Source organism: Coregonus lavaretus (assembly GCF_964263955.1).
Source record: "Coregonus lavaretus genome assembly, chromosome: 16".
NCBI classification, from domain to species: domain Eukaryota; kingdom Metazoa; phylum Chordata; class Actinopteri; order Salmoniformes; family Salmonidae; genus Coregonus; species Coregonus lavaretus.
The window spans coordinates 14,468,092-14,612,270 of record NC_140003.1 but is presented as its reverse complement, the minus strand read 5'-3'; the positions used below and the strand labels follow the sequence as shown (position 1 = coordinate 14,612,270).

General features: G+C 43.3%; 2 protein-coding genes and 1 pseudogene across 3 annotated transcripts; 1 reads left to right on the top strand and 2 right to left on the bottom strand.

Annotated features, from left to right (window-relative positions):
• Positions 1 to 28,521: 28,521 nt before the first annotated feature.
• LOC311143722 (cysteine/serine-rich nuclear protein 3-like) lies at positions 28,522 to 63,429 on the top strand (the record flags this gene model as incomplete). Its single annotated transcript, XM_084179595.1, has 5 exons — positions 28,522 to 28,558; positions 57,407 to 57,586; positions 60,994 to 61,253; positions 61,742 to 62,038; positions 62,311 to 63,429. 5 exons carry the CDS (start codon positions 28,522 to 28,524, stop codon positions 63,427 to 63,429), a joined length of 1,893 nt encoding a protein of 630 aa, XP_084035721.1.
• Positions 63,430 to 65,395: 1,966 nt separating this feature from the next.
• On the bottom strand, positions 65,396 to 83,219 carry LOC311143721 (polypeptide N-acetylgalactosaminyltransferase 3-like). Its single transcript, XM_084179594.1, has 11 exons — positions 83,085 to 83,219; positions 82,194 to 82,739; positions 81,203 to 81,375; positions 78,902 to 79,051; positions 78,234 to 78,468; positions 77,964 to 78,081; positions 76,051 to 76,251; positions 68,264 to 68,395; positions 67,931 to 68,032; positions 67,666 to 67,818; positions 65,396 to 67,454 (listed from the first exon to the last, which is right to left on the bottom strand). The coding sequence occupies exons 2-11, from the start codon at positions 82,691 to 82,693 to the stop codon at positions 67,341 to 67,343; spliced, it is 1,878 nt and encodes a 625-aa protein (XP_084035720.1). The 5' UTR covers positions 82,694 to 82,739; positions 83,085 to 83,219; the 3' UTR covers positions 65,396 to 67,340.
• Positions 83,220 to 86,650: 3,431 nt separating this feature from the next.
• Positions 86,651 to 103,563, bottom strand: LOC311143405 (tetratricopeptide repeat protein 21B-like; annotated as a pseudogene). The gene is made up of 31 exons: positions 103,525 to 103,563; positions 102,778 to 102,907; positions 101,585 to 101,695; positions 101,334 to 101,501; positions 100,930 to 101,052; positions 98,426 to 98,583; positions 97,640 to 97,722; positions 97,404 to 97,502; positions 97,020 to 97,213; positions 96,718 to 96,815; positions 96,515 to 96,542; positions 96,254 to 96,370; positions 95,758 to 95,887; positions 95,319 to 95,647; positions 94,011 to 94,271; positions 93,437 to 93,509; positions 93,056 to 93,166; positions 92,670 to 92,746; positions 92,508 to 92,556; positions 92,225 to 92,357; positions 92,128 to 92,131; positions 91,882 to 92,061; positions 91,468 to 91,578; positions 89,733 to 89,802; positions 89,439 to 89,554; positions 89,178 to 89,338; positions 88,011 to 88,193; positions 87,410 to 87,630; positions 87,155 to 87,275; positions 86,989 to 87,056; positions 86,651 to 86,878 (listed from the first exon to the last, which is right to left on the bottom strand). The product of its transcript is annotated as a tetratricopeptide repeat protein 21B-like (transcript).
• Positions 103,564 to 144,179: the final 40,616 nt, after the last annotated feature.

Below are 144,179 nucleotides of genomic sequence, written 5' to 3'. Positions count from 1 at the left end.
AAAAAAGGGAAATTATATTATTTTATACTAATACAATTGCTCAGAGAAAGGGATTTTGTTTAACAAGTAATAAAACAAAATCTCAAAAAGGTAGGGGTCAAAATTATTGACACCCGTTTTCAATAACTTTCAATATTTCACCTTGCGAAGGATAATTGGAACTGAGCCTTTTTCTAAAATGTTTTATGATTTGGAGAACACATTGGGAGGAATCTTAGACCATTCCGCCATACAGAATCCTTCCAGATCCATGATATCCTTTGTCTGTGCATATGGACTGCCCTCTTCAATTCAAACCACAGGTTTACAATGGGTTTTACGTCTGAAGACTGCAATGGTCGTTGCAATATGTTGATTTTATTGCCAATTAACCATTTATTTGTGGATTTTGATATGTGCTTGGGGTTATTGTCTTCCTGGAAGATCCACTTCCATCCAATTTTCAGCCTCCTGTCGACATTCATCATTGCCAAATCCCACAACGCTGATACCTTAACCTTCACACCCAGTTACTAGAAGGTCAAGGTGACCATAAAATACTGTATACAGGACTTTCACCACAACAGGATTTACTAAGCTTTTGCACTGGTGCTAAATTTGCAACTTCAGCAGAGGGAGAGGGGTTGATCTTACTGTGAATAAAGGCTTCCTTGGGTTTAGTTTCCCCCCCTTGTATAACAGGTGGAATATTGCAGTGGCGGAAACATTTAACAACTCTTGCCCATAGTGTTATGTAAATAGTTAAAATAAAGGACATTATTATATGAGCGCAATGTTCTGTAGTCTACTCAAATATTTTCAGACAAGGGTATAAAAGAGTAATTACAGGGCCTTTAGCTAAATATTTAATTTGACCTACAGGATTAAATCTTAACGACAAACATAAAAAGATGGATATTGTGCTCTCCGCTTCGAGCCGAAATACACAGCACATACATATGTATCACATGACATCAATAAGGAAATCTGTTGTCATTAATTTTTAATCAATCCCTTGATACTTTATGCCCACACTTCCTTGCTTTTCCTTTCCTGACATACTTTCATCGTAGCTCCTCATCATTTCCTTAGATTAAAGGAGATAAACAACAGTAAAGACACTAGCAATATTGCAAACTTCACACTCATAAAGAAAATATATGCACTGTTCACTTTCTGTAATATGTATCTATATAATTTGTTGTTATGGTGATTGACTTGAAAGCTTTCTAAATATAGTGCAGTTTTGTTTTGGTGACCAAGCAAGCCCGGGCACTGGACTCTCCTCACTAGAGTGTACTAACTGGTGGCATCCTATTTCCTATTTAGTTCAGTACTTTGGAACAAAAGTACTGCACTATGAAGGGTATAGGGTGCCATTTGGGATGCACATCTCTCTCACACTGGTGGTCTGTTCCTCTAACCTACAGGTGTTCTACTGGATAGGCCATCCAGGCACGTCTCCCCAGAGAGATGTCTGTGATGTGCTGTCTGATGTACTGGCTGACATTTGTGTCCCAGAGAGAGATTGGGGCAAGGACAACCAAGGAGCATACAGTGAGGGAAAAAAGTATTTGATCCCCTGCTGATTTTGTACGTTTGCCCACTGACAAAGAAATGATCAGTCTATAATTTTAATGGTAGGTTTATTTGAACAGTGAGAGACAGAATAACAACAAACAAATCCAGAAAAACGCATGTCAAAAATGTTATAAATTCATTTGCATTTTAATGAGGGAAATAAGTATTGGACCCCCTCTCAATCAGAAAGATTTCTGGCTCCCAGGTGTCTTTTATACAGGTAACGAGCTGAGATTAGGAGCACACTCTTAAAGGGAGTGCTCCTAATCTCAGCTTGTTACCTGTATAAAAGACACCTGTCCACAGAAGCAATCAATCAATCAGATTCCAAACTCTCCACCATGGCCAAGACCAAAGATCTCTCCAAGGATGTCAGGGACAAGATTGTAGACCTACACAAGGCTGGAATGGGCTACAAGACCATCGCCAAGCAGCTTGGTGAGAAGGTAACAACAGTTGGTGCGATTATTCACAAATGGAAGAAACACAAAATAACTGTCAATCTCCCTCGGCCTGGGGCTCCATGCAAGATCTCACCTTGTGGAGTTGCAATGATCATGAGAACGGTGAGGAATCAGCCCAGAACTACACGGGAGGATCTTGTCAATGATCTCAAGGCAGCTGGGACCATAGTCACCAAGAAAACAATTGGTAACACACTACGCCGTGAAGGACTGAAATCCTGCAGTGCCTGCAAGGTCCCCCTGCTCAAGAAAGCACATATACATGCCCGTCTGAAGTTTGCCAATGAACATCTGAATGATTCAGAGGAGAACTGGGTGAAAGTGTTGTGGTCAGATGAGACCAAAATTGAGCTCTTTGGCATCAACTCAACTCGCCGTGTTTGGAGGAGGAGGAATGCTGCCTATGACCCCAAGAACACCATCCCCACCGTCAAACATGGAGGTGGAAACATTATGCTTTGGGGGTGTTTTTCTGCTAAGGGGACAGGACAACTTCACCGCATCAAAGGGACGATGGACGGGGCCATGTACCATCAAATCTTGGGTGAGAACCTCCTTCCCTCAGCCAGGGCATTGAAAATGGGTCGTGGATGGGTATTCCAGCATGACAATGACCCAAAACACACGGCAAGGCAACAAAGGAGTGGCTCAAGAAGAAGCACATTAAGGTACTGGAGTGGCCTAGCCAGTCTCCAGACCTTAATCCCATAGAACATCTGTGGAGGGAGCTGAAGGTTCGAGTTGCCAAACGTCAGCCTCGAAACCTTAATGACTTGGAGAAGATCTGCAAAGAGGAGTGGGACAAAATCCCTCCTAAGATGTGTGCAAACCTGGTGGCCAACTACAAGAAACGTCTGACCTCTGTGATTGCCAACAAGGGTTTTGCCACCAAGTACTAAGTCATGTTTTGCAGAGGGGTCAAATACTTATTTCCCTCATTAAAATGCAAATGAATTTATAAAATTTTTGACATGCGTTTTTCTGGATTTTTTGTTGTTATTCTGTCTCTCACTGTTCAAATAAACCTACCATTAAAATTATAGACTGATCATTTCTTTGTCAGTGGGCAAACGTACAAAATCAGCAGGGGATCAAATACTTTTTTCCCTCACTGTACCCTAAAAATAATCTAAATCCCACTGCAAGATGGGTCTTTTGCATGTACTTATTGGTTCAAATTGTATTCAGATAAATTCCACACACATTCCATACATTATTTGCAGTGAGTTTTGTGCGGTATGCCATCCTCACTGTCCGAAACGGGATAGAAACATTTCACTGCAACAGATCCGTGGCAGCTGTATCCTAATTGCCATGGAGGAGAAGATAAGTGACATCACACATAAAATATGCTTACCTCTTGTGTTTTTGTATAAATGCTCTTAGGGGAGCGAGAAGCTAAAGCTGTGAGTATATATTCCTAGCTGCTAATCAGCCCTACAGGGCACAGAAATACTTCTCTTTTGTTTGCAAAATTGTTTGCAAATCAAAATACGCCCCTGACTCTGCTTCCCAAAAGGCTCTCTGGGGGATTAGGTAGAGAATGGGGGGGGGGGGGGGGGCAGACAAAGCCAAACCTCTCTAACAACCAACACAGCAAAAGCAACTCAAACCTCTCTCTTAAAGCTTTGTTCGACGCCTGCCTGGAATCCAAGCCCGGGAAGATCAGTAATGCCAAACAGTCAGAGGAGAGTAAAAAAATAATTGAAAGCCTCCCCCTGGATCAAATTATTGCCTTCCTTAGTTTCCTCAGAACGTCTGCTTTCCCTCTGTAACATACCTCCAAAAGACACTGTGATCTTTTGTACCCTACACTGTAACTCATAGCAAATAACACAGATTGTTCCCCACTAATGCATTCTGTTGTCTTGCGGTGAGGTAAATTAAATATTTATGCTGAGCAAAAAACTGTCAGACTTTTATTCTTCTTGCTGACATATCAATGCTGATACATATAGACATGCTGCATTTGAGGGCAGGATTAAGCGTGCAGGGTTTAAACGGGAGTTCAGAGTCTGGGTTTCAGGAACATATCCAGATCTATGTTTGGCTCAGACATATTTAGGTCGCAGACGGTGTTGGATTACTGTAGAAAATAACTGACTAACACCTTATCTGTCTACTGCATGCTTAAAAAGGAAAACATCTATATTTCCAAACGTAAATAGCAATATAATTTGCAGTCATTGCAACAACATTCCATTTGGCACTAAATTAAATTAATTAATTAAAACCAGTTAGTCCTAAAATAACTAATAGAAGATTCTGTTCAAATATACACAGACAATACATATACCCATCTGAACTATCAGCAGCACAATTCATAGGTCTACACTCATGGTACAGCCACTGTGGTCTCATACACCAAACGCTGCCAATCAGTTCTGGGGAAAAGCATTCCCGGCCACCACCACGCATCAAACAGTGTGGATCTGTCTGTCAGTTGTTTGGGTGTGCCAACAGATTTCCAATTGTGATTATTCAGATCAGCGAGACAGATTTAGATGTAAACTGTTGTAGACTGTTTGTGATGAGATGATTTTGAAGGAGTCCGGCACAGGAGGGTAAATCACAGAATAACAGGATTTATTCTGAACCACGGAGTTACGCAGTAATGCGTAAAAACATTCCAGTTGGCTCTGTGCCAGAACCGGCTGATAACCTAAAACACATTGAAATGGCGTTAGGTTAGTGGAGGAGTGACGGAGAGAGTTCTCGGCATGGCAAGAACACTGACCACTCCCCCGGCCGGTCCTGGCAATAGGACCGCAGGAACCTACCCACATCCTGATTCACCCGTTCCACCTGCCCATTTGACTCAGGGTGAAAACCAGAGGTCAGGCTGACCGAGAGCCCCAGAAGTTCCATGAACACCTTCCAGACCCTGGATGTGAACTGGGGACCCCGGTCAGACACTATCTCCTCTGGCACCCCGTAGTTCCGGAAGACGTGTGTAAACAGGGCCTCGCAGTCTGCAGGGCCGTGGGAAGACCGGGCAGAGGCAGGAGGTGGCAGGCTTTGGAAAAGCGGTCCACAACGTCCAGGATGGTGGTGTTACCCTGAGAGAGGGAAGATCAGTTAGAAAGTCAATACACAAGTGGGACCATGGACGTTGTGGAACTGGTAAGGGCTGTAACTTACCCGCTGGGAGGTGCCTAGGTGCCTTACTCTGGGCGCACACCAAGCAGGAGGAGACATACACCCTCACGTCCTTAGCCAAGGTAGACCACCAGTACTTTCCGGTCAGGCAGCGCACTGTACGACCGATACCTTGGTGACCATAGGAGGGGGACGTGTGTGCCCAATATATCAGACGGTCACGGACAAGAGCAGGCAAGTACTGCAGCCCAGCTGGACACTGAGGTGGAGATGGCTCTGTGCGTAATGCCCGCTCTATGTCCGTGTCCATCGCCCATACTACCGCCGCCACAATGCAGGAGGCCGGGAGTATGGGGGTGTTGTCTATGGGCCTCTCCTCTGTGTCGTACAGCCGCGACAGTGCATCTGCCTTCACGTTCTTCGTACCCGGGATGTAAGATAGTGTAAAATCAAACTGGGTGAAGAATAGGGCCCACCTGGCCTGGTGAGGGTTCAGCCTCCTCGCTGCCCGGATGTACTCCAGGTTACGGTGGTCCGTCCAGATGAGGAAAGGGTGTTTCGCCCCCTCGAGCCAGTGCCTCCACACGGTCAGGGCTCGGACAACAGCCAACAGCTCCCGATCAACAACGTCGTAGTTCTGCTCCGCCAGGCTGAGCTTCTAGGAGAAGAAGGCACAGGGGCGGCGCTTGGGTGGCGTGCCCGAGCGTTGCGATAGGACAGCGCCTATCCCTACCTTGGACGCATCCACCTCCACTATGAACGGTAGTGATGGATCGGGATGGGCCAGTACCGGGGCTGAGGTGAACAGAACCCTCAGGTTACTGAAGGCCCTGTCAGCCTCAGCAGACCAGCGGAGCCGGGACGGCCCACCCTTCAGCAGGTTGTCCAGCCGGATGGCCATGTCCACCAGTTGATCGAACGACAACGTGGTGTCCCGGCAGGCTAGCTCCTTTCGGACGTCCTCTCGTATATGGCACCGGAAGTGGTCGATGAGGGCCCGCTTGTTCCACCCGGACCCAGCCGCTAGAGTACGAAACTCCAGGGCGAAGTCCTGCGCGGTCCTCGTCCCCTGCCTTAGGTGGACCAGCCGCTCGCTCGCCTCTTTTGAGCCGTCTTCGATCACCCGCCCGAAGGTAGAGAGGCGGGCGAGCGGCTGGTCTACCTTCACTCCAGACCGCATTGGCCCACTCCAGGGCTTTCCCCGAGAGGCAGGAGACGAGGGCGGACACCTTCTCCCGCTCCAATCCATTGCTTCTCCCAAGCTGGTTAGCATAGTCGAATGCTCCCGGACCCGTGCCACGTCTCCAGGCAGGTGCTCCTCTCCTGCTGACTCCATGTTCAGGTGTGTGATTCTGTGATGAGGTGATTTTGAAGGAGTCAGGTGCAGGAGGGTAAATCACAGAATAACAGGATTTATTCTGAACCACGGAGTTACACAGTAATGCGTAAAAACACTCCAGTGTGCAAAACAGGCGCACTGGAAAATACAAGGCACACAGGGAAATTCCCGTCGATACAAAATACACTGAGCTCCACCGAGCTTCTCACTCCTCCACAATAAACAATCACACACAAAGACAAGGGGGCAGAGGGAACACTTAACAGGTACAGGTGTGTGTAATAAACAAGACAAAACAAATGGAATGAAGAGATGAGATGAGGAGCGGCAGTGGCTAGAAGGCCGGTGACGACGAAAGCTGAAGCCTCCCCGAACAAGGAGAGGAGGCAGCATCGGAGGAAGTCGTGACACTGTTGAGCACCACAGATGATAAGAAGCACAGGGATTTGTGTGAAAAGCAGCTATATCTCTACCTCCCAGCTTGGCAAAGCCGGCATTTGGGGGAAGCCTTATTTGAAAAGGCTGACGGACAGAGGCAGCTCATGTGTGACTGTGTTCAGGAGGAGTGTTCAATTCAAATTCCAGGTCCTCTGTCTCTCTCTTTCTCCTGGGCTCATAATTGTGTGCGTCCCTGCCTTGCGTGATTGCTTTCTGGATTGGGGCGTTCTCTGTTGCAATCTTTGCTGCTGATAGCGTCAACTTTCTGCCTAAAAAGGTGGACATAATCAACAGGCCTATTACACGATCAGTTGGTAACAGTAAAACACAGACAGAGCTGAGGACATTAAGCTTCAAGTAAATATATTTAATGTGATTTACCTAGCCTCAAGCATTGCAGAAGTTTTTGTCTATATTGATTCTGAGCTAAAACTGTCAATGTATGTAGGTCTCTTTTTTGCATCTACATTAGCATTAACACTGGAGGAATATATTAGCCTGTGTATTCACAACACAGCACCACTATCAAATCAAATCAAATTGTTATGATGCTCTATGTCTGTAATGTGATTATCCACTGCACAATGTAGACCCTCACTTCCTCCATTAGGCTTAGGGCCAGGGGGAGGAGGTGTCCTCTGTAACAAATCACCAGAACATCCTGGAGCAGCCAGCCAGCCAGGCATGTTCGCCTGTCAAGACTCCACATAGCCAGACTCACAACTATCCTCCCTGTGCGAGGGAGTGGGAGACAGAGACCGAGGCAGCAGTTATTTGTTTCTGTTGTGAGAGGAGGAGTGGGATGAGCAGAGGACAGTGGATGAGGCCTGCTTCCTCACCAGGCACAGTATGTGTGTGTGTGTGTGTGTGTGTTTGTGAGATGGTAATTGGAGACCAAGTGTACTGTCCGTTCGCCCTGATGACTGGATAGATGTGTAGCCAACACTGTAGGCTTTGTCAAGAGGACAGCCTGTATTTTCCTGCATGCACCAGCCATGGAGCTGCAGACACAGCTCGTCCACTGTCTCAGATACAACAGGCTGCTGAACTCCGCATTGAACTGGCTTCTAGGGCTTTACCACCGTTCAAGCATGGGAGAGGGTAGACTAACTGTGCTTATGGGATTGTCAGAGTGGATGTCTGAGGACTGTTTGTGGCCTTTAGTGCTACAGTACATACAGTAGATAAAGATAATGTATTTGTTACTATATCAGGGCCAATACATTATGAAGTTGATGACACCTGAGAGGGAATATTTGTGCTATACAACCAGCAATGGTCATCGAAATTGTTAAAAGGTTTTGTTTTTTAAATTCTAATAAATGCAACAGTTGGACAATGGATGAAGATACTCCAAACTTTTAGAATTGTTATAATACATCAGATATTGACTGTATTGTAGCACATAAAACATTTTACTGAGTTCAGTGATTTTTATGGAAATTTAGGTATTCAATTAATTGTAAAATGTCAAAAAAAATCTTAGAATGCACTGAGTGTACAAAACACTAAGAACACCTTCCTAATATTGAGTCCCCCCTTTTGCCCTCAGAACAGCCTCAATTTGTCAGGGCATGGACTCTACAAGGTGTGGAAAGCGTTCCACAGGGATGCTGGCCCATGCTGATTCCAATGCTTCCCACAGTTGTGTCAACTTGGCTTTATGTCCTTTTGGTGGCGTGAAAAACCCAGCAGCGTTGCAGTTCTTGACACAAACTGGTGTGCCTGGCATCTACAACCATACCCCGTTCAAAGGCACTTAAATCGTTTGTCTTGCCCATTCACCCATGTCTCAATTGTCTCAAGGCTTAAAAATCCTTCTTTATCGTGTCTCCTCCCCTTCATCTACACTGATTGAATTGGATTTAACAGGTGACGTTAATAAGGGATCATAGCTTTCACCTGGATTCACCTGGTCAGTCTATGTTTTGTACACTCAGTGTATACATTTTGTTATTGTATCAGGTATTCTTTTTTATATTTTGTGTTAAAATAAAGAAAATGTTGTGTGCCTCATTTGCATAAATACACCAGGTATATTTGCATTCATTAATACATTAACATAAAGGGAAGGGACAGGGCTGCAACCACCAAACACTTGCTCTATCTACCCTCATTAATTACTGTTGTTGTCACGGTCTGTTGCATAATTCAACAAGTGTGTCAATAGCAGGATACACTTGGATTAAACATCTAGATTACACCTATCTAGACATACTTTAGATTGTTTGCGAGATCCAACAGAATATCAATATAATCCGGGTGTTTCATTTCAGCGCATCTCATTTGAAAAAATTCAACTTTTTTCAATTCCACAAATAATGAACACCCATCAAAATAAAGTTATCTTTCTTATGATGTAAGTGTTGAAACAGTGCGTTAAATCCTGACAAAGCTTTAGCGTTCTTATAGATTCAACGGAAACCAATGTATCCCATTGAGCCCATTTCAGCCATTACCGGGGTGTGTTTGACAGGTCATTACAAACATGTCCACGGTTGTAACGTTAACGGGAAAAAACTACAGGCACAAGCAAGAGTATGAAAGAGTCGCAGGAGTAAAATGAAAGCAATAATTCCAGCGAGATTTAAGTGACAAGTGGATATTCCAGCCCTCAAACACAGGAAATAGATGGCTGAAAAAGACAGATCCTCTGGTGTGCGGGGGATGCGAGTTGCTAATACAACTATTTGGTCAAATGAAATACAGTGAGAGGTTGTGTGTGTCTCTGTCACGAACGTCGTATGAAGGAGTGGACCAAAGCGCAGCGTTAGTTGCGAACATACTTGCTTTATTTAATTAAAGCATACACACGAAATAACAAAACAATAAACGACTCGTGAAGTCCTCAGTGACAATGACCGAACACGGAACAAAAACCCACAAACACAAAGTGAAACACAGACAGTTAAATATGGCTCCCAATCAGAGACAACCAGCACACAGCTGACACTCGTTGCCTCTGATTGGGAGTCACTCAGTCAAACATAGAAATAAACAACCTAGAACACCCAACATAGAAACAGAAAACATAGAATGAACACACCCTGGCTCAACATAATGAGTCCCAGAGCCAGGGTGTGACAGTCTGCGACCGCGCCTAAATACGAGCAAAACAGGGGAGGGCTGGGTGGGCATTCCTCCTCGGCGGCGGCTCCGGGCTTGCCCACCACCCTCCAACAAACCCCCCATAGCGCCCCTGGTCCGGTCTGGCCCCGCTGGCTGGAGCTGGACTGGACGTAGCAGGAGCGGTAGGCTTCAGCTCCTTAGTGGAGCAGTAGAGCGGTACCTGAATTGGCACCGATGACCCAGGCACGGGTTGTGCCGGACTGACGACTCGCACCCCTGGCTTGGTGCGAGTGGCAGGAACGGGCCGGGCCGGGCTGGCGACGCACACCGTAGGCTTGGTGCGTGGAGCAGGAACAGGCCGGGCTGGGCTGGCGACGCACACCGTAGGCTTGGTGCGTGGAGCAGGGACAGGCCGGGCTGGGCTGTCGACGCACACCGTAGGCTTGGTGCGTGGAGCAGGGACAGGCCGGACTGGGCTGGCGACGCACACCGTAGGCTTGGTGCGTGGAGCAGGAACAGGCCGGACCGTACTGGGAACACACACCACTGGCCTTAAACGGGGATCAGGAACGGGCCGGACCGGACTGGCAATACACCTCAGTACCTCTCGCCGTGCCTCTACAACTTCCTTCCCTCCTCTCGCCAATGGCTCCCGTAACCCGGTGGCCTTCTCTCCTCGTCTCCCATTTCGCCCTGTGGCAGCCTCCTGCTGCCCAGTCGCCCATGCCGTGTGCCCCCCCCCTAAAAAATTATTGGGGGTGCCTCTCGTCCGTCCGACGATGGCACTGCTGACGCCGCTGCTCCTCTCTCGCCAGGGCCTTAATCCTACCCCAAGGTCCCTTGCCCCCGAGCATGTCCTCCCAGGACCACGATTTGCCCACCTGGGCCATCGCCAGCCTCTCCATCTCCTTTCCTGGCGCTTCCTCCCATGTCCAGTCTGCCTGCTCCTGGACACGCTGCTTGGTCCTTTTATGGTGGGTTTTTCTGTCACGAACGTCGTATGAAGGAGTGGACCAAAGCGCAGCGTTAGTTGCGAACATACTTGCTTTATTTAATTAAAGCATACACACGAAATAACAAAACAATAAACGACTCGTGAAGTCCTCAGTGACAATGACCGAACACGGAACAAAAACCCACAAACACAAAGTGAAACACAGACAGTTAAATATGGCTCCCAATCAGAGACAACCAGCACACAGCTGACACTCGTTGCCTCTGATTGGGAGTCACTCAGTCAAACATAGAAATAAACAACCTAGAACACCCAACATAGAAACAGAAAACATAGAATGAACACACCCTGGCTCAACATAATGAGTCCCAGAGCCAGGGTGTGACAGTCTCTTGAACCCAGGATGTTGACTGCTTTATTGCTGAGACGTTTAAATGCTCTGGTAACTACAGATAAACTAGGACAGACTCTGTATTTAAAATAACCTAATCTCAAAACTGCAATTAGTGGATGAACTACAATTGTGGTACCTAGACATTCCTGAACTGGAATATTCAATTAGACCATTCTCCTGCAATGCATCTCTGACACATGCTGCCAAATATTCCTTCACAGTTCCCATTATAACCATCTATTTTCACCCAGAGAATGTTTCACTAGCTCTTCATTTCAGTTTGCCATGGCAACACATGTTGGTCTCCTATCCTCTGATGCTAGACCATACTGGTCAAACAATGGTGGTGGCAGCATCATGCTACTCTGCTCAATCCAGTACTTGCCCCACCTCTCGGGTGGTCTAGCAAGCTTTATTACACTGGTGGCAGCAGTGGGATCTCTTAGACAAAAATGTCAGACGATGAGGACACACCAAACTTAGGCGCAGGTGCGGCCAAGATGGCAGCCCCCGCCCCACATAATGGTCTGCCCCTTCCCCCAACATGCCGTCTGCGCGCCCTGTCTTTATGCCAGAAAGATTTACCGGTATGGAGTGGGAATGGTCTGATTGGGCTGGACAGTTTGAAATGGCCGCCGAGATAAACAACTGTAATGATGGGCTCAAGTTAAAATGTATGTCTTTGTTGCTATCGGTGTGGGCTCAAGACATTTATAGCGGTCTCTCCGTTGAGGATAGAAGTGACTACACACAGTTGAAAAATGCTATGGGGAAATGTTTAGACCCTTGTGACAGTCGCAATTGGAACCACGCTAACTTATTTACTGGCTAGGAGGAGGCTGCATAACAAAACAGCCTGTGAATTTGCCAATGCTCTATGTTGGTTTAAGGAGAAAGTGTACCCAACTGCAGATGCCACAACTCTGGATCTGTTTACATGTGTCAGTCACGAGTCAGTCTCCGGTCTGCTATGCCCGCTACGCTGGAGCAGGCCTTAAGTATTGCTTCCGAGATGGAAGAACATACTCACATAACCCCGATGCCAGGGTTCGGGGCGTGTAGGATCACAAGTCAACTAGTGATGCTCAAATGGAGGTTTTTCTTGGTGTAGTAGAAGGGTTTCGACAAGAGTCGTAAAATCCTTGCATGCAGAGGTAAGAAAGGGCCAAGCCCCTCCCCCAAATAGACCGGCCGACCCGGTACTAAAAATGTAAAATGTAAACGTGACTAGTGCCCCCGCCACTCGGGGAAAAAGCTTGCTTTTGACCGAGGGAACAGAGGCCGGGGCGAAGTCTGCTGGGAATGTTTTCTACCAGACAGGGCTTGTTTAAATTCAATGTTTTAAGTTTTGGTTCATGCAACACACCAAGTACCTTCCAGAGGTTGATGGACGTAGACCTAGCAGATTCACAGTGGACCACCTGTTTAGTTTATTTGGATGACATTATTGTGTTCGGTCGTACCTTTCAAGAACATCTCCTCCATTTGGATGAAGTTCTATCCAAGCTGCGCCAGGCCAATCTCAAGGTCAAGCCCTCCAAGTGCAATCTCTTTGCCTCTCAAGTACAGTATCTGGGCCACATCTCAGCCAAAAGGGTGATGGCAGATCCTGCCAAGGTAGAAACTGTCCATTCCTAAGAACCAGAGTGAAGTAAGGAGGTTTGGCATCTTGTAGGCAGTTTGCGAAAAGGTTAGCTGAAATAGTCCGCCCTCTGCACCAGCTTACTGAAAAAGGAAGACGGTTTCAATGGGGGGGAACTGCCAGTGGACATTCACGAAGTTGAAAGTTAGCCTCACTCACTACTGCACCAGTCTTGTCCTACCCAGACCCTCACAAGATGTTTATCCTAGATACTGATGCTAGCAATGAAGGTATAGGAGCTGTACCATCCCAAGAGGAGGGAGGATTGGAGCATGTGGTAGCGTATGCTAGTTGAGCTTTGATAAAGCAAGAACACAAGTATGCTACAACCAAAAAGGAGTTGTTGGGCATGGTTACTTTCACAAAATACTTCAAACATGACCACTTAGGCAAAGAGTTAATTTTGCATACCGACCACAACTCCCTACAATGCTTGCTCCCTACAATGTCTCCTGAGGATGGCTCACCCCTCACAGTTCTGGGTGACTTTAACCTCCCTACGTCTGCCTTTGACTCATTTCTCTCTGCCTCCTTCCTTCCACTCCTTTCCTCTTTTGATCTCACCCTCTCACCATCCACCCTTACTCACAAGGCAGGCAATACGCTTGACCTCATCTGTACTAGATGCTGTTCTTCTACTAATCTCACTGCAACTCCCCTCCAAGTCTCCGACCACTACTTTGTATCCTTTTCTCTCTCGCTCTCCTCCAACACTACTCACTCTGCCCCTTCTTTGACATGCAAATGAATTAGCTAAGCTTTATCAGTGTTTGTAAACAGAGCATGCTGTGAGTGTAGTGCGCTCCTCTATTCTAGGTAATTAATCAGGCTAAAACCTACAGGGATTAATATGCTTAAGAGTCTTTTGACGCAGCTGTGCGTCAATCTAAGTAACACAATAAAAAAATCGCCATCAAAATCTGTCAGTTTAAGCATGGGCTGCGTCTCAATCCACCGCATCCCCCTATGTCGGCTGTCCGCATCTGCAGTGGAAGGTGGCCCGAGCTACAGCGGTGCCTGTCAGACCATGAGACATCCCGAAAATCGGTCTTCTCATGAAAACGTCTGTAGCGTCCGAACGGTTTGGCCGACAAATTAATATGACCACTCTATAGAAAGGGGAGACTCTCACGAACAAGTATCATGGGACTAGTCTGAAGGTAACCCATACAAACAAAAGTATGGAGGTAGTTTTGTGCCAACAAAAATAAGGGGTTAAATATGTGACTGTATTTTTTGCCATTTATGAATGTGTTGTTCAATGTGTTTCTATGGGCTATAGTAGTAAAGGCCAAATTAAATATTTATTTGATACCTAAAGGGGTCCTAAAATTCAAAATCAAATAGCTAAATGATCCATGGTATGACCTATTCAGTGCCCCATGGATACTTATCCACTGCCGGTCTGCCATTAGCCACACCAACCGGCCCAACGGTTGGTGCACACAACAAGAACCCATGGGGAGGGGGGTCCCGTCAGCTGGGAGAGCTAAGTGTTTTTAAATGTAACATTTAAATGTGAAATGTTATGCCTATGTCCTCTTTCGTTGGCCTAGTCTTGTTAAATATTTGTAGAATGTATAGTTTTTAAAATACAGCATGGGTTACGTAGGGCGAAGAGAACTGCGATTGCAGACTGCGTAGCTCAAAGTGTGTGTGGGGGGGGGATCTATGACTTTATTATCATGTGTGGGTCTCTGGACTGTGTGTAGACTATTATGCATCTGTGTGCAGTGAATTTACATGGTTGTACAATTTAATTTAATTGGGCTAGGCCCGGTTTGCAGTTAAGTAGTAGTAGAACCTTGTATGTTCCGTTCTCCTTAACCGTATACCTCACTAGTGTGTGTGGTGTCACTTTTTAGTGCGTTATCACATTTAATAGCCTGTGTGCCTTACCCCTTCAGGTCACTGCAGCACTTCTGATTGGGTTACAGAGACTGCAGCACTTCTGATTGGGTTACAGAGACTGCAGCACTTCTGATTGGGTTACAGAGACTGCAGCACTTCTGATTGGGTCGCCTAGCATTTCATGTAGTTAATAAAGATCATTGTTTGCTATATCTGTGTTGAGTTTTGGTGTCCTATCCTCTGACCCCGGACCATACCGGTCAAACAAAGGTGGTGGCAGCATCACGCTACTCTGCTCAATCCAGTACTTGCACCACCTCTCGGGTGGTCTAGCGAGCTTTTTTACAATATGTTCCACAAAGCAAACAATGCGCCACATACTGTATACAGTGCATTCGGAAAGTATTCAGACCCCTTGACTTTTCCTACATTTTCTTACGTTACAGCCTTATTCTAAAATTGATTAAATCAATAAAAATCCTCATCAATCTACACACAATACCCCACAATGTCATAGTAAAAATAGGTTTTTAGAAATGTTTACAATTTAATATAAAAAAAACATAATTATTCAGACCCTTTGCTATGAGACTCGAAATTGAGCTCATGTGCATGCTGTTTCCATTGATCATCCTTGAGATGTTTCTACAACTTGAGTGGAGTCCACCTATGGTAAATTCAATTGATTGGACATGATTTGGAAAGTCACACACCTGTCTATATAAGGTCCCACAGTTGACAGTGCATGTCAGAGCAAAAACCAAGCCATGAGGTCGAAGGAATTATCCGTAGAACTCAGAGAGAGGATTATGTTGAGGCACATATCTGGGGAATGGTACCAAAACATTTCTGCAGCATTGAAGGTCCCCAAGAACACAGTGGCCTACATCATTCTTAAATGGAAGAAGTTTGGAACCACCAAGACTCTTCCTAGAGCTGGCCGCCGGGCCAAACTGAGCAATCGGGGGAGAAGGGCCATGGTCAGGGAGGTGACCAAGAACCCGATGGTCACTCTGACAGAGCTCTAGAGTTCCTCTGTGGAGATGGGAGAACCTTCCAGAAGGACAACCATCTCCGCAGCATTCCACCAATCAGGCCTTTATGGTAGAGTGGCCAGATGGAAGCCACTCCTCAGTAAAAGGCACATGACAGCCCGCTTGGAGTTTGTTAAAAGGCACCTAAAGGACTCCTTTAGAAACAAGATTCTCTGGTCTGATGAAACCAAGATTGAACTCTTTGGCCTGAATGCCAAGCATCACGTCTGGAGGAAACCTGGCACCATCCCTACGGTGAAGCATGGTGGTGGCAGCATCATGCTGTGGGGATGTTTTTCAGCAGCAGGGACTGAGAGACTAGTCAGGATCGAGGAAAAGATGAACGGAGCAAAGTAAAGAGATCCTTGATGTAAACCTGCTCCAGAGCGCTCAGGACCTCAGACTGGGGCGAAGGTTCACCTTCCAACAGGATAACGACCCTAAGCACACAGCCAAGACAATGCTGGAGTGGCCTCAGGACAAGTCTCTGAATGTCCTTGAGTGGCCCAGCCAGAGCCCGGACTTGAACCCAATCGAACATCTCTGGAGAGACCTGAAAATAGCTGTGCAGCGACGCTCCCCATCCAACCTGACAGAGCTTGAGAGGATCTGCAGAGAAGAATGGGAGAGACTCCCCAAATACAGGTGTGCCAAGCTTGTAGCGTCATACCCAAGAAGACTCAAGGTTGTAATTGCTGCCAAAGGTGCTTCAACAAAGTACTGAGTAAAGGGTCTGAATACTTATGTAAAATGCGATATTCCCGTTATTTTTATTTTTATAAAAAACTGTTTTTGCTTTGTCATTATGGGGTATTGTGTGTAGATTGATGAGGAAAAAAAACTATTTAATGAATTTTAGAATAAGGCTGTAATGTGGAAAAAGTCAAGGGGTCTGAATACTTTCCGAATGCACTGTAAAACCTGTGATTGTATTTGGCTAAGAAGCTGTATTGTGGTGGTCTGCGACAGGGTGTGCCTGAAGATAGTACTTTTTGTTGGAATAATTCATTCTGAGGCAGAGAGCATATTGCTTTCTCTCACCAAGGATGCCTGGGTCTCACGAGGATGTGGGTGGATTAAAAATTATAATTTGTGTGAAGCTTAGTGACAGCACAGAAAACTCCTCACCAGAAAGAACCAAAATGGCAGTTTGACAATGTGAGGACTGACCAATTTGGATTCATACAGGCAGGCAGGCAGAATAGGAAAGGCTGAAATTATGTATGGGCTGGATGTTTAATTCAGAGTAGAGATGTAAGGCTGGGTGCTGGAGGGTCAGTGCTGAAGGACAGAGTAGAGAAGTAAGGCTGAGTCCTTGAGGGTCAGTGCTGAAGGACAGAGTAGAAATGTAAGGCTGGGTCCTGGAGGGTCAGTGCTGAAGGACAGAGTAGAAATGTAAGGCTGGGTCCTGGAGGGTCAGTGCTGAAGGACAGAGTAGAAATGTAAGGCTGGGTCCTGGAGGGTCAGTGCTGAAGGACAGAGTAGAGATGTAAGGCTGGGTGCTGGAGGGTCAGTGCTGAAGGACAGAGTAGAGATGTAAGGCTGGGTGCTGGAGGGTCAGTGCTGAAGGACAGAGTAGAGACGTAAGGCTGGGTGCTGAAGGGCAGTGATAAAGGACAGAGTAGAGCATTAGCTTGGTCTACCTGTGTTCTTCATGGACACCACATCACAGGAGGGATTCAGCACACGTGAGAAAGAGAGAGAGAGGCTCTGGACCAGCCAGAGAGCATTCCTCACCTCAATTAGATCCCTAGCCAAAATTATATTGGCAGTTTTTTGGGAGGAGGATTACTACTTAGCATGATTAAAATGACACATCCAATAATCCAATCTGACTCACATATTGTGATTCAAACTGTTTACCCTCTTATTTTACTCTGTCACACCACAGGTTAATATAGTGCCAATAAAAAAATATTTTGTGAATTAGTATCACGTCTTTTGCTCGATGTCTGACATGACTTGTAATAAGACGATTGCACAGAGGTTGAGAAAATATTTGGAGGATATTCTACCTGAGTAGGCACATCATTAAAATGTAATTTCAGGTATGGCCTTCCCCACTAATCATTATGTGGAACAGGGACAGGAATATGGCTGTTCTGACTGGCCACACACACACACACACACACACACACACACACACACACACACACACACACACACACACACACACACACACACACACACACACACACACACACACACACACACACAAGCTGTCTGTGACTTACACCCTCAGGTCTCTGTAAAATAATCACCCGTGACTTTACCCTCATCTACCAGAAGTTTGTCTATCTCTTAACTTTACCACAATATGAGGCCCAGCTGCCCTGAGGAGCAGTATAACGATAATGGTGAGGCTAGGAACAAGATCATAACAGACAAATGTGTCAGATCCAGCTAAACTAGACACATAAAAAAGGATGCAGTCACACAGAGAAAACAAGTGACGTGTGGGCTGAGAGATGACAAATATCCCAATTTAACCATGTACCCAACTCGACTTCAAAGACCTATGACGGAACATATCTTAAGGTGTGAAATACACAGCAAATACAGCGGCTGTCAAACAGAAAGGACATGTTAGGATGAGCACAACGTCCACATTCATGGCAACAGAACATATATTTAGCCTGTGCTTGTCCTATGACACACAGTCATGCCTGACACCCAATCTCAGACCCTCAAAGCCATGACGGAAATTCAAAACAATAATCTAAAAATAACTGTCTCAAGTGAAAAAAGAGCCATGACACAAGAGGGTTGACCCACATTCCCATGGGTAAAATATGTTTAATGGTTTGCCAATAGCCAATTACAATATCTATAAATTTCCCTCAGTATAGTTTACAGTAAAACCCAGGCTTATGTACTGATCGTAGATCAGTTAGATATAGCTCTGTGTCTCGTTGGAGTGTTGCCTGAAATGACTGCTTATGTATAGGTACAGTACATGAAACAACATGTTCTCAGGAGGCCCTGATGACATGGGTGTGATACTTACTGTATCTGGGAGAGTATACCTGTGACAAAACCAAAAGGCTCTGTGCAATGCAGCCAGAGACTCACGAGGGCTATGAGGCCATCTCAGACAGAAATAACATGAGACTGATATGTGACATAAAAATGCCTGTCAAATCCTGCTATGATAAACATATTGGCACAGTGCGACAATCTTCACTTACCATTTGTACAGATATTTGGTATTGGCGAAAGATTGGCAAACTTATTGAAGAACAACCAATACATGAACTGCCACAGAACGTGTCTGTCACTTTGTGATGTCGTTTACAAGAGCTCAATGTAAGCAGTCTTTCAAGAAGGGGGCCCACACCTCAAAGAGCCAGTCCCTGGTAGCCTATATAATAGAAAAGGTTGAGGAACACTGGATTTGCTGGTGTCTAGAGTCTTGGCTGCCACTCTGTGGGAGAGTCAAGTCATTACACTATATTGAAGACCGCCTGCAACGCATTGCAGAGAGCCTATACAAAATTCCCAACGATGAATTGAGTATAACATAACATAATCACACAACACCTTACAGTGTTCAGCTATGGTAGGGATCGTTCAAAGTCATGTTCAAGCACAAATCTTAGGAAAGAAGCATTTGTTTTGCGTGCACTGCCATACAGCTGCTAGCTAGACGATGGAGAGCCTGTCATGGATCACACGGCTGTCATTTACTCACTAATATCCTTTCACTCTGATCCATCAGCCATACACAGCGCTGACAAGCAACAAGATTGGCTTCCATTAGCAGAAGAAGAAGCTAGTAATCATGCATGTCTTGCTATTGGACTGCCTTTCCAAAGAAAATATATTCATAATAGTGTAATAAGTCCACCTGCTTATTGTCTCTTGCACAATATAACCATCCTATAAAACAGAGTTAGATCTGCAACATTAGAGAAACATTCATTACCCAATTGACTTGGCTAAGGCTTTGTTGTATTTCATTTAAAAGCAATGAGGCCTATTGCCCTGCATTGTGTTAACAGCCGTAGCCTATATTACGTTACAAAGTCCTGCCGTGACTTTGTCAGGGGGGAGGTACACAAATGACAGTGATGAAGAAATTACTGACAATTTGATTGGCTTTTGAATCCCCTAATCTACAGAATTAAATGTCATGAGTTCAGTCACAATGCCACAACTTGCTCCAATATAATTACCATCAGTGTGAGACATGCTCATTATTTATATCAGGTCACCTTGTTGCAAACGAGACCGCAGCAATAATCGGATTCTGGATAAAAGTGAATTAAACAATCCACACAGACAGAGGGGGACAAGATGGTGGCTGTAAATAAAATGATAAGAGGGCATGTGTTATTAACACTCATTATTTATAATACAGGGAAGGACAAAATATATTACTGGAGCAAATTAGACACAGACAGAAGTGACAGACATTAATCCCAGACATATTAACCAGGTCAATCCTGGACAGAGAGAGTGTGAACTCACTGGGCATTCTAATCAGTGGTCACTGTGAGCCTTGCCATCTCACACAGTACGAGGTTTGGCTTTTTCCTACAGAGGAGCAAAACTTCGTGCAAGTTGCGGTCAGGGCAACATTAGGCTAGCAATTAGTGTTGCTGTTATGTCTGTCCTAATCCTGCTCTATCCCAGAGTTACACAAATCAAGACAAGCCTAATCCTCTCATAGCCACATGTTCACAATACACAAAGCCTGACCTAAACTTTCCCTTCGCCTCAGTCGCCCCCTCCCTAATCACACTGCTATCAGATAGTAGTAATGAGAGGTAAGGGTCACCCAATTCTGGAACAAAGTATATGTCATGTTTAATGTTTTTAAATGGTCACATACTGTATCAATAGGGTGAGTCATCCATAGATCCCCATTCTTATCAATTTTAATGGAGTCAAATGGCTTTGACTTGCAGGAATAATGTATTTTGAGTTTGAATCTTAGGCCATTAAAACAAATCTTATTTGTTCTTGAGGGCTGCAAATACATAGTAGCGAGAGCACAAACATTCCATTTCCAGTGCTGTGTTACTTGAATTCAATAATTCTGATATTTCTACACTGAACCAAAATATAAATGCAACGTGCAACAATTTCTACGATTTTACTGAGTAACAGTTCATATAAGAAAATCAGTCAATTGAAATGAATTCATTAGGCCCTAATCTATGGATTTCACATGACTGGGAACACAGATACAGTGGGGAAAAAAAGTATTTAGTCAGCCACCAATTGTGCAAGTTCTCCCACTTAAAAAGATGAGAGAGGCCTGTAATTTTCATCATAGTTACACGTCAATTATGACAGACAAAATGAGAATTTTTTTCTCCAGAAAATCACATTGTAGGATTTTTTATGAATTTATTTGCAAATTATGGTGGAAAATAAGTATTTGGTCAATAACAAAAGTTTCTCAATACTTTGTTATATACCCTTTGTTGGCAATGACACAGGTCAAACGTTTTCTGTAAGTCTTCACAAGGTTTTCACACACTGTTGCTGGTATTTTGGCCCATTCTTCCATGCAGATCTCCTCTAGAGCAGTGATGTTTTGGGGCTGTCGCTGGGCAACACGGACTTTCAACTCCCTCCAAAGATTTTCTATGGGGTTGAGATCTGGAGACTGGCTAGGCCACTCCAGGACCTTGAAATGCTTCTTACGAAGCCACTCCTTCGTTGCCCGGGCAGTGTGTTTGGGATCATTGTCATGCTGAAAGACCCAGCCACGTTTCATCTTCAATGCCCTTGCTGATGGAAGGAGGTTTTCACTCAAAATCTCACGATACATGGCCCCATTCATTCTTTCCTTTACACGGATCAGTCGTCCTGGTCCCTTTGCAGAAAAACAGCCCCAAAGCATGATGTTTCCACCCCCATGCTTCACAGTAGGTATGGTGTTCTTTGGATGCAACTCAGCATTCTTTGTCCTCCAAACACGACGAGTTGAGTTTTTACCAAAAAGTTCTATTTTGGTTTCATCTGACCATATGACATTCTCCCAATCCTCTTCTGGATCATCCAAATGCACTCTAGCAAACTTCAGACGTGCCTGGACATGTACTGGCTTAAGCAGGGGGACACGTCTGGCACTGCAGGATTTGAGTCCCTGGTGGCGTAGTGTGTTACTGATGGTAGGCTTTGTTACTTTGGTCCCAGCTCTCTGCAGGTCATTCACTAGGTCCCCCTGTGTGGTTCTGGGATTTTTGCTCACCGTTCTTGTGATCATTTTGACCCCACGGGGTGAGATCTTGCGTGGAGCCCCAGATCGAGGGAGATTATCAGTGGTCTTGTATGTCTTCCATTTCCTAATAATTGCTCCCACAGTTGATTTCTTCAAACCAAGCTGCTTACCTATTGCAGATTCAGTCTTCCCAGCTTGGTGCAGGTCTACAATTTTGTTTCTGGTGTCCTTTGACAGCTCTTTGGTCTTGGCCATAGTGGAGTTTGGAGTGTGACTGTTTGAGGTTGTGGACAGGTGTCTTTTATACTGATAACAAGTTCAAACAGGTGCCATTAATATAGGTAACGAGTGGAGGACAGAGGAGCCTCTTAAAGAAGAAGTTACAGGTCTGTGAGAGCCAGAAATCTTGCTTGTTTGTAGGTGACCAAATACTTATTTTCCACCATAATTTGCAAATAAATTCATTAAAAATCCTACAATGTGATTTTCAGGAAAAATAATTCTCAATTTGTCTGTCATAGTTGACGTGTACCTATGATGAAAATTACAGGCCTCTCTCATCTTTTTAAGTGGGAGAACTAGCACAATTGGTGGCTGACTAAATACTTTTTTCCCCACTGTATGCATCTGTTGATCACAGATACCTTTTTTTTAAAAGTAGGGTCGTGGATCAGAAAACCAGTCAGTATCTGGTGTGACCACCATGCAGCGCGACATCTCCTTCGCATAGAGCTGATCAGGCTGTTGATTGTGGCCTGTGGAATGTTGTCCCACTCCTCTTCAATGGCTGTGTGAAGTTGCGGGAACTGGAACCCGCTGTCGCACACGTCGATCCAGAGCATCCCAAACATGCTCAATGGGTGATATGTCTGGTGAATATGCAAGAACTGGGACATTTTCAGCTTCCAGGAATTCTGTACAGATCCTTGCGACATGGGGCCGTGCATTAACATGCTGAAACATAAGGTGATGGCGGTGGATGAATGGCACGACAATGGGCCTCAGGATCTCGTCACGTTATCTCTGTGCATTCAAATTGCCATCGATAAAATGCAATTGTGTTCATTGTCTGTAGCTTATGCCTGCCCATACCATAACCCCACCGCCACCATGGGGCACTCTGTTCACAACATTGACATCAGCAAACCGCTCGCCCACACGACGCCATGCCATCTCCCTTCTCCAGCGTGCCAGTGGCCACCGAAGGTGAGCATTTGCCCACTGAAGTCGGTTACATCGCCAAACTGCAGTCAGGTCAAGACCCTGGTGAGGACAACGAGCACGCAGATGAGCTTGCCTGAGACGGTTTTCTGCAGAAATTCTTCAGTTGTGCAAATCCACAGTTTCATCAGCTGTCTGGGTGGCTGGTCTCAGACGATCCCGCAGATGAAAAGCCGGATGTGGAGGTCCTGGGCTGGCATGGTTACACGTGGTCTGCGGTTGTGAGGCCGATTGGATGTACTGCCAAATTCTCTAAAACGTTGTTGGAGGCGGCTTATTGTAGAAAAATAAACATTAAATTATCTGGCAACAGCCCTGGTGGACACTTCTGCAGTCAGCAATCCAATTGCACGCTCCCTCAAAACTTGAGACATCTGTGGCATTGTGTTGTGTGACAAAACTGCACATTTTAAAGTGGCCTTTTATTGTCCCCAGTACAAGGTGCACCTGTGTAATGATCATGCTGTTTAATCAGCTTCTTGATATTCCACACCTGTCAGGTGGATGGATTATCTTGGCAAAGAAGAAATGCTAACTAACAGAGATGTAAAGAAATGTGTGCACAAAATTAGAGAAATAAGCTTTTTGTGCGTAAGGAACATTTCTGGGATCTGTTATTTCAGCTCATAAAACATGGTACCAACACTTTACTTGTTGCGTTTATATTTTTGTTCAGTGTATATTGTAGGAGTAACACCCAAGGATATCAGACTGTTTGAATTACCTCTAACATGACAGAACGCACATGATTCTAACAAAGTATTATATCAGAATGTGAGAAAAAATAAAAGAATGCACCTAAATCAATAAACCAGATACACAACCTGCCACAGGGTAGACTAGGCTCCGAGAGCATGTTGACTAATCATCACAAATAGGCTACAGTGGAATCATAATCATATAAATGAGTGAGACAAATCTAAGCGCATAGGTCCTCAGTTACCTTCAATCATCTCATAGTTGTCATCATAAACCCCACAGAGACACTGAGTGCTTTTGCCTGTTTATCTCCTCATTCACTGAAAATGTTTTCAGCAACAACAAAAAAATAGGATTTTTTTATTTATTTTTACATTATCCAATCCTCCTTGTGATGCTTATTGAATGACGAATGTATGTGGTAATTAAAGTGGTACTCAGGCCATGTTTTATTCAGGTAACCTCATCACTTGCTTAGGCTTTGACACTATCCCTAGTGCTTTTATGTAGAGTACTTATGATTGTAAAAGGTGGGATGGATGAAACATGAAAGAGGATATCATGTCTGCTGGTGTATAGAGACCCCAACAACCGGATGTTCCGGTTTTCAGCTGAAATGGAAAGAGAGCCTGTGACGCGACTTCTGATTTTGGACGTTATCAAGGCAACACTCCATCTTAACTCCTCCTCCACATTTACTAGATTGGTTGAACAGTGCAGAAGAGAACCTCCCTTGACAGTTTTTTTTCTTCTAGTCAAGACCAGTTTGTAGGGGATCTAGATTTCAGGCGTTGCTTTTACGCCTGCTACGTTAGGTTAGCTGATGTATGATGGCTTATATTTTTTAAAAAGAGCTGGGCTGTATCGCTTGGTAACAGTGGGCCATCTGCTCTTATGTATATAAATTACACACTTCCATAAATGTTTATGGTGTCACAGAAAGAAATGGTGCACCTATATTGAGACAAATTCATTCAGAACTCCACTTTGTCTCAATTTCTTTTATGAGTGCATTTCAATTTAGACCTGCTCTAGAGACATACAAGCCTTACAGCATACAATCCATCCAGCTCAAGTTACATAAAGCTTTTTTACAAAATGATCCAAATGCCATATCTCCGTCCACATAAATTGAATAAAAAAATAATAACATGAGAGAACAATATACTCACAGTTTGCTGTGCTGAGGGATTCTTCGGTCTTACTTCTGAAATACTCAACCTCCCTTATCTTCTTGTTGACTTGGAGTTCCCCCTTAACCGGTCCATTATAGACAGTAGTCAATAATGAGCACCTTGTTTCTCATAGAATATAAACATATTGGTTATAATTATACGATATTGTAATGTGCCAGGGGCTAAATTAATAAGCACTACAGAGGCAATACTTTAGATGAATGCTAATGGGGATGCCCAAACAAATAGCCACCCTGAATAAAACAAGGATGAGGGAAATTAAAAATGTAGTTCACTTCATTAATGTCAAAGTAATAGAGTAAATCGTTTTTTTTCTGGTAGTACTAATAAAACACAATATTATATTATGGTAGCTCTTCACACAATTCATACTGTAGTCACTGCAATGTATCACAAAAAGTATTTTTAACAATTCCTGCAGACTCGCTTGAGTGCCAATGTAAATGAGGTATGGAGGCTGAACGATTAGATGTGGGGTTTTTTGGTGGGGGGATCTCTTTTAGCCCAATGACAATGCTGGGAGAGTGCAGTGAGAGTGAAATGGGCAATAGCATGTTAGTTACAGTAATAACCCAAACCTCCTCTACAATATAATCTACTACACAGACACTGTTGCATCTGTGTCAGAGAATTACACATTCAATCTGAGTAGTGTAATGACACGGGTTCCCTTATGGTTTTCCCTCATTTAAACCATTTATGACTACAGTATTCATCCAATTGAAACAATGAACTTACATAATGTAATCATTTAGTTCATAATACACAAATAGTCCAAACCAATTGGATGTTAATTGGTAATTTGCAGTGAATTATAAGTGTCATCTCTATTCAGGCCTCTTGTAGATGAATTGCAGTCTCCTGAGTGGCGCAGTGGTCTAAGGCACTGCATCGCAGTGCTAACTGTGCCACTAGAGATCCTGGTTCGAATCCAGGCTCTGTCGCAGCCGGCCGTGACCGGGAGACTCATGGGCGGCGCACAATTGGCCTAGCGTCGTCCAGGGTAGGGGAGGGAATGGCCGGCAGGGATGTAGCTCAGTTGGTAGAGCATGGCGTTTGCAACGCCAGGGTTGTGGGTTCGATTCCCACGGGGGGCCAGTATAAAAAAATATGTATTCACTAACTGTAAGTCGCTCTGGATAAGAGCGTCTGCTAAATGACTAAAATGTAAATGTAAATATACAATAGTTAAGGAAGCAGCACTGAAAATGTAACTATTCCCCAGGTCGTTGCTGTAAATGAGAATGTGTAAAATAATGATCACTGCATAATGAATGAATACCATAACATCTTGAGTATTTCTACCCATCCCTGCTGTAAGTGAGCTACTAGCATCATCTACTGTTCTTTCAGAGAAGCACATGCCGCACACAGCTGCCATGGTGGTAGAGAGAGCATTGTGTACATATAACTTGGGTGTCCACTTAGAATTAAATGCATAGGCTACTGCACACGTGTACCGTCTTCGACCTAGGATCACACAGAAGTTGGTCTTCTGAGTCCCTTCCATATGCCTACATGGAATTGGTTAATAGAGGGTGTGCAATACTGTGGTAAACGTCTCTCACACGTTTTGAGAAAGTAATGTATCTTCATATAGTGTCCACTAGATGACAGTGTACTTCAGCAATCTGCAACAGTCAGAAACTTAAGTCTTTGTGGTAAACATGAGGCTATATTTTTGATAGCTTCCCAAATATTTAACACAATATACACAATATTTGTGTATAAAAACATTTATTTCTAGGTCTATGTAATTTATACCACTAGGGGAGAGTCCAGTACATTGAGCCCCCTTTGTTTCTATGAAACCATACATAAAATTAATAATTTGACCAAATATTTAGGAAGAGGCCATCATTTAATGGAGTCTATGAAGGAAGAAAGCGTATGGAAAAAGTGTTACGCAACTTAGGTCCAAAAAACTGATTTTTACCAAGTCAAATTAATTTATTGTGTTAGTTTCATGACCCTTGTATCTAAACCAAAGTAGATAATAGTTCTATACATCAGTTGGGGTATCTATAAGCTTCAATGAGGACCTAAACCTAGCATGAAAGTGCATCCTTGTAGCTGTGAGATAATATAGTCAAAATGTTTGCCTTGGGGTAAGTTGAGCCAATGGCAAGTTGAGCAAATTGAAGTGTTCTCTTCCCAGGGATAATGCAAGGCATTATAACTGGGATATGAGGTAACAACAGGGCCTGGCCTATGTTAAACATGTTAAAAAAGTGTTTGTTAGGTGTTATAGGTGCAATATGCAGAAATCTCTCTGCCATTTTCCTAAAATTCTAATAGTTCACCTAATTTCATTTTATGTGACAAAACAAGCAATATATAGTGTCGAGAATCATTGTACCATCTAAACCGCTGTGAAATATATTTTCAACAACCAAAAATATAGTATTTTCAGATGTTTTTAGATGGTATACAAAAACGAAAGTAAAAGCAAAAACAAAAGTTAAGAACAGGAAGCATAGAAATATCACACATAGAACATATCTATGGCTTCTTAGACTTGCTTTCAATGAGAATGACAGATCTGTAACTAATTTCTATGTGAATTTGGTCAGGTCGCCCAAAAAGTTACATATTGCAGCTTTAAAAGATGCTTAAATGATTAAAAGAAAAAACGTGATTGGGATTGTGTTGAATTGTGTTTGGGAAATAAAGATAGACATGGTTTTAAAAAAGGTAGTGCTAAGATTTTATTAAGTACAGACATGTGTAGGTAAGTTGTGCCAAGAGAGCACTTTTTTTTGGACAAGCTGTTTCTAAACGTGTAATGTTTACATTATTTCAGGGATACACAACATCCTGAAGTATACAGATATCTTTGTTAGAAAGAATACTACATTTCCCTTGACAGAGTGATGCTGAATGTAAACTTACCCCACTCTCCCCTACAATGTTTTGTCAATAACAGAATACATTGAGCATTAAAACAGAAAAGACAGTAGTGACTGTATTCATAGGTTATTTATGAATACTTTCAATTGAAATTATATGTGGTAGGAGAACAACCCCAACGTGATTATTTTTCATTGTCATTCATACACTAACCTCGTTCCCAGACACTTCCGCAAATAGCCTGGGAATTAGGTTATTCATACATGAAGTTCGACACTGTTGACTTGAAAAGATACAATTGTATCCAATTTGAGCTTATAGAGGCCATATTACCTTTGGCTACAGTTGCTAGCATTGGTGCACATTGTCTTCCCAGCTTTGCCTACCGTATGCAAAATCGTGTACAAAGGTTTTAGAGGACGATTCCTGATTCCTTTAACCATGTGAAATGATTGGTTGAGGGAAGTCACGTTGCTGATGTAGCTGTCAGACCGATGCTGCACTATTGTTCCAAGAGCAACCGGAAGAACTGCCTATGAATGTGCACTGTGGATGCGACACAACTGTGCCAGGTAGGCAATCTTAATTAGGGTGCGCCTAAAAAAGCTTTTTTATGAATGGAGTGAATGATATTCTCTACGAAAGAAAACGTATAATTTGCATGCTTAATTAGGCTACTCAGAGAGTGGGGTGTCATTGAACAAGCAGTCATTGCAAAGGCTGAAACATGAAATGAATGGTATGTGCCGCAACTTGAGGATCATTATCCTTATCAATCTGGCATAGAGTTAAATTATGTGTTTGATCACAGTTTTCATTGACGGTATGATTGTCGTTGTGTTTAGCTAAATAATTGCTGCCTCCAGATGTTGTGGTTTTAGATCTTGTCCAGTACCCGTTGGAAATGATCTGTGCATATTTCGGGGCATATAATTGAATATCGTGTGTGTGTGTGTGTTTTAAATGCATGCCTGTGTGTGTTATTAGTATGTGTACATACACATGTGAACCCAAGTGACTAAAATGCTCCCATGCAGAGCAGTGAGATCTGGGAGTGGGAGAGGGAGAGGCTGGCTCCATGCAGAGTCCTCCTGGAGAACATGGATCTGTGTCAGTCAGAGTGCACACTCCACTCCTGCCTCCAGTGGGAGATCTCAATCTCTCTCTCTTACTGAGAGGGTTAGTGCAGAAAGAGCACTGCCAATCGGCTATTACCATGATTTTAATGATCAACATATATTTTCCATATTTTTCCCATATTTCTTTCTATACCAGAGCTTGCTGGCTTGATAAGGGACATTTTCCATGTTTAACTGAACAATGTATTCATTTACAGTAGTTATTTTTAATGTTTCTGTGACTATTATTCAAAGGAATAATGAAAAACATATCATTTCCAACGGGTCAATCTTTACAGACCTTCCCAGTGAAAAATTATGTAATGCACCGTATTCTCTGTAACCTGTATCACCTTGAGTTCATTGGTGGTTATATTTTATAGTCACTTTCAACCTGATTTTACGTGGCACCCTGGTTGCTACACTGCCTCTGGAAATAATAGTTAACTCTAGGCTCATTTACATCTAAATGTTGTTTTTTTCTTCCTCTGCAGAATAGAGACAATTCGCTACAGCATACCTACATCTTTTTTTTAAGGTAAGACTAGCTAAGTCTATTGTCTCTCTCTTTTGTACTGTCTAACATGTCATGTTTTGCTGTGGAATGCAGAAATGTGATGCCACCTGCCTTTGGTTTGGGCTGACATGTTGAATTGTTTGGCTCTGAGAATCAATTAAAGCTTGCATAGCTGTTGCAGTTTTGCTACAAAATCTCTCAACAAGCAATGGTAAGATTTGATCTTGATATTTAGAGAGACAACTGTGTTACAGTTTCTACTAAATACAGACTGGTTATGAAATAGGAACAACTTTAGTCAGGAATTGTTAGACAAGGCACAGCTTCTGGCATATTAAATGAATACAAACACATTGAAGCATCTATGATATGTGCATGTTGGCTATTATTCAGTCATGATCATTATGAGATTATAATAAGACATTAGGTTCTCAATACATGCTGCAATGTGTCAGAATCTACAGTACATGAGATCGTTTTCCAATGGCATTTAATGCTGTGAAACACCCAATGGCTTACATTATAGGGCCTTGTTGATAATTGCTGAAAAGGTAGTCCTTGATGGTGGATGTGCCTTTACCGAGCAGTAGTAAACATCAGTATGCTGAGTACCCTTTTAGAATAGCAAAACATTTGTGGTTTTTGAGGTCGTTTCGGTAAGATTATTAAAAAATAATCACTTTTTTTATTTCGGTTTTGATTGTTTGTTTAGCTTATCACTTATTAACCATAATTTATTTACATTATTTTAATAAAATATTTCAGTTGTTGTGTATATTACATTTGTTTTATTTGATTACCTTATTATTTCATTCCAGGTCATCATCTCATCTCTATAGAGCTGCTTCCTATGCTGTCTGAGCTGCTTCCTATGCTGTCTGACGAAATCAACATTTTAGTAGTTTTTCAAAGTAAATAAGGCATACTTTTATGACTGTTGAATACTAACTATCAATCACTTAGATCACGTATTTTCAGGTAGAGATACCTCACGAAGCAACTGCTCTCTATACCTCTCGATCGGGCGTTTTTTTCTCTTCTCTCCGTCTCGGTGCCCACACAGACCGGACAAGTAGGAACGCAATGGATTATGGGCATTGTAGTTAATTACCATGTTTTCTGCGCTAAACTATGTAGAATATTAGCCTGTTGGAAACTATAACTCATACATCGCACAGTTCGGGCTTGATCTGATTTATCTCTAGAGAAACGGTGCATTGAGCTCCAAAAAAAATTTAAGATCTAAATGGAATTTCAATAATTGAACCGACGTCGGTCAATTAGTTGTTTAAAAACCGAAAAATAGCACTAGATGTTAGGTATAATTGCAAGGCTGATTATTCAATGCCTTATCAAAATGGGTTAGATAGCAAAGGTCATGTAATTGGATGTCAGCATTGGCAGCAGCTGGGGAGACACGCAGTGCCAGTGAAGCGGTGAACTGGGTTTGAATATGGCAACATGCCTCGTTATCCAGCACTACCCCCTTTGTTGTGCCTCAACCATCCTCTTTTGTCAAACAGGAAGGAGCCACTGAGACATCTCTGTACACACACACACACACACTCATTCCAGCAAAGAGATCTGTGAGGCAAGAGTGGAGCGCCTCCTCTTATCTTGGCTGTGAATTCTTTCCTCCCTGATCCATCTGTTTGTCTATCTAATCGGTCAACAACCTGTCCTCACGGGAATATGATTTAATTAGTATATGTGACATAGTTAAAGGACATTGAAACATTCACTAAATTTATTTACTGGGTGCTAGGCTGGATCATTAATCTGGTACATTGAATCTGCCATGCATTGCTATTACATATTGTAGCACAGATGGCTTGGGCTCTGTCACATTGAATGGGGTCTATTAAAGATTCACAGGGAAGGTGGCACGGCTTTTAAAGATAACAGTACAGAGTAGAATCTCCCTGCATGACTCCTGCGCGGGTGAGTAGTTTTCACACAGAGGTTCACATTCAGAGCCAAATCAATTTGGCCTCCTTTTATGTGGAAATGACAGGGATTCATGCTTAGCTTTAAACTTGACCTGCAGCTCCATTCATAGTGACTTGTAAAACAGGCAAAAAGGTCAGACTAGAAGATTGTTTTGGGTAGGGAGTAGCTTGTGCTTTAGATCACCGATTCACATCTTGTTTATCAGTTGGAATGTTCTGCCCTGTAGGAAGCATGTCCTTAGGCTCAACAGGACATTGTCTGTTTATTGTTCAGGGAACAAAATCACAAAAATGTGACACTTTTTTTTATCTATCTTGGAGAAACATTGATCTGATGATATTCTTATTTTCTCACCTTAAGGCTTTAATGTCTCAACTAATTTAACACCCCTCTTGAAATTGAAAGACCATGTCAATCCATTCTTTAGACTTAATATGTATTCCAGTATTGAATTAAGTCAAACAGCACAAATATCAACTCATATAAACATAATCATTGTCTCACTCTCAGAAGGAATGTTGGTGTCTAATCTCAATGTTTCTGATGTGACTAGTCCTTGAGGGTCTTTGGTCTGGCTCTGTACAGGCTAGCAGGGTTGTTCAGGGTTTGGCAGGCTCCCATGAGATGTTGCCATGACATCAATGTGGAAAGCGCTTTCTCTCTCCTGCTTATTATAGGTTGACTTGATTTTTTTTTCTTTTATTTAGATGAGCTTAAAGTGATGGTTCTATTTACAAGGTCTTGTAGTTTATTTTGTGTCACTGGAAATAAATGACTAGGATCTGACATGAACAGTTAGTTACTGGAGCCCAGACCACATAAACATATTGCCCTGGAATCCTGCATTTTAGTACTGTATGTTAAATACTCTGAATGTCATAGACACAGTACCATAATTATGCTAACTATCTCATTTGATGTACTCTCATTGGTAATGGGCCTGCATATTATCAAGACATGTTTTAATTTGGAAGTGAATTTTTATCAATTTGTTTTGATTCCAAGGAAAATAAAGATGTCATCTTTCTCTGAATGAATTCTCAACAAATGATTTCCATCATGCAGTTAAGCTGCTCGTTATGCCTGCCATCACTATGGCAACCCGTTTTAATGTGGGGGAAAACTCTTTGGTAAATTGACTACCATTGTGGTATATGTTTTTATTTTGTCAGATCATTAGTCAGAGAAGTTGTAATACTGTCAAAAAATAATAATATTTGATACAGTAAATGTATGAATCACCAAGTGTTGATTTAGTATAACCACATAATTAGAATAATCATTATATTTCTATGAGTATAACTATATGATAAACTATGTATTCATATTTTTGCATCCCACTGCATTAAACATCATGGACTGTATTAGATTTTAATTTACAGTAGATATTCTAGTAACAAAGAAAATCATGTGAGTAAATGACTGATGCTGTTTTGTATATGGATAACTGAGTTTGTCTGGTGATGATGATCCTAGTTCTATTTCCGAGATAGCTTGCAGGAGTCCGTATTCATTAAGATGAAGTTAGTTAATTAGGCTAAATTTAGCCTCTGAAATGTGAGAGCTGCATATCGTGTTTCGCCTACAAAGGTACTTTCAAACTATGTTTTCGTTAGGTCAATTTAGATTATTTATAGTACAAATAAAGCATGATATCTCCAAGTTGAAATCTTCTTGCACTCTGATTTCAGATGAATATAATTATATGTGCACTATGTCTACCTACAACTACTGTATAACCTGCTTCATGGATTTTCCCAGATAACAGAGCTAATGTTTTACATATGAAAATGCTTGAAGATCTCAACAGATACTACTATATATAAATAATAAGGATGTCTGCCTAACGTGGACCCACACCCCCTTGGCTTCCTCCGCTTGTATGAGAGATGGAAGCATCTCTGTCTCTGTGAGGTGCCCTGGCAGCTCTGTCTCTGCCAGAGCTAGGGCTTCTGCAAACTTGTAGGTAGAATGGGAAAATGCAGCCATAAATAAAATATGCTTTTATGAATAATTCGGCGGAGGATTGTGATTGACAGCGAGGGTGAAAGTACTTGATTATGCCTCCATAGTGCATGACTGGAATTACACCAAAAAGTTGTGCCCCTATTCAGCTGTATGTCCATCATTCTGTTGAGTAATTATGGCAGACAAAAGGGACTGATATACAGTGAGTATACCAAACATTAGGAACACCTTTGTAATATTGAGTTGCCATCCCCCCCACCCACACACGTTGACTCCAGTGCTTCCCACAGTTGGCTGGATGTCCTTTGGGTGGTGGACCATTCTTGATACACACGAGAAGTTGTTGAGCGTGAAAAACCCAGCAGCGTTGCAGTTCTTGACACAAATCGGTGAGCCTGGCACCTACTACCATACCCCATTCAAAGGCACTTAAATATTTTGTCTTGCCCATTCACACTGAATGGCACACATACACAATCCATGTCTCAATTGTCTCAAAGCTTTAAAATCCTTCTTTAACCTGTTTCCTCCCCTTCATCTACACTGATTGAAGTGGATTTAACAAGTGAAATCAATGAGGGATCATAGCTTTCACCTGGATTCACCTGGCCAATCTGTCATGGAAAGAGCAGGTGTTCTTAATGTTTTGTATACTCAGTTTATGTTGTCGGACTAATGTCAGATGAATTCATGTGCTGTTTCTTGCAAGCATCAAATCAACACAAAATTGTCAGCTTTTGTCTTTTGGTAATACTGTAACATTTTATAAATACATGTTTAAAAGAGGAAATGTAAATAATTAAATTACCAGCTTTTTTTAAATATATAAACTGCCTTTGAAAATAACCAAACAAAAATCAACCATATTGGGTGCATACAACATAATATGTTATTCTATTTACCCATCATTGAATTATAATGACAACATCCCCCTTAGCAACTCTGAACTCATATTATTTGGAGTTGTATGTCGATACATTATCGATGTTATGAAATGGAACAGAGCAGCCCAGTTTGATATAGTATCACCCTAAACATCCTAATGCTTGATATTAGCCTTCATCTCACTTATCCCTGGATTGATAAAAGACAGCACTGGCATTTCCTCTATTGTTCTGTGAGGAGGAGGAGATAGATCAATGGTCCCTGTGCTAGCTGCAGCAGGCAGGCAAGCAGGAAGGCAGGCAGCTCCCTCCGTGTGCAGCAGTGGGCTGGTCTGACTCCCTCCTTTCCTTTCATGTGTGTGGAGCTGTCTACAGCCTCAGGCAACAGCAAGTTAACAAATGTACAGAGCGCATGTGAAAGCCTGATTTGCATAAATCTGTAGATGTGCTGCATTTCCTTAAATGGATTCCTTTGTGTTTAATTGGTGCATGGTTCCTTGTGCATATTACTTTCCAATGAACACTATGCTGTCTCAACATCAAAATCATCTTGGACTCTTTGTTGTTCTCCTTTTGATTTAATTTGACCATGATCTGATCATGGATAAGTAAGATGTAGATAGATTATATTATTGTGTTATTGGTGGTTCAGAAACGTTGAGTGTTTTAATGTAAATATGTCCTCTCCACCTGAGAGGCCATATTTGAATTATTTCATAGTTAGTATGCAATGCATATAATTTGATTTTGTATGTCGATTGATATATCGAGAGCTTGGGACTATAAGGTTATATTTGCAAAAAGATGATTCTGAGATAATTGGCTTGAAAGTCCCATACACTGACTGATTTGAATGGTGTCAACAATTTTTATATTGTATTCTTTTCAACTTAGCAACATGAATTGGGGTATTTAGAGTACTATACAGAGGAGAACATTTAACAGAACAAGGCTATGTCAATAACTCAATTTTGACAAAAATGCAGATGGGGGCAGCTTCGGTGACCAAATTTACCCCCAGGACACAGGGATGCAAATTACCTTGAGCATTCTGTTATTCCTGAAAACATGATTATGAGAGAGAGAGAGAGAGAGAGAGAGAGAGAGAGAGAGAGAGAGAGAGAGAGAGAGAGAGAGAGAGAGAGAGAGAGAGAGAGAGAGAGAGAGAGAGAGAGAGAGAGAGAGAGAGAGAGAGAGAGAGAGAGAGAGAGAGAGAGACCCCTCTGACACCCTCACCAAACATATTCCACTGTGGCCTTTTCATGTATAATTTCTTTTTAAACAGTGCCATTGAATGTGAAATACATCAGCATTGTGTTTATGTTCCCTCCGCCACATGCTCGGTTGCAGGAATCCTCCGACGTCATCATCTGTAGATCTATAATCATCCAGGCCACAGCTTCTCCTCAGGGAGCCCAGCTGAGACCCTGCCTGCCTCTAAAGGTTGCTGTTTATGGCTGCGTCTCACACCAGTGATTTATGAGGTTAAGCCCAACCTCGGACTGCTAACATGGCAGAGGAACTTTAGTGGTTTAGGGTTCTTCTTCTTCACTGAGCAATCTCATTGTATGGCTTTAATGGCACTAGTCGTCCAGACAGTCTGGCTATTGGCACATAGCTGTTTCTCCCACTAGACAAGAATCAGCCTAGCCATCTGGGTTGCGTGGATGTTTGCACAGTGCTGTATGATGACAATTAAAACAGTAGCACTTTGGAATGAGACCCCATATTGAGTGTTAGCTAAGACTGGCGAGATCCTCTCCCCAGGCTTCAGAGAGAGAGACAGGAATATGTCCCAAATTACACCCTATTCCCTATGGGCCCTGGTCAAAAGTAGTGCACTATGTAGGAAATAGGGTGTCATTTGGAACATAGGCTGTGGTGTCTAAAGTCGGTTCCCTTGTCTCTAGCTTCACTATATCAGAAATACACTGCCCCCTTCCTGCACCAATGTCCCCTATCAACCTGGTCTCAGAGCATTTCATATTATTCTGTACGTAAACCCGAGGCATGTTGCATTTCATATGGTATGTATTAATTTGTGGATGTCCATCACCCATTTTACATGATATGTTACACATTACAATTCGTATTATACAGTGGGGAGAAGAAGTATTTGATACACTGCCGATTTTGTAGGTTTTCCTACTTACAAAACATGTAGAGGTCTGTAATTTTTATCCAAAAATCCAGAAAATCACATTGTATGATTTTTAAGTAATTAATTTGCATTTTATTGCATGACATAAGTATTTGATACATCAGAAAAGCAGAACTTAATATTTGGTACAGAAACCTTTGTTTGCAATTACAGAGATCATACGTTTCCTGTAGGTCTTGACCAGGTTTGCAAACACTGCAGCAGGGATTTTGGCCCACTCCTCCATACAGACCTTCTCCAGATCCTTCAGGTTTCGGGGCTGTCGCTGGGCAATACGGACTTTCAGCTCCCTCCAAAGATTTTCTATTAGGTTCAGGTCTGGAGACTGGCTAGGCCACTCCAGGACCTTGAGATGCTTCTTACGGAGCCACTCCTTAGTTGCCCTGGCTGTGTGTTTCGGGTCGTTCTCATGCTGGAAGACCCAGCCACGACCCATCTTCAATGCTCTAAATGAGGGAAGGAGGTTGTTGGCCAAGATCTCGCGATACATGGCCCCATCCATCCTCCCCTCAATACGGTGCAGTCGTCCTGTCCCCTTTGAAGAAAAGCATCCCCAAAGAATGATGTTTCCACCTCCATACTTCACGGTTGGGATGGTGTTCTTGGGGTTGTACTCATCCTTCTTCTTCCTCCAAACACGGCGAGTGGAGTTTAGACCAAAAAGCTGTATTTTTGTCTCATCAGACCACATGACCTTCTCCCATTCCTCCTCTGGATCATCCTGATGGTCATTGGCAAACTTCAGACGGGCCTGGACATGCGCTGGCTTGAGCAGGGGGACCTTGCGTGCGCTGCAGGATTTTAATCCATGACGGCGTAGTGTGTTACTAATGGTTTTCTTTGAAACTGTGGTCCCAGCTCTCTTCAGGTCATTGACCAGGTCCTGTCGTGTAGTTCTGGGCTGATCCCTCACCTTCCTCATGATCATTGATGCCCCACGAGGTGAGATCTTGCATGGAGCCCCAGACCGAGGGTGATTGACCGTCATCTTGAACTTCTTCCATTTTCTAATAATTGCGCCAACAGTTGTTGCCTTCTCACCAAGCTACTTGCCTATTGTCCTGTAGCCCATTCCAGCCTTGTGCAGGTCTACAATTTTATCCCTGATGTCCTTACACAGCTCTCTGGTCTTGGCCATTGTGGAGAGGTTGGAGTCTGTTTGATTGAGTGTGTGGACAGGTGTCTTTTATACAGGTAACGAGTTCAAACAGATGCAGTTAATACAGGTAATGAGTGGAGAACAGGAGGGCTTCTTAAAGAAAAACTAACAGGTCTGTGAGAGCCGGAATTCTTACTGGTTGGTAGGTGATCAAATACTTATGTCATGCAATAAAATGCAAATGAATTACTTAAAAATCATACAATGTGATTTTCTGGATTGTTGTTTTAGATTCCGTCTCTCACACTTGAAGTGTACCTATGATAAAAATTACAGACCTCTACATGCTTTGTAAGTAGGAAAACCTGCAAAATTGGCAGTGCATCAAATACTTGTTCTCCCCACTGTATGTTACCAATTTGCTAAACGTACAATATGTTATGAATTTGCTAAACGTATGATATGTTACGAATTCTAGCTAGGTGGCTAACGTTAGCTAGCTCACTAACTTTAGCGAGGCTAGGGATTAGGGTTACGTTTAGTAGTTAGGTTAAATGGTTAAGGTTAGGGGAAGGGTTAGCTAAAAGGGTTATGGTTAGGGTTAGGGAATGGGTTAGCTAACATGCTAAGTAGTTGCAAAGTAGCTAAAATGTAGCAAGTAGTTGAAAAGTTGCTAATTAGCTGAAATGCTAAAGTTGTCCGTGATGAGATTCAAACTCGCAACCTTTGGGTTGCTAGACATTTGCGTTATACGCCTACCCAGCCACCCCGACTAACCACCTTCCTTTCATTTTTGCCTTACATAACCATCTGTCTTATGTAACCATACCAAACGTAACATATCATACTAAATGTAGTGTCTCGGATTTATATACAGAATAATACAAAATGTTCTGAGACCAGGTTGCTCCTATTGTATTGTATTTGTATTTATTAGGGATCCCCATTAGCTGCTGTCAAGGCTACTCTTCCTGGGGTCCAGCAACATTAAGCCAGTTATATACAATTTAAAATATTACATGACATTACATTTCACAACACTTTTCACAACACATTAAGTGTGGTCCCTCAGGCCACTAAATCCATGTGTACGTGTATGTAGAGCAGTGGAGGCTCCTCAGAGGAGGAAGGGGAGGACCATCCTCCTCAGTGAAATTCATTTTTTTTAAATGGTAAAACATTTAAAAAGTTATCTTTTTAGATAAAACTATACTAAATATATTCACCAAATAGTTGATTAAAACAGACTTTTTCAACAAAGGTCTACAGTAGCCTCAACAGCACTCTGTAGGGTAGCACCATGGTGTAGCTCTTGGTACATTGGCTTCAATACAAAACCTAGGACGTCCTCCAACCTATCAGAGCTCTTGCAGCATGAACTGACATGTTGTCCACCCAATCAAAGGATCAGAGAATGAATCTAGTACTGAAATAATAAGCTACAGCTAGCTAGCACAGCAGTGCATAAAATGTTGTGAGTAGTTGACTCAAAGAGAGAGAAAGACAATAGTTGAACAGTTTTCAACAAATTAATTTCTTCAAAAATGAAGGACAAGCAAGAGAGAAGGAAAGAGATTTCGTCATTTTCTTTTCACTTTCAGTTTCACTTACTTACAGTGAGGGAAAAAAGTATTTGATCCCCTGCTGATTTTGTACGTTTGTCACGCCCTGACTCAGGGGACTCTTATATGTTGAGTCAGGGTGTGCATATTCTTTGTTGTGTATGTTCTATGTTGTATTATCTAGTATGTGTATTTCTATGTTGGCCAGTGTGGTTCCCAATCAGAGGCAGCTGTCGCTCGTTGTCTCTGATTGGGGACCGTACTTAGGCAGCCTATTGGCACTATGTAGTTGTGGGATCTTGTTCTGTGTAAGGTATGTTGTGTGTGCTACCTTGGACTTCACGTTTCGTTTCTTGTTTTGTCGTGGTGTTTATTCAGTGAAAATAAACATGTATGCATATCACGCTGCGCCTTGGTCTGACCCGTCCTTCAACGAACATGACAGAAGATCCCACCAAACGAGGACCAAGCAGCGTGTCCAGGAGCAGACAGCCTGGACCTGGGAGGAGATCCTGGACGGTAAGGGATCCTGGACTTGGGAGGAGATTCAGGGTGGGATGGATCGCCGTCCTTGGGAGGAGACAGTGGAGGCCCGGTATAGAGAGGAGAAACGGCGCCAACAGTGCCGACGAAGGAGACCCGAGAGGCAACCCCAATAACATTTTTTTTTTGGGGGGGGGGGCACACGGTGTGGACAACGAGGCAGCAGGAGGCCGTTAAAGGGCGGGTCTGCAGGTTAGGAGGCCACCATGTTACGGGGGCTATTGGTTCAGAGGGAGCAGGAGTTATTCGGTCAGAGGGAGGCGCTACAGGAGGCTAAAAGGGAGAATGAGAGTGTAGAGGCACGGCGAGAGGAGCTGGTTAGGCAGCAGAAGGAGCGGGGGTTAATAAAGGAACCCAGTCCTGCTCCCCGCACCAAGCAAGTGGTGCGTGTCGCCAGTCCGGTCCGGCCCGTTCCTGCTCCCCGCACTAAGCCAGTGGTGCGTGTTCCCAGTACGGCCCGACCCGTTCCTGCTCCTCGCACCAAGCCAGTGGTGCGCGTCGCCAGCCCGGCCCGGCCTGTTCCTGCTCCTCGCACCAAGCCAGTGGTGCGCGTCGCCAGCCCGGCCCGGCCTGTTCCTGCTCCTCGCACCAAGCCAGTGGTGCGCGTCGCCAGCCCGGCCCGGCCTGTTCCTGCTCCTCGCACCAAGCCAGTGGTGCGCGTCGCCAGCCCGGCCCGGCCTGTTCCTGTTCCTCGCACCAAGCCAGTGGTGCGCGTCGCCAGTCCGGCCCGGCCTGTTCCTGCTCCTCGCACCAAGCCAGTGGTGCGCGTCGCCAGCCCGGCCCGGCCTGTTCCTGCTCCTCTCACCAAGCCAGTGGAGCGCGTCGCCAGCCCGGCCTGTTCCTGCTCCTCGCACCAAGCCAGTGGTGCGCGTCATCAGTCCGGCCCGGCCTGTTCCTGATCCTCGCACCAAGCCAGTGGTGCGCGTCGCCAGTCCGGCCCGGCCTGTTCCGGCTCCTCGCACCAGACCAGTGGTGCGTTTGTCCAGTCCGGCACGGCCGTGCCCGTTCCACTCCGGAGCCAGAGCAGTCCGCTCCACCGGTGCCTGATCCAGCTCCGGTCAGCGGCTCCACTCCGGAGCCAGAGCAATCCGCTCCACCGGTGCCTGATCCAGCTCCGGTCAGCGGCTCCAGTCCAGACCATGACGTCAGCCCCTCTCCAGGTTCGGGGTCTCCCACACCAGGGTCCAGACAGGGCCTGGCGTATCGTGGGAGGAAGGAGAGGGGAGGTAGCGCGCCGAGGTCCAGACCAGACCAGGGGCGCAACAGGGAGACGGAGAGTGAGAGGTCGTCACGCCCCGAGCCGGATCCGCCTCCGAGGCGGAATGCCCACCCGGCCCCTACCCTGTTATGTTTATGTTGTGCGGTCGGAGTCCGCACCTTTGGGGGGGGGTACTGTCACGCCCTGACTCAGGGGACTCTTATAGGTTGAGTCAGGGTGTGTATATTCTTTGTTGTGTATGTTCTATGTTGTATTATCTAGTATGTGTATTTCTATGTTGGCCGGTGTGGTTCCCAATCAGAGGCAGCTGTCGCTCGTTGTCTCTGATTGGGGACCATACTTAGGCAGCCTATTGGCACTGTGTAGTTGTGGGATCTTGTTCCGATAAGGTATGTTGTGTGTGCTACCTTGGACTTCACGTTTCGTTTCTTGTTTTGTTGTGGTGTTTATTCAGTGAAAATAAACATGTATGCATATCACGCTGCGCCTTGGTCTGACCCGTCCTTCAACGAACGTGACAACGTTTGCCCACTGACAAAGAAATGATCAGTCTATAATTTTAATGGTAGGTTTATTTGAACAGTGAGAGACAGAATAACAACAAATAAATCCAGATAAACGCATGTAAAAAAAATATATAAATTGATTTGCATTTTAATGAGGGAAATAAGTATTTGACCCCTCTGCAAAACATAATTTAGTACTTGGTGGCAAAACCCTTTTTGGCAATCACAGAGGTCAGACGTTTCTTGTAGTTGGCCACCAGGTTTGCACACATCTCAGGAGGGATTTTGTTCCACTCCTCTTTGCAGATCTTCTCCAAGTCATTAAGGTTTCGAGGCTGACGTTTGGCAACTCAAACCTTCAGCTCCCTCCACAGATGTTCTATGGGATTAAGGTCTGGAGACTGGCTAGGCCACTCCAGGACCTTAATGTGCTTCTTCTTGAGCCACTATTTTGTTGCCTTGGCCGTGTGTTTTGGGTCATTGTCATGCTGGAATACCCATCCACGACCCATTTTCAATGCCCTGGCTGAGGGAAGGAGGTTCTCACCCAAGATTTGACGGTACATGGCCCCGTCCATCGTCCCTTTGATGCGGTGAAGTTGTCCTGTCCCCTTAGCAGAAAAACACCCCCAAAGCATAATATTTCCACCTCCATGTTTGACGGTGGGGATGGTGTTCTTGGGGTCATAGGCAGCATTCCTCCTCCTCCAAACACGGCGAGTTTGAATCATTCAGATGTTCATTGGCAAACTTCAGACGGCCCTGTATATGTGCTTTCTTGAGCAGGGGGACCTTGCAGGTGCTGCAGGATTTCAGTCCTTCAAGGCGTAGTGTGTTACCAATTGTTTTCTTGGTGACTATGGTCCCGGCTGCCTTGAGATCATTGACAAGATCCTCCCGTGTAGTTCTGGGCTGATTCCTCACCGTTCTCATGATCATTGCAACTCCACGAGGTGAGATCTTGCATGGAGCCCCAGGCCGAGGGAGATTGACAGTTCTTTTGTGTTTCTTCCATTTGCAAATAATCACACCAACTGTTGTCATCTTCTCACCAAGCTGCTTGCCGATGGTCTTGTAGCCCATTCCAGCCTTGTGTAGGTCTACAATCTTGTTCCTGGCATCCTTGGAGAGCTCTTTGGTCTTGGCCATGGTGGAGAGTTTGGAATCTGATTGATTGATTGCTTCTGTGGACATATGTCTTTTATACAGGTAACAAACTGAGATTAGGAGCACACTCTTAAAGGGAGTGCTCCTAATCCCTGGCATCCTTGGAGAGCTCTTTGGTCTTGGCCATGGTGGAGAGTTTGGAATCTGATTGATTGCTTCTGTGGACATATGTCTTTTATACAGGTAACAAGCTGAGATTAGGAGCACTCCCTTTAAGAGTGTGCTCCTAATCTCAGCTCATTACCTGTATAAAAGACACCTGGGAGCCAGAAATCTTTCTGATTGAGAGGGGGTCAAATACTTATTTCTCTCATTAAAATGCAAATCAATTTATAACATGTTTTTTTCTGGATTTTTTTGTTGTTATTCTGTCTCTCACTGTTCAGATAAACCTACCATTAAAATTATAGACTGATAATTTCTTTGTCAGTGGGCAAACGTACAAAATCAGCAGGGGATCAAATACTTTTTTCCCTCACTGTAGCTAGCAAATGCAGCTGGCTAGTTTAGTTACTCAAACACCCGGCTCAAACAGAGGGATGCTATGTTAGCTAGCTGGCTATGACTATCCAACACAATACTGGAACTCTTCCAAGTCAAGGAAAGCTTTTGGTTTTATTAATTTATTGCCACCGGGGCCCTACCGGTGTAACTGCTTACTGACTATACACTGTAATGTTACTGCATGATTGTAGTGGGTTTACTAATGCATTAGTTCTGTTAGCTATGTTGACTAGGACGTTACTTTAGCTAATATGGGGACAACGATGTAGGCTGTGTGTAGCGGTTATGACATGGTTTGGCTTGGAAAGGTTTTTTCGCCTGGTCACATACAGCTGATGTGTTGTTCATTGAAGTCCACAAATGTGGCTGCTATGAAAGTGAACTATGTTTATGTGTGATCAGGGGTGTATTCATTCCTCCGATTCTGTTGAAAAACCTTTCTTAAACAGAAGCAAACGAAATGGGGATAAAAATACCTGAATTTGTCCAATAGAAACTCTAGTTTGTAACTGTTGGACTAATGATTACACCCTAGATAAGCTAGATGCAGGCAAGAGTGTGCAAGGCGGTATTGAATGTGTCACTGTCTGTCCATGTGTCACTGTCTGTCATCTCAAAGTGTTGTCTCGACCTGTGTGCACCTACGTTGTTAACTTCCATTCATAGGCTAGGTTGTAACAACCTCATGATGGGTACAGGGAAAATTTGATTATCATGTAGTAGCCTAAACCTATCGATGTTACATTGAACTGGGTGAATGGAATATGAATGACAGTCATCCAACATGCTGTAATAGAAAAAAATGTCCTCCCTCATCATAAACGGCACTGACCGCCACTGGTGTAAAGTGCATGTCTTATCATGTGTATGTGTGTCTGTGCCTGTGTATGTGTCTCTTCACAGTACCCGTTGTTCCATAAGGTGTATTTTTTATCAGTTTTTTAAATCTGATTCTACTGCTTGCATCAGTTACCTGATGTGGAATAGAGTTCCATGTAGCCATGGCAATCCAGTTTACAATCCAGGGTTACTCCAAACAGTTTAGTCACCTCAATTTGCTCAATTTCCACATTATTTATTACATGATTTAGTTGAGGTTTAGGGTTTAGTGAATGATTTGTCCCAAATACAATGCTTTTAGTTTTTGAAATATTTAGGACTAACTTATTACTTGCCACCCATTCTGAAACTAACTGCAGCTCTTTGTTAAGTGTTGCAGTGATTTCACTCACTGTAGTAGCTGATGTGTATAGTGTTGAGTCATCCGCATACACAGACACAGTGGCTTTACTCAAGGCCAGTGGTATGTCATTAGTAAAGATGTTTTAAAGTAAGAGGCCTAGACAACTGCCCTGGGGAATTCCTGATTCTACCTGGATTATGTTGGAGGGGCTTCCATTAAAGAACACCCTCTGTGTTCTGTTAGACAGATAACTCTGTATCCACAATATAGCAGGTGGTGTAAAGCCATAACACATATGTTTTTCCATCAACAGACTATGATCGATAATGTCAAAAGCTGCACTGAAGTGTAACAAAACAGCTCCCACAATTATTTTGTCATCAATTTCTCTCAGCCAATCATCAGTCATTGGTGTAAGTGCCATGCTTGTTGAATGTCCTTCCCTATAAGCGTGCTGAAAGTCTGTTGTCAATTTGTTTACAGTAAAATAGCATTGTATCTGGTCAAACACAATTTTTCCCAAATGTTTACTGAGGGTTGGTAACAGGCTGATTGGTCGGCTATTTGAGTCAGTAAAGGGGGCTTTACTATTCTTGGGTAGCAGAATACTTTTGCTTCCCTCCAGGCCTGAGGGCACACACTTTTTAGTAGGCTTAGATATAAGATATGGCAAATAGGAGTGGCAATATCGTCCGCCATTATCCTCAGTCATTTTCCATCCAAGTTGTCAGACCCCGGTGGCTTGTCATTGTTTATAGACAAATATATTTTTTTCACCTCTTCCACACTCACTTTACAGAATTCAAAATTACAACGCTTCTTTCATAATTTGTTCATTTATGTTTGGATGTGTAGTGTCAGCGTTTGTTGCTGGTATGTCATGACTAAGTTTGCTAATCTTGCCAATGAAAAATTAATTAAAGTAATTGGCAATATCAGTGGGTTTTGTGATGAATGAGCCATCTGATTCAAGGAATGATGGAGCTGAGTTTGCCTTTTTGCCCAACATTTCATTTAAGGTGCTCCAAAGCTTTTTAGTATAATTTACTATAATTTATCTTTGTTTCATAGTATGGTTTCTTCTTCTTTTTATTCAGTTTAGTCACATGATTTCTCAATTTGCAGAACGTTTACCAATCATTTGTGTAGCCAGACTTATTTGCCATTCCTTTTGCCTCATCCCTCTCAACCATACAATTATTTACATTTCTCATCAATCCACTGGGATTTAACCATTTTTACAGTCATTTTCTTAATGGGTGCATGCTTATTAGTAACTGGAATAAGCAATTTCATAAATGTGTGAAGTGCAGCGTCTGGTTGCTCCTCATTACACACCACAGATCAACAAATATTCTTTACATTAACAACATAGGAATCACTACAAAACGTATTCTATGACCTCATACACTATATTAGGCCCAGCCTTTGGAACTTTGGGTTTCCTAGATATGGCTACTATATTGTGATCACTACATCCAATGGATTTGGATACTGCTGTAAAGCAAATTTCTGCAGCATTAGTAAAGATGTTGATGATTTCATTCCTGTGCTGTTTGTAACTACCCTGGTAGGTTGACTGATAACCTGAACCAGGTTGCAGGCACTAGTTACAGTTAGAAGCTTTTTCTTGAGTGGGCAGCTTGATGACAACCAGTCAATATTTAAATAATCTATGCAACAGCATCACCACTGCTACACTGTCAAGGGATATACAGAGACTGTGCATATGAGTAAAACCTGAAATAAGGGCTTCTGCTAATGTTTCTTCAGCTCTTGATTACTTTAAAATGATCAGCAAGAAGACGCACAAACTCAAGGTGGAGATGTGCAGGTAGGCTGTAAAAACTACGTGCAGGATAAAACATATTAATCAGATACAATCTCAGTCACAGCTCAGCCAATCCACACAATGTCATCTTTAAGATTTAAGATAATTACACAGGAATGCCTATTTGACCCTGTGTTTATGATGGACTGTGTTTATGGAGGAAATATGACTCTAGGACGGTATAATTAGTTATTCACCAATGCAAGAGATACAGTAAATATGTTAGCTTTGGGATATTTATTTCAAAAATATTCTTTGATTTTATTTCCTGTTTTCTAGTGTCATGTCTTGACTGAGCATTCTGGGTCAGACATGTAATTAGCATATGACCTCAATACAACAGCACAGCTTGGCCACAGATGATTAAAATTGATTTTTTTGTATGTTTATTTTCATGCCTGCTGTCATAAACCTTCTTCATCAAAATCAAAAAGCCTCTTGCAAGTCAGACAATATAGGTCAATAGCTGTGTTGCAACGGTAGTGTGTGTAACAAAATGCCATCTCTCTAGCTTATGTTTTGCATTTTTATGTAATAGAGCTGCATATGTGATACTCACAAGAGAAGGATACAACAGAATACAGATGAGGTACTGTATTTCAGTTAGAAAATAATGGATATTTAGTTAGAGAAGAAGTAAGGGGAAAATAGTGCAGAGTAAAAGTATACTGAATAAAAATATAAACACAACATGCAACAATTTCTAAGATTTTACTGAGTTACAGTTCATATAAGGAAATCAGTCAATTTAAATAAATACATTAGGCCCTAATATATGGATTTCACATGACTGGGCAGGGGTGCAGCCATGGGTGGGCCTTGGAGGGCATAGGCCCACCCACTGGGGAGCCAGGCCCAGCCAATAAGAATACGTTTTTCCCCACAAAAGGGCTTCATTACAGACATCTTATCTTGGCAAAGGAGAAATGTTCACTAACAGGGATGTAAACAAATTTGTGCAAAAAATTTGAGAGAAATAAGCTTTTTGTACGTATGGAACATTTCTGAGATTTTTTATTTCAGCTCATGAAGCATGGGACCAACACTTTACATATTGCGTTTATATTTTTGTTCAGTGTACAGTGCATTCAGAAAGTATTCAGACCCCTTGACATTTTCCACATTTTGTTACGTTACAGCCTTATTCTAAAATTGATTAAATTGTTTTTTCCCCTCATCTACACACAATACCCCACAATGACAAAGCAAAAACAGGTTTCTAGACATTTTTGAAGAAAAAAATACATATATATTTGAAATAGCACATTTACATAAGTATTCAGACCCTTTACTTAGTACTTTGTTGAAGCGCCTTTGGCAGCGATTACAGCCTCGAGTCTTCGTGGCTATGACGCTACAATCTTGGCACACCTGCATTTGGGGAGTTTCTCCCATTCTTCTCTGCAGATCCTCTCAAGTTCTGTCAGGTTGGATGGGGAGCGTCGTTCATCTTTCCCTCGATCCTGACTAGTCTCCCAGTCCCTGCCACTGAAAAACATCCCCACAGCATGATGCTGCCACCACCATGCTTCACTGTAGGAATGGTGCCAGGTTTCCTCCAGATGTGACGCTTGGCATTCAGGCCAAAGAGTTCAATCTTGGTTTCATCAGACCAAGGAATCTTATTTCTCATGGTCTGAGAGTCTTTAGGTGCCTTTTGGCAAACTCTAAGCGGACTGTCATGTGCCTTTTACTGAGGAGTGGCTTCCATCTGGCCACTCTACCATAAAGGCCTGATTGGTGGAGTGCTGCAGAGATGGTTGTCCTTCTGGAAGGTTCTCCCATCTCCACAGAGGAACTCTGGAGCTCTGTCAGAGTGACCATCGGGTCACTTTCCTGACCAATACCCTTCTCCCCCGATTACTCAGTTTGGCCAGGCGGCCAGCTCTAGGAAGAGTGTTGGTGGTTCCAAACTTCTTCAATTTAAGAATGATGGAGGCCAGTGTGTTCTTGGGGACCTTCAATGCTGCAGAAATTTTTTGGTATCCTTCCCGAGATCTGTGCCTCAACACAATCCTGTCTCTGAGCTCTTCCTTCGGCCTCATGGCTTGGTTTTTGCTCTGACATATACTGTCAACTGTAGGACCTTATATAGACAGGTGTGTACCTTTCCAAATAATGTCCAATCAATTGAATTTACCACAGGTGGACTCCAATCAAGTTGTAGAAACATCTCAAGGATGATCAATTGAAACAGGATGCACATGAGCTCAATTTCAAGTCTCATAGCAAAGGGTCTGAATAATTATGTAAATAAGGTATTTCTGTTTTTCATTATGGGGTATTGTGTGTAGATTGATGAGGAACATTTTTAATTTAAGCCATTTTAGAATAAGGCTGTAACGTAACACAATGTGGAAAAAGTCAAGAGATCTGAATAATTTTCGAATGCACTGTATATTCTCACTATATTTTTATGCTGTGTGCTATCTATGATTCATAAATGTATTTATTATTTTGACAAGTCACCAACTAACCATACCGAACCTACTGTCATTTAAGTATCCATTGTTATTAGAGCATTAGAACAATGCTGAAAGAATGACATTAAACATGCATGCCTTGTGATACATCTGGTCTAGCTTGAGTTGATTTAATCTAATCTTGTGTTGGAGAGCTCAGCAGCCCAGAGATCACTATCAATATGCATAACCGTTGGGCTTGTTCACAATGTGCACTGTGGCTGGTATGTTAATCACTTATACCAAAGCAGGCACATCTCTTAAAGGCCAGAATGACTTCTCGCTGCATTCACAATGTATAAAAACCTCCTTCAGACTAATATGGTCTCATAAATGATGTGTTACTGAAAACATGCTAGTTAACACATAGGGGTCAACTGTAATACAAAGCGATCAATGTATGTAGTTCTGTCCTTGAGCTGTTCTTGTCTATTAATGTTCTGTATTATGTCATGTTTCATGTTTTGTGTGGACCCCAGGAAGAGTAGCTGCTGCTTTTGCAACAGCTAATGGGGATCCTAATAAAACACCAAATACCAATCAAATAGTCTTGAAAACCCAACCCTAGGCAACACAGTGACCAGGGTCTGGTTTCAATTATGAACTGTTTTGGCATAGAGGACTAATCATAGGGATCAACTGTAGCCTCCTGTCAACAGAGGTCCTCTTTGGTCCTCTTCAGTCTCTGTATAATAGCTAAATGACTCAAGCATTGTGGTTCATGTAGAAGAGCCGTAGTTCAAATTGTAAAGGTGACACGTCACACTGTAGATACTGTAATGGTCTGGCTGTGGTTGGTGAGTTCATCTTGTGCCAGGACTTGATTTAGGCTACTTGTCACGGCAGAGTGGAAGATAAGTCCTCTGGGATGAGAGGAGGATAGGGTAGGAGGAGGGCAGCAGCAGCTCTGTCAAGGGAAAGTTCAGTAGGTTCAGCAAGGACACTTGTGAAGCAGCAGACTGCCACTGCCTGAGAGGAATGGCAGTTGTGTTTTAATGGTTCATCAATAAAACAATGTAATCCTGTCATACGTAACATGGCACTGTCAAAAAACATGCTTGTCACACTGAAACTGCCCACTAAACATCTCCATTCGCCAGATGCACTGAGGATTTAATGTACATTAGGCACTGTGTATAAGGCACTCGCACAAATTGTCTTCAGAATATATTGTCTTCATCTTGGAATACACATTTTCTCAGCAGAGGAGTAAATAGAATGTGTTTGTGCGTGTAATGAAGTAGATTTATTGACCTTTGTTGTAACTTTGGCTCTGTATGTTTGTCTTTTGTCTGCAATCAGCCACATTAGTAAGTGTGCCATGCTCCTAAGTAACAGCACTGCTCCAGCGTTGATTCTATTTCCCTGCTGGCTGTAAAGCAGTAGATTAGTCCAAAGCTATTGGAGGAAGTGCAGTGCTTTAATTGAGTGTGAGAATGATATCATTCCTCTTTCACTCCACAGGCCGTGGCCTCACTTACAATCACCAGGACTTCCTGGGATAGGAAGTGGTTGTACTATAATCACTTCAATGGGGATAACTATTTCATAGACCCTCTCTGTGGGTTATACTGTAGTATTCACTGTGATCCCTATGATGGTTTGGTTTTGAGATATTTAGTAACTTAAGTTTAATTAGCTTGTATGTGGTAATTCCCTTTTGTCTAAGGTATACATAATAAGACTTTTAAAATAAGCACAAATAATGTTCTCATGCTGGATTTGTCACTTCTTGGAGATTTTACTGATAATGTCGATGTTGTGAACCACACAATGTTTTCTCCTGTGGTTTGAAGCCTTGTGCCCATTAATCTGACTGGGTTATTGTGCTGTGCCTGAAATCAAATCTTTCTCTTCCTCTCCCTGCCCCTCTCTCTCCTCTTTATTCTCTCACTCACTCACTCGCTCGAACTCTCTCCCCCCTCCCCTCCCCCTCCCCTTCACCATTCTCGCTCCCTCAGCATCTCTCTCTTTCTCTCTCTGTCTCTTTCTTCCCTCCCTCCCTGGCTCATGCTGGTAAAATGATCTGCAGACAGCAGGAGCAGAGGCACGCCTGACTCTCTCTCAGACATCCCACCCATGTGATCTCACAGGCTACCTCCCTCTGCTCCAGTCAGGCTCCAGCCTTTCAGCCGGCAGCAGCGTCTGTGAGTCTTTGTGTGGTTAGGGTGAATAAGAGAGAGAGAAGGGAGGAAGGAAGAGGGAGAGTTAAAGAGAGGCGCCTATTGTCATTTAACAATAAAGCATATGGTACCGGCAGTGGCAGTCAGGGCTGGGAAATTTACAAGTCTCTGTGTGACTCCCTTTCCCTCCCGCTCACCCGGTTCTCATGCCCTCAGAGTACTGGGGTCGCAGCAAGTCAGTGGACTAAAGCAAAATGGGAGCCTATCATTTATCATGTTTCACCTCTTTTTAAGTGCTTCGTTTAGATTTTACTCCAAAGTGTCACGTTAAGAAAGGGGGCCATATGAGTCGGAACACGCCAGTGGACACAGGTCAGTCGTTTCTTTCAGGGCTGGCACAAAGTGCACTGTTATGTATTCTTTTGCAGGGCTGATGTGTGATGACTTGCTACATATATTGGGACTTGTTGGTATTACTTGGGAACGAGAGCTTTCATTGTAACTCTCTCTGTATAGCAGATCTGCAGTGTGAGGCTTGTGTGTCACCTCTGTGTACAGTGATTTGTGAACCTTATGGGAAACATGATCTGTTTTGATTCAGAATATACGTGTGTCACATAGGACTGTGGACGCAGTTCATAAAGGTTGGTTTGTACAGTGCATGTGTGTGCGCTCAGTGAAGCCAGCACAGGGAGGGGCTTTGCAAGCAGGCTTTTGCTGCATTATTTCCTCCCAGCATTTTCTCTTGCACCATGGTGTATGCCCAGCCTAGCCATGATTAGTTGGAACACAATAGTGGAGAAGACAAAGAAATGTAGAGGAGGAACTAGCTCTGCTCTCTGGCTTGTGCTGCTAAGCCCTGAAGAAGTGGAGTCTGCTTACATTAACCACTGAGTTGCATTTGATGTCATACCTATTATTCACTGTGTCAGTGAGATGTTACTCTATCCAGATGGATCTGTCTATTTTAGGACAGCTACAATATGAGATAAGACTTATATCATAATCCTTGTTCATACAGAAAAGGATATGCATTGATTTGGATTCTGAATGTAGCTATAACCATCGTATTCCATTATTCTTAATTGTGTGATTGCCTCAAATCTACCTCTTTAATCTATATTGTGATAATGTGTTGTCAGATGTAGTGCTACTATGATATTTATGTTTCACAGCCATGAAGATTGAAGCAGAATCACTTTCAGACATTAAATCACTATTTGTGCTAGGATGTTGGCATCTCCATGGAAACCACTTTGGCTATCAAAGCATATTGCAGCATCCGCTGAGGGCTAAGAATACGAATGAATTTCCAACAATGGGGAACTCATTAAAATTATTACAAAATAGACTTGGGCCACCCCATGTGTAAAATGGAACTAAAATGTCTGTACTATTTTGTGTTCTTCCTGAATTACAGTGAGGATTGTCCAACTGCCCATTTGGACAACTGTAGAAAAGGAGGTACTAAGCCTCTAATGCGTTAAAAAATGTCATTCCATTGGTTATAGGCTACATAAAAATGTATTTGCGTTCAGGCAGTCCCTGATAGCTGCATTATTTGATGCTAAATGATAAGGGCCAGTGACCATTTTAGACTGATTCAATATTTCATCAATGGTACCAACAGGAAACGCTGATATGTTTTGGTTCAAAGTATGTAGAGTTTGTTTTAATCCTTAAGTGGCCGAGCTACAGCGGTGTTTGTCAGAACATGAGATATCCCGAAAATCGGTCTTCTCACGACAACGTCTGGGCTACAAACTAATATGACCACTCTATGGATAGATGAGACTCTCACTTGACACAAGTGTCACGGAACTCGTCTGAAGGTAACCGGTACCGGTAAAAAAAAAAAAATGGAAGTATGGAGGTAGTGTGCCCCAAAATAAAAGGGGTTAAATCATTAGCTGTCTTATATCTGCCAGATATAGGAAATACACTTCAAAACCTTATTCCTTATGATTTATTTTTTAACTGTCTGTTTAAATGCATTTCTATGGTCTATAGTAGTAATGGTTAATATTTGTTTTCAATACCTACAGGGGTCCTAAAATTCAAAACCAAACAAACAATTCCATATGTTAGCTTTAGTGTATTTGAATGATTGGTCTACTGTGCAGAGGGACAGACAATCATTAAAAGGGGTGTCCTGATGCCAAACATTGAACATTCCACAGCGCTAGGTACTGTAGTTTACGTTGGATCTCCTCCAGGTGCAAGCAGACCCATGTCACAGTACAACCACAGACACTGGGGAACAATGGTCCTTTGGCAGCGACGTGATTTCTCTCCAGGTTCCACCACATTGGATACATCCCAAACAGCACCTTATTCCCTATATAGTGCAAAAGTAGTGCACAATATAGTGAATAGAGTGCCATTTGGGATGTATATGAAAGTAGTGCACTACATAGGGACGCATACACTGTCTCTGAGGCAGCAGCAGTATTTGCATGTGTAATGAGTTGATAGCAGAGAGCGGCTCCAGATGAAACAGCACCTCTCTCTGAATGGAACTCCAACATAAGCTGCTCAGGCTGATACTGGGACGAGAGTGAAGCTGAACACTGTTTCTTTGTTTCCGTGTCAAAAAACAAAGAGGAGTATACCAGTTACATTTAAGAACCAAAACATTGACGGCTGTGCCATACAGATTGCAAAATAGTTGGGAAGAGTGTTCCGATGTACCGATTCCATGGCACATATATATATGGTGGACACAACCATCCCAGCTCTGCAGATTTTGCTGCGAAGAGACAGAATCATTAGATCATTTGTTTTGGTAATATCCATATGTAGCTTGTTTTTGGTCGCAGGTTCAGGAATGGCTGAAGAATTGCAACATTTACATGGAGTTAACTCTGCAAATAGCACTGCTGGGTGATCTGAAAAGTCATAGTCAATCTATCAATAATATAATAATACTCTTAACAAAAATGTTTCATTAATTTACAATCTGTAGAAACTATGAGAATAGAAATGTTCAGAACTTTCGTGAAACATCACAGCACAGTTGAAAAATACATGGCAAATAGAAATCAAAACTGGATGGTGTTCAGCGATAGATGGAAGGGGTTGAGGGTAGCTGAAGGATGGGACTAAAAACAAACAAAAGATAACTAATGTAAAATATACTGTGTCCGTAAAATGTATATATTATGTATAAGCTGGAAGTAGAAGTGTTGTTGTCAATTAGTTTACTCCAGTTAGGGGAGGGGTGGTAGGGTTAGTGGAAAATAATAAAGGAAAATATATTTTTAAAGAATATATATATTTAAAATAATATATATATATATATATATATTTATAAAAATATATATGGGGGATTGGAAATGATGCAGACAATTACATTGATAGAATCCACAATCTATTTGCAATATTAAAGCTGATCCACCCCCTAAACATAAAAAAGAAAGAGTCGGAGAGAACATGCCAGTCATGCTCCGCTAGCTCTGCTAGGTATCTAATGGCATTATATGTGTTAGAAGATGGCATCCCACGTCATGTAGTAAGAGAACCAAATGCCAGACTCTTGTTGTCACATACACTACATCAATAAACTGTATTTAGGGCCATGCATTAAAATAATTGCAACTTGATTACTGATACAAACAATGGCTGGCTGAAGACGTGGTGATGGAAATATGGAGAATGATTTGTGGAGGAAAGGCAACAAGTTCAAACAACACATCGTTTGACAGTTACAATTCAACACTTATTACAATCAGTAGCCTAATTTGGCACTTACAGTAGTATTTGTGCAGCTGACTGACGAACCTGGTCTTGTTTTGATTTGTTAAATTACACCATCAGTCAGAGTTTAATGGCTGTCACTGGTGCCTGTTCTCCACTGGCCTGTCATGAAGTGGTCTACTGTGTAGTGGCATTGGGGAGGATGAGGGACTCGGTCTGCGTCCCAAAGTCCCAAATGGCACCTTATTGCTAATGTTACCTATTCCCTATGCCTTCAGAAAGTATTCACACCCCTTGACATTTTTCCACATTTTGTTGTGTTACTGCCTGAATTTAAAATGGATTCAATATAAATGTTGTGTCACTGGCCTACCACAATACCCCATAATGTCAAAGTGGAATTATGTTTTTAGATATTTTTTTTAAACAAATGAATAAAAAATGAAAAGCTGAATTATCTTGAGTCAATATGTATTCAACCCATTTGTAATGGCAAGCCTAAATAAGTTCAGGTGTAAATATTTGCTTAACATGTCACATAATAAGTTGCATGGAATCACTCTATGTGCAAATATAGTGTTTATAATTCTTTTTTAACGACTACCCCATCTCTTTACCGCACACATACAATTATCTGTAAGGTCCGTCAGTCGAGTAGTGAATTTCAAAAACAGATTCAACCACAAAGACCAGGGAGGTTTTCCAATGCTTCGCAAAGAAGGGCACCTATTGGTAGATGGGTAAACATTTTAAAAGTAGACATTGAATATCCCTTTGAGCATGGTGAAGTTATTAATTACACTTTGGATGGTGTATCAATACACTCAGTCACTACAAAGATACAGGCGTCTTTCCTAACTCAGTTGCCGGAGTTGAAGGAAACCGCTCATGGATTTCACCATGAGGCCAATGGTGACTTTAAAACATTACATGCTGTGATAGGAGAAAACTGAGGATGTGTCAACAACATTGTAGTTACACAACAATACTAATCTAAGTGAAAAGAAGGAAGCCTCTACAGAATAAAAATATTCCTAAACATGCATCCTGTTTGCAATAAGGTACTAAAGTAAAACTGCAAAAAATGTAGCAAAGAAATGTCCTGAATACAAAGCGTTATGTTTGGTGCAAATCCAACACAACACATCACTGAGTATCACTCTTCATATTTTCAAGCATGGTGGTGGCGCCATCATCCTATGGGTATGCTTGTCATCGGCAAGGACTAGGACATTTTTTAGGATGAAAATAAATGGACTAGAGCTAAGCACAGGCAAAATCCTAGAGGAAAACCTGGTTCAGTCTGCTTTCCAACAGACACTGGGAGACAAATTCACCTTTCAGTAGGAAAATAACCTAAAACACAAGGCCAAATATATACTGGAGTTGCTTACCAAAACGACATTGAATGTTCCTGAGTGGCCTAGTTACAGTTTTGATTTAAATTGGCTTGAAAACCTATGGCAAGACATGAAAATAGCAGTCTAGCAATGACAACAACCAACTTGACAGTGCTTGAAGAATGTTAAAAATAATCATGTGCAAATATTGTACAATCCAGTTGTGCAAAGCTCTTAGAGACTTACCCAGAAAGACTCACAGCTGTAATGGCTGCCAAAGGTGATTCTAACATGTATTGACTCAAAGGTGTGAATACTTATGTAAATTAGATATTTCTGTATTTTATTTTCAATATATTTGCAAACATTTCTAAAAATATGTTTTCACTTTGTCATTATGGGGTATTGTGTGTAGATGGATGAGGGGGGGAAATCCATTTTGAATTCATACTGTAACACAACCAAATGTGGAATAAGTCAAGAGGTATGAATACTTTCTGAAGGCACTGTAGTGCATTACTTTTGACCGGTGCCCTATGGGCCGTGGTCAAAAGTAGTGTACTATATAGGGAATAGAGTGCCATTTGGGAAGAAACCAGGGTCTTTCCTCAGTCTCTATGACTCTGGCAGCTATTAAACACTCTGACCCCTTTATTCACCCAATAGCACTTTACAGCCCTCTGGGTGCTCCTCCCGGTCCATTTGACATTTTTCACTTTCTTTCTTTTATAGAGGGTATAACCATGTCAGTCATAATTTCCTCCTAACCACTATAAACTGTCTTCAGTCATGCCCCAGATTGGAACCCCTCTAGGGAGCACTGAATGTGCAACATTACACATTTTACAAATCACTATTTTACTCATGCACACACGCATGACCACACGCACACACATTCACGTGTGCATGCACATGCACACCTAGACACATTCAGGCATATTTAAATTCACTGCATATCCCAGGATAAGTAAAGCTGTAGTCAAGCTTTTTAAATTTCCCATAAGATGAAAATTAATTAATTTTGAAGCCAAGGGATATTTTCAATCAGTAGCCGGCTGGATGCATGCATTGTGTTTTTGAGGTGCAACAGCAATTAAGTACAGTCACATTATGTTTTGAATTTTCATATGCTGCTGTGGGCAGATATTACCATCCTTCTTTGGGCGGTAACGTCTCATTTCATTTTTGCCCCATGTTGTTATTTTGTGATAAAAATATTCAGCCAGTGTTTTTATGAATACCATCAGGAATACAGGGCAGAGGAAACAAAATCTCACTCCAGTGTCCCTTTTCTGTCGCCGCTCAATCAAAGACAGCAGAATGAACGTCCTGTGAGGTAGACGTAGCATGCAATTAGCATCCTTCGCCTCGCATCCAAGCTTTGTGGCACGGTGATCAATTGCCTGGGGACCATCGGGTTGGTAGTGACGGCAGGGGAAGTGGTGGCGGGGGGACCTGGGCAGCAGGAGGGGGGTGTTGTGTTCTGTGGCTTACTGCTAATTGACTGTTGAGGAGGACTGTGGAGGCCAGCGGGACCTAAACTGGGCATTAAATAATGTGCACCCTTCCTTGTGCTGGCTGTTGCAGGTGCAGCGGCGGAGACAGAGAGGAGGGCCATGAGTGGAATACTGAAGAGGAAGTTTGACGAGGTGGAGGCGTCCTCCTCGCCGTGCTCTTCCTTGCGGGAGTCTGATGACGAGGTCTCCTGCAGCGAGAGCGGAGACAGCAGTGACAGTGTCAACCCTTCAGCCTCGGGCCCCTTCACTCGTGAGTCACCCGTGAGCACACACACACACACACACACACACACACTGCTCTCTCCCGCTATACATATGCTCAACACTGACACAGTCTGACACGAACAAACAAAAAGCTACATGCGTTGTTCATATTGTACTTAGTGAAAGAGACATCTTTTTGAATGAAGCATGTGTCATTCAGATGATACTTCTCTATCATAATTGTTGCTTCTAAAATGAATGTTGAGTGTATTAGGAAACAGCATGACAGTAACACTTTGTAATTGTGATGACTGTTATTCTAAGTGCTGAAGCACAATACAACCCTCGGGTAGAAATATCATTCAGATAACTCAGTTGAAGAGGAAAATAAAAAAGCTGCATCAATCGGTGTGCTTTAAAAGAGGAGAAGAGACACAATCCATGGCATTGTGTGAGCTGAACTGGTGTCTGTGTGGACAGCTGAGTAGCCATAAGGACGGCTGGATGGACTGTTCTGAGCTGGGTTGGTGTAGCTGGGCTGTAATAAAGGAGAATGAATGCAGTGGAGCAGCAGTACAACAGTCTCTCATTAGGCACAGTACAGTACAGCCAGATGAATGAGCTGATGCTCTCCAGTCTCTAGCATTGTGCAAAGCCAGTGGTGTGTCTGGCAGGCTCTGAGAAGCTATCAGTTGAGTAAACCTGTCCTCTGTCCCACAGCTGCTCACCGGAGAGGCTTCAGTCAGTTTGGCAGGCACCTCTGATGGTGCCACTGATAAAAAAAGACCTGTGTTTTAGATTACCTGTATTTTTCGATGAGCAAATATGATGTTTGGGGCGGCAGGTAGCTTAGTGGTTAAGAGCGTTGTGCCAGTAACCGAAAGGTCGCTGGTTCTAATCCCCGAGCCGACTAGGTGAAAAATCTGTCGATGTGCCCTTGAGCAAGGCACTTAACCCTAATTGCTCCTGTAAGTCGCTCTGGATAAGAGCGTCTGCTAAATGACCAATTATTTATTTATTTATTTATTATGTTATTGGTAGGCAACCTGGGGAAAAATTGGTGGATTGTCAGTGGTTGGTTCCTCAGGTGACAGATCTATGTTGTGTTTGGGGACAGACGGATACAGTAACCCTGCCCTGGTTTATTGTGGGTGTGAGTGACAGGGCTCCTCCCTGTGTTGTGTGTGCATGCCAGAGGAGGCTGGTGGGAGGAACTATAGGAGGACGGGCTCATTGTAATAGCTGAAAAGGAAATATATATAACGGTATCAAACATATGGAAACCATTTATTCCATTCCAGCCATTACAATGAGGCCGTCCTCCTAAAGCTCCCCCCACCAGCCTCCTCTGGTGTGCGTACATACAGTGGGGGAAAAAAGTATTTAGTCAGCCACCAATTGTGCAAGTTCTCCCACTTAAAAAGATGAGAGAGGCCTGTAATTTTCATCATAGGTACACATCAACTATGACAGACAAATTGAGATTGTTTTTCTCCAGAAAATCATATTGTAGGATTTTTAATGAATTTATTTGCAAATGATGGTGGAAAATAAGTATTTGGTCACCTACAAACAAGCAAGATTTCTGGCTCTCACAGACCTGTAACTTCTTTAAGAGGCTCCTCTGTCCTCCACTCGTTACCTGTATTAATGGCACTTGTTTGAACTTGTTATCAGTATAAGACACCTGTCCACAACCTCAAACTGTCACACTCCAAACTCCACTATGGCCAAGACCAAAGAGCTGTCAAAGGACACCAGAAACAAAATTGTAGACCTGCACCAGGCTGGGAAGACTGAATCTGCAATAGATAAGCAGCTTGGTTTGAAGAAATCAACTGTGGGAGCAATTATTAGGAAATGGAAGACATACAAGACCACTGATAATCTCCCTCGATCTGGGGCTCCACGCAAGATCTCACCCCGTGGGGTCAAAATGATCACAAGAACGGTGAGCAAAAATCCAAGAACCACACGGGGGGACCTAGTGAATGACCGGCAGAGAGCTGGGACCAAAGTAACAAAGCCTACCATCAGTAACACACTACGCCGCCAGGGACTCAAATCCAGGACCAGGGTGCTGTTTCCCCAGACTACTGAGCCTTCTGTGTCAGCTGCTGCAGATAAAGTCAACCAGGAGGACGTTACTCTAAACCAAGGGAATCAGAGAGCTGTTCACCATGCAGCACAGCACATAGCTCCAACAGCTTCTCCCCACTAAAGAGGTGTCACACTGTGTTAGGTGTGGTGCTGAGATGTACAGTAGCATTGTTGCCTGGAGAATACAGTACAACTCCGTCTTGGGTCGCGTTAGTGTTGGAGAAATAATCCAGCTCCTCTCCTTGTGTGATTGCGTTTACTGGAGCATCACAAAGCCTTGGAATCTCTGAATCCGAATCGTGAGGTCTTTGAAAAGTGCTTCTATGTATTCTCACAGATATATTTTTAGAACTACATGGGCGTAGCAACCCTAATATCACAAGAAGCTAGAAAATGGACGGACAAGAAATAGGAAGAAATACAGAGATATCTAACTCTGTTACGTATTGCAAGCTTGAAAATGACTTCTGCATGTAATTGCTTTCTTATTCAGTAAAACCACATGGATACCCAAAACAAAGTCTGATAAACCTTCTTTGGGAGACAATAAAGCGAAATCTCAATCAACAAGGCCAGACTGGCGCTGCCATGCCTGTAATGAATGCATTGTCCTTATGGCACAGGGTGGAGTGCTGCTGGAACCAGATGGTTCCCATTTGTCCTGTTTTTCTGACATCAAGTGAGCGCTGGGAAAGCTGTGCTCAACCACTCCAGATCCGAGCCAGGAGGGGGATTATTTATGCTCTCTGTCTTTGCTTCCCCCCCCCCCCCCCCTTCCCTCCCTCCCTCCCTCTCATATAACAGTCCTTAAAAAGCCACACGTAGGACTGACATGCCAAATGGCAGCGTTGGGATGATGAAACATTGCTCTACTAAGCTGGGTTGAGTTAGAGGACGTCCCTGTTGTCTGAGTGCTAGCAAAAAGACTCCTGAGGTTAATTAAAAATCAAATAAAAACAGGCATTAAAATCATGCAAATCGTAAGCAAGCAGACTAGCGTTTTATCTTGTAATAGTATGGCTACACGCCTACACCATTGAGATCACATCATGGTGAGCAACAACAAACAACTCTTTCCTATGTACATGATGCCGATTTAAATAAGTGCTTTCTCTTAAAACAGTGTCCTTGTTCTTGTATGCTGTAAAGGGGGTTACATCTAGCTTTTTCTCATACTGGTGATTCTCTTTCTTGATTTACAATTGGCTATTCTTTCCACCACATCGAACTGGTTAATCTTTCATCCATGTATGAACCAATAACCCTGCTTTCCCTATTATTTATATGTATGAAAAAGCGAGCTATCACCAGCTTCCTTTCACCATCTTCTCCCCTTGTCTTTTGACTCTGTAGCTGATTCTATACTGAAGAGGGAGAAGCGTGTGAGAACGAGGAGGGTGCATTTTGACAATGTGACGGTATACTACTTCAGCCGGCGCCAGGGCTTCACCAGTGTGCCCAGTCAGGGAGGCAGTACTCTGGGCATGTCCAACAGACACAGCTGTGTCAGGCAGTACTCCCTGGGAGAGTTTGCCCTGGAGCAGGAGAGGATCCACAGAGACATGCTCCGAGACCATCTGAAGGAGGAGAAACTCAACTCCATTAAACTCAAGGTATTATGGAAACGGAAGCAACTGAGCTACTGAAATGTACTGTAAACAGGGAGAGGAGATAATGCATCATGATACACAGACGGTACTAGACTATACTTAAGCAATAAGGCCCGAGGGGGTGTGGTATATGGCCAATATGCCACAGCTAAGGGCTGTTCTTATGCATGATGCAACGCGGAGTGTCTGGATACAGCCCTTAGCCATGGTATATTGGCCATATACCACAAACCCCCAAGATGCCTTATTGCTATTATTTTGTCATACCCGTGGCATATGGTCTGATATACCAAGGCTGTCAGCCAATCAGCATTCAGGGTTTGAACCATCCAGTTTATAAATACAGTTATGACATATTGTATCCTTTTATAAATATAGAATGTTACATGTTTTCAACTGCTCACTCTGTATCCTCTTCCGAGAAGCAGCATGTCATTGGTTTCAGCTGGTTCAAACCGGACTGAATTTGATCCCTTCTCATTTGTTTTCAGCTGACTAAGAACGGTACAGTGGAGTCGGAGGAGGCCAACACACTCATGGCGGACGACATCTCTGACGATGACATTGATTTGGACAACACCGAGGTGGACGAGTACTTCTTCCTCCAGCCCCTCACCACTAAGAAGCGCCGGGCTCTGCTGCGGACCTCTGGGGTGAAGAAGATTGACGTGGAGGAGAAGCACGAACTGCGGGCCATCCGGGTGTCCAGGGAGGACTGCGGCTGCGACTGCAGAGTGTTCTGTGACCCAGAGACCTGTGCATGCAGCGTAGCAGGAATCAAGTGCCAGGTAAATCCCTGGGTAGTCTGACCATACTGTACACTCTCTCATATTGACACTGATGTGTCACTCTATCCGCTCTGGAATTAAGCCCCATAAGCAGTCCCTAGTCTTGAGGCAAATGCATTTTAATAGAAGGATGTATTTTAGACATTGTAGATGAAAGCACTGTATCATTTACAGTAGCTTATCAGACATTGCCAAAATTCTACATTAATTAATCTATTACATGCAAACTGCAGAATATATGGTCATATAACTCAAGGTGGTCCAATCTACAGGTGGACCGCATGTCTTTTCCCTGTGGCTGTACCAAGGAGGGCTGTAGCAACGCGGCCGGCAGGGTGGAGTTTAACCCCATCCGCGTGCGGACCCACTTCTTGCACACCATCATGAAGCTAGAGCTGGAGAAGAGCCGGGAGCAGCAGCAGGCATCCCCTGCCAACGGTTACCATGGCGAAAGCAACGGCTATGTCAACCCGCTGGTCCAGACCCAACACAGTCTGGAATACTCTCTGTCAGACCCAACAGTCCAACAGTCTGACATCATGCACCTCCAGACAGCTGACGACATGGACGAGCCTCTGGATGATGAAGATGAAGATGAGGATGAGGAGGAGAATGAGGAAGATGAGGAGGATGAAGAGGACAGCAGCAGTTTATGCAGTGGACTGTCTGACTCAAGCACTCAGAGCTTGGCGAACAGTGACTCTGAGGAAGAGGATGGTGATGAGGAGGACAAGTCGGAGGACTTTGAGAATGGAGTCACCACGCCGCCTGTCGCCAACACTGAGGTTGTCCCCCTGTCCTCCGTGTTGTGTTACTCTGACGGCACTGTGCCACACGACAACCACATTGACGACGTCATGAATGGAAACTCTTATTTATTCAGCTCCCCAGCAGATTATTATCAGCTGAAGAACCCCAGTGCTGTTGCCTCAGCCAACGGGACAGCCAGCCAACCCAGTGAACCCTACGGAGAGGCCTTATCATTCCCACACACTGTAAGCACTACTAACGGTACCATGCCACAAGGACCATTTAACATGGCCGTCGACATTGCAGAGCAGTACACAGATTACCCCCACCAGGCTGAGGAACAGTACACCAATCAGCACTTCACCCTGACCAATGGCACAGCAGCAACCACTGCCATGGGCTGCTGCACACCTGACCTAGAGAACAACATGGTCCTGTCTAAAGGAACATACCCTGAGCAGCCTGGGGGCCTCAGCCAGATGGAGTTCCACAACAACTACCTGAACAATAAGAAGTGTTTTGTGGCAGAGCAGCCAAAGGAAGTGTCTAGCGTTAAGGGTCTGTCTGAAGGGCCTTCTTTAGCAGACAGTACAAAGATCCCTGCATTAGCAGAGAATCTCCCCCAGGTCGCACCAGTTTAGTGGGCCTAGCTCACCTGTCCGTGTAGGCTTCATGTTGTCTTTTCTTAATGAACAAGGCTGACCAAGTGTTATTTATGGATAATATATTCATGGCCTTTAATGGGAACTAAACTTTTCAAGTCATTTACAAGACCATACATTAGATGTACATTATTTAGCTACAGGTTCCATGATGAGAAACATTTCTAATGAATCCTGATTTCTAGTATTCTAAACTGCAAGATGGAATCAGTCAACAAAAACTGAGAGCTGTAAGCCTGTGCAATGTATCTTGTAATTTTAAAGGTAAAGTTCTAGTTTTAAGCATATATTGTGAATTGAACTTTTCTATGTCTATGTGTCAAATGTGCAAAAAATGAATTGTCCCAGTTTATTTATTGGTTCTGAAGTATGTGTATACTTATAAATGGTTTGATATTTATAATTGCATGTTATTTGGGGTCTTTCAATGGCATTTATGAGGAATTGACCATGTTCAATTTGGGTTTATAAAATCTGTATTAATGTACTGTACAAACCTTATTATTGTGCTGTCACAGACTACAACTTTTAGTTATTTATTTTGAATTATAATGCCAAGAGCATTATTTCATCAGCGACATTGAAGACAAAATGATTCACAGCTGTTTGCACCTTTGTGAAGGTGATATACTAATGCAGCACTTTGACATTAATCTCTCAAAGATCATATACAACTATCAAATCTATGGGAACAGGATAATAATATGATCAATAAATAATATTTTATGGGGCTTCATTTAAAATAAATGTCAATAAAAAATATGTAACTCTTAAAAACTGGGGACAACATTGGTATTGCTGAGTTAGACAGGATATATTTAGATCAACATTCCATTCTCTTATGACAACTGACAGTAAATACATGAAGGGATTGTTTGTACAGATACAAACATTATTGTGACGCAATTATTAAAGTGTGCAATAGTAACAACAAAAGTTACATGTTCAAACTATCACTATATGTCATACTCTTGAGAGCCACATCAGTATCATGCATGAAATGCAGATATCAGTTATTGTAAAAAAAAAAGTATAAAAAGGTTGTAATCAAAGGTTAAATCATGCCAACGATTCCTATCAGCACCATGTTAAAGAATGACTGATCAGCACGAGTGATTGGTAGGAAAGTATAATTTGCCAAAAATCTGTAAATAACTTTGACATCCTTGAAATAACTTACAAGGAAAGCCATTGAACTAAATGCACCAGATATGTATTGCTTCAACTGTATTGAAATGTTAGGGACAGCAGTGATTCAAAACAGCCTTTACAATTCAATACCAACATTCCCTCCCTAAATTCCCTCACCATAAAATGAGTGGGCACCCCTGCATGTATCCCTGTCCTCTGCGAAGCCTAGAGTGTGAATAGTCATCCAACATGCTCATACACTCCTGTATATGATTACTACTTGATTTGGGATTCTGCTCCTGACTCCTCACTGAGGTGAGTAATAATGTCACCTCAGTGGCAAAGTAAAGTGTATCTAGCTGTCAGGGAATCAGTGCCACTGTATTAGTATGACCTATACAGTATCAGTGCCAAAGCATTTAAGAGAAGGCAACATACAGTGACATTGTATCCAGTTGAGTCATTCTGCTGTGTTTATGATTTTCAGTATTTATTATGAATGATATATTGAAATTTGTATTTATTGTGGTTTACTGAACAGTCTGTATTGAATAAAAACATGTTTTGGTCTTACATTTCACTTGTTTTATGATGGTTGTGAATTGTACAGCTTCATGTGCCTGATTTCATTTTGTTGCTTACTTTAATGTTTGCTTCTGTGAAACAGAATACTTTTTGCCCAAAATGGTATAAATGTTTCAATATGTGTTTTTGGTTTCTTAACATTAGATAAAGCCAAAATGTTTTGTTTTTGTTGTGTTTCTGCTTTTTAACAATACATTACTTAAAAATAAAATGAAATGAAACCATGTGTTACTTTTCTTCATATGTTTAATGATTTTAGCTTGAACAAATCTTTCTGTAAAAAAAATTAGAATAATCTGCTGTACATGGCAACGACTGAAGTCCCAGTAATATGGACAAGGAGGAATTATTTTGTGCACAGTGCCCCCTCCTGTTGAACATAAAAAGTGGTGCTCTGCGCCAACTGAAGAATGGCACTCAGGACAAGAGTTCCTTTGACTGAAATGGAAAACCTCAAGTATCCAAATATAATGCGCACTCACGAGGGCATTTGGTTCTAGATCCAGACATATCCCTAAATTCAACAACATTTTAACATTCCATTGTCAGTCAACACTCTGACACAAACATAGATCTGTATAAACTGGGCCACATCCTTGCATCAAAACACTGATGTTTGTGTCATACTGGGAGCTCTTTGAGACTTGAATCAAAACTACAATCATATATTCCATGTTGTAAACTAAGTTTAAAATGTTTCCCTTTCTACAGATCCCATTTTAGCCTACATATATAAAAAAATTGCAATCCCCATGAACATGATACAAAAACACAAAATATTTTTCTAAATGTGTTGTCAAATATAGAAAATCACATTACAAAAGAACTAAACTATCCATTGTACATCTCAAAGTATTTTTTGTTAAGATGTGTCAACCTTGCATTATTCCCTAAAACCCTGACATCTAAAACAGTTTTCTTCATTCGATATTTTGCTAAAAGTACCTGGGGGCCGGGGCCCAAGAAAAATCCAGCTATTCTTGTATAGAGATAAAGAAAAAGTACAAATAAAAAGATCATGCAGTCTAACTGTACACAACAGACATTTCAAATTCCACCTCTGTGACTGTGGAATTGTGTTTGAAAATGCTATGTTGCTAAAGCCTGTCCCAAAAGGTAAACATTATACTTATGCTCAAAACACCTCTGAACACCCCATCAAATCAGTACGTAAAAGCAAAAGAAAATATGACTTATCTTGCAAATACCGTATTATTATGAATTAGGGGTGACAAATATAACAGTACCACATGACTCAAGCCCTTGGTTAAAATGCAACTTTGGAGAGTTTACATTTAATCAGAATTAGCTGTTCATAAAGTATATACATAAAATAACCAGAGGCACTGTATGGGCAACACATTGATATCGTTCTCAATCTACTTGTGAGGAAAACCAGCTGGGTGAGAGGGGAATCAGATCCTCTAGCGGTGGTAAGGGAGAATGCATGTCTAGTACCTTCCTGTCAGATCTGATAAAATGTCTTTGCATAACAAAAAGAGGCAGTAGTGGTACATATTGAATAACCTATAATACAAACGTTTGTTTTAATAAAAAAGTAACCCTTGACGAGTCTTTGGTGCATACAATCTTAGTTATTCTGTTTATGCAAGGGGCACGTGCACTATTGCATTGTTTGAGAGTCCATTTTGTTGTTGGTTTTCACATATCTACTGTATTAATAAATTATTCAGTGTGGGCAATAAAGAACAAGCCTTTGTAATTAAATAAAATAAAATCTAACGTTGATTTCCCTCTGGAGTAAGACAGAAACAAAAGAGAAAAAGATAAGCCAATAGCGCCATTCTTCAATGAAATCTCTCTCTTCATTAAGTACCCATCCAAAGTCACTCATTTCAGTCCCAGGCAGTGCCGTCAATCCACAGACAGCGGTAGGCTTGAATGACAGAAGCAAAATTATCCCTTAACCCAATCATGATAAAAAAGGAATGATAAAAAACAAAACTCTTCAGTATCAGTTTGAATGCTTCCTTCCCGAGGTTGCATTTCTCCTCAAAATCCCCAACTTTCCAGCAGCAGTTCTTCTACGTATAAAAATAAATACAAATTCAATTTGATAATACATTTAAAAATGTACACCAATTGCTCTAATGGTCCTAGAATGCCCAGGCACATGTCATCTACTAGTGCCGAGGTCCATGTGTGTCCTGTCCTCAGACAAAGAGCCACAGTTGGTATCTGTCTGAGGGGTTACAGGCCACCAAGGAGGGGTACTCATGACGGGCACTCAGACACAGATTCCATCCTGGGATGAAGAATAACTGGTTCTACACAGAGAGAAGACACAGATTAGTCACTAACATCCTCAGTAGGAAATAACTAACATCTACTTCTATGGTGAAGATAATAAAAGCGTACCAGGCATCAACATCCCCAACAATTTGGTATTATTTCATAGTCAAAAGGATGAACCCCAGGATTTTAAGTAGAAATCTTGACTGAGCCCATTAGAGTAGAGATGTGAGTCTTTGGTCTCACCTCCCTTAACTCCCACTTCTGTTCTGCTCCTACAAATGTGCTGCGGCCTTTATACTGGCAGTCTTCCAGCTTCACGGCTCCCTCCATCCCATGCAAACACAGCTCCTTCTGAATGTTGTGCCGGATCTCGTGATGGGTCGAGTACTCAAAATACTGGGGGATCACAAAGAACACGATAAGTCATCCTCTTGATTTCGAAAGTGACAGACAAAATTCTTATTTCCTTCATGACTGAACCCAGTCCCTTCATTCCCTTCCCTCTGACCTGGTTTCCTCCGAGGCCGTGGCATGGATACAAGATCAGCCGCTTCCCTCCCTCGTTGTTCTCCCCTGCATCCAGACACGAGTCTTTACCTACATTCTTCACCTGGAGGCACAAGGAAAGGGATTTCAGTAAGACACACAAGCTGTTCAAACAATCCCAGCAACCTCCCACCTTAGGTAGTGCGAAGCTGCTCTCTCCACTGGCCTGGCCTGGAGCCCTTCTCTGAGCCCTCTGGAGATGATAAGTGGAAACCCACTGTGGCCAGACATACTGTGGTCTGGAAAGAGCCTAGGAGAGGGGAAGGGGAGAGGGGATGATGACGTGGGGGCTTACCGAGCCAAAGTGGAGTGGGTTGAGATCGGGCATGAAGACCTCTGGATACACGTTCTTCAAATACCAGGAGAAGCTCTTGCACTGCAGCCGCTCCCGGAGGTCCACACGCCGCGCGACGTCTCCGAAGGCCCTCTGTGGGAACAATTCCAGGCAGCAGCCATTAAAGAGGGGGAACTTTCTTCATTACTCACACTGCCCAGGCTTTGAACTGGGAGGGAAGCCTCCATTACCACTTCCCCACAGGCCGTCTAGCGCTGGAGCTTAGTGGTTGATGGGTGACAGCTCGAAGACAGCACCTTGTATGGCAGAGTTTCAGTCTGCCCAATCCCATTTCAAGTAATTGGCATGCACAAAAAATACTTTGTACACAGATGTAGGACTTGAATTTGATCATCCCATTGCAGGAGAACTTTCCTGCAATGCAGGACATTTAAAACTTGTAGTGTATTTGAGGTTTAAAAATGTTGTAATTTCCACTTTGAAATTTGAGACTTGATTTTCCCTTACGAAAAATGTATCAACCCTTACAAAAATGTATATTAATTATAATCCACATCATTCATGTTTCATCTTGCTGTAGGACTATTTTCCTGCTGTAGCAAACTGGCTCAAATTAAGATCCTACATCTATACATAAGATAACTTAGCTGAAATACCATTGCAAATTATGAACCCCCTAGTCCAGAAATGTCTGACTTTTTCCTCTCTTTGCTTCATTTAAATTCATTCATGGAATCAACCCAGCATTCATCGTTTCAAAAGAATGCAGAGCAGACATTACTCAGTCATTGATTCACCCACAGTACAAACGCAGAGTATTTCAAGGAACTGAGAGATCTTCTACAGGCAGATCTTCAGAAATGACAGCATTTGAGAGAGACAATGACATGGATTATGTAAACAGCAGTGTGTGCTGATAACTGCTGTAGCTGTGCTCCGTGAAGCTTTAGAGACTTCCTGCCTGTTAACAACTCTAAACTACTAATAGCACAGAAGGTTTTCCTCAAATGGATTTCTCTCAGTCACAAAGGATACTAGTCAATTCTACTTATTTTACATCACATATTGGGCTAATTTTAGTACTGTACATACAATGGAAATCAAAATGTATGTTCCCCTCACAAGAACGTGTTTGCATATGTGACCTTGTTCAGACTTTGTCCAGACTATGCATAACCAACAGACAGCCTAGGCCCAGCGTGTGGCAGAGGAGGCTGCTGAGGGGAAGAAGGCTTATAATAATGTCCAAAACGGAGCTAATGGAGTGGCATCAAACACATGGAAACCATGTGTTTGATGTACTTGATACCATTCCACTAATTCCGCTCCAGCTATTACCACAATCCTGTCCTCCCCAATTAAGGTCCCACCAACCTCCTGTGGCGTGTGGCTGCCCAAACTTGTCCTACAAGGGGATAACAACTGGCCTGCAGTCAGAATGAGAACATTAGTATGTCCAGAGCAAAGCTGTTAAAACATTACTGTTGGGCAGGGGTGGGCAACGTTGATGGCGGTGGGGCCCACAAAAAAATCAGAACTCTGAGATACATAATGAATAGTTTTAAAGTTAATTTTGTGCAATTCTATACATTTTGCCATGGAGTGTAGAGAAAATGTTGCAGTTTCAAAGCAAGTTTGCTGCAATTCTACACATTGCCATAGGGTGGAGAGAAATGTTAGTGAGTGCATACATTATTTTTTTATAAAAACATTTTCATACTGGCCCCACGTGGGAATTCAACCCTGGCGTTGCAAACGCCATGCTCTACCAACTGAGCTACATCCCTGCCGGCCATTCCCTCCCCTACCCTGGACGACGCTGGGCCAATTGTGCGCCGCCCCATGGGTCTCCCGGTCGCGGCCGGCTACGACAGCGCCTGGATTCGAACCAGGATCTCTAGTGGCACAGCTAGCACTGCGATGCAGTGCCTTAGACCACTGCGCTACTCGGCGTAAACTGGTTCTAACCAGAATAGAAAGAGGAGTGGGAGGCCCCGGTGCACAACTGAGCAAGAGGACAAATACATTAGAGTGTCTAGTTTGAGAAACAAGCGTCTCACAGGTCGTCAACTGGCAGCTTCATTAAATAGTACCTGCAAAACACCAGTCTCAACGTCAACAGTGAAGTGGCGACTCCGGGATGCAGACCTTCTAGGCAGAGTTGCAAAGAAAAATACATATCTCAGACTGGCCAATAAAAAGAAAAGATTAAGATGGGCAGTCTGAGATATGGCTTTTTCTTTGCAACTCTGCGAAGAAGGTCAGCATCCCAGAGTCGCCTCTTCACTGTTGACATTGAGACTGGTGTTTTGCGGGTACTATTTAATGAAGCTGCCAGTTGAGGACCTGTGAGGCGTCTGTTTCTCAAACTAGACACTAATGTATTTGTCCTCTTGCTCAGTTGTGCACCGGGGCCTCCCACTCCTCTTTCTATTCTGTTTAGAGACAGTTTGCGCTGTTCTGTGAAAGGAGTAGTACACAGCATTGTACAAGATCTTCAGTTTCTTGGGAATTTCTCGCATGGAATAGCCTTACTTTCTCAGAACAAGAATAGATTGAGTTTCAGAAGAAAGTTATTTGTTTCTGGCCATTTTGAACCTGTAATCGAACCCACAATTGCTGATGCTCCAGATACTCAACTAGTCTCAAGAAGGCCAGTTTTATTGCTTCTTTAATGAGCACAACAGTTTCCAGCTGTTCTAGGGTTTTCTAATGATCAATTAGCCTTTTACATTTACGTCATTTAGCAGACGGTCTTATCCAGAGCGACTTACAAATTGGTGCATTCACCTTATAGCCAGTGGGATAACCACTTTACAATGTTTTTTTTGTTTGTTTTTTTCGGGGGGGTAGAAGGAACGGTAGTGTATATATACACAGTACCAGTCAAACGTTTGGACACACCTACTCATTCCAGGGTTTTTCTTTATTTTTACATTGTAGAATAATAGTGAAGACATCAAACTATGAAATAACACATATGGAATCATGTAGTAACCAAAAAAAGTGTAAAACAAATAAAAATATATTTTATATTTGAGATTCTTCAAATAGCCAACCTTTGCCTTGATGACAGCTTTGCACACTCTTGGCATTCTCTCAACCAGCTTCATTTTTGATGTCTTCACTACTATTCTACAATGTAGAAAATAGTCAAATTAAAGAAAAACCCTTGAATGAGTAGGTGTGTCCAAACTTTTGACTGGTACTGCTCGATTTTCTTGAACGGATGTGGCTGAAATAGTCAAATCTACAATTTGAAAGGGTGTCCACATACTTTTGTACATATAGTGTGTGTAAAACATATATTACACACACACACACACTATACAGTGAGGGGAAAAAGTATTTGATCCCCTGCTGATTTTGTACGTTTGCCCACTGACAAAGAAATGATCAGTCTATAATTTGAATGGTAGGTTTATTTGAACAGTGAGACACAGAATAACAAAACAAAAATCCAGAAAAACGCATGTCAAAAATGTTATAAATGGATTTTCATTTTAAATGAGGGAAATAAGTATTTGACCCCCTCTCAATCAGAAAGATTTCTGGCTCCCAGGTGTCTTTTATACAGGTAACGAGCTGAGATTAGGAGCACTCTCTTAAAGGGAGTGCTCCTAATCTCAGTTTGTTACCTGTATAAAAAGACACCTGTCCACAGAAGCAATCAATCAATCAGATTCCAAACTCTCCACCATGACCAAGACCAAAGAGCTCTCCAAGGATGTCAGGGACAAGATTGTAGACCTACACAAGGCTGGAATGGGCTACAAGACCATCGCCAAGTAGCTTGGTGAGAAGGTGACAACAGTTGGTGCGATTATTCGCAAATGGAAGAAACACAAAATAACTGTCAATCTCCCTCGGCCTGGGGCTCCATGCAAGATCTCACCTCGTGGAGTTGCAATGATCATGAGAACGGTGAGGAATCAGCCTAGAACTACACAGGAGGATATTGTCAATGATCTCAAGGCAGCTGGGACCATAGTCACCAAGAAAACAATTGGTAACACACTACGCCGTGAAGGACTGAAATCCTGCAGCGCCCGCAAGGTCCCCCTGCTCAAGAAAGCACATATACAGGCCCGTCTGAAGTTTGCCAATGAACATCTGAATGATTCAGAGGAGAACTGGGTGAAAGTGTTGTGGTCAGATGAGACCAAAATCGAGCTCTTTGGCATCAACTCAACTTGCCGTGTTTGGAGGAGGAGGAATGCTGCCTATGACCCCAAGAACACCATCCCCACCGTCAAACATGGAGGTGGAAACATTATGCTTTGGGGGTGTTTTTCTGCTAAGGGGACAGGACAACTTCACCGCATCAAAGGGACGATGGACGGAGCTATGTACCGTCAAATCTTGGGTGAGAACCTCCTTCCCTCAGCCAGGGCATTGAAAATGGGTTGTGCATGGGTATTCCAGCATGACAATGACCCAAAACACACGGCCAAGGCAACAAAGGAGTGGCTCAAGAAGAAGCACATTAAGGTCCTGGAGTGGCCTAGCCAGTCTCCAGACCTTAATCCCATAGAAAATCTGTGGAGGGAGCTGAAGGTTTGAGTTGCAAAACGTCTGGCTCGAAACCATAATGACTTGGAGAAGATCTGCAAAGAGGAGTGGGAAAAAATCCCTCCTGACATGTGTGCAAACCTGGTGGCCAACTACAAGAAACGTCTGACCACTGTGATTGCCAACAAGGGTTTTGCCACCAAGTACTAAGTCATGTTTTGCAGAGGGGGTCAAATACTTATTTCCCTCATTAAAATGCAAATCAATTTATAACATTTTTGACATGCGTTTTTCTGGATTTTTTTGTTCTTATTCTGTCTCTCACTGTTCAAATAAACCTACCATTAAAATTATAGACTGATCATGTCTTTGTCAGTGGGCAAATGTACAAAATCAGCAGGGGATCAAATACTTTTTTCCCTCACTGTATGTACAAAAGAATGTGGACACCCCTTAAAATGAGTGGATTTTACCATTTCAGCCACACCCGTTCCTGAAAATCGAGCACACAGCTATGCAATCTCCATAGACAAACATTGGCAGTAGAATGGCCTTACTGATGAGCTCAGTGACTTTCAACGTGGCACAACCATAGGATGCCAACTTTCCATAATGTCAGTTCTTCAAATTCTGCCCTGCTAGAGCTGACCCGGTCAACTGTAAGTGCTGTTATTGTGAAGTGGAAATGTCTAGGAGCAACAACGGCTCAGCCACGAAGTGGTAGGCCACACAAGCTCACAGAATGGGACCGCCGAGTGCTGAAGCGCGTAGCGCATAAGAATCATCTGTCCTCAGTTGCAGCACTCACTACAGAGTTCCAAATTGCCTCTGGAAGCAACGTCAGCAACTGTTAGTCGGGAGCTTCATGAAATGGGTTTCCATGGCCGAGCAGCCGCACACAAGCCTAAAATCACCATGCACAATGCCAAGCGTCGGCTTGAGTGGTGTAAAGCTCACCGCCATTGGACTCCGGAGCAGTGGAAACGCGTTCTCTCTGGGGTGATGAATCACGCTTCACCATCTGGCAGTCAGACAAACAAATCTGGGTTTAGCGGATGCCAGGAGAACGCTACCTGCCCCAATGCATAGTGCCAACTGTAAAGTTTGGTGGACGAGGTATAATAGTCTGGGGCTGTTTTTCATGGTTCGGGCTAGGCCCGTTAGTTCCAGTGAAGGGAAATCTTAACGCTATAGCATACAATGACATTCTAGACGATTCTGTGCTTCCAGCATTGTGGCAACAGTTTGAGGAAGGCCCTTTCCTGTTTCAGCATGACAATGCCCCAGTGCACAAAGCGAGGTCCATACAGAAATGGTTTGTCGAGATCAGTGTGGAAGAACTTGACTGGCCTGCACAGAGCCCTGACCTCAACCCCTACAGCAGGGGTGGTGCAACTCAATATTAGGAAGGTGTTTCTAATGTTTGGTATACTGTATACACACATATACACACACACACACACACACACACACACACACACACAGTGGGGAGAACAAGTATTTGATACATTGCCGATTTTGCAGGTTTTCCTACTTACAAAGCATGTAGAGGTCTGTAATTTGTATCATAGGTACACTTCAACTGTGAGAGACTGAATCTAAAACAAAAATCCAGAAAATAACATTGTATGATTTTTAAGTAATTAATTTGCATTTCATTGCATGACATAAGTATTTGATCACCTACCAACCAGTACGAATTCCGGCTCTCACAGACCTGTTAGTTTTTCTTTAAGAAGCCCTCCTGTTCTCCACTCCACCTACCTGTATTAACTGCACCTGTTTGAACTCGTTACCTGTATAAAAGACACCTGTCCACACACTCAATCAAACAGACTCCAACCTCTCCACAATGGCCAAGACCAGAGAGCTGTGTAAGGACATCAGGGATAAAATTGTAGACCTGCACAAGGCTGGGATGGGCTACAGGACAATAGGCAAGCAGCTTGGTGAGAAGGCAACAACTGTTGCCGCAATTATTAGAAAATGGAAGAAGTTCAAGATGACGGTCAATCACCCTCGGTCTGGGGCTCCATGCAAGATCTCACCTCGTGGGGCATCAATGATAATGAGGAAGGTGAGGGATCAGCCCAGAACTACACGGCAGGACCTGGTCAATGACCTGAAGAGAGCTGGGACCACAGTTTCAAAGAAAACCATTAGTAACACACTACGCCGTCATGGATTAAAATCCTGCAGCGCACGCAAGGTCCCCCTGCTCAAGCCAGCGCATGTCCAGGCCCGTCTGAAGTTTGTCAATGACCATCTGGATGATCCAGAGGAGGAATGGGAGAAGGTAATGTGGTCTGATGAGACAAAAATAGAGCTTTTCGGTCTAAACTCCACTCGCCGTGTTTGGAGGAAGAAGAAGGATGAGTACAACCCCAAGAACACCATCCCAACCGTGAATCATGGAGTTGGAAACATCATTCTTTGGGGATGCTTTTCTGCAAAGGGGACAGGACAACTGCACCGTATTGAGGGGAGGATGGATGGGGCCATGTATCGCGAGATCTTGGCCAACAACCTCCTTCCCTCAGTAAGAGCATTGAAGATGGGTCGTGGCTGGGTCTTCCAGCATGAGAACGACCCGAAACACACAGCCAGGGCAACTAAGGAGTGGCTCCGTAAGAAGCATCTCAAGGTCCTGAAGTGGCCTAGCCAGTCTCCAGACCTGAACCCAATAGAACATCTTTGGAGGGAGCTGAAAGTCCGTATTGCCCAGCGACAGCCCCGAAACCTGAAGGATCTGGAGAAGGTCTGTATGGAGGAGTGGGCCAAAATTCCTGCTGCAGTGTGTGCTAACCTGGTCAAGACCTACAGGAAACGTATGATCTCTGTAATTGCAAACAAAGGTTTCTGTACCAAATATTAAGTTCTGCTTTTCTGATGTATCAAATACTTATGTCATGCAATAAAATGCGAATTAATTACTTAAAAATCATACAATGTGATTTTCTGGATTTTTGTTTTAGATTCCGTCTCTCACAGTTGAAGTGTACCTTTGATAAAAATGACAGACCTCTACATGCTTTGTAAGTAGGAAAACCTGCAAAATCGGCAGTGTATCAAATACTTGTTCTCCCCACTGTATATACACATATACAGCTATCCGAGGGCCTTCAAAAGGGCGACTGGACGCCAGTTACCCATCTCTGCTGTAGGTGATGGATTAACAGCTTTAGAACGCCTGTCGTATTTCTTGGGTTATCAGCTTGCCTAGCTTGGTTTAAATGTACAAAAATATAACAATGTCACTCAGAAATACCACATACGTCTTTGGCCAGCTGTGCAGCTTGTTGGTTGCGTCGGTAGAAGATTTCCTTGTAGTCGTCCATCCAGACCTCGGCCAGCCGCACCTGATTGCGTGCGATCACCTGGGTGCCCTTGGGGAAGGTGTGCGGGCTCTTGGTGCGGAACACGTGACCCACGATGGAGCAAGGGATTATTTCTAGCTGACCCCCACACTGCCACACCTACAGACAGACAGGCAGGCAGGCAGACAGACAGAGGCAACACACTCAACACTGTTAGAAATACTTGGCATGACGACTATACTGCTGCACGATATAAAGACAGAGGATGACTCACTTACAATAGCACTGATGACACACTAATACAGTGCATTCGGAAAGTATTCAGACCACTTCACTTTTTCCACATTTTGTTACGTTACAGCCTTATTCTAAAATGGATTAAATAAAACATTTTCCTCATCAATCTACACACAATACAACATAATGACAAAGCCAAAACATAAATACCTTATTTACATAAGTATTCAGACCCATTGCTATGAGACTCGAAATTGAGCTCAGGTGCATCCTGTTTCCATTGATCATCCTTGAGATGTTTCTACAACGTGATTGGAGTCCACTTGTGCTAAATTCAATTGATTGGACATGATTTGGAAAGGCACACACCTGTCTATATAAGGTCCCACAGTTGACAGTGCATGTCAGAGCAAAAACCAAGCCATGAGGTCAAAGGAATTGTCCGTAGAGCTCCAAGACAGGATTGTGTCGAGGCACAGATCTGGGGAAGGGTACCAAAGAATTTCTGCAGCATTGAAGGTTCCCAAGAACACACTGGCCTCCATCATTCTTAAATGGAAGAAGTTTGGAACCACCAAGACTCTTCCTAGAGCTGGCCACCCGGCCAAACTGAGCAATCGGGGGAGAAGGGCCTTGGTCAGGGAGGTGACCAAGAACCCGATGGTCACTCTGTCAGAGCTCCAGAGTTCCTCTGTGGAGATGGGAGAAACTTCCAGAAGGACAACCATCTCTGCAGCACTCCACCAATCAGGCTTTTATGGTAGAGTGGCCTTACTGAAGCCACTCCTTAGTAAAAGGCACATGACAGCCTGCTTTGAGTTTGCCAAAAGGCACCTAAAGGACTCTCATACCACGAGAAACAAGATTCTCTGGTCTGATGAAACCAAGATTGAACTCTTTGGCCTGAATGCCAAGTGTCACGTCTGGAGGAAACCTGGCACCATCCCTACGGTGAAGCATGGTGGTGGCAGCATCATGCTGTGGGGATGTTTTTCAGTAACAGGGACTGGGAGACTAGTCGGGATCGAGGGAAAAATGAATGGAGCAAATTACAGGGAGATCCTTGATGAAAACCTGCTCCAGAGCGCTCAGGACCTCAGACTGGGGCGAAGGTTCACCTTCCAACAGGACAACGACCCTAAGCACACAGCCAAGACAACGTAGGAGTGGCTTCGGGACAAGTCTCTGAATGTCCCTGAGTGGCCCAGCCAGAGCCCGGACTTGAACCCGATCGAACATCTCTGGAGAGACCTGAACATAGTTGTGCAGTGACGCTCCCCATCCAACCTGACAGAGCTTGAGAGGATCTGCAGGGAAGAATGGGCGAAACTCCCCAAATAGACGTGTGCCAAGCTTGTAGCTTCATACTCAAGAAAACTCTAGGCTGTAATCACTGCCAAAGGTGTTTCAACAAAGTACTGAGTAAAGGGTCTGAATACTTATGTAAATGTGATATTTCATTTTTTGCTTTGTCATTATGGTGTATTGTGTGTAGATTGATCAATTTAATCAATTTTAGAATAAGGCTGTAACGTAACAAAATGTGGAAAAAATGTAGGGGTCTGAATACTTTCCGAATGCACTGTACATGCTGTTGTCTAACTATATAGAAAGGCAAGTGATCCTTCTCTTACTCTGAAAGACATTTCGATATTCTCCCCGCCCCAGATTTCCATTTGTTCATCATAGCTTCCGATAAGATAGAAGTAGTCCTTGGAGATTGAAAAGAGTCCCCCAGCAAAAGTTGGTGTCCTGTGAAGTAAAATATATCCACTGAATAGAGGGTCCATATATTTTTTACACTCAGCTGAGAAATAGATAATTCACAACCACCTATCATGGAATACAGATAGACAGAAGTGTTTGACATGCCTGAAAGTAGGCATTCACATAGTTCTTCTCACTTGATAGGATAAGTCTCATCCTTTCTCCGTTGTTTCTCATGGTCCGGTAGACTCTCCCAGCCAAAGGACAGGCCCCAGTCAAAGTTACCACGGTTGTGGTTCTGTCCGTATGGCGAGGGCTTCATAAACTCAAAGGTGTTGAGGTCAATGGTGGTGATGTCAGGACTCACTACTGCAGTGTAGTTCTCTGCTATCCTGGCCAGTAGAGGCTCCAGCCAGCCATTGAAGCATTCACCTGTTGGATACGCATTCATCATCAGCCTAACAATACAATCACTAAATAGAATTTTAAATGTGAAACACTACATCAACAAGGAACATAGAAGCCTGTGGTTTAAAAGCAATCACTTTGAGAACATACCTAAAATACCACAAATGAAATCACCTGTGAGCTGAACAACTACATTTAACACTGATTTGATACTTCCCAGGCCACCTGGAAACAGCCACCCCAAAAATAGAAGATATGTTACATTCCAATAACAATAATATGGTTTGTGGCATTACTGCCATGCCCTAAACAGCATGAGCATTTGACTAGTATTCTGATGATTAGTGTGTAGGTGGATAAACAGGTGTGTCTAAAAGGCTGAGCTGTTCTGGTTGTTCCAGCCTGATGACTCAGTTGTTTGATGTCAGTACTGTGGCGTGTATGTGTGTGGACTAACAGTGAGCGTCAAGGAAGGTGAGGATGTCTCCAGTGGCCACCGAGGCTCCCAGCAGCCGAGCAGTAATCAGGCCCTTTCTCTCCCGCTGACGCACCACACGCACAATGTGCAGCCGCTTCAAATACTCATCCAGCTCCTCCTTCAATGCATCTGTGAAAGGAAATGAACTAACTGCATTAGCTATGGAACCGGAGATCTATAAATGGACAGTGCCAACAAGGTTAAATACTAGAGGACTTACTAGAGCAACCTACAGCAAAAAGCTTTGAAATGTAAGAATAAAACAATGTGCCAAATACAATGAAATGATCATTTTTGCTCAAATTCCTGCCTCAGTGACTATCTGGGAGAGTTGGCCTCTACCTCAACTTGGCCCCCCAGTATGGAAGCTTACACTTCAACAGAGTGAATGAAAGAGTGAGTGAGATGCCTGGCATTCATCTAATAGCGGGCTATTCCCAATAAATGACTGTGAGTTTTGAGTGTCACTCAGTGGGGCTGCATTTCCCTTGGGGAAATCACAAGTGTAATATTGCAGATAGATTTTGGGTTATATCAAAATAATTGTTTGCAGAATTTCTAATCCTCCCATTTATTTGTATTTATTTTTAAACCTACCACCCCTAACTGCCAACAATACGCCTTCTACTGCTATTCACAGCTATCGTTGCTCACATATACAGTACACTCTAATCTTAATTACAACCCTCAGTTGTCCCCATACTAACCCATCTTTCCCAGCACACTACCATTTTACTCTTTCCTTTAGCAAAACATCCTAGGTCGTTCCATGTCATTTCAGCAAGCCATGACACCCACCATCTTGGATTGTTCTGAAATTGTTTCTGCAGTTAGAAACAGACAAGATAAGCATTTCGGAAACATAATTTATTTCAAATATAAATAATTTGATATCTGAGAAATTAAGCTAATTGATTGCACCCAAATTTACCATTTTAAATGTACAGGATTCACATAATATTCAATAATTATAGACCACTTCTTTGGATTCCTCATGTCATGTCTTTCTCATTTTTAGACAACGGTTTGGTCAAAATCGGATGTTAGGTACTATAATTCTTTAAAAAATAAAAATCACCTAATAGCAGGAACAGCACCATCTAGTGGTCAGAACCTGGAAATATCAGGATGTAGGATGGGACATAAACCCAACAACTTCAATTACTAATTTCTCTAAACAGGGGAAAGACACTGTCACCAAATTCACTGAGAATACATTACATACGATGAAAAAAACAACACTCTGAGCCACAGCTCCATAGTACTTGTCAGACTGATACTATTTCCTTGTTGTTGGGGTCCGATTTCTCATGTTTTTATTTTGTACTTTTACCCCTTTTTCTCCCTAATTTCGTGATATCTAATTGATAGTTACATCACTGCAGCTCCCCTACGGACTCGGGAGAGGCAAAGGTCGAGAGCCATGCGTCCTCCGAAACACGACCCTGCCAAGCCGTACTGCTTCTTGACACTGCTCGTTTAACCCAGAAGCCAGCTGCACCAATGTGTAGGAGGAAACACCATCCAGCTGGCGACCAAAGTCAGCTTGTAGGTGCCCGGCCCGCCACAAGGAGTCGCTAGAGCGCGATGGGACAAGGAAATCCCGGCCGGCCAAACCCTCCCCTAACCCGGACGACGCTGGGCCAAATGTGTCTCCCGGTCACGGCCGGCTGTGACACAGCCTGGGAACGAACCGGGGGCTGTAGTGACGCCTCAAGCACTGCGATGCAGTGCCTTAGACCACTGTGCCACTCGGGAGGCCCACTTAATTTCTAACTCATTGTTAGAAAAAGGTTTGGTCCAAATTGGATGTTAGGTACTATATTTATTGAATATTATATGAATCCTATAAATTAAAATGGCACATTTGGGTGTTATCAATTAGCTTAATTTCACAGAGATCAAATTATATTTCAACAAAATAATGTTGCAGGAATGCTAATCTTATCTGTTTCTAATAACAGAAACGATTTCAGAACAATCTAAGATGGTGGGTGTCAAAATCCTCTTTCTTGTGCTTTTTGGAGGTGGAATGACCCTCCTATTTTCCCTCGGCCTTGGGCCTGTTTACAAGAGCAAACTCTGACTCATTTCTCCACAGCACCATGGACTAGCTAGCCCCTCTTAGGAAAGCATTCACTAGCAGTGCTACTTCCTGCTATAACCCCCTTCACAAGAAGCCGGGGCTCCAGCCTGCACATTTCATGGCACACCAGCGGGCCGCCTGTCTAAAAATAATTCCAAGTGAGAACAGGGTGGTCCTGCTGGTTAGTTCCTTACCGTCCACACTGGCATCGTCCACCAGGATGATCTCCTTGAGGAAGATGGCAGGGGAGGTGTGGAGGACGCTGTACACCGTCCTCAGCAGAGTGCTCCAGCCTTCGTTGTGAAACACAATGATCACGCTGGTGGTCAGCAAGGGGGGACAACGCTTGAACGTTTGCTCGATACATCTGCAAAAGAAAACCATACAAAAATAACAATGTGGTGTCTTTTATGGTCCCTGAGAGGGCTTTCAGTGCAGGACTGTGGTTGAAACATCTGAAGTCCCTCCTTAAAGGGGTGTCTGTTTCAGTTGTGTCATTGGGATATGGGACTCCCTTGAAAATGCCACCCGCATTAGACACAGTCTGAATCTGTGTAAATTACCCCATTAAAAATAATAGAAACATGGACAGACTTGTTTAATTAGCCAAACAAAACTCAGCTTTTTCTTGACCCAGCCACATTTACTGGGCACACATGCTGAAACAATGTTTCAGACAGAAAAACTTGGGTTGTGGTTGGATTGAAATTTTCCTCAATAACTCTAAAAGAAAATATCAAAGACTTGTTTGGGTTAAAACCATCATGTCTGTTGGAGACACATTATATAATATTGTTATCTCCTTCCGTCTGTGGTCATTCAGTATGTGACTTTGGTTTCATATTGAGCCACTGAGACAAGACATCAAAATTAATGGAAATTGAATCCCTCTACAGAGAAACGGTTCTATTGAACACCACAAGATGGTGCTGCTATGTGATGAGGAGAAACTCCCTTCGAGATGTTTGCTTCAAATTAGGATGTTTTACAACATAACCTATAATGATAGAATTTCCATCATAAACAGGGCCACTGACCCCAAGATTTACTGGACATTTTTACATGGCCATGCTGGTTTGAACTGAAGCATATGGCACTGTGACAATACATTTTAGAGCATGTATATGGAAACAACTGTCACAGCTTCCACAAAAATGGCTAGTTAATTATTGAGAAATAACATACTCTGGTGGTCTGGTGTCAGGGCCCAGGTCACGGCTGAGAGAGATGCGATCGCTGGCGTAGAGGTTAAAGCAGTGTTTTTCCTCTCCCCGGTCCTTCTCCTTCTGTTCAGCAGGGCTCAGTTTGTCTGTGTGAAAGGGCTTCCCAGAGGCTCCGGGGCCATTGGGGTCCTGAGGTGGACGCTCCAGGGCTGGCCTCAGCTCTGCAGCCGTGTAGGTCCCTGACAAACAGGAGAAGTCCCCTGCAGTCTCCTGCTGACGCACTGGGGCTTTGATCTGCATCTTTGGCATGGCATCCCTGAAGTTATTGACGGCCCCCATCACCATGCCCAGCACGGCATCCCGCTTGACAGCTATCTCCTTCAGCCAGGGCTCTTCTTGTGTGGGACTTTGGCTTACTACCTCACGTTGTATAAGGAACAAAAATGTGACAAAAATAAGGGCGACTATCACCAGTTTTAAGGGGTGTAATCGCCTTCGGAGAACTCTGCGGAGACCACTCATTCTTCTGGAGATGTGTGGGGTAGATTGCTTTGAGACAGCACTTCACCTAACACAGTCAGTTGCAACGAATGTGACAAATGTGTCAAATAAACAGAGGCAATTAGCAAGATCATAAAACTCAGTCTCACATGCATGGAAAACACTTATTTATTCAAAGCTGAGAACAGAATGAACTGTTACATGCCATTTGAATTATGAACTTCCACACATGAAAGCAGGAAAGTAAAAAGATATGTGATTGTTTTGCTCCAATACTTTTCCATTAAAAGAGTTGGAGAACGTTTTACTGTACAGTAGTCTACTAAACGACAGGATAGATCAGGCTACTATAAAATGTACTTGTCATTTCACTGCAGTTTAACATTCTTTTCCGGAAAATTATATGACTTACCTGGACGTTACATAATAAGGATGGGAACTGCAATCCAAATCCTTGATTTAAAAAAGTCCATCAAATTATGCCAAGCATATCGTAAAAAGAAAATCTGTGGAGCGTTTCTCAATCTCTACAAACTACTTCCGTCTCGTTGGATCCAGGTGCGCTCCTTTCAGGTAGAGGGTGGAACCCTTTTTAGTTGGCACGCGTGCGTAGAGCGGATCTTTCTGTCAAACCCCCAAAGCCATGCAATTATTACATTAGTGAAACATTGCAAAGCAGCAGGCATTTTGACAACAAATTATGAATTTGTCATTTGGCACATAAAGTATGCGTCTATTTGTGTCAGTAGCAAAAGTCACTTTGATTTACTCCAGCTACAAAGTTAGACCCCTCCTTGTGCCCCAAATTAAAAAGTGTTATCTTGCGGAGTCACTTTGTCTCAGGCAATATTGGAAATAGTTTACTCTGCGGGATACGTCTGATCTAATAATTGTGTAAATTCTTAAAATAATAGGATTTGTTCAGCCAGCCATTCATTGAGACTGTTGCTGGGTTACAAATAGCGGAGGAACGTATCCTATACCTCTCTCATAAGCACCGCATCCAATCAGGCTACTTAGAAGAATAACAGGAGGTCGCCTACATTGGACGGGGTATAGGTCTACCCTTCAGAAATAAGTGAGCATAAATGTAAATTAATTTGAGCTATGCTAGATTATGTAGCCTACAAATGTTATGTATAGTCATACAATAAGAGAGCGAACTGTTGATCAGAATTGTCAAATATTCAAGCAAAGGCGTTATAGCGCATCTGTTACAAAGTATCATACTGTAAGCTACAGAATAATTTATCAAATGGCTCAGTAAAGAGCATTAAACAACAGGCACATACGTTTAACGTTACGGTTTACACTAGAATCAAAGTCCAAGCTTAAGTATTTATCCTCTAGCCTGAAGAAAATGAATGACTGAAAATGTGCCACTCACCGAACATTTTGGACCCTCTGAGACATATCCCAACATATTCCTGCTTGCCAAGTCACCCCTGCAGATGGTATTCATAAAGTGTTCGATGCTTGAGGGGGTAAAGAAAAGACTTGGACACCGTAGCCATTCGGAGGAGGAATACTCCGGTGCCCAGTTAGGAGTCTTGTCAAGTAGGATCAACGAGTGACACAATTCACCATGTCTGTTCTCCTCTCTTTCTTGGTACTTAGCCTACAGCACAAGCTCAAGAGTTGTGGAAGGGACTTTTTCCATTAATACAGGAATGGTCTCTATTACATCTTCTAGTTGAAATAGGCATATATGAATAGTAGAACAGCCAGTCTCTTAAATGTCCATAACTGAAAAAGTAATAACTAAACAGTTACTGTTGGAATATTCGTTTTATATTCTTAATATCAACTCTTTACAAAACATAAAGTCACTGCATACAATTTCCATTGGTGTGTGTGTATGCGGTGTTGGGGAAGCTACTCTGAAGATATAGTTTACCAACCTACCAATTATTTCACACTGGAAGAAGTTAAGCTACACTAAAGCTACCCTTAAGAAATATATAGTTTACTTAACTAAAGTTACTTTGAAAAAGTAGTTCACTCCATCCAAACTACTTCATGAAAAATGATCAAATCTGAAATGTCATAGACTACAAATTGCAAGAACAGGTCACTCTGGAGTCAGATGTTAACATAATGCGTAATTTAGCCTACTAAACACAAAAACTGTTTCAAGTGAAAATTAGGCAGGTCTGATAGTGAAAAAGAAAGGAAATCTTGCCTACCCATATTTCCCCCAAAAAGTAGTGTGTAGTTCCACTAGTTACATGGCAAAAAGTAATGAACTACTGAAAACACTACCAAGAGTTGAATTTAGTTAAACTACCACCAAGTTAATTAAATTACTAGTTGAACTACATGTAGTTCACTACTCCCCATCACTGTGTGTATGTGCGTCAACTTTTCAATATTATTTCTCATTACACTGGTAATTGGCATAATGTACTTGTCATTTTTATAACTTTAACTTCATAGATAACTTTGCAAATACTGTTGGAAAGAAAACCATTTGAAAGACATGTTATGGGTCATTACCAAAGCTCAATGGTCATTAGGCTACTGGTACAAGACTTAGAGTTTGGGTGTTTGTCTTGGCAGTGGGAGTCAACATTCAATATAGTACCCTTAACCTCCCTATGGGAGGGTTCTGTCGACTCCCAGAGTGGTATTTCCCTTCATTAAAAAAGGACAACCTTACATGTATAGAAAAACATGATATCAACAGAGTGGATGACACCATAATATCTAGATCAAGTCTAGTGTAACTGACTGACACTGAGTTGGATGTGCATATTCATTCTTAACCTGGAAATAACTGCATGTCTCCATCCCAAATGGCACCCTCCCAATGTATTGCACTACTTTTCACCAGGGCCATTTGGGACATAACCCATGTCTGATCTGCTATGTAATGACTACGCCTTAATAAGAAGTTCAATGATTTAAAAACAATTTAAGATGCATTTAAAGTTAATAAATGTAAGGCCAGGTACCACACCCTAATAGGGGATTGTAGATAACAATATAATACTTTTTTTGTATATAAAAAAACCCAAAATATTGTATAAAAATATGCAAATAAGGCAATGTCTCACTAAATATACACATATTTGCATATCCCACAAATCTATTTTTCGGGACACTGGATTAATTCAGCATTAACATTTTGGTTCTATTTTCTTTTGACACTCCAGGACTGGACTTAATCAGAGCAGATTGTGGATAAATACTTTTTAAATCTTTCTATCTGTAAAATACTAAAGACATGTATGTTAAAAGCATTTTTGGCAAATGTTTCTAAAGAAAACGTGATGTAGAATAAAAAATGTACAACATATCAACAATTCCCTCTGGGCAAGTCTCGAGAATATAGCTACGGATAACCACACACAATTTGGTAAATGTAGATGCTTCTGAAGCTGAGGAAAGTGAGTTGGTGTGTGGGAAGAGTCTGACTTGCGGGAAATGGCAGTTAAGACAAGTACACTTAATTTAGACTACCAAACGCCAAACACCTACTTAGACCCAATCAACATCTCTTCAAAGTAAGTTACTACATATTGTCCAGTTTGTTACATTCTCAATGAAATTGACTTTGAAATGATGTGTAATTCAATGTAGTGAGCTTTGAAATTATGGATGTACTGTATGTCTATTTTAAAGTGGTTAAAATTCCTGACATTTATATGATGGCAGTATGATAAACTAAAGAAAATATACATTTCCATCAAGATTGACATTATGTTTACTTTTTGAAAATACTCATATTAATCGACCAAAATACCAACAAATCTAAAATTGATAGGTAGATGCTAAAATGTCATTTCAGCCAGTGGTGCCTGGCCTCAGTGACGTTTACTGCACAACAATATATCTTTCTTTATTGAGTGTTGCAACAGAGTCACTGTTTCCATTGTTTTGCAAGAAAAACACATGGTAAAAATAAGTCTATAACAATACGCATTTTGTATTGTAGTCACATGATTATAAAAAGCACTGTCTCTCATCTCTCGAAAATTCCCTTGATACATGAGAAAAATATCCTTCATAATAACTTCCAAATACTTAAGAATAATAATACATGTCAACAAAACACATCAAATGAGACCAAACAATAAAACACAAACTCTCTGTGTGTGTGTGTGTGTGCGTGTGTGTGTGTGTGTGCCAAGACCGCAAAGCTGCCCGAGCTTTCTCCAAGATGTCCTTCCTCATCCTTGGATAATTGGGATAAGCATCCAAAACCTAAAGAAAACATGAACATTTTGTTTATGTATATGATGTTATCCAATGTCAACATGTAAACAAACTGCATTTTAACACACATCTTATTTCATCTTATGATTTTAACCTACCATATGACAGACATCTATGGCATCAACATGCCTCTTTGCTTTCAGGTAGTTGAATGAAAGCTTGTACCCTGGGACAAACATATACTCATATTAATGTACTGTTGTATATTCACATTATTTCAAAAATAAAATGGCAGCAGCATATAAAAAAAGTCCTTAAACATACCTATAGTGGGGTTCGTTTGATTGCCATATTTCCAGGCCATTTCATAGTTCAGCGCTGCATCCTGGAATGCCTGCTCCTTCTCCATAATGTAGCCCATGTATTCATAAGCTTTACAGCATGACTGTGAAAATGAACAATGACTGTTACTGTGAGTGACTAAAATTCATTCTGAATCGTTTTGATCAAGGGTATTACAGTATGGCTCTTTGCTATTACAGTATGGCTCTTTGCTACCCCCCCCCCCCCAACATTGACCTTATTAAGGCGAAGACATCTTTTCAAGAGGTCCCCTTCCATGTCGTATTTCCCTGACTGGATGTAAATGTCGGCCAGGAGCAGCCAGCTCTTCTCAAACTCGTCAGTGTCAACAATGCTACAGTTCATCTTAGCTATGCGTTTGAGCTGGTTCCTGGCTCGAGTTGTTTGAGAATCATGTAGGCCGTCGCCATGACTAGCAGTGCAGGCACATGGTCCTTATAAGTTAAAACAGGGAGCTCTGGTTAGTTAAGTGTTGTTTTACAGTCTATCACATCTAACATGTCTTTTTATTTCTATTAAGTAGACAAGGGTATCCAAAAATGTAAATTGGAATGTTTCTTTGTCAGCAATGAGGATAATTCAATTTGTGCAACAGCAATTTCTCCTGCACTCTTACACAACTTCTCTTACCATGGAAAAAACTACTTACCATAAAAAAGGAAAGTTACTCAATAGATAAGCTGTTAAGAAACCCTCCAAAGTCAACATCAATAAAGTGTAAAGCAAAGAGAAAGCTTGAGATAATGCATCCAGTGAGGTTAGAATTGCTCTAAGGGTGTGTATGCCCACTCATGTACACCATCTGGAGTTGACTTACCTCATTGTTTGCAATCTCTGTGAAAACATTCAGGGCTTTCTCAATGTTGGCTTTCTGCTTGGTGGCCAGAAAGCAGTAGTTCTCTAGGATCCGTAGTTGGACGTGTGGGGCTTTAACTCCTTCAGGAGCTTCTCTGCTGTCCTCACAGCAAGCTGCTCCGACTCCTGCTTCTCAGTGGAGTTCCTGAGCATAGATGAGAATGGAAAAAGAAGAGCAATTACATCAATGACAACTTGACAGCCAGATAAATAAGCAAAGATAACATTAATTTACAGATGTGTTTTAGCAAAACAATTTAAAGATTCTTACAGTGAGCTCCAAAGGTATTGGGACAGTGACACATTTGTTGTTGTTTTGGCTCTGTACTCCAGCACTTTGGATTTGAGATGATACAATGACTATGAGGTTAAAGTGCAGACCGTCATCTTAAATTTGAGTGTATTTTCATCCATATCGGGTGAACCGTTTAGAAATTACTTTTTGTACATAGTCCTTCCATTTTAGGGGACCAAAAGGATAGGGACAAATTCACTTATATGTGTATTAAAGCAGTCAAAAGTTCAGTATTTGGTCCCATATTCCTAGCACACAATGATTACATCAAACGTGTGACTCTACAAACTTGTTGGATGGATGCATTTGCTGTTCGTTTTGGTTGTGTTTGAGATTATTTTGTGCCCAATAGAAATGAATGATAAACAATGTATTGTGTCATTTTGGAGTCACTTTTATTGTAAATAAGAATAGAATATGTTTCTAAACACTTTTACATTAATGTGAATGCTACCATGATTACAGAAAATCCTGAATGAATCATGAATAATGATGAGTGAGAAAGTTACAGACGCAGAAATATCATACACCCAAGACATGCTAACCTCACCATTACAGTAACAGGTGAGGTTAGCATTTTTTGGGGGGTATGATATTTATGCCTCTGTAACTTTCTCACTCATCAATATTAACAATTCATTCAGGATTATCCATAATCATGATAGCATCCACATTAATGTAATCCAAAGTGCTGGAGTAAAGAGCCAAAACAACAAAACATTTGTCACTGTCCCAATACTTTTGGAGCTCACTGTAAGAATTAAAAAAACATCCCCACAGCTAATATTCAGCTGTTCATTGAAATATATTATTATTACTGCACATGTAACTCACCCCATATCACCATCTAAGTTCTCAAGACTTCTCTTCCCATAGTGTCATTGCCTGGGTTAAGACAGATCTCAATCATGTTGTACACAGCATTCTGACCCCAATCGTTGTCTTTCCGGGCCTTGTTGAAGTGTCGCAACCCATCATTGGGTTCACCTGTGTACCTGCGCACCAAATCCAACTTTATTAATTATTATTAAAAATATACCATGATCATTGTAAATAAATGTACATGGATTCAATAAATGTTATTAGTATATTTACCACAGATAAAGTCCTTTGCAGTAGTTTTTCAGCCATCTCCAGAAACCTGGGAACTTCCTCTAACTTCCCAGCTCTCCTCAGCAGGTCGATTAGACGTGACAGTGTTGGGTAGTTGTCTAGCAGGAACATATGGGAAAGACATTACTTCCAGTCCAGGGGAGGTCAAATCAGCAGTGCATATTTACATTGAGGTTCTTAAGTTTCCTTTTAAAGATTTGCCAAATCTCCATATAAATTCTATTTCAGGGGGGAAGTTGTGTTTTCAGATCCAGGAGAAACAGAGCCCTGTCACACCTGGTTTGTGTTCCAGTAGCTGCTGAAAGTGGAAAACGTACTGCTTCCTGAACATCAGGTCAGCCATCATCTACGAGGAAAGAGAAGTTCATTAAGTTTTACAACACGATTTTCAAATGGGACTCGACAGAGATGGCATATACAGTGGGGAGAACAAGTATTTGATACACTGCCGATTTTGTTGGTTTTCCTACTTACAAAGCATGTAGAGGTCTGTAATTTTTTATCATAGGTACACTTCAACTGTGAGAGACGGAATCTAAAACAAAAATCCAGAAAATCACATAGTATGATTTTTAAGTAATTAATTTGCATTTTATTACATGACATAAGTATTTGATCAGCTACCAACCAGTAAGAATTCCGTCTCTCAAAGACCTGTTAGTTTTTCTTTAAGAAGCCCTCCTGTTCTCCACTCATTACCTGTATTAACTGCACCTGTTTGAACTCGTTACCTGTATAAAAGACACCTGTCCACACACTCAATCAAACAGACTCCAACCTCTCCACAATGGCCAAGACCAGAGAGCTGTGTAAGGACATCAGGGATAAAATTGTAGACCTGCACAAGGCTGGGAATGGCTACAGGACAATAGGCAAGCAGCTTGGTGAGAAGGTAACAACTGTTGACGCAATTATTAGAAAATGGAAGAAGTTCAAGATGACGGTCAATCACCCTCGGTCTGGGGCTCCATGCAAGATCTCACCTCGTGGGGCATCAATGATCATGAGGAAGGTGAGGGATCAGCCCAGAACTACACGGCAGGACCTGGTCAATGACCTGAAGAGAGCTGGGACCACAGTCTCAAAGAAAACCATTAGTAACACACTACGCCGTCATGGATTAAAATCCTGCAGCGCACGCAAGGTCCCCCTGCTCAAGCCAGCGCATGTCCAGGCCCGTCTGAAGTTTGCCAATGACCATCTGGATGATCCAGAGGAGGAATGGGAGAAAGTCATTTGGTCTAAACTCCACTCGCCGTGTTTGGAGGAAGAAGAAGGATGAGTACAACCCCAAGAACACCATCCCAACTGTGAAGCATGGAGGTGGAAACATCATTCTTTGGGGATGCTTTTCTGCAAAGGGGACAGGACGACTGCACCGTATTGAGGGGAGGATGGATGGGGCCATGTATCGCGAGATCTTGGCCAACAACCTCCTTCCCTCAGTAAGAGCATTGAAGATGGGTCGTGGCTGGGTCTTCCAGCATGACAACGACCCGAAACACACAGCCAGGGCAACTAAGGAGTGGCTCCGTAAGAAGCATCTCAAGGTCCTGGAGTGGCCTAACCAGTCTCCAGACCTGAACCCAATAGAACATCTTTGGAGGGAGCTGAAAGTCCGTATTGCCCACCGACAGCCCCGAAACCTGAAGGATCTGGAGAAGGTCTGTATTGAGGAGTGGGCCAAAATCCCTGCTGCAGTGTGTGCAAACCTGGTCAAGACCTACAGGAAACGTATGATCTCTGTAATTGCAAACAAAGGTTTCTGTACCAAATATTAAGTTCTGCTTTTCTGATGTATCAAATACTTATGTCATGCAATAAAATGCAAATTAATTACTTAAAAATCATACAATGTGATTTTCTGGATTATTGTTTTAGATTCCGTCTCTCACAGTTGAAGTGTACCTATGATAAAAATTACAGACCTCTACATGCTTTGTAAGTAGGAAAACCAGCAAAATCGGCAGTGTATCAAATACTTGTTCTCCCCACTGTAAATAGAACTAACCAGTGTTGCATCTTCATTGACCTGGTCACTCTTCAGAATTACACTGCACTGCTGTTGGCAGCCATCCACATCATCAGGAGTAAGGTACAACCGCGCCATCTCCAGCATCACCTAGTAGCAATGAAAGCATTCAAAATTAAGCTTTCTTAACCGATTACCTTCTAACATCATAATAATAATATCCTTTCCTATGAGCACGTGTAGTAATATAACTGGCTGGTGTAAAACATACATTCACCCCCCAAAAAATGCACTTAATTATATTATCATTTAGCGGATAAGATAAACTATCGTAATAAGCAAATGAGCAAACTACACAAAAACAGCACAGAAAGGCAATAGAAAGAGATGCTATGGATTCACAAATACAGCTGCAGGGAGCACACACTGAAGGCTTGATTCAGCTGCACTGAACTTGCTATCACTCTCACAATAGACAAGAGCTTCCTTGTAGAATGTCACTGCTCTCTCATAGCCTCTAAGACTCGTGTAGTGTTTAGCGATCTCAGTACAGATCTCTGCAGCGAGCTGCTTCTGCATGAGGACAGCGTATGCCTGCTCCAAATGCACCCGCTTCAACACCTTGGCCCGGGCCTAAATGACAGCACAAGTCTGGGTTCACGGTATAGCTAAGCAATAACAATGTTGTGAATTATGCACGTATCTTGGGGGAGACCTAGACAGCTTTTTTAAATCTTAAAAATGATCATAATAATATATTTCAGTTTCTCTCATTGCGTAGCAGAAGGGCTTTTACAACATCTGACTAATCCGAATACTTTCTCGTTGCAAGGAAAGTAAAGCATTATCGTTTTTGTCAACCTTGCCTTGGATCTTAGCCAACAGGACCAGATAGCGACAATCATCAGTTAATGATGGCAGCTCATTCACTAGACAAAACAACACAAGGCGACAAGAGTGAAAAGTCAGAAAAGCGCTATTTAAGTACTATGTATTATCATTGTAATTTATGACCAACAACGAATTATATAATTGAACATATAAAATGTTCAAAATTGTAGTAATGACATCCAGCTTACCTGGGATTTGGGCAAGAGCCTCTTGTAAAATGTTCTCGCACGTCTCGTACTATAAAAAAAAAATGAAGAAAAGTGGTTGTCCCACTGGCTATAAGTTGAATGCACCAATTTGTAAGTCGCTCTGGATAAGAGCGTCTGCTAAATGATGTAAATGTAAATGTAAAGTTTCATCTTCATTAGCAGTTCAGCCAGGTCATAGAGCATGAAGTCTTCAGAGCAGCTTCATAGTAATTGATTGCCTGTGAATAACAGTGGTGAATCATACAGCTATTGACTAATATAGATTCCTTTAGTTGATCTTTTAATGTTTTTTTCTTACAGGCCTGCTTCACTGGACACGTAACTTTTGCCGAGCCTAAGACACTCCAATTTATTTAAATGAAACCTGGGCGTAAGGAGCGCGGCTGTGAGAGGCTCGCACTGCTTTGCGCAACATTACGCTCTGGTTTAATTTTTTATCATTTGGGCTTGTACAGCAAGAAGTTACGCAGTGTAGCAGCTCCCGTTTTCCTGACGCCCCAGTGTAGCTCACCAGTTAGTATACAAACCTTGACGCAATTGTGAGTTTTGACGAGAGCTTTTCCAATCTTGCTGGCCAGAGCACCATCTTTGGGGGTTTTCTTCCGAGCCTGTTCGTAGATCTCGATGGCCTTCTCTGGCTGCGAATAAACAGACTTGACTTAGTGACGTTCAGCTGTACAGAACATTAACTGTGATGATTCAAAATTTCTGAGTGAGGGAGTCACGAAGGGAGATACCACACACAGATAAGTTGTTTACTATCTTTATAAATAGTTGCGTGATTGAAGAAAACATTGCATAATACTACTTCCTGTGAACACACTACTGTGAAAGACTCAAACAACCCTACAATCATTGCCTTGTTTTGGGTAACAACAAAACAAATATATATTACATTTCATACCTACCTCTTGGATATTCACATAAGCATCCCCAAGTATAAGACATGTATAAGGACTGGGCAGCTTCTCCACTAATTCTCTAAGGAAAGAGGGGGAAAAGTTCACGGTGAATCTTATTCTAGACATTACAGTCCCACATTATACGGACATGTGTCTGCTCTGAGGTTCACTCATGCTTAATGGCTTCCTAGAGGTGTCTCTGTGTGGAAAATTCATCCTGTCAACACAAGTACAGTATCAGAGATGAGGGGAAAGATCTTCGGCACACTTCTAGACACTGCAGGCAGCTTTGCACATACAGCCTTGCTGCATGAGTGGATAAAGTTGAACATTTCCACTTGATTTTCTGGGAACTTGTGGCCTGGAGACTGTTAGGACTGACTGATGCTATGGCATTGAAGGGTGGGCTGACACAGCAATAGGGGATGCGGTTAGTGCACTGGATAAGAGACATGGCTTCAAGTAGTAACACACTATTTGTTACCCTAAACTTCATGTCAAACACCATTAGTGAACAGTTTGTGTACCTAAGGTCAGACTATGGACTTTTCTATAATGCTGAGTTGTTGTTGTTCCTCACCTGTAACAACTGGCATAGAGGCGCTTCTCTTTCCTGTGATTCAGATATATATATATATATATATATATATATGTCGGCCATCTTCTCCTTGGCCTGGATGTAGTAGGGCTGCACAGGAGTGATGTTTCTGAGCATGCTCAGTGCCAGCTCGGTGTCGCCGCGCAGCAGAGCCAGGTCAGCATTGGCGATAGTGACACGCAGCTCCTCAGGAGTGCCCGAGAACTCGTTGATGGCGTCCTGCATCACTTTGGCAGCTTCATGCTGAAATGACAAACCCATGTTCATTTCATATTTAGCCTTTATTTAAGCATCGAGTCATGATGAGACCATGGCCTATTTTGCATGAACACATCAATAAACAACAATTACACTATACATATCTATATACACATCAATTACACAATACATGAAAAGCAAACACAAAAAGCAAAACACAATCATATGAAACAAACAAATTCTTCAGTAAAAAAGGCCCTCTAACATCCGCCTGAATTGCCCTACAGGCACCAACTTTAAAGCTGCACTATGCAGAAATCGCTCTGCAATTTCCTGGTTGTTAAAATTCTAATAGTTAGCCTAATTTCAGTTTATGTGGCAAAACAAGCATGCATAGTGTAGCGCTGTGAAATATATTTTCCAGAACCAAAAATATTGTCTTTTCAGCTGTTTGAAGCTGGTATACAAAACTGAAAGTAAAAGATGCAAAAACGAAACTTAAGAACAGGAAGCATATAAATAGCGCACATAGAACAGATCTGCCGCTTCTTAGACTTGCGTTCAATGAGAATGACAGATCTATAACTCTATTTGGTCGGGTCACCCAAAAAGTTACATATTGCAGCTTTAGGACTTTTGGAGATAATTCCACATAAGTTGCAAAAAAAACGAAAAGCAGATTTACCTAAGTCAGTGGAGATTGAAGGGATCTCCAGGGTTAGCCATCCCTGAGTCCGGGTCTGGTAACTTATACGTCTGAAGGTTAACAATAAGGTAACGTATGGCGGAAGTTTATGCAAGAGGGCATTGTAGACAAAAAGAGTGCAATGCATCGATCTACGAGACTTCAAGGAGGGCCAGGCTACTTTCTGATACAAAATGCAATGATATGCCATGAATTAGACTTCACTGTTCAACACTGGGCAATGATATGACAGACAGAAGAGAATGGAAACCTGAACAAACACTACCGGAAATATAAGTACAATAAAATATGGAGTATGTATGTTCTCAGTGCAAAGGCCCCTATCTGCATTTTATGAGTTCCGAGAAGTCTCTGTTGCTACGCTAGTTCTCTCCATGTTCTCTTACCTGTTCTCCATTGAGCCAGATGGCCTCAGCGAGTTCCAGAAACACGGACACACATTCAGTAGAGCTCTCGGACCTGGCAGGGAGTGGCACACAGAGTTATTTGAGGATGGGTGTTCCCATAACAGTTCTGTTTGATCTAATATCACATTCATCTGGAATGCTGTTCTTACCTCAAAGTTGTGGCTGAGGGAGAGCTCCAGAGACTGGGAGGAGAGCTTGTAGTTGCCTTGTTAGAGGTGGATCTGTGCCATGAGCAGGTAGGCCTCAGCATGGGAGGGACACTGGTCCAGGCAATGTTGGAGGCTGCTCTGTGCAGTGTCAATAATCACCTAAAGGACATCAGCATTGCCATCAAACCTATTGTTGTCATCCATGTTGAGAACAACTTGGCATGAAAACAAAGCATAATTCTGTCACATGCAATACAGTTGAAACTCACCTGACTGAAACCTGACTTTGGCCAATAGGAAGATGCCTTGTAGGAGTTCAGGTACTATCTTGATCACAGTGTCCAAAACAGAGGCACAATGCTGGAGCTGAGGGGCAGGAGGCTGGCCCTGGGCTGTAGGCTAACACACAGATGATGCCAATGTTTATCTCTATGGGCTTAGACCAAGACCACAATGAATGCCATGACGGGATAAAAGTCAATTTAAGACCTGTGACGACTTCTTTGATTTATTTATTAATCCCAGTAAATGTGGTGTCAATAATTACTGACAGTAATCTCTATAAATGGATCCATAGATGTGCAGAGCCCCCCCCCCCCCCCCTCTTACCAGAGACTGGGGTTCAATCCCCAGGTAGACCCTTCTCCAACTTTCTCCCCTCTCCTCATTTACTGTATATCCCCTTATAATTTCTACTCTGTCTGAATAAAGTGTGAAATTATGTATTGAACAAATGTATCCATAGACATCCCCCTCCAGACTGACCTTAGCAGGACAGAGTGCTATGTACTCCTTGACAATCTCCAGCAGGAAGTCAGGGTTGCTTCTAAAAATAGTCCACCCCCACAATGGTACAGCAGAAAGTGCATCCCAAATGGCACCCTATTCCCTTCATAGTGCACAACAAAAGCAGTGCACTATAAAGGGAATACAGTGCCATTTGGGACACACCTAGAGAGTATTCCCTGGGCCAGCAGAGGCCATAAAACTAAAGACTCACAGAACCAGCTGTTACTCAGAGGTTACTCATCCAGGCTGATGTCACTGTAAAGGGCTTAACAAACACAGAAAATACCAAGAATTACTCAACAAAAAGCTGTCCAAAAGGCTACTGGGCTTTACTTTATTACCAAATAGTGGATATGAATGTCAAAAGTGTAATAAGGTTACTTTGGCTAGGCCTTTGAACTGGATTAAACAGAGCAATATCTTTCCTCTATCAGCCTTACCCCTGATTTCCCAATAGACTGATGTATCTCTGTGAGAAACTCCAGCTGTTGCTCTGCATCTTCTAAGTGTCCCTCGATCAGCTGGCACCTGATAATACCTGGAAATAATAAAAGATCATGTTTCACAATCTAAAATCTTAGAAAGGATTTATAAGTCATTTACAAACTGTTAAATATTTGTTTATAGATTGCTTACAATTCTCAACTAAACTGTAAATATTAATCAATTTTGTTATAGGTATATAATGACATGCATAGCTACATTACAGCTAAAAAGCATATGTTAGAACAATCAGTGTAATCTGTCAAAGCTGAGACACCTGATTCATTCAGAGTCATGGCAGTCTTGTACCACTTCATAGCCTATTTGATTCTTCCCTGCAGAACCAACTGGTAGCGCAGCTCTGTGGCCAGATCCACATCCCCTTGGGCTTGAGAGAAGGCTTTGTCTACCATGATGTGGGTCTGGTGAATCATTTTTCTAATTTCTTCCACACTAGTAAGTAATAACATTAGAGTAAGCCTTTGTGTATACCTCATGTCAGACATGGCATGTACTGGTTCAGAGACTGTTGCAATGTTACAACGGTGAAGTGAAGGGGTTCAAAATCTCTTCAGAGGTGAAACCTAGTCACAATATCTTCTATGTAAAATATGTTTATTGCAAACCATTAAACACGTCTTACCACCCGTGTGAAAGCCAAAGACATCCTGTAGAAAAGCTCTGGGCTGTGAGGCTCTTGGGCGTCCAAGTTGCTGACCAGATTTGAGAGCTGGTTTACTGACTGCCAAAAAGGAAAAAGGGTATCCCGCTTGACCATGTACACATCATGGAAAACATTCACCCTTCACATTTAGTTGTGTGGCAGTGGGTTATAGTGTAATCTGTTTCTCATGTTAGCTCGTACTGTTTGAAAATTACCTCTGTGATGTCTCCCTCTCTGCATAAGGAGTGAAGAGTGAGCATTCCCAGGGCTTCTAGGTTGTTTTTATCTCTCTGCAAGTCTGGAATTGGGTAGGAAACATCACATTAATGACCAACACCGTTTGTTTGATCATAATGAAAATGTGGTGCTGTCAGGGTTTTATATTAGTTTTTCCCATGATGGCTTATGTGACCAACAAGGCAGGAGGAAAATGAGAAAATACAATCTAAGGAAGAACACCGACTTAGACAATGAGAAAAAAATAGCAGGACTGTGCACTGCATGTGTCCATCCCTGTTCACAGAGCTACGGCTCAGCAGGGCTAAACCAGTGGCTCTGGTCTTGGGCTTAATCCCCTTAGAAACAGGCTCCACTTGAGTGATCCTCCTTCCTGCAGTTCATAGAACCTGGAGGAGTGCATCCTGGGAAACGCGTAGCTCTAGCGCTTCAGCTCAAAGGCCTTTTTATATTCCCTGGCTCTGGCCAGGGTCCAGCGGGCGAGCAGTCAGGAACAATGGCTCAGTCATTATGCACTGGTTCCAGGCATCACGCTCCATTTTCATTTGCACTTGAATACAGACCCACTTGTAAAGGCTGACTGGCTCGTTCTTTATATGGCTGCCATTGATTGACCAAATCCAGCAATTAAAGTATTTATTTGATCCAAACAAACCTTTACAAAATAAGATTTAAGCCAGCTATTATTTCCAGTATTATTAATTTAAGCTAACAAGCAAACACAATTTATAGAGCAAAAACACCTACAAGATGGGATACTTTACCTCTGTGCTGCATCTACAGTTTGCTCCCAGTCCTGCAGGGTCAACAGAAACTTCATCTTCTTGATAAAGGCAGGGAGAAACCCAGGGAAACGAACAATCACTTGGTTGACTGTCTCCAGAGCTCTGGAAATATTCTGTAGATACTCATAGTAATGTGCCTGTAACAGACAAAATATCACATAATTTATGGGCATGTTGAGGGAAAGTCAAAACGCATTGTTGTACATCTGTTTCGACAGAAAATTACTCTACAAAAAGAGCAAAAGATAGCAAGCTAGCATTTGGTCTCACTGTACTACCACAGATAAGGCAAAACGATCCATTCAATATATGGTGAGATATGGTCCAAATTGAGACACAGATTATGTTAGTGAATTATTTTATTTATTTTATTTTATTTGACCTTTATTTTACTAGGCAAGTCAGTTAAGAACAAATTCTTATTTACAATGACGGCCAACACCGGCCAAACCTGGACGACGCTGGGCCAATTGTGCACCGCCCTATGGGACTCCCAATCACGGCCGGTTGTGATACAGCCTGGAATCGAACCAGGGGGTCTGTAGTGACGCCTCAAGCACTTAGACCGCTGCGCCACTCAGTCATCCCAGTAAGGGTGTGGGACACAGAAAATCCAGCACATTGAGGCACAATAACTAAGTGCCACATGAAATATGAGAAGTGACAGAGAACTCAATGTCTCCAATGAGTTGTTCCATGTCATTTCAGCAAGCCATGACACCCACCATCTCAGATTGTTCTGAAATTTTTTCTGTAGTTAGAAACAGGTAAGATTGCCATTCCTGAAACATTATTTTGTTGAAATGCAATTTTATCTCTGAGAAATTAATTGATTACACCCAAATTGGACATTTTAATTGATAGGATTCAGATAATATTTAATAAATATAGTACCAAACATCCAATTTGGACCCAACTTTTTCCTACCAATGAGTAATATTTTTACATTAGGAATCCCCAAAATTGGTCAAAAGCCACCTATAATTTCTCTATGTTTGACAAGTAGTATGAAGCTGTGGCTTGGAGTATTGCTTCTCCATACTATGTAATGTGTTCCCTGTGAATTTGGTGATGTTTTTCCCCCCCGTTCAGAGAAATCAGTAATTAAATTTGCTTGCATTATTTACTATAAAATAGGGTGAAAGTACCTGATTCTGACCACTAGATGTCGCTGTTCCTGCTATACCTATCCATTTTGCTGGTCTCCTTTGTTCATTAAATAGATCAACATTTCCTTTGCAACTTTGGGTAAAAAAAACTATAGATTTGACTCATGATGACAATCATTTGTGTGGTCATCCTCACAATTCAAGCCAGTCCTCCATAAAAGCAAATGAGTTTGTCCTTCTTTTACGCTTAATCTGTCTCCAGGAAACGGCCCCTTTGCGTGTGGTTTATTCCCTTCAAAAAAGGTCTGGATTAGTTACTGTTAGACCATTCCTGGTGAACAAGCAAACCATTAGGCTACAGCAGTTCTAATGTTTTCAATGTTATGGTCTCTAGTGGTCTTCAATGGTAAAAGTCCCAAACACACACTGTGCAGTAATTTGCAATTGTAATGGTATTGGGTTGTGTTGGGTTTAATGGTAAATGTCACTAATCACAATACATATAGAGCTGTTTCCTGAGGAGTTTTTTTCAAAAATATAAGACTGCCATGCAATTCATTATTTTATTAGGATTGTCACAACATTTTAGTCCCTAGCTTATTTCTCCATCAAAGTTTAGGGCTTGGGAAAAATTTCAAATGAGAATTGCATAGGGAAAGCCCTCTCAGAGAGCGGCCACTTGTTGGTCTATTCAAGAAGAGTTGGGTTGAAGCATTAGGTAGCTAAGAGAAGGACAAACTGGAGGACGACCACACAATTTATATTCATAATGAGCCAAATCTATTGGTTTTCTACCCAAAGTTCAAAGGAGCTTTTGTGATCTATATAATAAACACAAGAGACCAGAAGAATTGATAAAAGAGTGTTATAGCAAGAACAGCGGCATCTAGTGGTCAGAACCTGGTACTTTCACACTACTTTATGGTAAAAAATGCAAGCGACTTCAATGATTAATTTCTCTGAACAGGGTAAAAAAAACATCACCAGATTCACAGGGAATACATTACATAGTATGAAGAAACAATACTACAAGCCGCATGAGGTGTGGGGGGTTCCGTGGGTGGCTTTTGACAAAAACAAAATATTACACATTGGCAGGAAGAAGTTTGGTCCAAATCGGATGTTGGATACTATATTTATTGAATATTATCTGAATCCTATAATTAAAATGACCAATTTGGGTCGAATCAATTTGCTTAATTTCTCAGAGATCAAATTATATTTCAACAAAATAATGTTTCAGGAAAGCTAATCGTATCTGTTACTAACTACAGAAACGATTTCAGAACAATCTGAGATGGTGGGTTTCAAAATCCTAATTATTATGCTTTTTGGAGGTGAAACATCTGTTCTCAACACAGGTGCCCTTCGTACCTTTCCCATCAGAGCGAAAACGTCTGCTTTCTCTTTCAGGCCTTCGTCAAAGTATTTCCCAGCCTTCTTGGCATTTGCATGCTTACCAGAGGTCAGATCTATCCAGCCTTTTAGGATAAGCCCCTGAACAACAGACATCAATCCAAACGTTATAAAAGGGTAGACACAAAGGAAACCAGGTAGAAAGAAGTATACTGTGATTTCTAGTCATTCCACTCAAAAAGTTATTGGCAACCCTGTACTGCCATAGCGTGAGCATAATTTAATTGATTTAACTGTTTGAGTTCTGTGTACGACACCTGTATACTTTCAAAAAACTAATACATGCTGTAAATTAATGCATCTTCAAAATACCAAATTCATTGTTACAACAATTTGAGAGAAACACATATGACAAAACTAACTTCTCTGGAACCATTAGAGATGTTTTATCATACTCTCAATGTATTCCCTTGCTTTGTCATTGCGTCCCAGAAGCCATAGGAACATCCCAGCATAGTAGAGCCCTTTAGGAGTTGCACTTTCACAGTCCTCTTTCACGTTGGCATCCAGTTCCTGAATGACATCTCGATCTGCAGTCAACACAAACAGTTAAGTGTATAGATTCAGCTATAGAAAAATACATAAACATGGATCAAGACAAATATGGATTTACCTGAGTTTGGCCTTTTATTTTCTGCATAAACAAGAGCCATGAATGTGCAGAGAGAGACATCTTGTCTGTCATTTATTTTTTCCAACTCATGGTTGGCTTCCTGAATTTGATCTAAAATGAAACATAGGAATCATTGATATTACAAGATATACAGTGAGGTCCAAAAGTATTTGGACAAATATTTTGTTGTTTTGGCTCTGTACTCTAGCACTTTAGATTTGAAATAATACAATGACTATGAGGTTAAAGTACAGACTGTCAGCTTTAATTTGAGGGTATTTTCATCCATATTGGGTGAACTGTTTAGAAATACAACACTTTTTGTACATAGTCTCCCCATTTTAGGGAACCAAAAGTATTTGGACAAATTCACTTATGTGTATTATCAAATCAAATCAAAAATCAAATCAAATGTATTGGTCACATACACATGGTTAGCAGATGTTATTGCGAGTGTAGCGAAATGCTTGTGCTTCTAGTTCCGACAGTGCAGCAATATCTAGCAAGTAATATCTAACAGTTCCACAACAAAAACCTAATACAAACAAATCTAAGTAAAGGAATGGAATAAGAATATATAAATATATGGATGAGCAATGTCATTATCAGAGTGGCATAGGCTAAGATGCAATAGATAGTATAGCATACAGTATATACATATGAGATGGGTAATGCAAGATATGTAAACATTATTAAAGTGGCATTATTTTCAAGTCTGTATGTAGGTAGCAGCCTCTCTGTGCTAGTGATGGCTGTTTAACAGTCTGATGGCCTTGAGATAGAAGCTGTTTTTCAGTCTCTCGGTCCCAGCTTTGACGCACCTGTACTGACCTCGCCTTCTGGATGATAGCGGGGTTAACATGCAGTGGCTCGGGTGGTAGTTGTCCTTGATTATCTTTTTGGCCTTCCTGTGACATCGGGTACTGTAGGTGTCCTGGAGGGCAGGTATTAAAGTATAAGTATACTTTAACATATTTGGTCCCATATTCCTAGCACACAATTACTACATCAATCTTATGACTCTACAAACTTGTTGGATACACTTTAATGATCATTGTATTATTTAAAACCCAAAGTGCTGGAGTACAGAGCCAAAACAACATAAAAAATGTGTCACTGTCCCAATACGTTTTGACCTCACTGTAGCTGCTTTATTTGTTTGTTTCAAGCAAAGCAATGGAGTCTTCCTTTACCTTGCATCAGGGTACTGTAGGCATGGACAAATCTGAAGGTCGGATAATTGCTGAATTTCCTCTGGGCCACAGCTGCAGCATTTAATACATGATTGAAATACTTCTCGCGGCAATAGTAGTTGATCAAGGCCTGGGAACAAACACAAAAACATGAAATGTAGAGCTGTGATAGCAAATAGCTTAATTTATGGCAGACATAAAATCAAAGAAAACACTTAAGAAAATACCTGAATAAATCAAAGTAGGCTGTAACACAACATTGTGCTGATAAATAAATAACTATTATGGAATGCAAGTGGTCAGCATGATGATACTTGTGTCTGTAATATCTTCAACGCTTCCTGGAAAGTTCCATTGCAAGTTGGCCTGTATTACGGATGTTTACAAATTCAACAATGTAACCAATATGCTAATCAAGAAGACCATTCAGAACATGTATAAATTATAGGAGATTCATCCTGAATGTTTTGCCCCTTATTCTAAGAGGGTAAATTGCCTAACTGCCTACATGTTATCCTACATGCTTTTACGAGAATTTGAACATGCATGTTATCGAAAACATTCTGGCTGATATGCTGTGTGTTCTTTCTTTCAGAACATTTTAAAGAAATAACCAATTAGGCTACACTGTAGCTTCTACATTCTAAATAAGCTACACAGTAAAGTGTTGTTGCTTTATTGGATTCATTGTGAACATGTCTCTATCAGTGAATAGAGAATTAGCTACAGTGCAACACTTCAATTTACCAGCGTTGACTCTTCATCCTCTGTTCCTGCCTTGACAATGTTTCACCTAAAACCGCAGCAATGAAGTAGATGGTAAAAGTTTTCACTGAATACCGCAGCCACCTTTACAATAAAAAAACTAGCTACATATTTCGCCATCTTGCAAACACTAGTTAGCGTCTTTCGTTTACTTGACAACCACCGCCGCCATTTTCAAACGGTAAAGGAAGTTGAAAATAAGATTTAACACTAATGTTTCACAAGGTGGCGCACCAAGCAAGCTAAATGTAAAATACTGACCCACCCGCATGCTCGCGCTTGTGCTGGTTTGGCACAGTGGCTGTGAGAAGAGGACGCTTGTGGCTACTTTGGATCTAGCTCTGGTCAAGGAGGGCTACTTTGTATCAGTGGTGAACAGAGCTCCCTTTAATGTTTCCAAATTTCGTTCATAGTTTATTTGAAAACATTATTTAGTCACTAAAAAATCTCTCAAAGTCTTTGGTGAGCTAAAATAACATTATTGTAAATACTTTTGGTGAAATAAGAAGAAAAACGTTTACTTGGGACGTTTCTCTATAATAAATGTATGGCCAAAGGCTTCTTACTGAAGTGAAAAGGAAATTCTGCAACTCCTTAGTCTCGTAATTCCCAATTCTAGTAGGGCTGGGAATTGCCAGGGACCTGAAGATATTGTAACGACCCGGTATTGTGTTCTGTGTTCGTGGGTGTGTTATCGTTCTCATGGGTGCTAGCAGGGGTTAAATATGCCAGGACAGATGGAAAGGTTGGGGGGGGGGGGTATGATGGGTAATTCCGCAGGGTTTTGGAATGCTTAAATAGGGGTTACGGTCTCATCTCTCTCTCTTCTGTTCGGGACCCTTAACTTGACATGTTATATTTGTGTACGTTCGAGGTTTAGCGGCGTGGGCTGTGGCCGGAACAATAGCCCATTCAGGAATAAACCTGTGTTCTGCCTGTACACCTGGTGCCCGTCTCCCTTTTACTTTATGACCCAGCTGGGTCATTACATTGGTGTCAGAAGTGCTTTCGAACGACGGGATAGATCGAGATTAGGCGAGTTAGCTGTTTCAGTAAAGGCCGTGGTTAGCTTTAGCGTGACTCGCATCTACGGTCATGATGATCGGGGGCGAGGCGGAAAATTAAGGAAGAGTCGGACAAAGTGTCCGTTGTGGGCTCGGGTGTACCTGGTCGGGAGGGTCAGGCGACGACGGCTGTAGAAGAGCTGGAGAGCCACATGGCGGAAGTTAAATTGTCAGTCAGCAAGATGGCAGAACGGGCGGGTTTTCCTTCAAACCGCTCGACCAGAACAGACGTCACGGCGACGGAGATATCGACGTCACCGCGTGCGGAAATGGCTGGGCCTCCTTATGTAAACAGAGATGGCAGCGCCCTATTGCCATTAGCCACGGTAGCGGCTAAACTTCCAAAGTTCAATGGACAAGGTAAATGGGAAGTTATTTTCACTCAATTCGAGTTGTTGGCTAGAGCCGGGAGGTGGTCTGACGAGACGAAAGGGTTACAGCTTGCCCTGAGCCTGGCAGAGGAGGCGTCGGAATGCCTGCTAACGCTAGCCCCGGACGAGAGGGGCGACTACGGTGCGCTAGTGGAGGCATTGGGGGGCTGAACTGAGTAACAAAAAGAGACTTCAGGGGGAATCATTAAAGGCGTTGGCAAGTGGTATTCTGAGCCTGACCAGGCGGGCTTATGCAACTATGCCGATTGGGGTGCAAGACGAGCTGGCACGGGACAGTTTTATTAGAGCGCTCTCCCCCACCGAACTGGGTAAGCATGTTCAGATGTCGGACCCAGCATCTCTGCGGGCTGCAGTGGAGATAGCCAGGAAGAGGGAGCTGATCTGGGGTGAGGGAGTGAGAGTAGAGGTTGCCAGTCAACCAGAGGTGAGAGCAGCGGCGGCCGGGGTGCCGGGGGTCACCAAACCAGAGTGGGTCGACGAGTTGGGCGGGTTAGTCAAGACCGCTTCGCTTGTCATTGAGAGGGGCTCCAGACAACATCGCAGTGTCAGCTCAACTCCCATTGTCTGCTGGGGTTGTGGCCAGCCTGGCCACATTCAGCGGGAGTGTGGCAGATTCTCCCGTCACCAGGGAAACGACAGCGGGTTCTCGCGCAGGGGGCAGCGCGGGCCCACCCCTCCGCCCCCGAACCCACAGTAAGCAGACAAGAGGGTGGGGACCTGCTTCCCCAGGGTGTAGCTGCCACCGTGTTTCCTAGTCCGGTAGTTGTGGTGGGACGTACCACCATTGGGGACTTCTGCAATGTCATCGTCAAGGTAGAGGGGGTGGAATGTTTGGCCCTGGTCGACACGGGCTCTACAGTAACCCTGGTGAGACCAGACATACTACCTGTTGGGGTGCGGGTGGAGCCGACCCTTGTCCAGCTACGGACTGTCACGGGAGAGCTAGCCCCCATGTTAGGGAAGTGTCGGTTGTCTGTGACTGTGGGGGGGGAGAACTGTGGGGTGTCCAGTGTGGGTAGCAGCGGTACAGGACCCCTGTATACTGGGAATGGACTTTTTGAAAAACTGTGGGGCTCAGTTGGACTTAGCTTCAGGCACTTTGAGGCTGTCGGGGGGGCCCACAGTGGGAATGTCGCCTTCGGGAGGGCCAGCAGGGGGCAGGGCTGTCCCTCCGTCTTCCTCCAAGCTTGCCGAAACTCCACTGGTCGTCCCGGCTGCTCCCTTGGTCGTTGTGCCATCCCAGCAGCTGTCTCCGGCGGCAACAACCTTACTCCCCATAATGGTGCAAGCACAGGCAGCCCAGTAGCCCAAAACACACTGGCTCCTTCACCCCATCAGCCCGACGGGGGGAAGGAGGAAGTTATCGACGCCGTTGAGGCTGTGTGGCTGAAAAACTGTCAAGGTCTGGATGAGAGACAACAGAGACAGTTAAAGCAGCTGCTGTTTGACTTTAAAGATAACTTCGCTTGGGGGGAAGATCAGTTAGGGCAAACGCACCTGGTTCAGCACGACATCGACACTGGGGACAACCAACCCATAAAAATTCGGCCCCGTCGCATTCCCCTTGCCAAGAGGGAAGCAGCAGCCACAGCTATTGCTGACATGTTGCGGGCTGATTTCATTGAGCCGTCAGATAGCCCATGGTCCGCGCCGGTCGTCATGGTGCCTAAGAAAGGGGGTAAACTTAGGTTTTGTGCGGACTACAGGGGCCTAAATTCTGTCACCACTAAAGACTCTTACCCCATACCGAGGATCGATGAGTCGCTATACCACGTCAGAGGGTCCTCGTGGTTCTCTTCCCTTGATCTGCGCAGTGGCTACTGGCAGGTGCCCCTCTCGCCTGGGGCACGTGAAAAAACGGCCTTCTCCACGGATAGGGGCCATTGGCAGTTCAAGGTGCTGTGCTTCGGGCTTTGTAATGCTCCTGCCACCTTTGAGAGGCTCATGGACAGAGTGCTGACGGGGGTTCAGAGAGACGAGTGTGTCGTGTACCTAGACGACATATTGGTGCACGGCACATCGTTTGAGGGGGCACTGGGGGCACTTAGGCGAGTGCTGGAGAGGATCTCGGGGGCGGGGCTAAAATTACACCCGGAAAAGTGCCATTTCATGCAAAGGGAGGTGGCGTTCCTGGGACATCAGCTGGGTGGTGAGGGCATCGGCACGATGCCAGACAAAGTGGAGGCTGTGAGGGGGTGGCCAGTTCCAAGGGGAAAAAAAGAGGTTAAGAGCTTCCTGGGTCTGGCATCCTACTATCGTAGGTTTGTGAAAGGGTTTGCGGGGATAGCAGCTCCTTTGAACCACCTTCTCAAGAAGGACACTGTTTTTCAGTGGACTGAAGAGCACCAGCGGGCGTTTGAGGCCCTCAAACTTGCCCTGGTGGAGGCCCCTGTCCTGTCCTCACCAGACCCGAACCGTCCGTTTATCCTGGACACCGACGCAAGCAATGAGGGCTTGGGGGCTGTGCTGGCTCAGCGTGGTTCTGACGGGGAGCACGTAGTAGCTTATTACAGCAGAACTTTTGATAAGGCTGAAAAACGCTACTGCGTGACAAGGAGAGAGCTTTTGGCTGTCGTGGCAGCAGTACGCCATTTCAAGTACTACCTGGGGGGCCTGCCGTTTGTGGTGCGGACGGATCACTCCGCCCTGCAGTGGCTTCTCTCCTTCAAGGAGCCAGAGGGTCAGATTGCCCGCTGGTTGGAGGAGCTGCAACCCTACGACTTCCAGGTGGAGCACAGGGCCGGCCTTCGCCACAGCAATGCAGACGCCTTGTCCCGCCGCCCGTGTGCTGAGGACGGCTGTGGGTACTGCGCCAAACGGGTGGAGCGAGAGAGGGAACTGTGCATGGAGGAGGGAGTCACCACCATGGTGAGTCAGCTGAGGGTGACAGAGTGCCGGGAGCTTGAGGCTGTGGACGTCGGGGAGTGGAGGCGTCGCCAGGAGGAGGACGCAGAGCTGCGTCCTGTGCTGGGGTGGGTGGAAGAGAGAAGACGACCGCCGTGGGGGGAAGTAGCCCCTCTATCACAAGTCACCAAAGGACTGTGGGCTAAATTCTCAGTCCTTAGAGTGGCTGAGGGAGTGCTCCAGAGGGGGTGGAAAAAGCCAGCTACTGGAGAAATTACGTGGCAGGTAGTGGTTCCCAAAAGGCTGCAAGGGAGCGTGTTACAGCAGCTTCACGGGGGAGTAGGCGCAGGGCATTTTGGGGTCTCCAAAACGTTAAAGCGTGTACATAAAGGCTTCTATTGGGCCAGGCACAGGAGGGATGTGGAGGACTTTTGCAGGCAGTGCGACGAGTGTGCTGCTAAGAAAGGACCCCCAGGTCAGTCACACGCCCTCCTACAACAATTCCCAGTAGGGGAGCCCATGGAGAGACTGGGGGTAGACATAGTTGGACCGTTTCCAACCACAGACAGCGGTAACAGGTGGATTCTAACTGCTATGGACTACTTCACCAAGTGGCCAGAGGTTTACACTCTCCCAGACCAGGAGGCAGAAACAGTAGCTGATGCGTTGGTAGGGGGAATAATCAGTTGGTTTGGGGTGCCACAGTCTATACACAGCGACCAGGGGAGAAACTTTGAGTCACGGGTGTTCTCAGAGTTGTGTAGACGGTTAGGCGCGGAGAAGCACTCCGCTTCACCCCCAGAGTGATGGGCTGGTGGAAAGATTTAACAGAACATTAGCACAACAGCTGGCTATCGTTACCTCAAAACACCAGAGAGATTGGGACACCCACTTACCGTTTATTCTTATGGCATGTAGGTCGGCTGTTCAAGAATCGACTGCGTGCTTCCCAGCGCTACTAATGTTAGGTCGTGAGTTGCGCACCCCAGCCGAACTGACGTTTGGCCACCCTCCTGATAACGACGACGGGGTTTTGCCTGGCCCGAACTATGTTTGTCGTCTGCAGAACCGGTTAGAAGCGGCTCACACCTTCGCAAGAGAGCAACTCGAGAACGCAGGAATGCGCCAAAAGCGGCACTATGACGTGTGGCTTCACAACCCCACGCGCAAGAAGGGGCGGTGCCTGGGTGGGGCCGTGCCTGGTGATAGAGAGAGTGGGGGAGGTGACGTACCGGGTGGAGGTTCCCCCACTGAGCAGGAAGGTGGTGGTCCACCGGGACCGATTGGCGCCCTACAAAGGGAGGAAAACGGTAGGGAATGGAAGTGAGGACTCTGATGTGAGCACACGGGGACAGTCTAGCGAGGAGACTCTAGCGCAACCTGAGCCTGGGACGGGGGCTGCCTCTTCGGAGGGCGCTGGAAATGACATTGGGGCAGATGAGTGTTCTGGGGGTCCACCAGTGAGAGTCAAGGGGAGGCACAAGAGACTGATGCGACCTCCGGGTCGTTTTAAGGATTTTGTTTTGTAACCCTAGGGGCTAGGGTTTAGAAAGGGGGGGGCTATGTAACGACCCGGTATTGTGTTCTGTGTTCGTGAGTGTGTTATCGTTCTCATGGGTGCTAGCAGGGGTTAAATATGCCAGGACAGATGGAAAGGTTGGGGGGGTATGATGGGTAATCCCGCGGGGTTTTGGAATGCTTAAATAGGGGTTACGGTCTCATCTCTCTCTCTTCTGTTCGGGACCCTTAACTTGACATGTTATATTTGTGTACGTTCGAGGTTTAGCGGCGTGGGCTGTGGCCTGAACAATAGCCCATTCAGGAATAAACCTGTGTTCTGCCTGTACACCTGGTGCCCGTCTCTCTTTTACTTTATGACCCAGCTGGGTCATTACAATATTATATTATCACGATGCTTAGGGGACGATATGATATGTGTTGCGACTCTCACAATTCTCACGATTCTATATGGATTGTGATTCAAACTGTGATTTTATTCCTATTTTGATGTTCCAAACATATTTCCAGTGGTGGAAAAAGTACCAAATTGTCATACTTGAGTAAAAGTAAAGATAGCTTAATAGAAAATGACTCAAGTAAAAGTCACCCAGTAAAATACTGCTTGAGTAAAAATATAAAAGTATTTGGTTTAAAATATACTTAAGTATCAAAAGTAAATGTAATTGCAAAAATATAGTTAAGTATCAAAAGTAAAAGTATAAATCATTTCAAATTGCTTATATTAAGCAAACCAGATGCCCACTTTTCTTGTTTTTATTTATTTAAGGATAGCTAGGGGCACACCAACACTCAAGACATAATTTACAAACGAAGCATTTGTATTTCGTGAGTCTGCCAGATCAGAGGCAGTAGGGTAGACCAGGGACGATCTCTTGATAAGTGCTTGAATTAGACAATTTTCCTGTCCTGCTAAGCATTCAAAAAGTACTTTTGGGTGTCAGGGAAAATGTATGGAGTAAAAAGTACATTATTTTCTTTAGGAATTTAGTGAAGTAAAAGTAAAAGTTGTCAAAATTAAGTAGTACTTGAAAGTATTTTTACTTAAGTACTGTACACCACTGCATATTGCTCACTATTTCTGCTGCAGAGTGACAAGAGAGAGCATGAGAGAATTAGTTTTGATCAGTCATGAAAATAAAAGTGCCGGTTTGTGTGGCCGTTTAAGGTCCTCCGGCAGATAATGAGGTATCGTACCGGCTGCTCCTTCCCCCTGACTACTGTGTCTGACCCACTTTTCATGTGTCTCTCCTCAGGCCGGTGGTTCCTGGTCCTCTGGCGGATGCCGTCCCCCGGGGTTCGCCTCCTCCGCCCCTGGACATTGACGGGAGTCCGGCGTATACGGTGAGGGACCTGCTGGACTCCAGGTTCCATGGGGGATGGCTCCGTTACCTGGTGGACTGGGAAGGGTATGGTCCTGAGGAGAGGAGCTGGGTTCCAACTGGGGACGTTCTGGACCCCAACCTAATTCGGGACTTCCACCGTCGCCACCCTGACGCTCCCCTCCGGCGAATCTTCGCCGGTCTACTGAGCCACCGGTCTGAGCGCACCACCTCGGCAACACTGGAATGGAAACCCAACGCACCCTAATCACCTCCAGCGCACCTGCATCTCATCATCTCATCACCACCCCTATTTAGCCCTGGACTGTTCTGTAATATGTTGTGTGTGATTGTTTTTTGCCTCAGGTCATGTACTCTCTCTTTGTTATTTCTCTTTGTCATTGTTTGAGTAAACCTTGATCTTGTTAATACTTACGTCTGTGTCCTGCCTCTTCGTATCCTCAGTACTCGTCACATTAAGGGCTTGTAAGTAAGCATTTCATGGTAAGGTCTACACCTGTTGTATTCGGCGCGTGTGACAAATAAAGTTTAATTTGATTTGATCAATTTAGAGCAGGGTGCACAACTACATTCAACCGTGGGCAATTTTTTTCTTGAGTGGATGGTCGGGGAGCATGAATATAGTTATAAATAATATGTACACTGCAAATTGACTGCAAGAATCCTAAACAGATATAGTATTTGACAAAAACAGAATAATTTCAAACCTTGATTACATTGGGAAACGATCACATATGCCTCTCTTTTAATGCGTGGGAATACTTGGGAACAGATTTCCTAAATTAAAATCACTTGAACTGATTTCCTGGTGATTTTACAGTCTTATGTCCAACAACAAAACTGATAAACTTTAAATAAATAAACTCAAAAGACTTGGGGACCAAATAAAATCACCTATTGGAGAACCCTATTCAATTATTGCCTATTGGGGAACCCTGGTCTAGAGAGATTAGCAGCTCTTAGAAGACATTGGAAGTTGATGAAAGCGCATAAAATCTCCAATTTTGTTAAGGTTTTACAGATTAAGAAACAAATTAGCCTTTAATATATTTCAGAATGGCCTCCTAGGGCTTCCATTGGTCAGATTTTGTACAACTCATCTACCAATCACATCAGGTTTTGTTTTTTAGGACCCTGAACCCAGGAGGCCATTTTGAACTATATAAAGCCTCATTTGTCAATCAAGCTGTGAAACCCTATCGGGCAGATGGGTCTTCACGGTTAACAATAAAGAAGATGCACTGGCTTTAAAACTCTCACAGTCCTCCAAGAGTTGCCGAATTTCCTCTTCACTTCAGTTCGCTCATGGTGCTTAGTTGGAGAGCGAGGTCTTGGCAGAGTTCCCTTCCCTTTGCAAAGTTGTCAGAATGAGGCCTATTTGTGACTCGTTTCAGGAAACTAGGTGTATTTGGTGTGTCACTACTTCACAGGAGAGGCATTTGAACGTAAACATTTATTTTTTCATCAAAATGCGTATTTGTTTTTGCAGAAATGCTTCTGGAACATGTGCCTTAATAACAAACGTGTATGCCATCTGTAAAAACAAATACAATTGTTAAAATTTCGAGCCTAGTTGGGTTAGCCACGGAAAGAGACAGGAACCTTCCAGTTAGACATGATTGGCTGAGATAATGGATGGGCTGGACATGCCTGTCTATAACATGAGCTGCTCAGTATGTGTAGGTAATCCTTTCTAATGCGGCATTTTTGAAAGATATCACGAAGAACTGCAAAAGTGTTTCATTGCAAATATGCGGAGGGAGTTGAAAAGAGAACAGGTATAAAACACCTGTCTCCGGATTACATCTTCAAACTAAGGGCAACCATGGCATCCGTTAAAGAGAGGGAGAAGCATTCATCCATGTATACGGGTAAGAGGGTCCAGCTAGCTACATTTTCAGATAGTATACATGTCTAATTTTGTCAGAAAGTTGTTTTCCTTGCAAGTTAAAGCGTACTGTTAGCTAGCTAGCTAACGTTAGCTGGCTGGCTCGCTAGCTAACATTACGTGTATGATCTGTGTAGTAATATTATTCGTATCTCAGAGCCATTTGCATTGCTAGGTATAGCCCAATGTTAGCTAGCTAGCTAACATTGAACCTGGTTGGTTAGCTTTAGCTACAGATTCATGCAGGGTAGTAACGTTATATGTTGGGATTATGGTTCATTGTTTAGCTAGCTAGCAATGTCTAAGCAATAGACTCCACTATGCAAGTAACCAATTCACTGTACCGTTTACACCTTCTGTATCCTGTGCATGTGTGAAATAAACTTTATTTGATATAGTGTGTGTTTACCAGAGACGGAAATGTTAAGAACAACAGGACCTGCACAAAAGTCAAATTAGGATATAATGTTAGTCCAACGAGACAGTGTCCAAATTCTAAAATTCTCAGGTAGAATGCCCTTCTTTTATTTCGTCACACTCACAACCGTAAGCTATTTTCTGTAATTAGCTCACCATTAACTTGTAAAATCAGGATCTTGTTGTGAGTTTATTTTCCTGTAATAATTCATACAAATTAGCTAAAGTTAAGATGTTGTCAGCTATATGATATGGTCATTATTTGAACTGGCTAGCCAGCTAACTTAACATTAACTAGCTAGCTAACAAGCTAGAAACGAACCAAAACATTGTTTAGAAGGTTGTGTTTAGTTGCCTTGTTTGCTAGATTGACATATACTAAATTCATTTTTTTAAATGGATGGGTTTATTGGTGTTAAAATACACCAGTTATGCTATTTTGGACCACCAGGCTGCTTTCATAACGACAATGACAAGTTTGATGTCGGGCGACAATAGAATGTTCATGATGTCACTGCGACAAATGTCTACTAGCCTTTAGTCTTAAAATCTTTGGTTGTTTAGTACACTACCGTACTCACTCTGTTTAACACAAGGCCTCACATGTGAATCCTTAAAGAGATGGGTGGGGCTAAGGCTTAAGAGGGTGTGAATGATGCTGAATGGGTGTAGACAAAGAAAAGCTCTCCAGTAGGTGTACCAAAACATTCAAGGGCCATTTTCTCAAAAGTGGGGTTACAAGTTTATCAACTTTCAAAGCAGAATTACTTTCCCATTGTTCCTCAACTGTAGCGTGTGATATACAATTTTCTAGCTCTGAGTCTCTACTTTCATTCAATGTAAAAAACATAATTTCAAATGTTGCTACATAAGACCGAATCGAGCCGGTTGGTCACATTTAGACCAATATAATATGGCTTTGCTTATGCCTATTGTACACAGTATGTAGGGAACAGACTAGAAAATCCATGACATTTTACAGGGCTAGTAGGCCGTTTCATCTCTATGGGATCGAAAAGATCCTGAAAGAGATGGAGGAAGAGGTTGAGGTCGGCCAGCACCTCCATCCCGACCGATCCACTGGCCTAAATCAAGATCAAGGTCATGGACGAGAACGATTTCGCATCAGGTAAGAAATATTTAATTTCATCCTTGAAAGTCATGAATGTTTTCAGAACAATGTGGTCTTTTTGGACACTGCCAGACTATTCTTCAGTTTACAACGCACCATGACACAAGCAAACTAGTAGTTTATTTCCCACAACAGTTAGGCTATGTAGCCTAACCTACTAAGGCTGCGTTTAGACAGGAAGCCCAATTCTAATATTTGTTTCACTAACAGGTCTTTTAACCAATCAAATTAGCTCTGATGTGATTGGTATTGATATTTAGTTACAAAATGTAAATGCACAGGCTTTACATACTGTATGCATTCACAAACAACCTGAGAGGGTAGGCCTACAATAAAAGTATCAAAGGGATAATTATTTTAGCCCTCTATGAGGTCTAAAAATAAAGAATGGCACATTTCAAACAGAGCACACAGACACTCTGCATGTATATGGCAATGATTCCAGATAGCTCTGATTTGCCAATTGCTCCTATTCACAGAGGTCAAATCTGTGTGGTAACAAGATTGTAGTGTGTGTGTGTGTATGGGCCATCTGTTTTTCAGACGTGCACACTTCCAGCAGCAAAGCGTCATCAAGGGTTGCCCAGTCAAATATCCAGACACATGGAAAGAAAAACAGAATATATGGCAAAGAGGAGCACTATGAGGTTCCTGGCTTGGGAATTGCAGGTCAGACACCAAATATAGGCATAAAGTAGGATAGATTTAAGGTTGAATGGCGGGAACCCGGATACCGAGTTTTACCGCCCAAAACCACTCCCCTTTCTCGGGATAAATAACTGCGAGAAACCGGTAAATTATAATACATTATTTATATGAACAGCATGGCGTTAAATGGAACTGTTAAATTATATGCTATGTCTAAATCTGGCTTCTCTACGGCCTCTGCATGATGAATCATCAACGCTCAGGGTGGGGACAGACAGCCCATCTCAGTATGGAGCGCAGTTCACAATGCATGTAGACCTATCATCTCATCATGGTAACTGTTTTTCTTGTGACAGGTAGGCCTACATTTCCTGCAGCATAGCATATGCTACAGTAATATGAAGACCGAATGCGCATCTAATTTACCCATCTCCATCTGGCTTTCGAGGGTCACCTTGTTTTTCACTTGTACAGATTTATTAATTTATTGCAGCTACAGAGTTTTAAAACAGCCTTTTACTCAAATATCATTGCTTTAAATCAGTGCACGTGCAAGCACTCACAGTCTTTCTCTCTCTCAATCAACGGCATTCAAATTGCATCCAAAATAGATAATCCTGCCCTGTCACGCCCTGACTCAGGGGACTCTTATATGTTGAGTCAGGGTGTGAATATTCTATGTTGGGTTTTCTATGTTTCAGTCTAGGTGTTGTAGATCTATGTTTGGCCGGGTGTGATTCCCAATCAGAGACAGCTGTCGCTTGTTGTCTCTGATTGGGGATCATACTTAGGCAGCCTGTTGGCATGCGTTAGTTGTGGGATCTTGTTCCGTGTTTAGGCTTGTTTTGTGTTCAGCCTTAGGACTTCACTTTTCGTTTGGTTTGTTGTTTTGTCGTGTGTTTATCAGTGTAATAAACATGTATGCATTTCACGCTGCGCCTTGGTCTGACCCGTCCTTCAACGTACGTGACAGCCCTTTATATACACATTTGATGTCTTAGCCTACCTCTTTCAGGTAATACATTCAATGCAGTGTTAGCCTTATATTTAGCTAATGAAAGATGGGTTATGCATAATAAGCTTCTAACTTATAGCCTCTGGCTCTTGCGCAATACGCACGCACCTGTCCTCCGCTGGCTTCTCCTTAAAAACCGACCCTTAGCTCTTGGAGTCCCATGCAGGAAAAGCTAGACTAGAATAGCTTGCTGGAATTTTTTTTTTTTTGCATTTCTTAGACTAATCAAAGAGGGATGCAAGCTCTTTTTTGCAGATTGTTACTCACGGGTAGTTTGAAAGAAGAGTGAATGCGCGATGGCGGTAGGCTATAGCAGTTATTTATTCACACCCATAACCATTCAATCTTCGTGAATAGAAGTGAAAGCCTTCTGCATCTAACTCTAGTCCTATATTATTCAAGGATGTCATTAGAATGATGAAGATAAGGACAACGAAACGCATTTCATTTAACTGTTGACCGCAAGGAAGGAATGAAGTAACAATAGAGAGAAAGAGGTAGTCTAATAACATTAGGGGGAAAATTATGAAAGGTACACTACATGACCAAAGGCATGTGGACACCTGCTCGTCGAACATCTCATTCCAAAATCATGCGCATTAATATCGAGTTGGTCCCCCCTTTGCTCCTATAACAGCCTCCACTCTTCTGGGAAGGCTTTCCACTAGATGTTGGAACAACTTGCTTCCATTCAGCCACAAGAGCATTAGTGAAGTCGGGCACTGATATTGAGCGATTAGGCCTGGATTGCAGTCGGCATTCCAATTCATCCCAAAGGTGTTTGATGGGGTTGAGGTCAGGGCTCTGTGCAGGCCAGTCAAGTTCTTCCACACTGATCTCGACAAACCATTTCTGTATGAACCTCGCTTTGTGCACGGGGGCATTGTCATGCTGAAACAGGAAAGGGCCTACCCCAAACTGTTGCCACAAAGATGGAAGCACAGAATCGTCTAGAATTTCATTGTATGCTATAAAGTTACGATTTCTCTTCACCGGAACTAAGGGGCCTAGCCCGAACCATGAAAAACAGCCCCACACCATTATTCCTCCTCCACCAAACTTTACAGTTGGCACAATGCATTCGGGTAGGTAGCGTTTTCCTGGCATCCGCCAAACCCAGATTCATCCGTCGGACTGCCAGATGGTGAAACGTGATTCATCACTCCAGGGAACGTGTTTACACTGCTCCAGATTCCAATGGCGGCAGACTTTACACCACTCCAGCCGACGCTTGGCATTGCATATGGTGATCTTAGGCTTGTGCTGACGCTGCTTCCAGAGGCAGTTTAGAACTCGATAGTGAGTGTTGTAACTGAGGACAGACGCTTTTTACAGGCTACGCGCTTCAGCACTCGGTGGTCCCGTTCTGTGAGCTTGTGTGGCCTACCACTACGCGGCTGAGCAGTTATTGCTCCTAGACGTTTACACTTCACAATAACAGCATACAGTTGACCGTGGCAGCTCTAGCAGGGCAGAAATTTGACGAACTGACTTGTTGGAAAGGTGGCATCTTATGACGGTGCCACGTTGAAAGTGACTGAGCTCTTCAGTAAGGCCATTCTACTGCCAATGTTTGTCTATGGAGATTGCATGGCTGTGTACTCGATTTTATACACCTGTCAGCAACAGGTGTGGCTGAAATAGCCAAATCCACTAATTTGAAGGGGTGTCCACATACTTTTGTATATATATTGTATATACATTTGTTACGTTACAGCCTTATTCAAAAATGTATTAAATAGTTATTTTCCCTCATCAATCTACACACAATACCCCATAATGACAAAGCAAAAACAGGTTTTATAAATCTTTGCAAATCCCCCCCCGAAATATCACATTTACATAAGTGGGGGGGGGTTCATCAATAATAATAATACCCTTTACTCAGTACTTTGCTTAAACACCTTTGGCAGCAATTACAGCCTTGAGTCTTCTTGGGTATGATGCTACAAGCTTGGCACACCTGTATTTGGGGAGTTTCTCCCATTCTTCTCTTCAGATCCTCTCAAGCTCTGTCAGGTTGGATGGGAAGTGTCGCTGCACAGCTATTTTCAGGTCTCTCCAGAGATGTTCGATCGGGTTCAAGTCCGGGCTCTGACTGGGCCACTCAAGGACATTCAGAGACTTGTCCCGAAGCCACTCCTGTGTTGTCTTGGCTGTGTGCTTAGGGTCGTTGTCCTTTTGGAAGGTGAATGTAGCTCTCTTCACGACAACAGACACAGGTTGGTTCCTTGAAACTGGCATTCATTGCCTTGCACGTCTTTTTCTCCAATGGATCCACGTCACACCGTGAGAACTATATATTTGAATGAACACAGTAACGTTGATAAATTATACAGTACTGAAACAAAATAATACAAATGGCGCTCGGCGCGACAATACAAATGGCACTTGGCGCCAATATAAACAAAGTTCTACAGGTTGAACAAAATACATTTACCAGACGCTCTTATCCAGAGCAACTTACAGTTAGTGCATACTTTATTCTTTTTTATTTTCATACTGGCCCCCCGTGGGAATCTAACCCACAACCCTGGCGTTGCAAACGCCATGCTCTACCAACTGAGCTACCTCCCTGCCGGCCATTCCCTCCCCTACCCTGGACGACTTGTGCGCCGCCCCATTGGTCTCCTGGTTGCGGCCGGCTACAGCAGAGCCTGGATTCGAACCAGGATCTCTAGTGGCACAGCTAGCACTGCGATGCAGTGCCTTAGACCACTGCGCCACTCGGGAGAGTGTTGGCTGCTTGTCCTGAAAAGAGGTTACTGAATCCTTAAAGTCCCTTGAAAGTCCCTTTACTGTCTTTCTTGGCCTCTGCCATCAACAATTATAACTCAGACTAAGATCTGCTTAAGTTAGATTGCACACAGTCAATTAACAAATTCCGTAGCAGTAACACAACAGAGAACGTTAGTTCCGGGATGGAACATAAAAACACAAACAATGGCCTAACGTTAATTTTACCTGTTACATCACATTTAAATTCTTACCTATACATCAATAAATCATTTATTTATTTAATACATCAAATAAACCATGAATTATGTATTAATCATGCATCGTGAACACAGCATCTATGTAACACCACTTACACTCCCACCAAATCACTCATTAACTTAGAATGTGGGATTTTCTTTTAAACAAAAATTATGAAAATAATTAATAAAATGTTTTAAGTCTGAATGAACGTGATGAACGTATGTGATTTAGTTAGCCTCTAGTAAGGTAACTACCTTGTGAATAGGCCTTTCAAGGTGGACTGATCTAGTGTGTGGTTTTCCTTTACCAAGTGTAGTGTCACTGACTAGTAGCTTCAGCTTTCGCACCATGCTGTCTGCACTAGGATGAGCTTCTACAACCCTGGCAAGCTTCCACTCGTTTCTTGGTGAGCTTTCATCTTGTAGAATCACAATATCATCTACTTGTGAGTTGTGTGATTTTCTTTGCCATTTCTGTCGTTGTTGGAGGTTTAGCAGGTATTCTCGTTTCCATCTTCGCCAGAATTCATTGGCTAGGAACTGCACTCTTCTCCACCTTTTGCACAGATAGAGGTCTTCTTTGCAGAATTGTCCAGGAGGGGGCAGAATAATTGTAGATTTCATCGTTAGTATGTGGTTAGGAGTGAGAGGTTCTGGACCGGTGGGATCGTGAAGATGTTCAACACTTAGTGGCCTGCTGTTGGTTATAGCCATTGTTTCGTAAAGGAATGATCTCAGAGTTGTGGTGTCGAGTCTGATTACTGACTTTTCGAGCATGGTAGTCAGAATGCTCTGAATCGTTTGAATTTGGCACTCCCAGACTCCACCCATGTGAATTGCTGATGGGACGTTCATAACGAATTCACAACCGATTGCTCGTTGACGTTCTTAATCCATTCCCTTGAGCAACTCAAAAAACACTATTTTAGCACCCATGAAATTTGTTCCCTGACAGCATCTCAATTGGCGTACAGGTCCTCTGATAGCTACAAACATTCGAAGTGCATTTATGAATGCGTCTGTTGTCAAGTCGTCTAGTGTTACAATATGCACTGCTCTGGAGCATAGGCAGGTAAACAACAATCCATTTAGTTTAATTCCTTTCTTCCTTCCTTTACGATGAAGGGGCCAAAACAATCAAGACCGCAGTAAGTAAAGGGAGGGGTTGTCTCTGTTCTCTCACCCGGCAGATCCGCCATTTGTTGAACTTCTGTAGTTCTTCTGTATCTCCTACATTGTACGCACTTGTAAATGTGTGAGGAGACCACATTTCCGCATCCCAAGATCAATATTCCGTTTGCAAGCAACTCGTTCATAGTCATGCCTCTTCCTTGGTGGTGTACACGCACATGATGATGTTTGACGAGCAGGGCTGACACATGAGATTTCTTCGGAAGTATTGCGGGATGTTTTACGTCATGGTGCAATGCTGATTGGGATAGCCGTCCTCCCACCCTGAGGACATTGTTCTTGTCCAAGAAGGCATTCAACTGGTGTAACTTGTTGCGCTTGTTCATGGTGTGTTCTTTCTGGAGCTTGATTTTATGGATGTCTTCAGCGAAGGCTTCTTCTTGCACCAGCTTGATAATGAAGATTTCCGCTTTTCTTCTTTCTTCAAGGCTAGTTGCTTCATTCGTTCTTGGTTGAAGTCCTTTGAATTCCCTGACAAATTTCTGGATCCTGGCGATGGCTCTCACTGCTCTGGACCAGTCAGAAAACTTAATGAAGCGATTCGATATTTAATTCACTTCTTTCATCTTGACTGTGTGGACATGGGCCTTGCGAAGCTCAGGGTTGGTTGCCAAAGAAAGTCGGGTCCTTTCAGCCAGTTAGACTCTTTCAGCTGAACTGCACTCAGCCCTCTTGAGGCGTAGTTGGCTGGGTTATTTTTAGAGCTGACATATCGCCATTGTTCAGGGTTTGTGCTTGATCTTATGCGTTGGATCCGGTTTGCTACAAATGTGTGAAACCTCTCGGCGTCGTTGTTCACGTAGCCAAGGACCACCTTTGAGTTCGTCTTGAAAGGAAGTGGGAGTTCATAGTGGCCGTCTTCCTTCTGCCTTATACTTTCTTTCACTTTAAACAAGAAGAGAAGGTCTTCCTGAGAAACTGGGTTGTCATCTGCAGTGTGATCTGTGAAATCAGATTCGAGGACCTTGATTATGTCTGTTGGATTGATCTCTTTGACTTGAGTTTTGCACACAAAGTGTACTCTCTTCAGCTCAACTGATGGCTGTACGGCAGGTGTCACTTGTCGCACTATGATTCTGTGATTGGTTCCTATTGCATCATCGTAGTCACTTGCTTGAGTCGAGCAGCCAACAATGCTCCAGCCGAGATCAGTTCGCTGTGCATATGCATGATTTTCTTCACCGGACAGGATCTCCCTTGGAAGAAGGGCTTGTTGACAGTTATAGCCGATCAGAAGGCCTACTTTGCAATCCAGTGGTGGTGGGATCTTGTCTGCCAATTGTTCCAGATGAGGCCATTTTAGAGCTGTTTCAGCAGTTGGAATGTGCGACCTGTCTGCTGGAATGAATTCTCGTGTGAAAAGTGGTGGCAATGGGATCCTTTTCTCTAAGTTGTACCCTCTCACTTGTAGACTTGTCAGTTTCTGGCAGGGTATGACTGTTGACCTTGTAGACATTGTGGAGAGCCGCAAACTGACATTCCCTTTGTTTGTGTTGAGGTCTTGGGCCACTTCATCTAGGATGAAAGTCAGATCGCTTTGCGTGTCTAAGAGCTCATAGACGAGAACTTCTTGATCTGGCTGTTTTGTGGACGAGACCCAGACTGGTATGATTGAGGACGTTTGTGTGCTTAGGCCTTCTTGTATGACTCTGTTGGTAATTGCTGCTGCAGCTATTTATTTGGTGTCTGCTCTGTGCTTTGAGTAGTAGTCTACCTTTGGAGGTGTTGACCTTTGATGTTCCTTGAACTTGTCATCATGCAAACATGTCGGGTGTCTCTTCTGACATCTTTCACATGTACTCTTGTTATCACACATTCTTGAGTGATGACCAGTCTTCAAACATCCAAAGCAAAGCTTTTCTGCTTGCACAAACTTGACATGATCTTGAACCGTCTGTTCACTGAACTTTCTTCACTTGACGAGGACATGTCCTGTTCTTTTGCAAAAAATGCATGATGGGATGTTGCTCTGTGTTGTGTTTGTGTACAGTGTCTTTGCTTGAATGGTTTGACTTCGTGGATGCTTTGGTTTCTCGCTTTCCACACTCTTGAGCGCTTGTATTGAGGATATAGGATTGCAAGCGAGATCTGCTTCCTTCGATAGAAAGTCTACAAACACTTTGAATGGTGGGAACCCAGCGTTTGCTTGTCTGACTTCCATCGTTTTGCGGTTCCAACTGGATACCAGCCAATCTGGCAACTTCAGCAGAATCTTTTGACTCTCATTGCAGTCATTGAGAACTTCCAATGTCTTAATGTGGGGCATTGCAGCCTCGCAGCTCTTGAGGAAGTCTGCAAAGTCTCTTAGTTCACAACCATCCTTAGAGCTTATCTTTGGCCATCCATGCAGCTTGTCTCTGAAGGACTTCCCAATTATGAATGGGTCTCCGAAACGTTTTTGCAACAGCTGCCAGGCTGAGTCGTATGCTGCTTCAGTGCCTAGTAGGAAAAATCCTTCAACAGCTTTCTTTGCGGCACCATCTAAGTACTTTCTTAGGTAATACAGTTTTTCATTCTTTGGAATGTTTTTCCTGTCTATTAATGTTTTGAAAGATAGCTGCCAGTCTTTGAATTTCAAAGGATCTCCAGTGAATAATGCAGGCTCTGGTGTTGGGAGATGATTGGCACTTATAGCTTCTGCTAGCATGTTTACCAGATCAGCGCTGTTCTGCACTTGATACATGGACACTGAAGTTGGTGGAGCTTGAGGTACCAATTGTGGACTTTGGGGACTAGGAGCTTGACTTGTAACTGGTAGAGGTTGAGGAATGAATGAGGGACTTGAGGCATAGAGGGCTTGCGTTGTGACTGGTAGAGATTGAGGGCGGTCTGGAGGAACTGTGAGGTTAAGAACTTGAAGTTCTCCTGCTGGTTCAACATCATGCAGAAAGTCAGTTGTCTCAAAATTGTCTTCGACTTGATCGTAGACCTTTACTCGAGCTCTTGCAGCGTTCAACTTCTTCACTTCCTCTAGACGTTCAAGCTTTCTACGCTTGTCTTGCATTGCCTGTTGTCTGGCTAGGTTCTCAGATTCAAATTGTGTCAGCCAGGTTTTCATCAAGGATCTCAGTCAGGTTTTCATCAAGCATCTCTCTGTACTTTGCTCCGTTCAACTTTCCTTCGATCCTGACTAGTCTCCAAGTCCCTGCCGCTGAAAAACATCCCCACAGCATGATGCTGCCACCAATATGCTTCACCTTAGGGATGGTGCCAGGTTTCCTCCAGAAGCTTGGCATTCAGGCCAAAGAGTTCAATCTTGGTTTCATCAGACCAGAGAATCTTGTTTCTTTAGGTGCCTTTTGGCAAACTCCAAGCGGGCTGTCATGTTTTTACATCCTTTTACTGAGGAGTGGCTTCCGTCTGGCCACTCTACCGTAAAGGCCTGATTGGTGGAGTGCCGCAGAGATGGCTGTCCTTCTGGAAGGTTCTCCCATCTCCACAGAGGAACCCTGGAGCTCTGTCAGAGTGACCATCGGGTTCTTGGTCACCTCCCTGACCAAGGCCCTTTTCCCTCGATTGCTCAGTTTGGCCGGGCAGCCAGCTCTTAGAAGAGTCTTGGTGGTTCCAAACTTCTTCTATTCAAGAATGATGGAGGCTACTGTGTTCTTGGGGACCTTCAATGCTGCAGACATTTTTGGGTACCCTTCCCCAGATCTGTACCTCAACACAATCCTGTCATGGCCTGGTTTTTGCTCTGACATGCATTGTCAACTGTGGGACCTTATATAGACAGGTGTGTGCCTTTCCAAATCATGTCCAATCAATTGAATTTACCACAGGTGGACTCTAATCAAGTTGTAGAAACATCTCAAGGATTATCAATGGAAACAGGATGCACCTGAGCTCAATTTCGAGTCTCATAGCAAAGGGTCTGAAAACTTTATTTTATTTTATAAATTTGGTAAAATTTCTAAAAACCTGTTTTCACTTCATTATGGGGTATTGTGTGTAGGTTGATGAGGATGGAAAACGTCAAGGGGTCTGAATACTTTCTGAATGCGCTGTATGCGTCAGCCATATAATTATACAAGTAGGCCCTATTATATTTCAAGATTAAAATCAAATTTGCTAGCCTATACTTGTAACTTTGTAGGCCCATGTGCTGCACCAGAATCACATGTTCTTGTGTGCTTTATCATGGTAATTCCAGTCCATAAAATACATTATAATACAGTACAGTCTAATAATACAGTTCACACTCAAAAATATTAGCCTGCTGGAGCTAGATTCACTTATTTACCCAAGAGAGCATATAGCTATGGGCTCTTATGTTTTTCTGTCGTGCTTAATGTGCCTATATCATATAAAGTATGTAGCCTATTGGATAACAGCACAATCATTTGGGCTTTTAAGGGCTTGGGCTCATTAAATGTCGTTAATGTAGGGCTCATAAAATGTATTTAATATATGGCTCATCAGGCTCAGGTAGCATAAAATTTTCATGCTGATCAAAGCTCTAATCAAATCCAGACATTTACAGTATATGTTTTATAATGCTTTTGAATGACACTTCTGGTTTTGGCGGGAAATACCGGGTTACCAGGGAGAAAATTGATTTATTCTTGGGATGGTACATTTGTAAAATACCGGAAAAATATTCAACCCTAGATAGGTTAAATGAGCATTCAGGCACAGTATACTTATCAGAAATGATTATGACTATTGCTGTTAGTCATAGCATGTTGGTGTCAGAAGGTGATGTGTATGCGGCGAGAGAAGTCAGACGCAGGACACAGAGAATCAGGTTGACTACTTTACTAAATGTAAAGCACAAAAACAAACGTCTCCACAACTGGAGGGAAAACACCATATGCGTAATATGGAAAAATAGCCAGGCCGAACATCGACATGACATACAACAATAACACACAAATGCCCAAACGTGAGACAAGGGAAATTATAGGCTAAACAATCAAACATAATAGACAACAGGTGTACTACTCAAGACAAAACAAGACAAACACCGAAACATCGATCGGCAGTAGCTAGTACTCCGGGGACGACGAACGCCGAAGCCTGCCCGAGCAAGGAGGAGGAGCAGCCTCGGCAGAATCCGTGACAGTACCCCCCCCTTGACGCGCGCCACCAGCCGTGCGCCGACCCCGGCCTCGGGGACGGCCAGGAGGACGCGGAGCAGGGCGAGTGGGATGACTCCGGTGGAACTCCGTCAAGAGGGAGGGATCTAAGATGTCCCTCCTAGGCACCCAGCACCGTTCCTCCGGACCGTACCCCTCCCACTCCACGAGATACTGCAGACCCCCCATCCAACGTCTCGAATCCACGATGGACCGGACTGAGTACGCCGGAGCCCCCTCGATGTCCAGTGGGGGCGGAGGAGCCTCTCGTATCTCATTCTCCTGGAGTGGACCAGCTACCACCGGCCTGAGGAGAGACACATGGAACGAGGGGTTAATGCGATAATCATTGGGCAGTTGTAACCTGTAACATACCTCGTTCAATCTCCTCAGGACTTTAAATGGCCCCACAAACCGCCGACCCAGCTTCCGGCAGGGCAGGTGAAGGGGCAGGTCTCGAGTCGAGAGCCAGACTCGATCTCCAGGTGCATAAACTGGACCCTCACTGCAGATGGACATGCGCAGCGTTCCATGTTTCCTCCGAGCGCCGAAACCATTCATCCGTGCTTCTACACCTGCATTACTAGCTGTTTGGGGTTTTAGGCTGGGTTTCTGTACAGCACTTCGAGATATTAGCTGATGTAAGAAGGGCTATATAAAATAAAATTGATTGATTGATTGATTGATCCACCGCAGGAGCCTCGATCTGGCTCTGATGCCAGGGTGCCAGAACCGGCTGATACCCCAACACACACTGAAAAGAAGTCAGATTAGTGGAGGAGTGGCGAAGTGAGTTCTGGGAAATCTCTGCCCAGGGGATATACCCCGACCACTCCTCCTGCCGGTCCTGGCAATAGGACCTCAGAAACCTACCCACATCCTGGTTTACTCTCTCCACCTGCCCATTACTCTCAGGGTGGAAACCCGAGGTAAGGCTAATCGAGACCCCCAAGCTTTCCATAAACGCCCTCCAGACTCTAGAGGTGAACTGGGGACCCCGATCAGACACTATATCCTCAGGTACCCCGTAGTGCCGGAAGACGTGGGTAAACAGGGCCTCAGCAGTTTGTAGGGCAGTAGGGAGACCCGGCATTGGAATGAGACGGCAGGCCTTAGAAAACCGATCCACAATGACCAAAATTGTGGTATTCCCCTGGGAGGGGGGAAGGTCCGTGACAAAGTCCACGATAGGTGAGACCACGGCCGTTGTGGAACGGGTAGGGGTTGTAACTTCCCCCTGGGCAGGTGTCTAGGTGCCTTACACTGGGCGCACACCAAGCAGGAGGAGACATAACCCCTCACGTCCTTAGCCAAGGTTGGCCACCAGTACTTCTCACTAAGGCAGTGCACTGTCCGGCCAATACCAGAATGACCAGAGGAGGGTGACGTGTGAGCCCAATAAATCAGTCGATCACGGATCTCGAGCGGCACGTACTTCCGCCCCTCCGGACACTCTGGAGGAGTAGGGTCGGTACATAACGCCCGCTCGATCTCCGCATCGACCTCCCACACCACCGGTGCCACCAGACAAGACTCCGGAAGTATGGGAGTGGGCTCAATGGACCTCTCCTCTGTGTCATATCGCCGGGACAGGGCGTCTGCCTTAATGTTCTGTGACCCTGGTATATACGTGAGCTTAAAGACAAACCGGGCCAGAAACATGGCCCACCTAGCCTGACGAGGGTTCAGTCTCCTAGCTGCCCGGATGTACTCCAGGTTACGATGGTCAGTCAGAATGAGAAAAGGGTGTTTAGCCCCCTCAAGCCAATGCCTCCACACCTTTAGGGCTTGAACCACCGCTAGCAGCTCCCTGTCCCCCACGTCATAATTACGTTCCGCCGGGCTGAGCTTCTTAGAGTAAAAAGCACAGGGACGGAGTTTAGGAGGCGTGCCCGAGTGTTGAGACAGTACAGCCCCAATTCCCGCCTCTGACGCGTCCACCTCCACTTGGAACGCCAAAGAGGGGTCCGGATGTGCCAGCACCGGAACCGAGGTGAACAGGTCCTTCAGATGTCTAAACGCCCTGTCCGCCTCAGCCGACCACTGCAAACGCACCGGGCCCCCCTTTAGCAGGGAGGTGATGGGAACTGCTACCTGTCCAAAACCCCGGATAAACCTCCGGTAGTAGTTGGCAAAACCCAAAAACCACTGCATCTCCTTAACCGTGGTAGGAGTCTGCCAATTACGCATGGCTGAAACGCGGTCAATCTCCATCTCCACCCCTGACGCGGACAACCGATGTCCCAGGAAGGAGATGGACTCCTGGAAAAACAGGCATTTCTCCGCCTTCACATACAAGTCATGCTCCAACAGCCTACCCAACACCGGACGCACCAGGGCCACATGCTCAGCTCGTGTAGCAGAGTATATTAGAATGTCGTCAATATACACCACTACACCCTGCCCATGCAAATCCCGGAAAATCTCGTCCACAAATGATTGGAAGACTGAAGGAGCATTCATTAACCCGTATGGCAAGACGAGATACTCATAGTGACCCGAGGTGGTACTAAATGCTGTTTTCCATTCATCTCCTTCCCTAATGCGCACCAGGTTGTAAGCGCTCCTGAGATCCAATTTTGTGAAGAATCGCGCTCCGTGTAATGACTCCGTCATACTCGCAATCAGAGGGAGAGGATAACTGTATTTAATAGTAATCTGATTGAGACTACAATAATCAATACACGGGCGCAAACCTCCATCTTTCTTCTTCACAAAAAAGAAACTTGAGGACGCAGGAGAAGTGGAGGGCCGTATGTATCCCTGTCCCAGAGATTCGGCGATGTATGTCTCCATAGCCGCCGTCTCCTCTTGAGACAGAGGATACACATGACTACACGGAAGTGCAGCGCCTGCCTGGAGGTCTATCGCACAATCCCCCTGTCTATGAGGTGGTAATTGAGTCGCCCTCTTCTTACTGAAGACGAGTGCCAAATCATTATACTCAGGAGGAATGTGCAGTGCGGGCATTTGGTTCGGACTTTCCACCGTTGTCGCCCCTACGGAAACACCTATATACCGCCCGACACACTGATCAGACCACTCCCTGAGAGCCCTCTGTTGCCACGAAATGTTGGGGTCATGAGATATTAACCAAGAAAGCCCCAACACCACGGGAAACGCAGGAGAGTCGATCAGATACAACTGTATAACTTCCTCATGACCCCCCTGCGTTTTCATCTTAAGTGGCGCCGTGACCTCCCTAATCAATCCTGACCCCAAAGGGCAGCTATCTAGGGCATGGATAGGGAAGGGCACATCTACTGGTATGAGGGGAATCCCTAACTTATAACAGAAACTACGATCAATAAAATTCCCAGCTGCGCCTGAATCGACTAGCACCTTATGCTGGGAGTGAGATGCAACCTGGGGAAACTCAACTTGGATACACAAGTGGACAACAGAGAGCTCTGGGTGAGTTGGGCGCTTACTCACCTGGAATGACTCATCAGTGCGTGACCTGCTGCCTCGATCCCTAGGAGACCCTCCCCAGCACCGAACCGCAGTGTGTCCTCTACGGCCACAGTTGGTGCAGGGGACGGCCTCTCTCCGGGTCTCTCTCCTCCTCTCTCTAGCACCAGCACCCCCGAGCTCCATAGGGCTCGGCTCGGAGGTGCTGGGGGATGGAATGGACGGCCCCAGCTCCGGACGTCCGCGGGTAACCAGCAGGGTATCCAGACGGATCGACATGTCCACCAACTGATCGAAGCTTAAGTTGGTGTCCCTGCAGGCCAACTCTCGTCAAACGTCCTCCCGTAGGCTGCACCTATAGTGATCGATGAGGGCCCTCTCATTCCATCCCGCATTGGCCGCCAGAGTCCGGAAATCCAGTGCGAATTCCTGCGCGCTCCTCTTGCCCTGTCTGAGGTGGAACAGACGCTCCCCCGCCACTTTCCCCTCTGGGGGATGATCGAAAACCGCCCTGAAGCGGCGGGAAAACTACGCATAACTGACGGTGGCGGCATCTATTCCCCTCCATTCGGCATTGGCCCACTCCAATGCCTTGCCGGACAGACAGGAGATGAGGGCGGAAATGCTCTCGTATCCCGAGGGCGCCGGGTGAATGGTTGCCAGGTAGAGTTCTACTTGGAGCAGGAAACCCTGACACCCGGCCGCGGTGCCATCATAAGCCCTCGGGAGCGAGAGCCTAATCCCACTGGACTCCGGAGATGGAACGATGGGTCTGGCCGATGGTGGTGGTATTGTTGGAGGAGGTGTGGGCAAACCTCCTCTTTCCCATCGGCTCAAAGTGTCCATTACATCCTGCATGGCGGTGCCGAGTCTTTGGATCATGGCGTCTTGGCTGCTTACGCGCTCCTCCAATGATGCCGTCGGTACCGCTGATCCTGCTGACTCCATGGTGGTGTGTTATTCTGTCAGAAGGTGATGTGTACGCGGCGAGAGAAGTCAGACGCAGGACACAGAGAATCAGGTTGACTACTTTACTAAATGTAAAGCACAAAAACAAACGTCTCCACAACTGGAGGGAAAACACCATATGCGTAATATGAAAAAATAGCCAGGCCGAACATCGACATGACATACAACAATAACACACAAATGCCCAAACGTGAGACAAGGGAAATTATAGGCTAAACAATCAAACATAATAGACAACAGGTGTACTACTCAAGACAAAACAAGACAAACCCCTTGATGTCTGGGCGGCACTGACTCCATGGTAGGAGCATCCAATATGCAGTGTGCATGGGCACAAAACAGCTGTCCAAAGGGAGACCTTTCCATGCCTTGTCAGACACTATTTTCCACAAACACTGGCACATAATCATTACGTTCTGCAGCACACATTAATGGAAGAGTAAATCAGGTTGCTATCGAGCTCTGAGCATGGACAACTGTGGGCCGTATATCATCCCCTTTAACATATACTGTAGTACACACCTTGCTGTGATCTAACAGAGCTGCTGCTAAACAAACATTGATCATAAAGGATAAATTAACAAACCAGTGCATGTCAAGTGAGGTTTGAATGTTGTTGTTTTTTATGTAGTTGTAGGAACAATGGCATATACACACATTAACACAATTTGTGTACATGTTATTGTGGAACTGTAGTGTTGTAGTTTGAAGGAATAGCACTGTGAGGAACAGTAGGATATTGTACAGTAGCTCTTAACAAGAACACATTAGAAAACCTGTTAGGAGAGACTGCTGAATGTGTCCCTGGGGGGCATCCTGCCACATATTCCTGGCCACTTCCATTGTGGTTTCTCTCTGTAATAGGCTACTTGTTGATCCAAGTGACGCACTTCATAACACACACTGCTCCTTTGGCTGATGTACACTTACATTTTTTCCATGTTGTTCTAAATCAAATCAAATTATATTTGCCACATGCGCCGAATACAACAGGTGTAGACCTTACAGTGAAATGCTTACTTACAAGCCCTTAACCAACAATGCAGTTTTAAGAAAAATAAGTTAAGAAAAAAATAGATAAGTAAAAAATAGTCAAAGTAATTGAGGTAATATGTACATGTAGGTAGAGTTAAAGTGACTATGCATACATAATAAACAGAGAGTAGCAGCAGCATAAAAGAGGGGGTGGGGTGGGGGGACAATGCAAATAGTCCGGGTAACCATGATTAGCTGTTCAGGAGTCTTATGGCTTGGGGGTAGAAGCTGTTAAGAAGCCTTTTGGACCTAGACTTGGCGCTCCGGTACCGCTTGCGGTAGTAGAGAGAACAGTCTATGACTATGGTGGCTGGAGTCTTTGACAATTTTAGGGCCTTCATCTGACACCACCTTGTATAGAGATCCTGGATGGCAGGAAGCTTGGCCCCAGTGATGTACTGGGCCGTACGCACTACCCTCTTTAGGCCGAGCAGTTGCCATACCAGGCATTGATGCAACCAGTCAGGATGCTCTCGATGGTGCAGCTGTATAACTTTTTGAGGATCTGAGGACCCATGCCAAATCCTTTCAGTCTCCTGAGGGGGAATAGGCATTGTCGTGCCCTCTTCACGACTGTCTTGGTGTGTTTGGACCATGATAGTTTGTTGGTGATGTGGACACCAAGGAACTTGAAGCTCTCAACCTGTTCCAATACAGCCCTGTCAATGTTAATGGGGGCGTGCTCAGTCCTCTTTTTTTTCTTTTTCCTGTAGTCCTCAATCATCTCCTTTGTCTTGATCACATTGAGGGACAGGTTGTTATCCTGGCACCACATGGCCAGGTCTCTGACCTCCTCCCTATAGGCTGTCTCATCGTTGTCGGTGATCAGGCCTACCACTGTTGTGTCGTCGGAAAACTTAATGATGGTGTTGGAGTCGTGCCTGGCCATGCAGTCATGGGTGAACAGGGAGTACAGGAGGGGACTAAGCACGCACCCCTGACGGGCCCCTGTGTTGAGGATCAGCATGGCAGATGTGTTGTTACCTACCCTTACCACCTGGGGGCGGCCCGTCAAGAAGTCCAGGATCTAGTTGCAGAGGGAGGTGTTTAGTCCCAGGGTCCTTAGCTTAATGATGAGCTTAGAGGGCACTATGGTATTGAATGCTGAGCTGTAGTCAATGAACAGCATTCTCACATAGGTGTTCCTCTTGTCCAGGTGTGAAAGGGCAGTGTGGAGTGCAATAGAGATTGCATCATCTGTGGATCTGTTGGGGCGGTATGCAAATTGGAGTGGGTCTAGGTTTTCTGGGATAATGTTGTTGATGTGAGCCATGACCAGCCTTTCAAAACACTTCATGGCTACAGATGTGAGTGCTACGGGTCGGTAGTCATTTAGGCAGGTTCTTAGTGTTCTTGGGCACAGGGACTATGGTGGTCTGCTTGAAACATGTTGGTATTACATACTCAATCAGGGACATGTCAGTAAAGACACTTGCCAGTTGGTCAGTGCATGCTCGGAGTATGTGTCCTGGTAATCCGTCTGGCCCTGCGGCCTTGTGAATGTTGACCTTCTTAAAAGTCTTACTCACATTGGCTACGGAGAGCGTGATCACATAGTAATCCGGAACAGCTGATGCTCTCATGCATGCTTCAGTGTTGCTTGCCTCAAAGCGAGCATATAAGTGATTTAGCTCTTCTGGTACGCTCGTATCACTGGGCAGCTCGCGGCTGTGCTTCCCTTTGTAGTCTGTAATAGTTTGCAAGCCCTGCCACATCCGATGAGCATCGGAGCCGGTGTAGTACGATACAATCTTAGTCTTGTACTGACTCTTTGCCTGTTTGATGGTTCGTTGGAGGGCATTGCGAGATTTCTTATAAGCGTCCGGGTTAGAGTCCCGCTCCTTGAAAGTGGCAGCTCTATCCTTTAGCTCAGTGTGGATGTTGCCTGTAATTCATGGCTTCTGGTTGGGGTCTGTACGTACGGTCACTGTGGGGACGACGTCATCGATGCACTTATTGATGAAGCCAGTGACTGATGTGGTGTACTCCTCAATGCCATCGTAAGAATCCTGGAACATATTCCAGTCTGTGCTAGCAAAACAGTCCTGTAGCTTAGCATCTGCGTCATCTTCCTTATTAACCGAGTTAAATGGTCTAAGACCATTTAATAAAAAATGGTCCTCGAATTGGCATGACTGTAATCTGTAATATAAAAAAATAAATACATTGAGGTAAATGATAATTGAGAAATGAATAATTCCACTACCCAGTATGCACTACTGGTCAAAACTTTTAGAACACCTACTCATTCAAGGGTTTTTCTTTATTTTTACTATTTTCTACATTGTAGAATAATAATGAAGACATCAAAACTATGAAATAACACATATGGAATCATGTAGTAACCAAAAAAGGGTTAAACAAATCAAAATATATTTGAGATTCTTCAAATAGCTACCCTTTGCCTTGATGACAGCTTTGCACACTCTTGGCATTATCTCAACCAGCTTCATGAGGTAGTCACCTGGAATGCATTTCAATTAACAGGTGTGCCTTGTTAAAAGTTAATTTGTGGAATTTAGTTCCTTCTTAATGCGTTTGAGCCAATCAGTTGTTGTCACGCCCTGGCTCTGGGACTCTGTTATGTTGAGCCAGGGTGTGTAGTTTCTATGTATTTGTGTTCTAGGTTCGTTATCTTGTGTTTCTGTGTTGGCCGGGGTGGTTCTCAATCAGAGGCAACGAGTGTCAGCTGTTGCTTGTTGTCTCTGATTGGGCACATACTTAGGCAGCCTGTTTTCCACAGTGTTTTGTGGGATCTTGTTCCATGTATGGTTTGTGTCTGTTACCTAGGACTTCACGTATCGTTTTGTTGTTTTGTTTCGTGTGGTGAATCAAATTAAAAGTATGTTCACTCATCACGCTGCGCATTGGTCCACTTCCTCCAACGATCGTGACAGAAGATCCCACCATAACTGGACCAAGCAGCGTGTCCAGGAGCCAACGCCAGAGGTGACTCTGATGGATGTCCACCTCGACTGGGTCAAGCAGCATGTCCAGGAGCCAACGCCAGAGAGGACTCTAATGGATATCAACCTCGACTGGGTCAAGCAGGGTGTCCAGGAGCCATCTCCAGAGAGGACTCTAATGGATATCAACCTCGACTGGGTCAAGCCGCGTGAGGAGGAGAGAGGTTGGACTTGGGAGCAGAAGAGGGAGAGTCTGGCGAGAGCCATGGAGGCCATAGCCACGGGGGAGAGACAAACCCAATACATTTTTAGGGGGGGGCTCACACTGTGGACGACGGGGCTGCTGGAGGCAGATAAGGGGCGAGTTAGTGGACGAGGAGAGAAGGCCACCGGGTTACGGGAGCCATTGGCGAGTAGAGGGAAGGAAAATGTAGAGGCACGGCGAGAGGTACTGAGGTGTGTTGCCAGTCCGGTCCGGCCCGTTCCTGATCCCCGGGTAAGGCCAGTGGTGTGTGTTCCCAGTGCGGTCCGGCCTGTTCCTGTCCCTCGCACCAAGCCTGTGATGCGCGTCGCCAGCCCGGCCCGGCCTGTTCCTGCTCCCCGCACCAAGCCAATGGTGCGCGTCGCCAGCCCGGCCCGGCCTGTTCCTGCTCCCTGCACCAAGCCTATGGTGCGCGTCGCCAGCCCGGCCCGGCCTGTTCCTGCTCCCCGCACCAAGGCTGTGGTGCGCGTCGTAAGCCTGGTCCGGCCCGTCCCTGCTCCCCGCACCAAGCCTGTGGTGCGCTTCGTCAGCCCGGTCCGGCCTGTTCCTGCTCCCCGCACCAAGCCTGTAGTGCGCTTCGTCAGCCCGGTTCGGCCCGTCCCTGCTCCCCGCACCAAGCCTGTGGTGTGCGTCGTCAGCCCGGTCCGGCCCGTTCCTGCTCCCCGCACCAAGCCTGTGGTGCGCGTCGTCAGTCCGGCACAGCCCGTGCCTGGGTCACTGGTGCCTGGTCAGGTACCGGTCAGCTGCTCCACATCGAAGCAATCCGCTCCACCGATGTCCAGTCCAGCTCCAGCCAGCGGGGCCAGACCGGACCAGGGGCGCTACGGAGGGTGGTGGTCAAGCCCGGAGCCGGAACCGCCTCCGAGGAGGAATGCCCACCCGGCCCTCCCCTGTTCGGTTTATGTTTGGCGCGGTCGCAGTCCGCGCCATTGGGGGGGGTTACTGTCACGCCCTGGCTCTGGGACTCTGTTATGTTGAGCCAGGGTGTGTTGTTTCTATGTGTTTTGTGTTCTAGGTTGATTATCTAGCTCATGTGTTTCTGTGTTGGCCGGGGTGGTTCTCAATCAGAGGCAACGAGTATCAGCTGTTGCTTGTTTTCTCTGATTGGGAACCATACTTAGGCAGCCTGTTTTCCACAGTGTTTTGTGGGATCTTGTTCCGTGTTGGTTTTGTATTGTAACCAAGGACTTCACGTTATCGTTTTGTTGTTTTGTTCGTGTGGTGAATCTAATTAAAAGTATGTTCACTCATCACGCTGCGCATTGGTCCACTTCCTCCAACGATCGTGACAGTTGTGTTGTGACAAAGTAGTGGGGGTATACAGAAGATAGCCCTATTTGCTAAAAGACCAAATCCATATTATGGCAAGAACAGCTAAAATAAGCAAAGAGAAATGACAGTCCATCATTACTTTAAGACATGAAGGTCAGTCAATTTGGAAAATGTCAAGTTTCTTCAAGTGCAGTCGCAAAAATCATCAAGCGCTATGAGGAAACTGGCTCTCATGAGGACCGCCATAGGAAAGGAAGACCCAGAGTTACCGCTGCTGCAGAGGATAAGTTCATTAGAGTTAACTGCACCTCAGATTACAGCCCAAATAAATGCTTCACAGAGTTCAAGTAACAGACACATCTCAACATCAACTGTTCAGAGGAGACTGTGTGAATCAGGCCTTCATGGTCGAATTGCTGCAAAGAAACCACTACTAAAGGACACCAATAAGAAGAAGAGACTTGCTTGGGTCAAGAAACACGAACAATGGACATTAAACCGGTGGAAATCTGTCCTTTGATCTGGTGAGTCCAAATTTGAGAGTTTTGGTTCCAACCGCTGTGTCTTTGTGAGATGCAGAGTAGGTGAACGGATGATCTCTGCATGTGTATTTCCCACCGTAAAGCATGGATGAGGATTTGTGATGGTGTGGGGGTGCTTTGCTGGTGACACTGTCTGTGATTTATTTACAATTCAAGGCACACTTAACCAGCATGGCTACCACAGCATTCTGCAGCGATACTCCATCCCATCTGGTTTGCGCTTAGTGGGACTATAATTTGTTTTTCAACAGGACAATGACCCAACACACCTCCAGTCTGTGGAAGGGCTATTTGAACAAAAAGGAGAGTGATGGAGTGCTGCATCAGATGACCTGGCCTCCACAATCACCCGACCTCAACCCAATTGAGATGGTTTGGGATGAGTTGGACCGCAGAGTGAAGGAAAAGCAGCCAACAAGTGCTCAGCATATGTGGGAACTCCTTCAAGACTGTTGGAAAAGCATTCAAGGTAAAGCTGGTTGAGAGAATGCTAAGAGTATGCAAAGCTATCATCAAGGCAAAGGGTGGCTACTTTGAAGAAAATATACAATATATTTTGAGTTGTTTAACACCTCTTTGGTTACTATATGATTCCATAGTTTTGATGTCTTCACTATTATTCTACAATGTAGAAAATAGTCAAAATAAAGAAAAACCTTGAATGAGTAGGTGTGTCCAAACTTTTGACTGGTAATGTATATAAAGCAAAAATCTTTTCTTATGGAGTGGGCACCTTTTGGGGCATCTGTTTCTCTTTTCCACAGTTTTAGTTTTTCTGTACACCCATCATATGGCCAGTATCAAAGCAAACTTTATAGTTGTGTTTGCCCTGCAGAGAGATGGACATTTTCGCACATGTGAATGAAGGGGAAGAGTGGGGTAGAGGAGGACAGCCAGGGCAGATTCCCCGTTTGTACAGAGTATTCTGGGAGGCAGGCAGTAAAGGTCTGAGAAATTAGGAACCAGCTGATCATTCACACAGAGGAGCTGTGATGTCAGGTTGCCAGGCAACAGGCGAGGAGCGAGGATAATCTGCAGCATAACTCCTAATTTAATTGACTCCAATAAGAGCTCCCCAGCCCAGAGCTGCCATCAGGGGGCCTATCTGCTCTTTTTAGTCACAGAACAGATTTAGTAACACAGTAACACCATGTTGCTATCTCATTGACAGTGGATAATGCAGTTTTAACTAAGGACATACTGTACATGGGTCACAGCAATGCATTTGAATTTGAACAATTCCTAAATTATTCATCCTGTCCACTACAGTGACAACATAGCTACAGTAGGTGTTGGGTTGACCCAGGGTTTATTTGGAGAGCATCAATAACATTAAGCGGGGCACAACTTTCACTGAGGACAGGGGGGTCATGTCCCCCCCCCCCCCCAGTTTTATCATTGTACTGTGATACAAAAAAATAGGCATCAGTGTGTGTTAGGACCATGCGGACGCCTCAGAGCAGAGCGATCGGGTAGGCTGTTTGGCTGTGTCAGCCGGCTAGATTTAGGACCACAAGGACACCACCACAGAGCGTTCGGACAATCTGTGGGAAGGCAAGGCTTCTGAAAGGCTGGTTTAGAACTGGCAAGGGAGAGTTGAACAGAGGCAGCTGATGATGGTGTGGATGTGTTGCGCTCTTTCCCTGAGTTGAAAAAGCAAGCAGTGCAGATACTGGCTACTCTTTAGTTGACTGATATCATCTAATGTTTAATCCCCTCTCAAATGAGGTGAATGAATTTAGCCAGTTCAGCTCTAGCCTATAGCTATATGTCAGATTATGCTAAAAAAATAGCCACCTCATATTGCTATTTAACAGCTGTTGGGTGTATGGAAATGTTGTTTTGTAACCTTTGTTTTGTTCTGTTTTAACAGAAGTAAATTAATTTGGCTAACTTTCGCTAGCCTAATTCGAGAGAGAGCTAACCAAAAGTATTATTTTTGCCTCAATTACACTAGATCTGAATCAAACAAGATGAAACTAGCAACCAAACAATTGAAGCGCAATATGATATTTTATTAGTCAGTATAGCAATGTAACGTTATTGATCTGTCACATCTAATTCCCTACTTTTCACACTGACACGGTAATAAACAGCTCTACAGGCTTCACTGGCATGGTGCACAGTCAGTTCACAACACTATGCTCATCATGTCAGGATCAGATGGTGACAGGTGTCCCAGCATGGTCAGACAGCCAGGGAAGACCAGTCTACAGAGCTCAGGTGAATTTTGTAGTATATTATAACAACATCAGTGAATAGATAGAAAGTTCCATCTTGAGTTGATGGGTAGGTCTACAGTACCTTCTTTCTGGGATCTGGGAATAATGGGAATTTCAATTATTGAACCATTGATTCTATTTTTGGATAATATAATGTATTCATGTGTACACCAAGGTCATTCTTTGTCATGCCTGCCTCATGTTAGCAGGATCAGAGGGTGACAGGGGTCTGTACATATTTGCCAATGAGAGAGGGTGTGGTAGACATATTGGTCCTCAATGGTGTGTGGTAAAATACATAACATTAACAATTATGGAAAAGGCAGGGCAAGTATATTACAACTGCAGAAGATGATCTTCTACAGTTGTATGCTTTCCATAATTGTTAATTGTATGTATTTTACCACTAGCCATTGAGGACCAACATGTCTACCACACCCTACCCAACCCATTCACTCTAACTTTTATACAACGGGTTACCAACATTTCAGCAAACTAGGCGTATGTCGCACGTCACTACTTCACAGGAGAGGCATTTTAACGTAAACATGTCTTTTTTTTTATAAAATGTGTTTTTTGGCAGATGCTTTCTGGAACAAGCAAACTTTCATTTGCCTTAATAACAAACTTGTATTCCATCCGTATATATGAATAAAATCGTTAAATTACGAGCCTAGTTGGTTTAGCCACAGAAAAAGACAGGAACCTTCCCACTAGCCATGATTGGCTGAGATAATGGATGGGCTGGACATGCCGGGAGATGAGTTTGGATTGGTCTGCCATGTAGCATGCTTCTGTCTGTAATGTGAGCTGTTTAGTATGTGTTGATAGTCCTTTCTACCGCACAATTTTTGAAAGATATAACATTAGCCATCGAGAACTACAAAAGTTGTGCTACTTTTCTCAACAACATTGATGCCCTGAATTTAGCAGGCGCTTTCGACAGATCAATTGGAAAAAAGTGATGGGCTACTTTCTGCACAGGTCACGGTCAGTGTGAACTGGAGTGACTTGACACAATGCTGAATCAAACAAGATGAAACTAGCAACCAAACAATTGAAGCGCAATATGAGATTGTATTAGTCAGTATAGCAATGTAACGTTATTGATCTGTCACATCTAATTCCCTACTTTTCACACTGACACGGTAATAAACAGCTCTACAGGCTTCACTGGCATGGTGCACAGTCAGTTCACAACACTATGCTCATCATGTCAGGATCAGATGGTGACAGGTGTCCCAGCATGGTCAGACAGCCAGGGAAGACCAGTCTACAGAGCTCAGGTGAATTTTGTAGTATATTATAACAACATCAGTGAATAGATAGAAAGTTCCATCTTGAGTTGATGGGTAGGTCTACAGTACCTTCTTTCTGGGATCTGGGAATAATGGGAATTTCAATTATTGAACCATTGATTCTATTTTTGGATAATATAATGTATTCATGTGTACACCAAGGTCATTCTTTGTCATGCCTGCCTCATGTTAGCAGGATCAGAGGGTGACAGGGGTCTGTACATATGTGCCAATGAGAGAGGGTGTGGTAGACATGTTGGTCCTCAATGGCGTGTGGTAAAATACATAACATTAACAATTATGGAAAAGGCAGGGCAAGTATATTACAACTGCAGAAGATGATCTTCTACAGTTGTATGCTTTCCATAATTGTTAATTGTATGTATTTTACCACTAGCCATTGAGGACCAACATGTCTACCACACCCTACCCAACCCATTCACTCTAACTTTTATACAACGGGTTACCAACATTTCAGCAAACTAGGCGTATGTCGCACGTCACTACTTCACAGGAGAGGCATTTGAACGTAAACATGTCTTTTTTTTAATAAAATGTGTTTTTTGGCAGATGCTTTCTGGAACAAGCAAACTTTCATTTGCCTTAATAACAAACTTGTATTCCATCCATAAATACGAATAAAATCGTTAAATTACGAGCCTAGTTGGTTTAGCCACAGAAAAAGACAGGAACCTTCCCACTAGCCATGATTGGCTGAGATAATGGATGGGCTGGACATGCCGGGAGATGAGTTTGGATTGGTCTGCCATGTAGCATGCTTCTGTCTGTAATGTGAGCTGTTTAGTATGTGTTGATAGTCCTTTCTACCGCACAATTTTTGAAAGATATAACATTAGCCATCGAGAACTACAAAAGTTGTGCTACTTTTCTCAACAACATTGATGCCCTGAATTTAGCAGGCGCTTTCGACAGATCAATTGGAAAAAAGTGATGGGCTACTTTCTGCACAGGTCACGGTCAGTGTGAACTGGAGTGACTTGACACAATGCTGGCTAAACAAGATATAGCTACCAACAAAACTGAGTTAAATGGTTCCAGTCTGCTGTAGAGCGTTCATCCATGTATACGGGTAAGAGTCTAGCTAAAATTTCAGAATTTTGTCAGAATGTCGTTTTTTTATTGCAAGTTAAAGTGTACTGTTAGTTAGCTAGCGAACGTTAGCTTGTTGGCTCGCTAGCTAACGTTACGTGTATGATCTGTGTAGTAATATTATTTGAACCAGAAATCCATTTGCATTGCTAGTTATAGCCTAATGTTAGCTAGCTAACATTGAACCTAGTTTATTAGCTTTAGCTACCTGCAGATTCAAACTACAGCTATGACAATGTGTAGCTCAGTTGGTAGAGCATGGCGCTTGCAACGCCAGGGTTGTGGGTTTGATTCCCACGGGGCGCCAGTATAAAAAACTAACAAAACAAAAAAATGTATGCACTCACTAACTGTATGTTGCTCTGGATAAGAGTGTCTGCTAAATGACTAAAATGTAAAAAATGTAGTAGTATGAGTTGGGATTATGCCAGTTCATTATTTAGCTAGCTAGCTACCTAGCTAGCTACATGTCTAAACAAAAGACTCCACTTCGGCCAGATTATTACATGACCCATCAAATTAGCCAGGTGATTACTGCCATCTATTGTATTTAATGAACATGTGTACATGTCTAGACAATAGCTAGATGTGGCTTGGGGGTGGTTATAGCATTTCCTTCACATGACCCATCAATTTAGACAAGTGTGTCGGGTAAGCGTCATCTAATAATTATAAAATATTTATAAAATATTTTTATCTGGACACTTTCTGTTTTTTATATTGCTACTATGGAAGTAACCATTTCAGTGTACCATTTACACATTCTGTATCCTGTGCATGTGACAATAAACTTAGATTTTATTTGATATAGCATGTGTTTACCACATGGCCTCACATGTGAATCCTTAAAGAGATGGGTGGGGCTAAGGCTTAAGTGGGTGTGAACGATACTGAATGGGTGTAGACAAAGAAGAGCTCTCCAGTAGGTATACCAAAACATTCAAGGGCCATTTTCTCAAAAGTGGGGTTACAAGTGTAGTGTCGAGAAAACGATGCTAATTATGCTGTGAGAACAAGGAGTCTGCTTACACGGTACTTTGATTATAAAGGTTTATTATTTCAAAGTATTTCAGCGTAAATTTACAGACATCTGCAGGCATCTGGAGAACAACGGACCCAAAATAATATGTTGTTCTGTCCTCCTTTGTCCCAACCAAGTATTTATAATCTTTAACATGATATGGGTGGTTTCCCCTACAGACCAATCCCATGACTCCACACAACTGACTTCCTCTGTTTTAGGGTGCCCCTATAGAACTGCTCCCCAGATGCTTCCCTAATCTGAATCAACATCCTCTAAGATACCATTTGCAAATGTTAGCAAAGTCATAAATTGTCCAGATACCACATATTTCCCCCCTTCGAGACTAACTAAGTCTCGAAAACAAAAAGAATAGGATTATGACAAATAACAATTTCTCTCTTATTGAGTAACTTTAACAATAAACCAAATGTTATGGAGAGTAAACACCTTTTTCTATGGAGTGTAAATACATTTTTATGAAATATGAACAAATCTTTATGGAGTGTGAGAGCGAAAAACCTGTCTGGCAGCTTTCTTTCCAAATATCCCTCAATCAATCAAGACAGTAAAATTCTCTCACGGCCCCTCTGCCCCAGGCAACCACTTAAGTACTCCAGATCAATTCATAAATCTTTATCAATGCATTTTAAACTATGATGCAATTTGAATACACAAGAAAGCCTCAGCAAACAAAATACAATAAAAAATGTCCACATTCAGGCTGGTCAACTCATCGGACCCTCCTGTGGATTCTCTCTATCCCTGCCTAGACCCAATATCCCTAAGCATCCACAAAATAAACAAAAACATCTGAGATCCCCACATGTACCCAATAACAGCAAATATAATTCTTCAAAAATTAATACAGAAAGAATATGACACAAATTATGTATTACATGTATTATTATATGTATTATGTCCACTACACTTCATCTCCTCAGCAGTGTCGACTTCCAATGCAACGTCGATGATGGAATCTGAACATTTTCACACCTTCCTTGTTCCACTTCCTCCAGTCCATTCATATTGTCCCTTCATATTGTCCCTTCTACACATTCCCCCATATGCTTCTGGAAGAAAAGAAAAGACCAAACAGTATCTTTTGCAAAACAACACATTCAAATTAAAACATCAATCTCAACTAAAAATGATATATAAAATGATATATAAAATGAATCACATTCAATTTCCCCCCTTTGATTCATCACAGAATACTAAAATCACCATAATATTTAAAAACGTGAAAAATTCAAAATTGATATCTATCCATCAATACTCCTTTGAGTCTTGACAGAAGGTTAAACCCTCTTATCGTTTCATTTGCAAAACCCTTCAAATTATAGGTAATATTATCTATGTGATCTTCCCAAAATTTTACACCATACCATGGAAAAATTCCCCACTTCTCTCCTAGACTTATCCTCCAATGGTAGGCTTCCAGACTATTAAACTTCTCTCTTTCAGAATCAGATGTATCTCTTTCCCCGTGCTTCCCCTCTTTTAATTTTAAAACCTCATATGGAAGCTTCAACTTCAACATGTAACAACATCCTTTCCATCCATAGGGTAAGAATATATTCTTTCTCACCACAAACCCCAGATGTTTCCATATTATATTATTATTATATGTTTCTCTAAAATTCCCAATAGTCACATTACCATGCAAAAACTTCTCTTTCCATCAAAGTCCTTCTCTTCTTACTAAATGAAACATCAAAAGTTACATTATATTTCTCATTACTAACCTTATGTTCATGCTTACCCAAGTCATCATATAATCATCACCATCTGATATTCCCCTAAACATCCCCTTTCCATCATATGTTTGATTTTAACAAAAACAGCTTTGAGCCCTCACGGGTTTCACCTCCAATGCTTCATGAAGCACTGTTAACTGATTTTCCTTCCTATCTAACAAATTCACACAGGTTAATTCATTTAACCAATAACACTTAAACCTAGGCCTAAACAAATGCTTCCACAACTACATTATTTTATCTCTTTTAATGATTGTTGCTGATACAACAGCCCTTATAAAGCATAAGATTTACACATACTTGATAGAGGTTGAGCTACCTTCTCTAAGATTCAACCCCATGTTCCTAGTGCTGGAATTCTCAACAGACATGGACCCTCAAGATTCCTCACTGATCTTACAGAATGAGGTAACTGTTGAACTAAAGATTCCTACCTGCCCATCCATCTTTAATTTCCAAACAGAAGAATCAAATCCATATGCCTTCCATTTAGTTTCTCTCTTCCCTAACGAGCAGTATTGATCAGATATATCTTCTTGTCTTCCATCAAAATCAAAGAACTCATCCTGTACCTCCATGATAGTATTCTCCCTAATCTTTCCCTCTAACGTTACTCAAAATAAGTGAGCAATCACTCATAACCCTCTTCCACTTCATATCGTTGTACAAAATATACTTCCTTTCACTAGGTGAAACAGCTTCTACTTCTTGTCCTGATAACAACACTTCTTCTCCATAATTATCTCTCCACATGAGAGGAATGTCACCTCTACACATTCCTTCTCTCACATCTACAAGGAAGATGAGCTGTACCACCCATCCTAACCCTAATGACAGTCTTTTCCTCTAAAATTGGTGCTGGAGCGATTGGCTCCCTTGTAATCAAATGTGATACATTTATAGCTTTAATAACTGTCAATGTTGAAAGAGTTGAATTGCTTCTCACTGTTGTTTTAATAGGCTGAAGTGTTGATGTCTTCCAGTTCTCTTACTTCTTCTAAATTATCCCCTTTACCCAGGCATGATACGCATCGGTCTATATCTCTTTCTATTTCTTCTGTGCTAATCATTGTAGGATAAAATCCTCTTGAAGATAAAGCACCTTTAATCTCCAAATCTTCATCGCTTTCTCCATCTTCACTTTCATCAGAGATCGAATCTCTAGTATCCTTCTTCTTCCTTCAACTTCCATCACCCCTTCTTTCCTCTCTTGCCAACTTCCTTCTGATCACAGAGTCATATCCACCCATGATCTCTTCTCAATCACTCTGATCATCATCATCATCTTCAATTTCCATCCTCCTGAACCTCACTCCACCCTTAG

What these genes read in the sequence shown, in the direction of transcription:
- LOC311143721 (XM_084179594.1), bottom strand. Translation starts at nt 82,693, where the DNA reads ATGAGTGGTCTCCGCAGAGTTCTCCGAAGGCGATTACACCCCTTAAAA. An exon ending in ACCCACTCCACTTTGGCTCG is followed by an intron (nt 68,033 to 68,263) that starts GTAAGCCCCCAC and finishes TTGTGCCTCCAG; the next exon opens with GTGAAGAATGTAGGTAAAGA. An exon ending in AGAAGTGGGAGTTAAGGGAG is followed by an intron (nt 67,455 to 67,665) that starts GTGAGACCAAAG and finishes CTCTCTGTGTAG; the next exon opens with AACCAGTTATTCTTCATCCC.